This window comes from Pteropus medius, unplaced genomic scaffold (assembly GCF_902729225.1).
Source record: "Pteropus medius unplaced genomic scaffold, Ma_sr-lr_union100, whole genome shotgun sequence".
In the NCBI taxonomy this organism is placed as follows: domain Eukaryota; kingdom Metazoa; phylum Chordata; class Mammalia; order Chiroptera; family Pteropodidae; genus Pteropus; species Pteropus medius.
In genome coordinates, this window is record NW_024349801.1 from 18659689 (window position 1) to 18802052 (window position 142364).

General features: G+C 45.6%; 6 protein-coding genes and 3 pseudogenes across 7 annotated transcripts; 3 read left to right on the forward strand and 6 right to left on the reverse strand.

The window, feature by feature from the left end:
• The first annotated feature begins 9716 nt into the window (after positions 1-9716).
• HSD11B2 (hydroxysteroid 11-beta dehydrogenase 2) lies at positions 9717-15315 on the forward strand. The gene is made up of 5 exons (XM_039888987.1): positions 9717-10068; positions 13303-13515; positions 13631-13816; positions 13913-14050; positions 14249-15315. The coding sequence occupies exons 1-5, from the start codon at positions 9804-9806 to the stop codon at positions 14662-14664; spliced, it is 1218 nt and encodes a 405-aa protein (XP_039744921.1). The 5' UTR covers positions 9717-9803; the 3' UTR covers positions 14665-15315.
• A 356-nt stretch (positions 15316-15671) lies between these two features.
• ATP6V0D1 (ATPase H+ transporting V0 subunit d1) lies at positions 15672-57006 on the reverse strand. 2 transcript variants are annotated; one of them, XM_039888989.1, is made up of 8 exons: positions 56772-57006; positions 30448-30619; positions 21860-22038; positions 20239-20318; positions 16855-16932; positions 16550-16726; positions 16368-16445; positions 15672-16269 (listed from the first exon to the last, which is right to left on the reverse strand). In XM_039888989.1, the coding sequence occupies exons 1-8, from the start codon at positions 56899-56901 to the stop codon at positions 16108-16110; spliced, it is 1056 nt and encodes a 351-aa protein (XP_039744923.1). In that variant the 5' UTR covers positions 56902-57006; the 3' UTR covers positions 15672-16107. The 2 variants fall into 2 exon arrangements, with proteins under 2 accessions (XP_039744923.1, XP_039744924.1); XM_039888990.1 differs by having other exon boundaries at positions 16855-16949.
• Positions 49367-49475, forward strand: LOC120581071 (uncharacterized; annotated as a pseudogene).
• A 476-nt stretch (positions 57007-57482) lies between the features above and the next one.
• Positions 57483-91345, reverse strand: AGRP (agouti related neuropeptide). Its single transcript, XM_039888992.1, has 6 exons — positions 90678-91345; positions 61366-62641; positions 60115-60274; positions 58445-58577; positions 58202-58287; positions 57483-57998 (listed from the first exon to the last, which is right to left on the reverse strand). The coding sequence occupies exons 4-6, from the start codon at positions 58572-58574 to the stop codon at positions 57816-57818; spliced, it is 399 nt and encodes a 132-aa protein (XP_039744926.1). The 5' UTR covers positions 58575-58577; positions 60115-60274; positions 61366-62641; positions 90678-91345; the 3' UTR covers positions 57483-57815.
• On the reverse strand, positions 75130-75247 carry LOC120580965 (uncharacterized; annotated as a pseudogene).
• LOC120622813 (uncharacterized) lies at positions 82291-90500 on the reverse strand. Its single transcript, XM_039888527.1, has 3 exons — positions 90384-90500; positions 83820-84519; positions 82291-82798 (listed from the first exon to the last, which is right to left on the reverse strand). The coding sequence occupies exons 1-3, from the start codon at positions 90498-90500 to the stop codon at positions 82776-82778; spliced, it is 840 nt and encodes a 279-aa protein (XP_039744461.1). The 3' UTR covers positions 82291-82775.
• On the forward strand, positions 90514-94104 carry LOC120623073 (rho family-interacting cell polarization regulator 1-like). Its single transcript, XM_039888991.1, has 10 exons — positions 90514-90697; positions 91529-91655; positions 91773-91925; positions 92092-92170; positions 92900-92923; positions 93019-93072; positions 93225-93377; positions 93476-93539; positions 93635-93678; positions 93756-94104. Exons 1-10 carry the CDS (start codon positions 90679-90681, stop codon positions 93921-93923), a joined length of 885 nt encoding a protein of 294 aa, XP_039744925.1. The 5' UTR covers positions 90514-90678; the 3' UTR covers positions 93924-94104.
• A 7671-nt stretch (positions 94105-101775) lies between these two features.
• LOC120622814 (protein unc-13 homolog C-like) lies at positions 101776-133058 on the reverse strand. Its single transcript, XM_039888529.1, has 2 exons — positions 132267-133058; positions 101776-105026 (listed from the first exon to the last, which is right to left on the reverse strand). Exon 2 carries the CDS (start codon positions 104779-104781, stop codon positions 101776-101778), a length of 3006 nt encoding a protein of 1001 aa, XP_039744463.1. The 5' UTR covers positions 104782-105026; positions 132267-133058.
• Positions 105685-105803, reverse strand: LOC120581029 (uncharacterized; annotated as a pseudogene).
• Positions 133059-142364: the final 9306 nt, after the last annotated feature.

Here is a 142364-nt window from a genome sequence, read left to right on the forward strand (position 1 = left end):
GATTTAAAGTCTTGTTTTCAGGATTGATAAACTCAAACTAGATGTGGAATAAATATCAGTACGACTCTGGCCTCAGAAATACAAGATGGCTCCTTAACTCTTATCTGGAATTGGAGAATTTAGGGTCAAACAGAAATGATAACTCAGAAATCAAGGTGGATATTGAGCCCATGTATGCCCACCTGGAGAAGAGGGACCCAAGAGTCACAGCCATCTAGACCCTTGGTCCACCTTCTTCCCAGGTACCTCTCCTGAATATCCCATGGGTATCTAAATGCGTCACATCCCTACATGCCTTCTTTGTCCTTGCCACAAACCCGCTCCTCCTCTTGGGCCCTTCAAAGTCACTGCTATCTACCTAGTCCTTGCTTATCTCACCCCAGCCGTTCCCAGGACCAGGCGATCCTCTATCTGAAACACATTCTGTGTCCATTCTTCTCATTCCACTCCAGCCCAGATCACCAGCATATTCCTTGCTAATGTTGCAGCAGCCGCCTGTTTGATCTCCCTGGGAGGATCATCCTTCTCCTGGCTGCCAAATTTATCATTCTTTCTCTTAATTTGTTAATGTGAATGGTAGTCCCACTTTAACAAATTAAGCCCCCAAAATAATAACCCCCAAAGAAGTCCACATCCTAATTTCTGGAACTTATGAACATCTTACCTTACATGGCAAAAGGGACTTTGTAGATATGATTAAGTTAAGGATCTTGAGATGGAAGATTACCCACGTAGGCTCAGAGTAATTACAAGGGCCCTTAGAAGAGGGAGGCATGAGGGTCAGCATGGGAGAAGGAGATGTGATGATGAAAGCAAAGGTCAGAGAAATTTGAAGATACTACACTGCTGGCTTTGAAGGTGGAGGAAGAAGCCTTGAGCCAAGGAATGCAGGTGGCCTCAGAAGCTGTAATAGCAAGAATTCTCCTAGAGCCTTCAGAAGGAACCAGTCTGCTGGCACTTCAGCCGAGTGAGATCCACTTCAAACTTCTAACCTCCGGAACTGTAAAATAATAAATTAGTGCCATTTTAAGCCTCTAAATTTGTGGAAATTTGTTATAGCAGCTATAGAAAACTAATACAGTGGATTTCAAATAGGGTTAAGCACACATACATATAACCAAGTAAAGCTGTTTTGTTTGAAACAAAAATCTGAGTAACAGTTCAGATTCCCTTGATGTCTGAGTAACTCCAATCTAGGGTCTCTGAAAAAAGGACTCCCTCTGGACAAATTTGTTTTTTAAAGGTACAGGCAGTTTGATCATATCCTTCTGAGTCTTTAATCATCATGTGGTCTCCAATCCAGAACCTGACACTGCCCAGGGCATCACCTACTGAAGAAAGCCACACATTGCCTGCTCCCAGGCAGGCAGATAGCAGAGAAATATTCCTAATATGAAAACACCACCTCATCAGTCTTCTGTTGAAGATATTTCAGGGCTCTTTTTACCTGTGGGATCAATCGAAACCACAAAGCATACCTTCTAAAGCCTTGCTCAGTAAATTCCTGTCCACCTCTTCATCCACGCCCCCTGAGAGGTTTGTGCAACTCCTAAAACCCGCAGCATTCACTCCCACCCCCAGGCCTTTTCCCACAGGGTTCTCTTTACTTGGAGTGTTGTTCTCTCTCCTCCTACCCACTCTGGCCAATTTCTATGAAAACGTGACACATTTTTCTGGAACTGAAGTCAGCCCCCCTGGGAAGGACTTGTTCCTACCCAGAGCTGCTGCCCCTGACCTACAAGGCAGGTCTGTCTGCCCAAGGTGGAAGAACCCATGCCACAGGGAGAAAAAGCTCAGTTGTTGTGAGGGTTTGCACACACGCATGTGAGAAGATCCCAAGCTGGCTTATGGGGCTCCTAAAATTGCCAGAAGAGACCCCTGGGCAAGCAGGTGGGCAAAGGTGGCTCAAATCGCCCTAGGCCAGAACCAACAGCCCATCTGCAGATCTGGTGTGTACCCAGGCTTCCTGGGACATGTCACTTGTCCCAGAGCAGGTCAGTAGTTAGCTGTTTCAATCCCAGTTCTGCCAGTCACCAGCTGGGCAAATTTCTTAACCTCTCTAAATCTCATTGTTCCTATGTGAAATGGGATAACAATAGCTACTGCGAGGGTTATGATGAGGCCTGAAAAATGTAGTCATGCTTACAAAGCACACAGAGTATTCAGTTAGTAGTAGACATTGATACACATAATCTAGACTTTACTTGTCTTTCTGCCAGGAATGATGCTATCATTTTCATCAACTAACGGAACTAAATATTAATGATCAGATTAGCCTGGGTGGGACACGGTCAGCCACAGTTCTTGCTCTCTGAGTCCACTTCATCTGGGTCACGGTACCCTTTCCAACAGGCCCTGGATGAGTCAGCCCATTCACTTGGCTCTTCCCCATGGCCACCAGCAGCTCTTGCCCTCGCAAGCACAGCGGCCTCCTGACTGGTCTTTCTGCTTCCACTGTAGGCTCCCCGCACTGTCAGTTGATTTTTCTCACAGCTTGTGGCTGTCTTTAAAAAAAAAAAGAGCCACGTTGATTATTTTACTTCCTGCTTACAACCCTCACTGATTCCCTGCTCCCCCAGGGAGCAGTATTTCGATATACTATGAAATTATGATCAAAACCTCCTCCTCACCACAGCCTCCAAGACCTCCCTTGCCCCCTGGCTCTGGCTGACCTCTGCAGCCCCATGGCCCCCCTTTTCTTGAAGCACCAGGATCTCTCTAAACTAGAGCCTTTGCATGGGATGCTCTCGATACCTGGAGTATCCCTTCCTCTGAGAAAGCTTTCTCTGAACCTCAGAATAGAAGGAGCATGGCTCCCATAGCACTGTGGGAGTCTACTTTCTAGTTCCTTCTGTCAGTGACTCTTTGATTGTGTAGTGATCTGATTAGGGGCTGTCCCTCCAGCCAGACAGAGAGACCACAATGATGTTTTTCTGGTTCACCATGGCTTCCCTAGCACAGACCCTAGAGTATGCTGAGCACTCGATAGATGTTTAGTGGATGAAGGAAGGAAAGAACAAATGAAAAGATAGCGCTACTTATAGGAATTATTTTGTGAAGGCTTTGTAAAGTATATACTACTCATTGAATTATTTTTGGTGTAAAATTGACTTTCCTTTATTACCATCCCTCCAACATAGTAAATCTATTTTTTCCATGTCCCTCATAAAGTTTATTTTTATTTGCTACATTCAAGACATTTTCCTCCCATTAATTTTTCCTTGTTAAGTGGTTTTTATGACCACTTTGTGCTTTAAGAAAGAACTGCCATTCAGTATTTGGTATATTCTCTCAGCTTCTTTGGTGAGAAGGCTCTGGCAGCTTTCCCACTGTTGACTATAATAACCAGTGCAGCCTGGAACACAGTGTCACCCCTCCATAACTCTCTCAGACCTAGATAAACCAATTCTGTGTCTCTAGTTGGGAACAAGGTGCTTAGAACAGCACCTTATGCAACAGAACTGCCGCAGGGCCGTCCCTTGGAGGCAAATAAAATTAAAATCATAATGTGTGGAAAATGTGTCCACAGAGTCCTAGGAACCAAAGATTTTAAAGCTTCTCTGCCAGTAATTCAGTTTTATTTTATGTTTCTTGGAAAACTGAAGGCTTATATTTACCACATGTGTTATCTAAGATTCAGAAAGGGGAGAAAAAACAGTACCCTGAGCTGGTGAGGATTTCCATGGTGGCCTGGTCAAAGCAGCCCCTTTGCAACTGACCTTCACCCTGCCTGCATGTTCTCCCCAGGGAGGGGTATTTCCATTCACCACCAAAGCTATCTCTTTGCTTGTTGATGTCTATGGGGAATGGTACATGCATGCAGAGTTGTTGGCTGTTCCTACTTTATTTCAGAAATGTGCAGGGCTGAGACACCTGCATTTTTCCTCAAATACTTTAAAGCAAATTATGTGCCAGAACCTCTCAAGCCTGCTCCCAGTAGAATTTCCTGAGTGTTCATATCTCGAAACCTTATGTAACCTGACACAATTATCTGGAAAAGGCTCGGAATCCAATAGAACAATGTTCTGAGTTGGGAATGGAGGTCGGAGCTTGTAAAGAAGTGCTCTCCCCTGACTAGGGACTGGAATATACTTCTCTATGACAATGTCCAATTCAAAGTCCAAAGAAAAATGTGGCCAGTGGGTACACTTGCTTCATCTTTCTGAACAAGGAATAGCTTAATGAGGTGCTAGAGGACCATTACGAAGCCCTCAACCTGACTGGCGAATAAAAATATTTCGATAACTACCTTTGAACAACTGGTCTTCCCAGGGTGGAAATGAGAGTGGCTTAGGTCCCTCTTGAGGGCTAATTTCCTTCACTGACTCAAAAATCAACTCATCCTGGTTGAGGTCTCCTGCCAGCTATTAGCACTGCAAATGGGGTGTATGTGGGGGTTCTGGAATCTATATTTTCACTAAGTGGTTGCTCTAGGTGATTCTGACTCAAGCCCCAGCTGAGGATACAAACTGTAAGTGCAGACCTAAAATCAGGGCTCCACCTCCACTCCCATTCCCGAGAGCTCTTGGGCCTAGAAGCTTCTTTTTCTACTTTTGTTTTACTTTCAGAAATCCCGACCTTGCTCACTATTTGCATACCAGCAGCAGCGACCTCCGAGAAGAACAGGCATCACTCATAGGTGGTTGGCTTTTCAAGGAATTCGCTGGAGAAAATTTTAGGCCAGGCCGTGAGCAAAATCTCCTTCCATCTGGTTTCAGTTTATTTAAAAAAAACAACACACACAGGCCTCCCCACCAGCAATCAGAAAATAGCCGCAGCTTCCCCAGGCCGAGTATTAGCCGCTAGGGGTGGGGCTGAATTATGTATATGCAAATAAATTAAACCAGCCAGCCAACAGCAACTAATTTTTGTATCTTTTATGGTTGTTCTGCCAAGAAAAGGCCTAAATCAGGGGTGACAGAAGCTGTAGGGAAGCAAGTTTTTGGAATTAGTTTTAACAACTTGCCTTAACTTTACCACTGAGAGACACGTTTCTAATCCAGAAGCAATTTTTAAAAGGTTGATGGTCTTTTGCCTGAGTATTGTCCACTGCACAATGTCAACCTCCTAGGCCGCAGGCCAAGGAGCAGAGTGGCCTGATGTTTAGGAGCATGGTGGCTGGACTGCTCTGTGACCTAGGGCATGTCACTTAACCTCTCTGAGTCTGTCTTCTCATGTATAGGAAGGGGATAATGATAGTACCTGCTTCATATTAATTATGTGAGCATAGTAAATAAAATAAAATATAAGCAAGCTGCACACAAGGACTGGTATACAGCAAGCACAGGGTAAATACAACAAGGGGGTTATGAATAACTCAAAGCCACATGGCAGGATCCAAGGACAGTTTCACCTGGAGTCAGCCAAGCTCTCCCCACAAGTGTTCCCAGCTGGGGCTTGCCTTTCCCCTGGGGCTGGTCCAGAAAACGCTTCAGAGCACACTATCTTAGTATTTCTCAAACTCAAAGGCCCTAATCTCTAAACATCTGCCTTCAATCCTGGAGTCAAAATTGAAGTGAAGATGAGGGTGCCAGACGCTGTTTGAAAACTCAAGCGGTGCTTCAACGTCCCACTTCCCCCTCCTCAGGAACCGAAGGGCCTGATTTCAAGGTGCACGGCCTAGATGGGGTACACTGGAAAATGGGAAAGGGGGTCCAGTTTCTGCCCAGGCCATGAGGAGGTGAGCTGGCAATCTCCCGGGATCCCGGGCCACTTGAGAGATATGCTGGGGACAACAGACATCCAGCTGCCTCTGGGCTCAGCCCTTGCATGTCCACAAGCACCTTGGGCTTGGCTTATCCTAAACAGATCTCTGCTTCTGTCCCTCGTCTGGATGCAGCAACAGGACCCCCAGTCTCCACTCTTCCTCTATCCCCAAATCCATTTCCTGGCCAACCAGGACAGGGGTCTCATTTGCTCAAGACCATCTCCAGCTCTCCTTTCCCTCCGAATAAAGTTTAAGAGGCCACATATGGCAAACGTGACCCTGCATTAACACGGTTCTCGAGAGCTCAGACTTTGGACTCAGGGACACCTGAGTTTGAATCTTGGGACTGGTCTAAGATTTAAACTCAAGTCTACCTGAATTGGAGACCTTGAACAATTTTCTTAGCCTCTGGAAGCCCGTGTTTCCTTAAATGTAAAATAGTAATAATGCTACCTACTACAAAAGGCGAGTGTGAGGCTTCTGCACCCAACCTGGGGCTGAGACAAAGCAAGAAGTTTGGAGGCCAGTGCATGGAATGAAGAGTAAGGATGAGGTGGGGAGAAGGTGGCGGTGAGAACTAGGGAAGATGAGACCACCTTTAGTCATGCCAAGTGTAAAGGGCCTATGGGTGTCCAAAGGAGGCATCCAGGGCAATGGGACACATGCGCCTAGAGTCAAGAGCAAGGGCTTGTCTAGAAAGGAGCGTGGGAGTCACCAGCATGTGAGGAGGAAGATGAGCTCATGGTGGGGAAGGGTTTCCACAGCCAGAGGTTCACCCAAAAGAAGAGAAGCTTCAGAAAGGGAACCATGGGGACACCCACAATGGTAGTTTCACAAGTGTCCAAGGGAAAAAGGGGCTAGGGCATGAGTGGCCTCCCTGGGACTTCGCTGCCTCTGAGCTGGACCACAGCAGGAACAGGAGATGATAAGGGAGTGCTTGGCTCCAGGACCCCTGGTGTGGTCAGGGGACAGAAGGCAAACTCTTGGAGATTGCCATTTGGCATCCACCAACCCAGACTTCTGTTTCCCCCATTCTCAGATCCAGCAGTCTTCTTCTCTTTATCCCCTTCAGAGCCACACCCTCCCCCAAAGGCCAGCAGATGGTGCCAGTGAGCTGCTGGACTCAGCTAGAGCCAACCAGAGCCAGCTTGCCAGCCCCCAACTCATTCCGGAGACCTTCAGTTTGGGGCATGCTAAGGGTTTTGCTCACTAAGTTTCTGACCAAGGGGGGAAGGAGGCAGGACTAAGAAGTGAAGGAGATTATGGACTGAGGACTTAGGGGTGGGGTGGCTCAGGGGCTCTGCTCCTTCTGGTTACCCTTCATTCCTTTGCCCTTGCCAGTCCCTGCCTTAACTGCTGGGGCTCCTGCCTCCCTTCTCTTCTCTTCCCTGGAGGCCCCTGCCAGCCCAGACTCCTGAGTCTGGCAGAGGTTGGTTCTCTGCCCCTGGGCAGGCACCACCTGGCACCAAGCCTCAGACAGGGTTGGGCCAGCCACTCCCAGCCATGACTGCCTGAACCACCTTCTTCCTACTTCCAGAACACCACCTGATGAGGAATAAGAAGTAGCTGCTGAGGAGGCCACTGGGGGCTGGAGTGTAGATCCTGGGAAGAAGGCCTGGCCTCTTGGTCTCGGAAGTGGGATGAATTGTGTTGAGGGGGGTGGGGGATTTATATAAAATTGTGGCAGATCATCTAGTCCCACAAGACTCAACTACACAAGACTAATGGTTCTGTCCAAGGTGGCAGTGTCCCAGAAGCTGAGCTGGAAAAACCTCCTCCCCATCCTTTATTCTGCAGCAGAAGACAATTCCCTACACTCCCTCGTAGCAGGTCTTTCTCTCCATTGTGGGCTTCCCAATGAGTTAGGATCCTTCATGGTTCCTTCCCAGAACGGTGTAGGATCCTGTTTCTGTCTGTTCTCACCTTGCTTTCCTGCTTCCACCTTCCTATCCTTAAACTCCTGCTCTGGCAAGCACTAGTACTACTTCCGTGGCCTTGACCTTGAAGGCTGCCTGGGACCCCTATCTCACCCTCTCCTCTTTAGCCCCAAAGGGAAGCCTTTAATGGGCTGAAGCTGAGGAAACTACATCCAGACTCTCAGTAGGGTGACTAGAGCTGGGGGGGAGGGGGCTCCCACCAATCTAGGGTCTATAGTTCAGAGCAAGGAGGCAGGCCAAGGGTACTATGCCTACCTCTGGGTCTGGGCCATAGATTCAAGGTAACAGGAGCCAGTGGGTTTTGGAAAAGAAATGTTTCCCTGAGTTTCCAAAGGATGACCCAGACCAAGGAAGAAAGAGTCACTAGATATACACACAGCACACACAAATGTACCCACAGGCAAATACAGTCATGGCACAGGGAGAGCCACACCATATGTGCAAAGACAAGCCATGGAGCCCACAGATATGAGTGTATGCAAATACAGGCACACACAGGCACACAAGGTCATATACCCAAGGTCAGACACAAACACCCTCCCCAAACAAGCCCTGCCTCCCATGGCCAGGGCTGAGCTGTCATTTGTACCTACAGGAGGAATAGGTGGTGGCATAGGACTGACTCTGGGCAAGAAATGGATCCTCTCTCTACTCAGAGCCTGTCCCCTTAGGTGGGTCTGGCTCCCAGCGCCCTTACTGAGAATCCCCTGGCCCACTAGGGGCCCATACCTGGGTGACAGAGAAGACTTTGGAAGAAGCACTACCTTGAAGCCCTGGCACAGCCTGGGCACCTAAAATAGAGAATGGGCAACAGAGCTGGGAAGGGTCTATGACCTTCCAGGACTTACCTAATGCAGGAATGGATGAAGCACTGGGCAAGACCCAGAGGCCCACAGGAAGTAGGGAGCCCCTCTGCCATGGGCTGCACCTACTGCCCTCAGCATAGGGCCTGGCAGCCAGGTACTGGCACCAACTCCTAGTGCCAGGCAGAGCCCTGGCATGCGTGCCAAGCACAGGGTGCCAGACACAGGGGTGGCCAGGGTAGAGGGCCGCCGGGCCACACACAAACTCAAACCTTCATACACACAGGAAGGGAAATACACCCACACTCACTTATTTTATCCCCTGGGGAATCATGAGAACAGAGCAGGCATCACCCTGTCCTAGAGACTGCCCTCACTGACTTCCCAGGTGTTCCCATTGGCCTGGTTCTAGGAGTGTCTCGGGTTGGGCTGGAGATAATGGGAAGCCAAGACGCTTCCCGTGACACCCCTTCTTACCCTCCCACGCTTACACACACACACACACACACACACACACACACTTGTGCGGCAGGAGGAGGTGGCACTGCTGCATCCACAGGGCTAGGAAAGGGAAGGCAGGGCAGAGACTCCCAAGACACCGGCCCAAGAACCTGGGCGGTCGTCCTGCTGCCACTGGCCTCTGCCCCAAAGCTGGTTTTGTGCCCGCAGGCAACTTAGGTGTGAGCGCGCGTCAGGGTGTGTGTGCGAGGGCCCTGCGGCCTCGCACAGCGTGGGAGTGCGGCGCGTGTGCTCGCGGCGGCGGCCGAGGGAGGGCAGGCTGGTTTCCCGCGGTGTTCCGGCAGGCACGGCAGGCACGGCAGTCGTGGTGTGTCATCAATGTGGGGCGCTTGGAGGGAGATTGTGCCTGTCCTCAGGTGTCCCGAGTAAGTGTGAGCTGATCGTGCTCACCTGGGAGCGGCGGCTTAGCGACCGGGGCGCGTGTGGCGGGGTCGCAGGGGTGAGAGGATGCGAACCACGAGGGCCAGACCAAGCGGCCTTCTCCCGGTGGCGGCCCCGCAGGGGGGCGTCTTCTCCTTTAGCAGCAACTTTGGGACTTTGTTCTGGCTTCTTCGAAAGCGGATCTGGCCCTGGGGGGTGGGGCGGAGGCGGGGCACCTGCCCGGAGCAGGGTGCCCGGAGAGAAGTGGAGGGAAGCCCCGCCCCCTCTCCGCCTTCGCCCCGCCCTCTCCCGCCCCCTCCCTGGGGCTTTTATAAGCTCGGCCCGAGGGCGTACCAAGAAAGCGAGAATCCCTCCCGACCGTGACCGGTGTTTTACTGCACTCCGCGCACCTCGCCCCAGCCCCGAGTCTTGCCCTCCAGCCCGGCCACTGCCCCAGCCTGCCCCAACCCGACCACCATGGAGCGTTGGCTTTGCCCGTCGGGCGGCGCCTGGCTGCTCGTGGCGGCCCGTGCGCTGCTGCAGCTGCTGCGCGCAGACCTGCGTCTGGACCGCCCGCTGTTGGCGGCGCTGGTGCTGCTGGCTACCCTCGACTGGCTGTGCCAGCGCCTGCTGCCCCCGCTGGCCGCACTCGCCGTGGTGGCTGCCGCCGGCTGGATCGCGTTGTCCTGCTTGGCGCGCCAGCCGCGCCTGCCTGTGGCCACTCGCGCGGTGCTCATCACCGGTGAGTGCGCAGAGCACCGGGACTCCAGGCTCTAGGGCGGGACACCCAGCGCAGGAGTAGGAGATTCCCCCTCCCCTAGGTGCAGGGGGCGAACCAAGTAGGAAGCAAGGCACCTCCTCTAGTCCTGGTTAACAACCTGCTTGCGGGGAGTGTGCAGGTGCGCAGGGGAAACTGGTGGCTGAGAAAGATGGAGTCTCCTGTACTTTAGGGTTTATGCTATGCCCCTCTCCAAAAGAGCAATCTCTGAGAAACTTCAGAGACGGTCACCCCTTAAGCCCTGCTGAACATCTCTACATGGGATGTCCCATCTGTTCCCTGGAGCCAGAAGAAGGGGCTTAGACCAAAGCAACCTCTACCCCCCAATTGGCTGGGATCTTTAGAATCCAGAAAAGCTTGAGGTCACCATGAGGGCAGTTGGGCGTTCATCTGCCTCTCAGACCCTGCCTCTCACCCCCAAACTTCTTAGGTAGTGTGCAGAGTCTACATCCAGCACCCATTCCTCCTGGTCCTCTGTGCCTAGGAAGGAGGTCTTAGAGACTTGGGCTCAGGTGCCTCTGGCTGCCTGGCTGAGATCCTTTTGTCTGGAGTAGGGAATAAATCTGTCACCAGATGGAGGGAAGGGGAGGGGGTCTGAAGCCCAGCCAGAAGTGGGAAAGAGGAAGAAAGGCCAGGAGGCACTGACTCTGTTGCATGGGGGGAGGGCAGCCTAGACTCTCCCCCAATCTCCAGGGCTCTGGACAGGTGCTCTAGGCTCTGCCTTTGCACTGGGCTTGGGCAGCCACTAGACTGGCTTCTCAGAGACTTTGGTCCAGTAGGGGGTCTTGCATGATCAGATGGAGCTGGGAGAACTTCCCAAAGGATGCCATCCATGCTTGAACTAAGGCCTCGGAGGACAAGTGAAGATACACGGTGTGTGGAAGGTGCTTTGTGTCAGACAAAGGGCGTGAAACAAGGCTTGAGGCAGGAATGAGCATGGCCTGATAGGGGACAGTCAATAACCAGTCTGGCTGCTGGGATATGGTGGGATGTGACGTTGCTTCCTCAGTTGGGGCCTTGAATGCCAGGCAAGAAGCCAGATATGTTGAGGTGGAGAGGGTGGCACAGGGCTTTGGGCTTCAGGCAGAGAGAGTGAAGAGAGAACAGGGCTCAGGCTGGATGAGAGAGACCTGAGTTGAGAATACAGTGTGAAGCCTCAGGGGACTGCAGTTTCAGGGGTTTTAGGAAAAAAAGTGACAGACCCTCCAGGTATGAAGCAGGGACTAGATTGTGATCTACCCCCAGGGACTGGGCAGCTCCCCTCCTGCCTTCTAATTTGTGAACTGCCTCAACAGGACCCAGGCCATCTGCAGTAGTGTCTTTCATGAGATCTCACCTCAGGCCTTGGTGCTGCTGCTGTCTCTTCTCCTAGCCTTGAGTCTGAGAGGGAGGTGAGAGGAGGGATGTTTTCTGTGACTTAGGCTCCCCCGTTTCTGGTTGCACAGCCCCATGACGGGGGAGGCAAAGAGGATTGCCCAGCCCACTCCATCTAAGCATCAGGTGTAGGCCTCCAAGTTTCTCAGTGCCCCAAACTCTGGGAGTCCCTCTCTTACTACCTAACTGCCAGACAAGTAGGTGACATCAGGCCCTGCGCCACCTGCCAGAGCTGCCACCCACCCCTCCCTGAGAATGCCTTTGAGAACTACTGGCCAAAGCTACTCTTGGAGCTCAGCCCTGGGTTTGTGCTGAGTGACTGGGTGCCTTGTGTGCGTATTTGTGCACTGATGGGTGGCAGGGGTCTCATGGGAGTGAGGCTCTGTGTTGTTCACGATTCACTGCAGGTAGTTTGGAGGTATGTAGAGGTACTGAGTGTATGCAGGTGTGCAAGATGTGGGTAACTGCCGGGACAGCAGAGGTAAGGCTCTGGGTGGCCTCAGTTTCCCTGTGAAGGGCCTGTCTGCTCTGCGGGGTAGCTTACGCAAGTGGACACACACATAACTCCCCTCCTCCAGCCAGACTTGCATAGTTTGAAGGAGTCCCTCAGCCTGGCTGGTTGGCAGGCCCCTGGCCACACAAAGCCTAGCTCGCAGCCTCTTGCCCACCTTTGTTGTCACTGAAAGGGAGGAGGGTGCTGAGCTGGAGAGGGGGTGCAGAGCCATCCACGAGTTAGAGAGCAGAGCGGCTTTGCAGCTTTTGCTCAGGAAGAAGACCAGTGAGGGAGGAAGCTCCACCAGGATTGGAATGGGAACAGTCAAGGAAGCAGGGACTTACTGGACCCCGACTCTGGCTCTGTCTAGTGGTTCTTTTCTCTACATACCAAAGACAGGAAGTTAAGCCTTCAAGAGTGGTAACCGACCTCAGGTCACACTTGGTGGGTGTGGGAAGAGATTCAAATACAGGTCTGTTCTTATCTCCATCCATCATTGTCCCTGTCCTGCGGGCAAGTGGTCTGGGACTCAGGGAATGCCCCACTGTTGCCACTGATTGGAATTCTAAGGGTTGGGGTCAGGGGTAAGGTGGGAATGGGCCTCCAGCTTGCCTAGAGCCTGGTGTAGGTGTTGGGGCTGGGAAAAGAAGCCTGGCTCAGGTTGGGTAGGGTCTGGAATATCAGAGCAGAGGGCTTGAGCTTCATCCTGAGGGCTGTGGGAGACTTGGAAAGGTTTTCAGCAGCCGAGTGATATGGTCATTTTTGGAAAGATCCCTCTGGTTGCTTAGGTAGAGAATGGATTCAAGGGGTAAGATGCGACATGACTAAAGAAGGGACTGCTTCAGTGTCCAGGTAAGTGGAAGAAGCCTGGGCAAGGGCAGCGAGAAAAGAAGTGGGGCTGTGCAGTAATACTGAGCATTTGAGCTGAGGCTTGATATCAAGCAGGCAGAAGGACATCGGGCCTGGGACTGGGTCTCAGGCTAGCCTGGGATAGAGTCTTCACCTTACTCTTCGCTGAGTGACTTTGAGAGGCAACTTAGCATTACCAGGTCTGTTTCCTCAACTGTAAAGTGGGGTTCATAAGGCATGTTTTGATGGGGTCACTATGGGGAGTAAGGGAGATCATAGCTGTGAAAGAGTTGATGCTCAGGTACTCAGCCAAAGGGGCAAAGCCTGGCGGAGATGGGCCTTGGAAAGGAGGGAGGGCTGCTGACTGCTGGTAGGTTGGGTGTCCAGGGGTCTGGATCCCATCTGGAACCTGGTGATACTGGGGTTGTCTCAGGCTGGACTGAGCCACAGTGGGAGTTCACTGGCTGCCCTGCCTTGGCCAGGCTGTGATTCTGGTTTTGGCAAGGAGGCGGCCAAGAAGCTAGATGCCATGGGTTTCACGGTGCTGGCCACTGTGTTGGACTTGGATAGCCCTGGCGCCCTAGAGCTGCGTGCCTGCTGTTCCCCTCACCTAAAGCTGCTCCAGATGGACCTGACCAAGCCAGCTGACATTAGCCATGCACTGGAGTTCACCAAGGCCCATACCACCAGCACAGGTCAGTGGGTACAGCTCCCCCAAAAGAGGAGTGGCTGGGTGGGTGTGAAGGGGCAGGGATTGGAGGTTTGCTGCTAGGCCGACCCACAGCTTCCTTCCCTGGTCCATGCCCTCAGGCTTGTGGGGCCTGGTCAACAATGCAGGCGTCAATGATGTAGTGGCCGATGCTGAGCTGTCTCCAGTGGCCATGTTCCGCAGCTGCATGGAGGTGAATTTCTTTGGCACACTGCAGCTGACCAAGGGCCTCTTGCCACTTTTGCGCCATTCAAGTGGTCGCATCGTGACTGTGGGCAGCCCAGCAGGTGAGTACACTCCCACAATGCAGCAGAAAAAGAGCAGCTCAGGATGCTGGAGCCTCTGGCCCAGGCTAAGCTGCCCCATCCCCAATCCATCCCCAGGAGACATGCCATATCCATGCTTGGCTGCCTATGGGACCTCTAAAGCGGCCATATTGCTACTCATGGACGTATTCGACTGTGAACTTCTACCCTGGGGGGTCAAGGTCAGCGTCATCCAGCCTGGCTGCTTCAAGACAGGTGAAAGTCAGGGTTGGGTGTACACAAAGCCTGGGGTTGGGAAAAGGAGTGAGGTGGTGGTTTTATCTGGGGTGGGGACAAGTCTGAAGAGTGGGCGTGGCTCTGGCAGAAGGCCAGTTGTGGGTAGGTTAGATAAGCCTGGGTCTGGCTTTGGCTTCCCTAGCTGACCCCACGCTGACCTTTCTACTCTTTCCCCAGAGTCGGTGCAAAATGTGGGCCACTGGGAGCGACGCAAGCACCTGCTCCTTGCCAACCTGCCGCAAGAGCTGCTGCAGGCCTATGGCGAGGACTATGTCGAGCACTCGCACAGGCAGTTTCTGCATTCGCTGAGCCTGGCACTGCCCGATCTCAACCCAGTTGTAGATGCCATCATTGATGCACTGCTGGCAGCACAGCCACGCCGCCGCTATTACCCGGGCCGTGGCCTGGGGCTCATGTATTTCATCCACCATTACCTTCCCGAGGGCCTGCGGCGCCGCTTCCTGCAGACCTTCTTCATCAGTCCCTGTCTGCCAAGAGCACTGTGGCCTGGCCAACCCAGCCGTACCCCTACCCAGGATGCAGTCCAGGACCCAGACCCAAACCTGGGCCCTTCCCCCATGGAAGCCCAATGAGCAGTGTGCACATATGGTCTAGCTGCTCCAGAAGGAGGTCCCATGAGCCCTTGGACCTCCCCTGGGCACTGCAACCCCCAAGTCTGCCCTAGAGCCTGTCCTAAAGGACCCCAGCCCATCCACTGCCAGGTCTGGTGAGGCTGTGGCTTCTCAGTGAACCTCCAGTCTTCTCTACTGCTTCAAGAGCCTAAATAGACCCTCCGGGGCAGCTTGGAGAACCCAGGTAGATGAAGAGTTTAGTGTAAGCCGTAGCTGTAGCCTTTGACAGGATCCCGCAGATAGTACCTCTGCAAACTAAAGAGGGCCAGGTGGGTTGGGGATCCCCTCAGGATTACTTCTCAGCACTAGAGCCTCAGTGCTGTGAGTCATAAGGTGAATCCCAACTGTTTCTTGACTGGCTCAAGAATTAGGACCCCAACCACCCACCCTAAGCCCTCCAAGCCACAGGGAGCCTGCATACCCTACTTGCCTGATTGCCATTTTTAAAATAAAGACATTTTTATTTCTTCTAGAATGGAGATGCTGTGTTTGGAGGTGACAGGCTGTGGCTATTGTGATGTATCAGGAACTGCCTGGAGAATGTCTAGAGCTCAGCATGGGGGCCGAAGCTCTGGGCACAGGCTCTGTGGTTCACACCTACCCCCTTCATTGACTTTGGACAGACTATAGGTTTGGGTTTCCATCAGAGTGAAATGGGGGTGAAGATCCCTGGCCCAGGGAGTGGTGGGGCTCAATGAAGCAAATAGGGAAAATAGGGAGGCCTGGGGTCCCGCCAGGGCCAGGCCCCAAGCCTCCAGGTAAGCAAGGGGCTATCCTCCAGTGACCCCCTCTCCCCCAACCCTGAGGAATCTGGCTGCACAGGAGAGGGCCAACCTGGAACTGCCGACTGCGACTGATGAGGGAAGAAGAAGGTTTAGGCTAGGTGGGAGTGGGCTCAGTAAGGGTGCACCTAAAGGAAGTTGGGAGTCAGGAAGAGGACCTAGGACCCAAAGGAGACAGCAGACAGCCAGGTTTGGAGAGGGCAGTTTATTGTTGAAGGGCAGAGCTGAAGGAGGGGGATGCACCCCCATGCCTCAAAGACACACACTATCCTTCCCCTGGGCCATGTCTCTGGGGTTGACCCATAAAAGAGAGAGGAGGCTCATGTTGCCCCGAGTGATTCTCAGGTTAGGGAAGGACACAAAAGTGACCACATGCTTCTCAGACATGTCAGTGGCTGTAAACAGGACTGAGGGGCCTCCTTGATCTGGAGGTGGGGCCTTGGTCCATCCATCCTTGGTGGGGAGAACAGGTACTCAGCCTCTTTTCAGGCCCAAGAGCAGAGGGTCAGGGAAACTGGGCAGCCACTAAGACAATGTGCTACCCCCAGAACAGGCAGGTGAGCTGTAGCCTCGGTCACAGCACAGACACACACACACTTATGGGGAGCCTTGGGCCAGGGCACTAGAAGATGGGGATATAGTTGTCGATCTTGGCGCGGTGACGCTGGGCAATGCACTCGGCAATCCATACAATGTTGCGACACTCCTGCTCCTTGAGCTTCACAAAGGCGTAAAAGACACCAAAGTGAAACTGGTTCAGGAAGGCCAACTTGTTCAGTTTCACCTGTGGACAGAGGTAGGTACAGTGTGCATGTGGCCGTGACCGCAGAGTGAAGCCTGAGCCACCAACCCCTCCCTGTGACGGGCAGGCCTGGCACCTACCTCATGCTCAAAGAATCGGTCCTCCAGGGTCTTGTCTCCGGGGTTGCTCCCTGCTCCTTCAAAGAGCAGCTTATACTCCTGGCCCAGGGGAGTGGTGGGAAGCATGAGCATAAGGGCATTGTTGGGTGTGGGTATGTAGGTGCCAATACGCTCACCCGCTGTCCTGTAGCCAGGGCACTCACCGGGTAGTAGTCAGCCACGTTCTTGACTTGTTCGTAGTCATCAGCCCGAGCCAGCTGGGCCAGGCCCTCTGGGTAGAGCCGCCCACAGTGTGGAAAGAGCTTTGCACGATCCTCTTTAGACAGTTCTGTGCCAAAGGAGTTGATGGTGATGATGAAGGCGCGGCGGTCTGCTTCAAACTGTGGGGCCAGTACACGTGCAAGGAGAGAGGGAGGGGAGGAAGGCAGGGGCCAGTCAGTTGGCAGGACATCCCCCAGGCCTGTCTTCCCCCAGAGACCAGCCAGCAGGAGGGTGGGCAGGCACTCACCTCCAGGATGGGGCACATGGCATCAGCTGTGGTCCCGCCCAGTAGGGTGCAGAACTTGTAGAAGGATTCCAGGTAGGCCTGTGCAGAACATGGGGCTTGCTCAGCCCAAACAGGGAGACTCTGGGGGGCTTGCCCAGCCTCCTGCTCACAGTCACCTTCTCTCCTTCCAGCCTCTTTCATGGTGAGTCCAAACATCACATGCACAGATCGGCCAGGGAAGCCTCCAAGTCAGAGTTTCTGAAACTGTTAACTAGCCAAGCATCGGTAGCCTGCTGCCTTGTCTGCCCCCGCCACCAACTCCCGGAGAGACAGCAATTTCTGGCCGACTGTCTGCTGCATGGTGCCGTGCCCCCCATACCCTCATCCCACAGAAGGCCAGGGTCAGAGAGGGTCTCTGTCCTCCCCCTGCTGTTCTGCTTGCCTTTCCCCCAGATCTCCCCTTCTCAGGCTCAGAAAACCACTTGATGGGCTAATGAGAGAAGGTTACTCCTGAGAGTTCATGGAGATGGCCTAGACTTGATGCCCTGGCCCCTTTTGGCACTCACCTTATAGAACACTTCTTCTTCCTCCCATCCCCCAGGCATCATACAGCAAGAACTAAATTGTCAGCCCAGTCCCTGCTGAGGGATGGTTATTGCCTACAGAGACGTCAGCCTTGCAGAGCAATGGCCAGACACATGGGCTGACGGCAGGAACAAGCACTTCCTGCCCAGGCAAATTGGATCTGCTAGGTATGAGGAGAAGATAGGTCAGCCCAGGCACCAGGTCCCTTCCAGAACTCATTCATAAAATTAGTCATAAACAGGCTTCCTTCCCTGCACATCTCCAAGTCAAGGAAGGGGGGTGGTCTTGCTGGTCTTGCCACCTCCTTGGGGAGTTCCCTTCATTCTGATCCTCCTGGATCCCAGCTGGTGGCATAGTCACTGGGACTCTGGCTTCGTAGGCTAGAGACTACTCTTCTGAGTTGGGAGTAAAGGATGGGAGCTTTCCATGCCAAGGTCTATCCTCCAAAGTGTAGAGACCTTTGTACCCTCCACCAGCTGACTTGGGCCACCAGCTCTGCTGCCCTAAGGGAAGAGGTAAGATAAGACCTAGGAGTCAACAAGCTCAGGCCCAGCCTGGCCAGCAACACTTGGCAAGCTGGGCTCAGAGGAACATCTGAGGTGACCACTGGGGTCACAGGAAACCAACGGCTAGGACAGGTCAGAGAAAAAGAAGCCTGGAAAGGGTAAGTGGACATCAGCACAGCAGATAGATCCCTAGGAAGCAGCTGCCAACCCTACCATGGCTTGGGGGTACTGTTTAGTCCTTCCAGTACTATCTCCAGCCACCTCCTTCCCTACAGCCAGCCGAGCTGGCTATGCCCAAATCCCCAGGCCTGCCCTAGTGGGGTCTGCAATTCCTATCAGTGGGGTAAGCCACCAACCTTTGCTTAGAGGCTGACCCCAGCATGGAGGAGGCTGGTAGGACAGGCCCAGACTCTCTTCTGAAGGTTAGGACAGCTGAAGAAACTGGCAAGACTCCAAAGGCCCAGGTACCAAGGTCACCTCCCCACGCCCACCCTGTACCCTGGGGCTGTCTGCCAGCCTGTGGCTGTTGTGCCAGCTGCCTTGAGTTTCCAGCCGGCAGGCAGCCGAGGGTCCACCTAATCTCCCATCTGTGGCCACTGGGTTGGTACATCGCTTACTGGGCGGGCGGTCCTGGCACGGTGCCTGCAGCATTAAATTGGTGTTTACGAGATGGTGCCCGGGCAGCCCTCACCAGTGGCTCCAGCTAAAACCAGTCAGGCCCGGTGAGGGTGTGGGTGAGGCTAGGGGGACGACCGCACCCCTCATCCTGTCTCAGGGTAGGGAACCTGGCAACAGGCCAGCTGAGCAGGAGGGAACACATACACTCTCTCTCTCTCTCCTGATTGAATGGTCTGTCTCCCTACTAGCGGGGTGAATGAGAGCACTTGCTTTGCAAACAGGCTAAACCAGGTGTGATTCCCAGTGCTGCCAGTGTCTAACACGTGGCTTCAGGCAACCCGAGCTACTTCTCTGAGCCTTCAGTTTCCTCATCTTACAAATGGGAATACTGATGCCCACCTAGCTGCTAGGGCAGTCCTGAGGACTGCATAGTCTTTCTACCTCTGGTCTCATCCCCTCTAATCTGTCCTCCATATTGCAGCCAGAGAGGCTTTCTGATGATACTCTGACCTGTTGGAAACCTTCACTGGCTGGCCCTGAAGGATTAAGTTCAAACTCCTGGCCTGGCATTCAAGGCCCCAGGTGACTTGATTCTATGCCTACTCCTTTTTCCAGACTTGTCTCCTGCTGTCCTTCGGGAACCTGCACTTCCACAGCAAACCACATGCCACTTGGCCCATGCTCCATGCTTGCTTCTGCATGTGCTCCTCCCCAGCCTACACTACATCAGCCTCCTGGCAGCCCCTTCACTGCCACAAGACCCTCCCTGCACTCTGGCCCAGACCCCTGCAAGGAGACTGGAGGGCCTCGCTCTAGCTGCAGCCAAGTGTCGGCCACCTAACCACACAGGGCAGGAGAGGACTCTCACTGTAAAGATCCGATAGGCAGATGTTCTCAGGGCTAGGTCGGCTGGGCCCTTGGTCAGTGCTACCCTCACCTCCCTTTGGAGCCTGCCGACTGCTGACCCATGTTCCTGGCTGTAGCCCATGAAGGGTCCTGGCACCACAGCTCAGTACCTCACGACAGCCAAAGCTCAGTCTATCCCAAATGTCCCTCACTGGTCCCTGGCCAGCCCCCTTTCTTGGCTCTCAGCCCTGCTCCTAACGTCTTTATGCCAAGCCACAGTGACCTAGGAATCCCAAGCCCACTTTATCTCCAAAACCTGGTGTGAAGCACAAGGTAGGTGGGGGATGAGGATGGTGTGATGTGATGTGGCATTGGCTCTACACCCTGGAACTTGAGAGGGACACGGGGACCTGGCTATGCCTGGCTGGGTCCCTCCCCTCACTGTAACTGAGGACACTGTAGGCTCTGCTCAAGTGCCTGTCCTTGCTGGCAACACTCCAGGTGGGGTGAGCCTGAGAGCTATAGCCTGGGTGGTGGCTCATGACCCTCCTGGATGCAGGGAGAACAGCCATCCAGGAGCCAGCTCTGACAAGCCGAGCTGTGGAGCACCCGCCACTCCTGGTGATCTTATCTGGGTCTGCCGTGGGCGCCACGGGATGGAGAACCTGTTCTATGAAGCCTTGTGCCCATCGCGGGAGCCAGAAAGTGAGTGGATAAGCCCCCGGGGTTGAGCCTGGTGCAGTTGCATCCTGCCCCAGCACCCCACATAAATCACAGGCCGACCACACCCACAGTCCGCCAACCTGCAAGTCAAACCCCCACTGCTCACTGGGAGGCGGGGGAGTACTACCTTGTAGAGCGTATTGCGGATGATCTCAATGTTCATCTCATCGAGGTCCTGCTCTGAGATGCAGTCCTGGAAAAAAGCCGCTGAGGAGGAAAGACTGGGTGTGAGGGGTGGGAGAGTAGATGTAGCTTAGGTAAGAATCCTGCTAATGTTCAACTACCCGTGCAGGGCACAGAGGGCCCCTGCCACAATGCTCATCTGGCTGGGTACTGGGGGTTCCCTAACCTGGCCTAGGCTATTGCTTTGGAAGTGGTCCCCAAGCCCTGGGGCACGGACCAGTACCAGTCCATGGCCTGTTAGGAATTGGGCCGCACAGGAGGAGGTGAGCGGTGGGCAAGCCAGCGTATTTGCAGCCACTCCCTAGTGCTAGCATCACCGCCTCAGCTCTATCTCTGATTATCAGGCATTAAATCCTCACAGGAGCACCAGTCCCTGGTGCCAAAAAGGTTGGGGACCACTGCCCTAGGCTATACGCACTGACCTGAGCTTCTCCTGCCTTCTTGCTCCTAAAACTGATTTATAAAGGAGGCAGCTAGCCATAACATGATCTAATCACCGTTGGGGCAGACCCAAGCTCAGACCATGCCAAAGACAGGCTTGCATAAGAGGCCGTGACATCTTCCCTTCTTGAGGGGCTGCTGTGAATTTGGGGTTTGATGCTCACTTCTCTGCCTAAGGCCCACCTTTGGAAAACCAGCCTCCTTCCCCTTAGGACGATGAATGAGTTCAACAGCTGGGTGGGCATGGACCAGAGACCCAAGGGGCCACTGTTGAGCTAGAAGTAGAGACCAGAGCAGGATATAGCTCCCCCATCCTCAGGGGAGCCTGTGAACTCACTGGTCTCTTTTTTAAAGATGGATAAACTGAAGAAGCCACAAACAGCCCAGAACTAGCTCAGAGTTAATGGGAGACTCTATGACAGATAAGAAGGCATGGCTCAGGCCTCTTTGTGCAGGACTAAGTGCAACTTAGGGCCTAGTTGTTCAACCCTGGAGGCTTCCTGGAGGTGGTGCCCGGGGGACTAGGACCCTGGCTATGAGGGCACCCACTGATGATGGCCTTAATGCCTTCTCCCCAGCCTCCACGGCAGGCAAGAGCCAGTGCTGCCTAGGCGGGGCCCTGCAGGAAGCTCCCAGTTCCCCTTCCTTGGCCTCTAACATGAACCCTGCATCCTGCCGGACACTGCCTGACCTGGCCCCTGGGACTGTTCGGTAGAAGCAAGTGAAGCTATTTGCTTCCCTCTTGTGCCCATGGGAAGCCAGCCGCTCCCCCCCTGCTTGGGGCCACAGTTTATCAGCGCTTCCACTGATAGGGACCCGGGCCTCTCTCCACTCTCCCTGAGCTCAGCCCTCTTCTGCATTCTGAAAAATCATTCAGTTTCACAAAGACAGATAGTCTGAGTCAGGCCCTTGGGGTAGCTTGCCTGGGCCAACAAAGCAACAGTAAAGGAGAAGGCAGTGTGAGGAGGAGAGGATGGGAGGGGAAGTCGAGGGGAACATAAAGGTAGGCAGCAGAGGGCAGGCCTCACATTCTGGCTCAGGGTCACGCCAGGGATATGCAAACTTCACATTTGAGGCATTGACACTGATGCCCACCTCCTCCCTCCTCCATCTCAGCAGCTCACCCAGGGGTGTGTCCACCAGAATAGCATTGTAGAGCTCAGCAGGTGTCTGCGCAATGTTCACGGCCTCCATCTGCTCAAAGCTGCCTAGTGGGTGGCACTTGGGCACAAGCTCGGCGATAGAGCGCTGGTGCAGCGTGCCCGTGATGAGTAGGATCACGTTGTCAATCATGTAGCTGTAACTATGGGAGGCACACAACAGCAGGCAGCCCGTCACGGGGGGAGGGCAGCTGGAAGTCCGGACACCACACCCCTCTCCCCACACTGCACAGGACACCAGCTTCTTGACAATGAATGCTGTCTCAAGGGTGCTGCAGATAAGCGCCACTGGCCCATCTCCCTGCCCAAGTGTGCCTCCTATTCCAGTACCAAGAGCACAAGACAGACATGGCCCCTCCCTTGGTGGGGGAAGGGTAGAATTCATGCCCCATGAGCGACTGGGAAACAGGTAACTACCCCATAGTGTGAACAGTGTTCTAGCAGGACACGGGAACCATGGGCATATGGAGGTGAGGTGTACTGGTCAGCCTGGGAGATGAAAGAACTAGGAGATAAAAGTGGATTCTGGGAAGAGGGAATGGTGTATGCAAAGGCTTAGAGGCATTCACTGAATGGCAGCCACATTCAAGGAACTGAGCACAGTCAGGGCTGGCAGAGGGAAAGGGCAGTACTGGCAGCAGGCTGGGGCCTGGCAACTGGTCCAGCAGGCTGAGCTGAGGGTCCTGCCTTCATTTTTAGCAAGAGGAATCCATGAGCAGGATGTAAGCAGGGAGTATACAGTCCAGTTAGGGTCACACTGGCTGCTGGGTAGGAACAGAGAGGGAGGGGAAAATGTCAAGGATCGGAGAGGCTGAGGAATAGGGTGGAGAGAAACTTCTCTAGGGAAGGCCAGTGGGAGGGCCCCTTTGAAGTAAGGCCCCAGGACAGACAGAGATGGAGCAGGCAGACAGCAGCCCTGCATAGCCCACTCCAAAGACAAAGTGCTGCCTCCTCAAGGCCAGGGCCAGGTGTCTGCCCAGAAGAGCCTAGAGGAGACCCAGAGACCTGGACAGGAGGCTGGGCTCCGGTCAGTCCCAGGCCGAGGCTCCCTGCGCTCCAGCACTCACTCTCTGTTCTGGACAGTACATGGGCAGCAGAGGGGGCTGTGAAGCTGGGGAGGAATGGAGCTGCCCAGTTAAGACTTGGCAAGAGGCAGCTTTGCCTCTTGCCATTAAGACAATGCCACAAAGGGCCTAAGCAAAGAATTCTGTGTAGTCACCTATGTGGGGATAGGTTAAAGAGGGGGAGAGGGCCACAGTCAGGCTTCAGTAGCCACAACATTCCTCTAGCCTGTCACTCTTGATGAATTCAGGAGACAAAGGAGCTGGATGAGGCCTGGGGGAGGACATCCTCCAAGGCCAGAACGGGGTTCTCGCTGAAGGGTGAGAGGTGGGGTGAAGGCTGCTGCCCTGAATTGGGCACTGAACACAGTCCCATTGAGCTTTGAGTGAGCCACAACCAAGCCCCTGTCCTGTGACAATATCTTGAGCACCAGTGCTGAGGCTGTCTAAGGAAGACCCCCAGTAGGAATGGCCTCCCAATATCAAAGGAAGAAAGGGAAGGAGGCTGATGGCCCAGGCTTTAGCTCAGAGGGCTAGCCACTGGGGGAGCTCCCACGGGGCCCTCCACGAAGGCAGCAGGAGGAAGAAGTCACAGCTCCTGTCCTGGCCTGACCCCCACTCCTCCTGCTTGCCGCTCCCCCAGCTCCCACCCAGCCGAGCACCCTGCTACGACCTCTGTTCTCCTGGGCTTAGGGCCAGGCAGCTGCCCTCTCTCCTCCCCCAGTCTGGCTGGGTCAGCTACAGGATGTGTGCTGAGAAGACACAGGCCCCCCTCTTCTCACACTGAGGGCTTCAGGCAGGGCCCACTTGCAGTTGTATGCCAAGAGGCCCAAATGGCCAGCCTTCTGACCCTGACCTGACAGAGCTGGCAGAGTGGAGGAACCGCCAAGAGGTCCAGAGCTTTGTGCCTTGGTCTCTGGCCCCAGCCTGCATCTTCGCTACCCTGGACAACACATTCCTCTTGCCCTTGATGCCTCTGGAATCTCATGTACCCCAGGATCATGCTACACACCACATCCTACACCTCATCCAGCCCCACTCTAGCCATCATGTTCCCTGAGACAGCCATAAGGATTCTGCAAATGCTCTTTTATGCTCTCACAACCCTTTGGACAGGAAGGGAGAGAACAGCGTACCTCTTAGACCTGTACTATCCAACTGATTCCACAACCACCTGCAACACCAACCATCAGAGGAAATAAGGCACGGAGTGCAGGCACCAGCCTGTCACACCATAAGACAGAAGAGCTCTTTGTCCCCATGGTCAGTGTCCACACACCTCTACTCATGTCCAGGGTTCCCATGCCCTAGGGCTCCACACTCCCCATCTGGCCTTGTCTTCTCACAGGGATCCCCAAAAGCCAGTCTTCCTTTTCTAAACCTCCCCACTCCTTATGCCCACAAATTAGGGTATTTGTTTATGTTGGGAGTAGGGCTGGGGTCAGGGCCCAAGGGAGGTACCTCAGGATCCTGGCCCCACCTCAGAGGAGACCTTGTGGGAAGATTCTGCTGTTTGGCTTTGCTGCTGTCCCTCCAGTGATATGGAACAGACCAGCTATGACTCACTTTTCAGACCTGACAGCAGATGTGGGGGCTGATGGTTGCACCCCCTGGCTGACCCCAGCCTCTCCTGCTAGAAATCTTAGCTGGCACCAAGGAAAACGCCGAGCCAAGTAAGGGTCGCTTGTGATCACACACCCCCAGCCCCTTCCAAGGCACCCTTCTAACCCAGGTTAGGCCAGCCTTGGATGATCCTGTGCCAGGCCCAGCACTTCCCTCCCCATAGGTCAACTACGAAGTTGCTATAGCAGCAGCCCCTGTTTCTCTCCCCTGCCCAATGAGAGCCAGAATCCTCCTTCTTGAGCAAAAGGAGGCAGGGCAGGCCTGGCAGAGATGACACAGGCCTAGCTGTCTGCTTCTCTCCCAAGGCCAAGGCCTTCAGCAGACAGGGAAATCCTCCTCTTCCATGCCTGGCTTCAGCAGCTGCCTCCTGGCCCATAGAAAGCCACTCTACCAGTCCTCCCCTCATTTGGCCTCAATAAGAGAGAATGAGGTTCCAGCTGGTCAGCATCTCCCTTCAGAGGAAGACAGCTGAGGAGTGTACAAGCGGCTGCCCGCCAGGCCAAAGAGGCCCTCATGGAGTGAGAATGGGGCAGTCTATATTCCTCTGCCTGGAGGCCCTCCCTTGCCCTATGCCTTGAAGATTCAACTTGGGCCCACAGAAATCGTGGGTTGGAGTTTAAGAAGCCACTTCCTACAAGAAGTCTTCAGAGTCCCTAGCCAAGCCCTGTCTCTCTGGTGTGCCCCTTGGCGCCACCTGCTGGAACAGCATGGCTTACTTCCATGTTCTCACCATCCCAGTGGTGGGGCCAGTCTGGTGCTGATGAAGAGGCCAGCATCCCTGCCAGTCTGTCCATTCATAGCTCCCAGCAGGAGCTATTAGTAACAGTATCTATGCTCAGTCACATCTGAGTCTTCAGAGACTCACCCAGGGTGGAAAGTGAAGAGATATCAAGCTATGCTGTCAGCATACCAGCTGTCAAGCCTGTTTCCCTTCTGCAATCAGGATGACTGTAGCATGGCCCATAAAAGAACTACTGAAGCCTTGATCTTCCCCTCATTAAAATCCTCTCCCATTCCATAGGTGCAGTTGGATTCTCCCACTTTACCTAAGCCTTATTGGCCTTGAAGAGCTCCTACTTTTTCTCCCTCAGGCTTAGGAAAACTATGGGTTCTGGCTCTTCCTCAAGGCAGGAGCCAGGTCTAACTCAGGACCCAGAAACCATAGCAGGTCTATAGCCCTAGCCTGTAAAAACCCTGCCATCAACCCAGAAACACTAGTTGTGGACAATGAGGGCTGGAGGGCCAGGATAGGGAAGCCTAAGGAACCCTGATGCAACAGGGCCCAAGTAGGGCCCAAGGCTGAAGCAACATGTCCTGGAGAAAATGGCAAGTGTGCTAATAAGCCTACAGGGCGCTTGAGGCCATTGTCCGGGAATAAAGCCTCCTTCCAGCTGCCCACTACAGGCTGGTGGCACTGAGGCCCCTGGTACAGGAGAAAGATGGCACCTTACCTTCCCCAGATGATGTAAGTTACCATGCTCAGGCTCTGCCAATGGGCACCTGGTCTGCAGGCAGGTATTGCACACTGGGGATGGCCCCCTTCAGGGAGGCTCACTCATCTGAGGACAAAGGTCTCTGGGGCCCACCTGAGAATCCCTAGAGACCAAACTCATTTCTCCCACAAGCAACTCTCCTGGCTTCCCGAATGGGAAACCATCATGGAATGGCCTAGGTCAAGACCCCCTCCAAAGCCAAAAAACCCTAATAGAAACTCTATCCCAAGTCACACAGCAAGTTAATGGCTGGGCCTGGAAGAAGCCTTTAGTACAGTGACATATTACATGTTACTGCACGAGCTTGAACTGAATCCTTTCAAGATCATATGACTAATGACAGTCTATTTTAGGAAGACCTCTCTCACTCAGGGTCTGTCTGTTCATGCCAGGCAGCTGCCTCCATTCTGGCCACCCACTCTCCCAACTGGCTTCCCTAACCCCACCTGATCCTGGAGTCTTCTCAGTGCTGGGAAGCCTTCTTTGACCCCTGGCTCCATCTGTGGCAGCTACTCACAGGCCTATTCAGGAGCTGTCTACACCACCACCAGCCCCCATCCCGTTGCATCTATATATCTCCCTCCCTTTTGGCACTGGGCCTAGCCCAGAGCTGATACTGGTAATGTGTGTTGGCTGACGGCTGGCTGAGATCTACAAAACCACTGGACACTGTGTCTCACCACGGGAGGGCATAGGAGGTCTTGACCAGCTTCTGCTTGCACTTCTTCAGTGACATGGAAATCACTGCCTCCTGCAAAAGCCTGTTCTGGCCACCCTGGGGCAGCTCCAAAGGCAACTAAGAGATTCCTTTAAGGGATGGAGCTAAGGTGATTTCTGTGGTGGTCCCAACCTCCACCCTAACTGGACCAGCTTTGCTTGTGGGCAGCAATGGCATTGTTCCCTCAAGTCTTCACACCCAGGATGGAGCCTCTAGCTGACACTTCCACCACCTGGGGGACTGCACTCTCCTCTCTGGTTACCTTCTTCTGGACATCTCTAGGGTATGGGCTTCACGTTCCATCTGCTCAGGACAAGTATGGCTCCCTCAGTCTAGAATTCCCTTCCCCCAGCTCTTCCTTTAAATGCCTCTCCCCTCAGCTAAATAGCCACCTCTTTAGGGAAGCCAGTTCTAAATCCCCAGCTGGGGAGAGATCTCCTAGATGGGTCCCTATAGAAGGGTTCACTCCTTTCTACAATAGCAGTCCTTACTCCTGGGATAAGCCAGAGTAGAGGTAGAAGAGGTGGAGTGGAGGAAGAAGAGCAGCCAGGGAAGTAGGCATTAAATCAGAGAGACACCGTGAGAGGAAGAAGACTGCTGGGGGCAGTTGAGAGAGGTGTGGCTCTTGATTAGGCCTGGAGACCTTGGCTACATGAAGATCAGTGGTAACCTTAGCCAGCGCCTTGCAGTAGAGTGATGAGACTGCTGGAAGCTAACTGGAGACTCAAAGGATGGAGGGACGTGAGAGAACAGTCAGTGAATACAAAAGTTTAGGACTTATGGTTTTTAATGGTGTGAGAGATTTGAGTTTTTTAAGATGCTGACAGGAAGAATCTGGAAAGGAAGGTGGCTGAACTGACAGAAATGCAGATGAATGGCCACTTAGGGTCCAGGGCATGGGCTGAAGGACATTGGCAGAAGGACCCAAGGGAAGGGTGCCTCTGCCACTGGGTTGGAGTTGGGGGGTACAGATGCAGTGCTGGGAGGACTGGCCTCTATTGTCTCTGTGGAAGAGAGGTAGGCGATCAGCCCAGAGAGACGGCTGGTGGGTGGGAGAGGGATGATGTTTAATATGGGGAGGTAGTCTTCCCACCCTTCCGGGGGCGCTGCAGAATGCTGAGTAGAGAGCAAGTGGCCAGCTGGGCAGGGACAAGCCAAGGCCAGCTGAGCTGGTCTACATGCATGTCTGGCAGCAGGGATCATCCGCTCAACGCTGGCTGGTTCCCCCAGCTTAGCTCCCAGCAGCAGAGGCGGGGGAGGGTGCCTCAGGCTGGAGGCTGGCTGGGATTCCTCCAGGGCTGGGGGGCTGCCAGCCGGGCGGGACCAAGAGATGGGCAGCCAAGAGAGCTGCGATGTTGGCAGAAGAGTGCTTGAATGATGGACCAGGGAACTTCAGCTGGGGAGGGAGGAAAACGAAGACAGAAGGGGCAGCAGGGGAGGAAACAAGGCCCAGTGTCCTGCTGAATCCGGAACCCACGTCCCACAAGGGACTGAGAGTGGGCTGGAGGGCCTGAAGGCTGTGGGTAGAGAGGGAGTGCCTGACTCAGCGATTTTAGGAGTGGAGCAGTTCCAGGGTGATATGGCCTTGGGCAGCCATTGGTGGGGGTGGCTGAAATGGAGGGCAGAGAAGCGGGTCACTGGAGATGACGAGGTCATAGTCTGAGTAGCCACAGATTCAGACAGGCTGACACGTGGCTGCTGAGCTCTTCCTGAGTGAGGGCAGGAGTAAGGGGACGGGAAGATTGTAAGCCACAATCACCCATGAATGGAAGGGGTGGGAAGTGACAGCCTGCCATAGGATAGTGCTTGGCTGCTTTAAGCTTACTTGGTGCTTGCAGCCAACCTCCAGCAAAGAGCTGGCGGCTGTGCAGCCTCAGTTACGCTCAGAACTGTCTCTGGTTTCATGGCCTGGCAGGCTGGGACCAAGCCTCTCAGGGCATCAAGACAGGCCAGGGCCTGGCTACATAGGCAGATGGCCAAGCGGGCAGCGGGATGAAAGACATCTGCTCTCTGACCGCTGTCATGGGATCAGGTTAGGCCTCCTCTGGCCAGCCTAGCTGGCAAGAACAGAACATTCACCAGGAAACTGAAGGAACCTTGTGCAGACAAGGTGAAGTCTGGGCTTTGGCAATAAATGTACTGTTTCCTTGTATGGCTTCAGTTCTGGCCTTGGGGCAAGGGGCACGCAAAGTGCTGTGGTGTGATTCCCAATGCAGCAACACAAGACACACCCCATCTCTTGGCCTCCTGCCCCAGTAGGGCCATATCAGCTATACCTTGACTGGGCCTAGGGCAGGGACCATGGGCCCAGCCAGGACAGCAGGGAGGCCCAAGAGAAAGAAGCCTGTGGCCAGGAGAGAGCCTGATTCCCAGCCTGGGTGGGTTCCCTGAGCCCTTAGGTGACCCAGCCTGTGGCCCCTGAGGATGGAGCCCTTCTGGCTACAGCCCCCACTTGAGCAAGTGGATCTTGAGTAGTGGCTATTCCTGGCTGGGGCAGAGGAAGAATCAGGCCAGGCAGCAAGAATTTAGCCCTGTTCCTTCAGGCACAAGCAGGGCAGGTGTGCCAGGTCCTAAGGAGCAGAGAGAGGGCACCGTAATCAGGGAATGGTAAAAGCTAGATGGTACCCAGAGAATGCCTGGAAATACTTCCCTAAAACACACATTTCACACTCTTCCAACTCAGAACACACTCATTATAACCCAGCCACCAAACATGCTTCTGCTCACCACTGTGTGAGGCAGCCACCTGGACAGGGGCTATCTCTTTGTCCACCTGGCCTTGGCTCATGACTCCTGCAGAGGGGGCTCTCTACCTTCCTGTTTCCATAGGTAAACCTGGCAAGCAGAGGCTGCCTTGAACAAGTGCCCTCCACTAGCCCGCAGGTCCCAGGTCTATTCCTCTTTCAGCATCTCCAGGAACTTAGTGGAGGCAGGGCTATACCCGGGGGTTAGACGATGGGGAAACTGGGCAGCCAAGGATCATAAGCACAGCGGCCTGGCCAGAACTTGGAAAGGTAGCCAAATATTCAGCACCCTGACCATCCTTTCTCCCTGAAACCCAAGGCCAAGGTCAGAAAAGAGGAAGAATGGGCTTCAGCCCAAACAGGAGCAGAAAGCCTGAATTATACATCCCAAGAACCTGGCTCTTCAGAGCTCTGTCCATCCCCTGACCTCTGACCCTGGCATGGAGGGGTGGGGGGCCCTGTGAGTGTTCAGTGTGGGTGCTGTAGGGTGAGTGAGAAAAAGGTCTTCCCACCCCAATCTCTGTAATGCCAAAGGTGCAGGGAAAGGTGCTTCATCCAGCACGACAGTGTAGGACATTCGACTGCCCACCAGATTCCCAGCCATCAGTGAAGTGGCTGATGACCCCCCTCTATGGGTGGTGGTCTGGAGGTCCAGAGTTGTTGAATGACCAGCCCAGCCATACAGCCAGGAGCAGCTGGCCAAAGTGCATGCTGGGTCAGGTCCATCATGTACAGCTGTCTCACTTAGAGTGTGTGTGTGTATGTGTGAAAGCTGTCTCACCTAGTGTGCATGTGTGTGTATGTGTGAAAGCTGTCTCACCTAGTGTGCGTGCATGTATGTATGTGTGAAAGCTGTCTCACCTAGTGTGCGTACGTGTGTGTGTGTATGGGGGGTATTATAGGGCGCACTCACGTAATAAAGTCCAGGAAGCTGGCGAGTGGCTCGTAGGCATGGTTCCTCATGTGGCGGAACTCTACCACCATCTTCTCCTTGAGCCGGTCATCAATGACTGACACTGTCAGTGGTGATGCCTCATTGGCAAGGAAGTTGCCGTAGTCAGTGCTCTGCAGGTGCAGCTTCAGGTCTGAAACCCAAGGGTGGAGGTGAGGGCTGGCCATGCTGAGCTTCCCCAGGGCCCCAAGTTCCTATCCCCTGTGGAGTTGTATCCTGCTGCTACCTGACCTCCTGTCCCCCTCCCTGTTGGCTCAGGGCCTACTCCAAAGCAGTCAGCCAAGGTCCAAGAGATGCCCCGATCCTTGGGCCTCGAGCCAGTACACTGTCCAAGCAGAGTACAGAGTCTAAGCATAAGCAGAACCGTTGTTCCTCCGAATGACAAGGCCTGGGAAACCCCAACCCAAGGTGCCATTCGCAAGCCTTTGAAGCCCTTCTGCCTGGTGGGCTCTAGAATGGCCCTAACCTAGAGCAGAATAAGACAGAGGCCCTGCTTTCCAGGGCCTCAGGGCAAACAGAGCAAGCCAACATACCCCCAGGCAGAAACGACAGATAGGAAATAAAGGAAATGCCACAAGCCATGGAAGTAGAGTGGAGAGGGCAGCGAGAAATGGCTGAGAGGATGAGAGAGCATATTGGGCAGGCCATAGTAGAGGGCAGGGACAGGAAAACATACAAAGATAAACAGCCAGAAGGATGGCCGTAAGTGACAGGTGGCCGAGAGGGCAAATGAATAGTGTGAGGGGAAGAAGAGGCTGAGAGAAGAATGGCCTTGCTCTAGGAGTGGCTGGGGGCAGGCAGGCAATACTGTAGGCTCTCCTGAGCTCTTAGGGACAGAGGTGAGGAAAAAGGAAGGACAGGACAGAGCAGAAGGGCTCTGGGGAGGCAGGACAGGTTAAGACTCGGTGGGATCACAGCAACAACCTAACAGTCTCCTAATTTTGCCATTGCCTCCCATGCTCCAGTCTGTTCTCCATATGCAGCCAGATTTATCTTAAAACACAAAGCAGACCACATCACCTGTCCGTATATCCTTACCTCAAGGCCTTTCCCTGTCCCCTTGCCTGGAAAGTGATGATCTCTCCTTAAACACCCCTCTGCAGAGGCCTCTCCTACAGCCCCAAAACCCGTCCTTTCATTTGTGCTCTTTTTCTTTGTAAAACATACCCCTCCTGACACAGACATATAAGCTCCATGACAGCAGAGTTTAGGTCACTATGGTATCCTGGAGTATGTTCTTGTGTGTTTTCATGCTCAGTAAGTAACTGTGGACTAAGCGAAAGACTGGGGAGAGGGTTGGTAAAGACAGCAGGAAGGTTTACTCCTGGCTTTTGAAACGGGGAACAGTGTGGTAGTTATAGCATACCAAGGACAATGGCTGAGAAGGAACCATGTGTGCGTGCATGTGTGTATGAAGGCCCAACAGCCAGGGCTGGCTTCTGCTGCAAGAGACTGCATGCTTTCCATCCCCTGGGGAAGTTAGTTACCCAAGGACAACAGGAAAGGTGACACTTGTGAACATGTCCAGAAGTCCTCCTGACCAAGGCCTCACTGTGTCTGCGGGCATGAAAGGCCACGCTATCCTGCCTGGGCTGCTTAACAGATAGCGAATAAATTTAAAAATTAAAAAAAAAAAAAAAATTTTTTATTAAAAAATAAAAATAAAAGAGACTAAGACCCATAAACCCTCTACAGGCTTAGGGGACCGCTGTGATGCCCCTCCTCCTATACCCCATGAGAAGAATGCTCCCAACCTGCAGCCAGGTAGGCTAAAGGAGATGGAAGTATATGTGGGAGGGAGAGGGAAGAGGGAGGAGTGTCCATGCTGCTGGAGTAGACGCCTTCCACCTGCATCTCTGGGTGGCAACTGGGGGTAGGCAGCACTCACGTCCTCTGTGGCTCCTGGGCACTCAGAGAAAGGACTTGAACCTCATGAGGCCTACAGGAGGCCTTTGCCATCTGCTGCCTTCACCATCACTCTACTATTCACACCTACTTTTCTTCCATGGCCACTCAAAAGAGGGACAGAACTAAGGGGAAGATGGAACAGGGAGAAGCCACCAGCCCCCTGCTCTGCCACATGGACACTGCTGCCTTTTTGCCTCAAAGATGTACACACTCATATGTTTTCATCCCAGGCCATCTGCCATGAGCGCCTGTCCCAGGCTCTATTTCTCCCTATCCTCACCATAGCCTGGCCAAGGCCTACTTACACCTGAAATAAGGCATGTGTGAGAGAAGGTGCTTTGCTCAGTAATACTTGAGTTATTGTAATATTTAATTGCCCATTTGGTTGTTACAGAAAAAATCTTAACTGTAATAATGGCTGTTGATGTAATAGTATAACACCTGTATTTCTATCTCTTGTAATGGGCTTTATATGCTAGATGTTAATGCCCTTGACCTTGGGCAAGGGCACGACCCTTTTTAAAAGAAACATGGTTTACTTGCTCAAAACTGATCAGTTTTTAGAGATCCTTGAAATAGTTTTTGTGGGTGTGAAGCAAATGGCGAGAATATGATGAATTGGTCTCTCCTCTTTTCATAGTATTGAAATTAAGTCTACTTAATTTACCAAGTCATACTCATGCCCTGATTTTATGTACTTTTATCTATCAATAAACATTATGATACTTGAAAAAAAAGTGGGCCAAGGGTTCTAGCCGGGCACAGCAGGTGCTCAGAGCCCCACTAGGGAAGGCTATGAAGTGGACAGCAGCTAGAAGCCCAGCCAGAATGTGGTATTCTACTGTCTGGAGCAGTAGCTGCCAGCCCAAATCTGTCCATTTATCCACCCAGCCACCGCAGCCAGTTGAGAGTCCTTCTTAGGCAATGAGACTTCTTCTCCTCCAGCTCACCGCTGGGCCTGGAGGCCAGGCCAGATGTATAGGACCGAAACCTCTTGGCAGAGTCCCTCATGCCAACTCTACTCTCCAGGACAGTGAGTACCAGGCCTGGACCCCAGCCCAGCCTCTTGACTCTAACCCTCTAAAGTATCCAGAGGCTGGGCTTCCCCCAGGTGTCTTTGCACATGCCACCAGGAGGCTTCCCTGAGTGCCATCACTGTTACCCCCAACTCTAGCCTCTCTAGGTCTCCTGCAGTGTGCAACTTCCTCTGCCCCAGCCTCCACCTTTGCTCCACATGGCTTCTCTCCCCAGAAAGGTTTGTTCAATTTCTCCACCATCAAGTACCCTCTCCCCTCTCCAGCCCCAATGACTCCATCTAACACCTAGAACTGGTCAGTATTCATCTCTCCTTTAGCCTGCTGAGTACTCAGCACCCTGCCAGGAGCAACCTGTGTGCCTGAAATCAGAGAGAACATGAAACTCATCCAGGGTACCATAGTTAGGCATGGAGAGGCCAGGGGTCAATCAGACCTGGTGGATTCTATCCATCTGCAACTCTGGTCTCCTTCCCTCCCTGCTCTTTACATCCTTGACCACATTCTCCATAGCCCTTGGCCCAGAATGAGCCTTTCAAATATGGATCCAGCTACCCAGACACACTTTAGTCCCAAAAGAGCTGGCAGGTGGCAGAGAGGTAAGAGAGGCCAAGGAATGCTACCTCACTGACCTCTAAGGCAGCCTAGACAGTCAGGATAGAGACCTTGGACTGCCATGACACATGGACGAGCCCCTCTGGCATCGCTTGTGGCATCAGCCATTCCTTGAGAAGCTAAGAATGTGTGCATTTGAATAAGAGGGGCAAAGTTGAGGGTGGGCTCGCCTTTGCATGCCCCCCAGCCGCTGGGGCTTAGCAAAGGCCTTAAAGCAAACACCCCTGCCTTGGCTGCTGCTTTCTGCTGACGCTGCATCTGAGGAAGCCACAGCCCCTAGCACTGCTGGAACACAGACAGCTGGGTGGTTTCTGCTGGCGTTTGTCAGATCAGAACAAACCCGGGAGACTCTACCAAGAATCCTGCCCAAGGCCTGGGAGTCTTCCTTACCAGGAAACTCATTTTTAAAAGCCCCCAGGGACGATGTCAAAGGGCTGTTCCAGACCACTTTCCTGAGCCAAGCCCCGTGTCTCCCTGTGACCCAGGGAAAGGTGACAGCCTGCCAACCAGGAAGATGACTTGGATCACTCAGATCGGCCCACACAGGGCTTCTGAACCAGCTCTGACCCTGTTTGAGAAACCTGGCGCCCAGGCCCAATGGCTGGCAGCCCCAAGCCCTTTAGACAGTCCTCAGGGCTGGGACAAGGTCCATTAGAAACCTCCCCCCACACCCCCAGCTTCCTGCTCAATCTGAGGGATGCAAGGAGGAGGGGGTGGGACTGGGGTTGTGGGGGGCGGTGGGGATCCAAGCACAGGAGAGGCCTGGAACTTGTTGAGAGCTTCGTGGGAGACCTGGCCACCCAGCCCTGGCCCAGCCCCCAAGGGCAGCCGAGGACGCCAGGGGCTATGAGAAGGCATGGGCTAGTTCTGTTCTGTGCCCTGAGCTCAGCAGCCTGACAGCCTCTGTGATGGCCCCTGAGAGTCCCAGACGTGCCTGGGCTGAGGCATGAGCAGTGTCCTGGTTAGCACAGACTCGAGGGACGGCTCTGGTCTACCCACAAGCCCAGCTGTCTACCCCAAATCCTCCCATCCCTGGCCCAAAACCAGGAATGTCTGGTCAACTTGGGATCTCTCACAGCAAAAGACTTCCTCAGATGCTGATTTCTCACGTCCAAGAAGATGCTGTTGCTATCAAGAAGTTAGCTCTGCAGTCTGACCTACATCCCTCCGCAAAGGAAGCTGACCAACTCAGCTTTCCAGTGCCTCCAGACTTCCCTGAGGGCCTTGGGCCTGCTCCTCAGCACCCCTCACCGACCTAGGACCTTCTCAGACTTTCTCTGCTTCCCAGTGTTGCCTGTCCTGATGTTCTGGGGACTCTCTCCCCAACTCCATCTCCTGGCGCCTCCCAGGTCTCCTCACCACCACAGTGGCCTTTTGCTGGCTTCCTGCCCCAAATTGTGGCTCCCTGCTTCCAAGTCCACTCTCCACCAGAGTGAAGTCTTCAAACATGTCATTATCACTTTTAGCCAGAAGCCTCTGTGGCCCCAGAACTAGAGCCCTGCCTCCTCCCTACGGCTTGTGAGACCCCATGCCCTCAATCCTAGTACTGCCTCACCCTCAGCCCCTGACTTTGGGCCCTACCAGTGCTATTCTTCACCTAGGACGACCTGCCTGTGATCTCTGCCCCAAGCAAGTGCTCCAGGGAAGTCCACAGGATGCCCTAAAGAGAAGCCTTTGAAGTGCAGGAAACAGGGCTGCTTCCTCAGGCCTAGCCAGAGAGACTGCATTGGAAGGGAACACCCCCAGCATGGAAAGTGAGAGCCCTTGCCTCCTCTATAAGGCACCACTGTCCACCTTGAGGTTACCCGTGTCACAGACCATTGCCCCAGCTCTGGTAGGGTCCAGCGGAGCTCGCTGAAGGCACCTGAGCAGGCTACAGCCCAACACTGACCTGGCATGGCTGTGCCTCCCAGGGCTTGTATGGAGGGCTGCACCAGACTCAAGCTGGCCCCACAGCTTCCATATGTCCCTCTACCCGGTGCTCATCCCTCAACCCAGGTCTTCTGGGCCAGGACTAACTAGTAGCAGAACCCTGGCCCCAGCTGGCACCTCCAATTACCAACCCAGCCCCTGATTAGCAGGAGGGCACGGGGACCCCTAGCCTGACCTACACTCTCTACAGGACAAAGTGTGGGCTTGGCAGCCAGCCCCAGCCAGGCCTTGAGAGGTGGCAGCTGGGCAGTCCTGTCTCCCATCCACTTTCTGAAACCTTTCCCAGATCCTGCCAGCCCTGAAAGTGATCTTTCAGCCCCTACAGCGATCCCAAGGGCAAGAGGCATGGGGCCTCTCTAGCCTCCAAGCCTCTGCAGCCCCTCCCCAAGGGCACCAGGGAGGCAGGGAGGGAGGGTCTAGGTCTTGGCCCCTTGCAGCCCCAGGAGCCCAACAGGCATAGAGGCAGCCCTTGGCACAGTCCACTAGGCGGGGCAGCCCCCTGCTCTAGACTCGCACATGGCCCACAGAGGGGTCCTGCTGGCCAGCTGGCCACGGCAAAGTGTGAGAGGACAGTGTGTTCCCAGACTTAACTTCTGCTTTTCCAGAGGTCACTCAACGACACTCTCCTGGGGAGCTCAGGGGTTTTTAGGAATTGCAGCCAGCTGAGTGAAACCAGATGTGCAAATATGCTCCCTAGAGCCTAGTGTGCCCGTCCTGCCACTCTCTGCAAGGTTGGCAGGGCCTTAGAGCCTATTGTACCTCTCCTCTGGGCGCAAGTGAGAGGTCTGCTTTGAAGGGACTGGATCTGGGCTCCAGCTCCAGTACTCATTGTGCCCCAGAGGATCTCCAATGCTGCAACTTCCAGGGGCTCAAAGCAGGGAAACTCAAACAGATGGACAGATGTGGACAGATGGTCAGGCTGGTGGCCCAATGGAGCTAGAGCTCCCACTTGGCAAATGTGCTGTGCCTGAGTCACCTCCCCAAGCTCTGGAGGCGGGTGAGACCTCTTCTTCGTATCAGCTCCAAAGCAGATGTGTACACTGGCTGCCTGGCCAGAGTACCACTTCTGGGTCAGAGTGCCACATCTGGAACTCCCAGTGTGGGAGCCACAGCTTGGAAACCATTAACCCTGAGTTTACCTGGGGCCTGCAGCACAGACTAAGCATCCTCTTCACCTCAAGGCCTCTGCCAGGGCCCACCACAGGTTCCCTGCAAACCTTATGCAATACCAACTAACCCCGGGTTCCAACTCTTCCTATCAAATGTCAGTTCTTCCTCCCCTCTCTCAGGTGCTGAATGCCATTCCCCATCCAGAGTCTTGGCACTGCCCTGCCCCCAACTGAGATGCCCATGGCCTCTTGCCCTGGACAGTGCCAAGTCCACCCATCAACCATCAGCTGGTCCATGCCACAGCCCCATGCCCCCTCTGCAGCACAATTTTGCTGGATCACTGGTTTCAGGACATTGCTCCTTAGGTGGCTGAGTGGAGCAGGAGAAAGAGAGAACCTGGACTTTGGAGTCACAGTCACCTGAGTTCAAATCCTGCCCTATAACTTGGCCCCAAGCAGCTTGTGGAATCTCTCTGGATGCAGGCTCCTGGCCGGTCACTTAGTGAAAGTCCCTACATTGCCAGCCCAGGACGCCCGCCATAGACCCTGAACAGAAACAGTGTCACACAGAGAGAACTGAGCACAGCCCACCACAATCCAACTTTCCTGGCAGAGAGGATACCACCTAGAGCTTCCCAGCTTACACCCTCAGCCCCTCATGTGGTCTGTGTTCTCAACTCCAGGCTGCTGCTCAGGCTGTCGTACTCAGGGATCCACAGAACGCGTTTTTCCTTCCCATGGTCTGGCCTGACCCTTCCCCTGGGGATCAGGCATGTTCTCCTTGCCACCATAAAGGCTGCGGGGGAGCCTGTGCAGCCTGGGCATGCAAACACACAGACCCCACTCTGCTACCTCCTGGCTAAGGAGGAACAGAGCTGCCTCAAAATTTATGACTCCTGTCCCTAAGTCCATGTCTCACCTCACCTACCAGCAAGATCACATAGAGCTTTGGGCAGCCCCAGGGACCCAGACAGAGGCTAGGAACCAACGCTGCATCACCTGCCACACCCTGTGCTGCTGCCCTGGGGGCATCAGGAGCAGGCAGAAGGTGGTGCAGCCAAGGGCAGCTCTTGCTCCATGGGAAGCCCCCAGGCTAACGGGCCAGCAGTCTTGGGAAGAACCTGGAGTCTACTGCTGGCACGGCCACATGCAAGTTACTTGGTTTCAGCTCGCACGAGGCAAAGCGCCTACAGAGAAAGGACAGTGAGTTCTCCTTCCTCGGTCCCTGAACCAGCATTTGGTGTCATGCTAGAGATCTTTCAGTGAGGTAAGGCATTCACAAAAGGGGGATGGGACTGATCTGCAGAAGAGGCCTAGCTGACAATAGACCAGCGGCACCACCCACCAATATATCTGACACATGGATCAAATGGGAGTGTCATTTCCCAAGTCCAGGAGGCAGCAGGATGTCTGACCCAGGTTCACCACCCTTCTCCCTACTCCAAGACAGGTGGCAGGTGGTGGCAGAGCCACATTTAATTACTCTCATGCTCTCAAGAGTACTTCATCCCTGCAGCTGGAGAATGAAAGCATCTCTCATCCCATCAGGAAGTCAACCCATCCAACAGTCAGGAGGGTGCCAGGTAGGCAACAGCCCCATGTGACAAAGGGAGGGGCAGAACTGGTTACTGCTGCACCCAGGGCAAGTTCCATGAAGCACTCCTCTGACTGAGTGGAGATCTGCCTGGATAGCCCCTTACCAGAACATCCCACCCAGGCCCCAGGGCTCCACGGGACTGACATGACCCAGGAGGCACAGGGCTTGAAAGGCAGCTCCCCTATTTGTTCCCCCACCATAGCCCAGCCTGAGAATCAAGCGACCCAGCCTTGCCTTGGGAGGCAGGAGCCACCCCTCTGCTGCTGCCCTGCACTTTGACCTTGAGCAAACTCTTTCTTCTCCAGTCTTGCCTCTGCAGTTACAGAACCTGAAGGGGCTGCGAGGAAGAGCTTCTTTTCATTTTCACAAAGATCTAAGTTTGTCTGGGTGTGAGTGAGAGAGGTAAAGTGGTCCAGTGTGATCTGGCATGGCCAGGTGGCAGGCAGCCCAGGGAAGGCAAGCTTTGGCAGTGAGCTTACCCAAAAGCTAGCCCATGCCATGTCTGGCTCCCAGGTCTGCCAGCCCACACACTACCTGAGCAATCCAGTCAGCCCTTGAGGCTGGGCTTCTGTTCTACATGCATAGACCTCTGGAGGAAGGACACTAAAAAAAGGTGGAGCTCACCTGGATGGGGGAGAGTGTTTTGTGGCTCCTAGAGGCTGCTGTTCACAGTGAGATTGAGCCAGGTTAGGCTGGATCCTGGCTGGAGCATCCTGCCATCTCTACGGTGCCTAGAGCCAACACTATGGAAATACTCATTTTGCTTAGACTTAGGCCTTATGGATGGGCTCATGGGATCAAGCCTCATTTGGGGTTCATTCACTACAGCTCATAGAAACTGATCTGAGTAGCCCAGGCTAGGAGCAAAGTTGATCCATCCCATTCCCTTGTCCAGCAGAGCCAAGAGGCTTGAGCCAGACACGAAGTGACAGAAGCAGTAAGCATCCAAGCTGGTCTTGTATAGCACCCCAGACTTCCTCACTCATCCTGTTCAAGGGACTGGCAGGACATGTGCGGGGGAAGCAGTAACATGCCAGACTGAGCATAATCAGTACTGAGGACCTGGGCCAGCCCCTGAGAGAGAGGTGGTCACCTATTCTGGCACCTCATAGCAGAAGATGGGTCTAAACAGTGTAAGCAATGGAGGAATGGCAGTGACATGGAGCCTGAGCCAGACCTGAAAGATAACACTCCAGGACTCCATTTTCTCAAGGTGTAAAGGGTTGAGGGCAGGGGAAAATGGGTGAGCCACAGCCTTAGAATTCTGTGTACCAGGTCATAGGTGGTGGCTCACTCGTATTCCTCAATTCTCAATCCTTTAATCTCCAAGCTAGGTGCCATGTGGCAAGCAAGGCCTGGGGGAATAGTGAGGTCCCCAGGAGCAAGTCAGGCTGGATCCTGGTTGGAGCATCCTGCCAGCCCTATGGTGCCTAAAGCCAAGGCTAAGGAAATACTCATTTTGCTTGCTTCTGACCATCTCTTCCTGAGTTGAGGCACAGGCACACAGAGCCCTCGTCCAGGCATCCTTCAGTGAACAAATGATGGAATAAACCAGAGACTGTAATGTGACTGAAGCCAGGATGGGTGTCAAGAGACCATAAGCAAGTCCTTGGGCCTCACCTGGACCCAATTTCCCAGGTAAAATAAGAGAACGGGATAAGGTTACCTCCAGAGGCCTGGCTAGCTCTGATATTCTCTACCTGGTCAGGCCCAGATCACAATGACTCTCTGCAACCTCAGCCCCTAAGTGTCACTCAGAAGTTCAAGGTGAGCCCAGAGGCCTGGGTACCCATGGGGCAGCCCTGACAGAACTGCCAGCAGGTACAGGAGAGGCCTGGGGCTGGGGAGCCTCTGAGCAGCCATCAGAGGTTCGAGGGCAGGAAAGGCCAAGCTGCAGCAGCGAAGACACCACAGATGACTCCTCAGAGGGGAAAGCCCCATCCATCAGCCAAACACAAAGCCTCAGCTGAGGTCAAGGCCTGAAAACCATTGCCTGAGTGGCCAAGGACTGGGCAAGTGTCCAGGAACAGGTCAAAGTTGGTCAGGAAAACAGTATCCAGCACCCAGTCCAGGCTGTTCCTGCATACACCTCTTTCCCCTGCCACAATTCTGCCTACCACTCCTCAGGACCACCCATGTTCACGTGGGGGCAGTCCCAGCCCAGCCTCTCAAACTTTGGGGTGAGCTGCAGCGTGCTGGATGCAGACAGGCAAAGCAGGCATCAGGCTATGCAACGGCAGCCTAGTCTACTCAGTGGATTTTCAAACTTCTAAAAGAGGAGGAAGGCAATATTTGAGTGCAGAATAGATTTAGATTTTTTTCCCTTAAAAATCAGCTAAAGAGTAGGTGTTAGATGAGGTAGGAGCCAGGGAGGCCAATAGAAAGGCCTCCCAAATTGGGGTGCAGGAGGAGAGCTGTCAATCACCTGATAACACCCCATTCCTAGCAGGACTGTGTATACCTATAATGCCTATAAAGAGTTCAGGGTGCTGATATGGACCTCCTCCAGAGTCACCATATATGCACGTATCTTGCCATATATACTCCCATATGTCCCCCAAAAAACTAAAGGAGGTTGAGAGGAGTCTATCCTGAGAATGAATTTTCCCTCTCCTAGAAGAACCAGGGTGGCAGGACAAGAATAGAGGTCACCTGGGGAAGGGCAGTGCTTCTAGGAGCCTGAAAGTATGTGGCCCTGGGCAGCCTCAAGCTCCTACTTGGCACTCCCAAAATCCCTGGTTCATGGCTAGCACATTGTACTGTCACTCCTGCTCTGACTTTGAGAGCTGCCAGCATGACCCAGGTAGAAGTAAATGAGAATAGCTTGGTGGTCAAGGCTGGAGCAGCCTGCACTGGCCATCAAGGCAGAGAGCATCAAGAAATCATCCCCTGGCCTTCCCCTTCCCACCCAGGAAGCTGGGGCACAGGGAGGTGAGGGTGGGAAGAGATGAACAGAAAGGAAACACCAAGCCATGAGCCCTGCTTAATCTGAGAAGGTCAACTGGAACTTGGGTGAGGGAAGCAGGGCCTAGGAAAGAGACTGGGGGACAGCAGCCATAGGCAGGTGCTGTGCAGAAAAGCAAAGGAGACAGTTTGGCTGACTCACTGGTCCAGCCACACCCCCTTCCCAGCTCTCGGGCAGCCAAGTGGTCCTGGTGTGCCCCCTTGTGGCCAAAGGGAGGATGGCATCGTCAATGGCTCCAGCTCCCTCTCAACACACCCCTCCATTTTAATCACACTGCCTTAGACTCCTGGTCTCTGCATCTCCCCCAGCCATCGAACCCTGGGGGAGTAGGCTATAGGCACCCACAAAGCCACACAAGAATGTGTCATAAGGAACAGGGAATAGGCCCGAGGCGGACACGAGTCTGGGAATGCTAGAATGGAGACAAGGTGGGCTTGAGTCTTGTCATGAGGGACTTGCACTGGTGAAGACTGAGGCTTCTAAGAGACGAGACTAAAGAGACTGTCGAGGAAACTTGGGCATCCTCAGCCCTCTATACTTTTGTTCTCCAGCTCAGCTACACCCTCCCAAGTTTCCAAATCCCTTTGTCCAGCTTTTTACCCCATCTCTACTGCCCAATGCTGCATCTAAAAAAAGCAAGTGCTTAATAACCCAGAAAAAGGACAACTGAGGACATGGTGTATCTCTCTAGGATGGGAGCCTCAGCTTTTCCTCCTCCATACCCCAAAGTCTAGTATCCTGCCAGTACCAATAAAGAGTTGTCACTCATCCAATCATATATTTACTGAGTGTTCACTCTGGGTAGGCACAGTGCTGTTGAATCCTAACAACTTGTGAATGATTTATTTCATTTACAGGTGGGAAAATAAGCTTCAGGGTGTTAAATCACATGCTGAGCATCACACAACTGGCCCAAAAGTGAGCTATGGTCTGCCTGATGCTTGGTCTCACACAGAACTCAAGGTGACCCAGAGAGGCCCTTGGGTCTTGACCCTCAGCACGTAAAGATAATGCACAAGAGACCCAAATACATCATGTCTTCACACATGTTCATTCTTGATGTGGACACTCTTAACAAGCTGGAGTGTGTCTGGCATGTCAGCCCAAAGCATGAGAACAGCTACAAGTTAGAAAAAGGGGTTTGGGTGCTATAGCAGGCACTCTGACCACAGCGGGAAGGGGGAGTGGGTAGCCTGACAGAGGCCCCACTAAAACTACTGGCAAACCCGGGCACTCAGGGACAGTGGTCCTGTTCCACTTCATTTCAAGTTTAACAGCCTTAATATGGAGCCGCTCTGCTATGTTCAGCGTGTGCCACTAATAGGAAGGGAAAGTGAGACAAAAACATTCTAGAAGGGTTTTATGCAAAATGTTTAAAATAAGGTGTTAGAACCTTTCCCTTTCTGCCATCCAGAAACCCTGGTTATCTAGAAAGCTTTATCTTCAAAGGTCCCAGATGGCTAACATCTGCTTATGCTGAGGCCACCCTAGGTATGGGTTCAGACACTGGCTCTACCTCAGAAACCAGGCCTAAGAAATCACTGAGTAAACCCAATCAAAAGCAAGCTATAACCCACCAGAGCAAGTTCTGACAACCTCCTGGGGAAGAGCTTGTGAAATGAGTGTTATCAGTTCCTATGTGGACTGTTACTGTCTTAACCATAAAAAGCTTCCCAGATAACATCACGCTAAATTATACACCAGTGCAAGATGTAATTAGTAAAGAGAATACAAGAAGTGGGGTTAGGGAAGGGGAGACAAAGGAAAGAAAGGAAAATGGCTAGGTGAGGTGAGCAGGGGAGCTGTACCTGGATAGGGGCCCTGGGGCTCTGGCCTGGGTGACGTGAAATGTGCAGCCCTAGCCTGGGCCCTCAAGCACCACCCCCAGGGCTCTGAGTCTTAAAGTGTCAGGAGAAGGGGCTTCATGGGGGTTCCCTAAGACTCACACCAGCCCTGCAAAGCTGCAAATGAAAATCTGAAAGTTAAATACCCAGGGTCACCAGCAGGGGTCTCAGCTTGGATGGCTGTTTGGTGTATCTTCTCTTTGCTTACCTGTATGTTCTAATTTTCCTTACTTTAGATATCTTTATCAGATGTTTTAAATTATAAAGTATCTGTCCACTGCAATACATCTAAACAATGGAAGGGTACATAAAACATTGAAATGTTCCCCCTCCAACCTTCCCAGTCCCTTTCCTCAACTTAGTGTCTATCCATCAAATAATTCTGCATGTGTATTTACCTGGCATTCTACTAAAATGGGAATGTATTGTACATAATGCTTTGCAACTTCTCATCTAACAATATATTTCTAAATCAGTCCTTATGTAACCCCATATTTTTGAGTACTTGCATAATAGTCCATCATAAGCATAGACCATGGTTTATTTAACCACACCTGTGTCAATGGATATCCGGTTGGTTCTAACAGGTTGCTGGTACTAACAAGGCTGGCATGAACACCTCTATACATGCCAATCCCTAGTGTTAATCTAGGGGCTACAATTGTATAAGTGGAGCTAGGGTCATACGTATGTATAAATGCAATGTTTTAAAAGGTGGTGAAAATTTGTCCCCCAAAGGGTCCGCACTGAATCACCCTTCCACAAACTTAACTTTTGGAATTTAAAAAAAAATCGTCAGGTTAAAAAGAAAATAAAAAACAAAACCACCATGCCCAGTCATGCAGGAGGAGGCACGGCAGAGATCGGAACGGGGAATCCCTGGCTGTTGCTCTCCCTGCTCTGCTTGCCAAACTAGGCTCCTCACCAGGTGTCCTCATCAGGCGCGCTTGTGTCCAGTTAAGGATGCTCTCTAGCCTTCTGGCAGGACTCACAGGAAGAACTCGGCCTCTAAGGGAGGCTTGCCTTGGCTGCAAGCCAACAGATGGCCAGGTGTGGGTCAAACTGCCACCAGCCAGCATAATGATGACTTCCAGATTAGTATCTTGAGTGCTACTTCCCCTGAGCTCCAGAACCACACAGCCACCTCCCTCATTCACCCTAACTCAGCATATCTAAGACAGAATACCTCCTCTTCCGCCACACCATTCACATCTCAAAACTTTTCCTCCTCTGGAGGTCCCCATCTCAGAAATAGGTCCAATACCCATCCAGTCATTTATGAGTCAGAAGCCTGACTTCTAAGCCCTCACATCATCATATCTAATAAAAACTGGCCCAGCCCTGTGGGTTTCATCCCCTAAGCTGGTCTGTGATCCAGTCCATCTCCCCTCATGCCACTTCTGCCCTGGTTCAGCCCACATTCTCTCACCTGGAGGCCTAGAACAGCTGCCTGCCGCCAGTCTGGCTCCTTCTAAATCCATCCTCCAGCGCCCCAGAGCAAATGTCTAACTGCATCACACCATCAACCTCCACACTCACCACAAGTTCCCTTTCTTTATCTACTGAGGGATCAATTCCAAGCTGGCTCATGGCATCAAGACCTCCCTCCTGCCTATCCCTAGCCTCCACCTCCACTCTAGGGCCTCATCCTCTTGCAGCAACAGCAAGCTGGAGAGGAACAAACAAGGCTGCCACAGTCATCACCAACGATCCATGCCAGATCATCAATCATGGGGCATCAGAGGTCTCTTCAAGCAGTGATACCACTGTTCAGGGCAGTGGGGACAACATGGATCTTCAAACGGTGAGGGTAAAACTTCAGGTATATGTGGGGCCCAGGCTCTCAAAGCTCAGACTCAACGTGTTTGCTCCCTTCAGCACATCCTTCTGCCAATTGCTTGTGGTCACCGGATTGTCAGGACTGTGTTATCACTTCCTTTAGATTGTATCTGACTCTGAGGGATTCTAAATTGAGCTAAGCTCATGTTGCTGTCCAATCTAATTCAACAGTTTCCTCTGACAAAAAAACAAAACATGTTTCCAGGCAATATCATAAACAGAAACTCTTAGGCTAGACATTTCCCACGTTAACCTTGACTTAACTAAAGAATCTGTCTTTTTTTAAAAATCATAACCCTTACCCCTCCTGAGCTGCATGTTCTTCTGAGACACCCCAGTCCTTTCATGAACCAGCCTGATGCACCTAACAACACTCAGCCCCTGCACATCCCTGACACGTACTCTACTCTCTCTTCCTAGTCTCCAAAGCTCCTCTGACACCCTATGCAGTTTCATGTTTCTGAGACTACTAATGCCATTCCTTCTTCCCACCTCACTGGCCTGGCTAATTTTTTTGGTAACAGCTTTACTGAGATATAATTCATATACCAACAATTTGTGCATTTAAGTGTATAATTCAATGGTTTTTCATATATTTCAGGTGTGCAACCATCACTACAAGCAATTTTAGAACATTTCATCACCTCAAAAAGCATTGTACCCTTTAACTGTCACTCCTCACATGCTACCATTGCTCCAAATGTCCCCTATTCCTACTGTATATTCAATGCTGTTTTGATGTCCATCGATCTGCCCACTAGACAGGCACGCTTGCCCCCAAGCAAGGCATATGTGACATGTTTTCATTACCGACTCCAGGCCCAGCAAGGCATCTGCCTCCTAGGAATGACAGGAAAGAACAACCATGGTGGGAGCACCTGGCTTTTCTGATTCATCACTCAGCAGCAAGCCCCACACTTATACTTCACTAACATCTCAGAGAGATCCTATTAATATTTTCATTGTACAGCTAAGGATAAATTACTTGCCCAAGGTCACAAAACCAGTAAGTGGCTGAGCTGGTATTAGTTCATCAGTAAGCTCTGCTCTATGTACATTGTCTTTGCCCATCTACTCTATGCACCACTGTCAGCTTCTAGCCCCTCTCCCCTCTGTTCTCATTAAGGTCACCAATGACCTCTGAATGGAAAAACCAAATGAAAAGCTGTCTGACTTTATTTTAATCTCTTGGCCACATTTGGCATTCACCGCCCCCTTCTTTTTCATGTTCTCCCCTGGGGCTCCTCTCAGGGGGTGCCTTTGGCCTTTCTGGCAGGACTATCCTTTTCCCCATCCTTCCTTAACTGAAGTCCTTCCTGGGGGAGGGTCTCATCTTGGACCTCTGCTCTTCTGATTCTATGCTCTCTTGGTGTCAGTGGCCACACTTCTATCCCAATTCCCCAAGCTGCCTCCCAAGTTCAGACCTCACACCTGAGCACTAAAAACAGCCTCCATATTTCCACTCAAATGACTTGCATAGATCCCTCGATCCCATTCAATCTTTCTCCAACCTCTTCCTTCTGCATTCCACCATAATTTCACTCTGCCGCCTACATGGTTGCCTAAACCAGAGATGAGAACATCAGCCTTGACTCATTCTTCCTCAGTCTCCTTATCCAACCCTCAAGTCCTATCAATTCCTTTTCCTAAAATTCCCCAAAAGGCTTCCTGTTGGTACCTGAGGACAGACTGCCATCATCTCTGGACTGAATTACTATAAGACCCTGCAAACTGTTCGTCCCATGTCCAGTGTGGCCCCTACCTCCAATCCACTTTTCCTTTCTTTTTATCTTTCTTTTCTTTTTTTTAGTGGATGAGCTTCAAGATGTTTAATCCCAGGACCTTCTGCTCAGTGTGAAAAGAAAATCCAAATGTTCCTCTCCTGCATCCACCATCTTGACTAGAAGTCTCTCTCCAATCCACTTTTTAAACTGCACGTACATTCTAAAGCATAAGTCCAATCGTTTTTCCTGCACTCTGGACAAAGCACTTCCTATGGCTTTTTGAAATCCTTCAAGAGCTGATCTTGTCTAACTTTCCAGTCACACTCCTAGCCACACCACAATTAGTGAAAAATGACTTGCCACTCCCGGAAAACACCAACTACATTTTCATCTGTTGTTTCATGTGACTAGTGATTGGCCAAGCCCAGCCTGGAATCTCACTTTCCTCTTCCCATATGAAACTGTCTCTTGTGAAATAATGTTGAAATGCAGAAGGAGATGTTGTAATGAACAGCAGACAAGTGACTCAGGACAGAGAGGGATAAAGTGTTCTAAAAGACAGCCAGCACATCACACATGTGAGCTCTTCGACCATGGTCCCCGAGCATCAAGCCCGCTGGCTCTCCTCCTTTTGAATGTTGATTACAGTTCTTTAACAGGAAGAAAACATCCTGACTGGACCAAGTGTCAGGCAGAACCTCCATTCCAAATTAAGAAACTGGCATCTAGTACCATCAGCTGAGTTGTAGCTGTATAATCCAGCAAGCCATATGCTTTTGTGTATTTTCCAAGGTTCTGAGTAACAAGAAACCTAATCCATAGAAAAATCCTAGAAACAATGATCAACCCAGTAACAATGAGAACCCCTTAGACTCAGATTATGGTCTCTATCTATCTTTTTTTTATTTTTTGTCCCCTTTTTAATTCCCCCACCACCACCACCACTTCTACCCACGACCTATGGATGTTGCCATTTCCCCTTAAGAACTGGATCTCTGAAGGCAGGGCATCTCCCCCCACATGCTTGTGGCGTGCACCCGGGGCCTGGTGCCCCCAGGGGCACCCCTGGTGCACTCGGGGGGGTGGAGGCTGTTGCATCTGGAGTATGGTCTGTGGCTCCACCTGGGGCACAAACCCAGGACCTTCTGTGTAAAGCAGACATGCTAACCACTATACTATGGAGCCGCTCCCTCTAACTATCATTTTTCAATAAAAAGAACCAGGTCCCCTAAGAGAAATGATGACTCTAGGTCTGGGCCAAGAAAGGTACAAAATAAGAGTAAAACATACTGTGATCCCAGAAGTAAGGAAGCTCTCAAAGTCTACAGGGTTGTGTCGAAAAGACTTGGCAGCCAATTGAATAAGCTCCCACTGGCCAAGGGACAATTTGAACATCAATAAAGTTAAAAGACCAAAGCACAACAAATATATTAAAATCTACACACATTATGATACTAAACAACAAAAAAAGGGACAAACCTCATTAGTCATCCTTGGAGGATGTTGGAAAACCAACTCCTTATTCTGACATCTAGTAAATATGGGAATCAAGAATTTATCCTGCCTCTCCTATACAGACAGTACTTCAGAGTAACCAAGTAGTTGATTACTGGAAGTATCCGGGTATAGACATATTAAAGCCAGGATTAGCAGAATAAAACACAGAATTAGAATATCATCATTTTGCAACCCCTACTGAAAGAATGATTCTAGGCAATAAATGTCAATGATTCCTTATGTAACAAAAAGAGAAACAACTAGATATCATCTGACTCCAAACCGAAGTACAAATATTGCCTATTTAATATTATTTGTTTAAAAGCTAATCTAATCAAGCCTCTAGCTCTAACTACCAAAATTGACAGGAAAAACAAGGGACGGAGGAACATGTTCAACTATACAGCAGAGATGTAATCAACAAAACTGAGATAGAGAGAAATGTAAATCAAATGTCCCAGCTTCTTCAATAAATAAAAGGAAAAATAAGAGACAGAACACCTATATATTAAAAGACCTGAGATAACATCAACCAACTGAAATGTGTGGATCATATTCAGATCTTGATTGAATCATATTTGTAAAAATTTGGCAGTGAAATCTGAACACCAAATGGATATTTGATGACATTAACAAGTTATTGTAGATTCTTTTAATAGAGTAATAACAGTATTGTGGTTATTTTTAAAAATTAGTCATGACCCTTTTCAGAGATACTGAAATATTTACAGCTGAAGTGGTATGTTATCTGGGATTTACTTCAAAATAACTTAGAGGAGTTGGGGGATAAATGGAGCTATTATTGAAATAAGATTGATCTACGGCCATGTCACCCTGAACAAGCCTGATCTTGGAAGCTAAGCAGGGTCGGGCCTGGTTAGTATTTGGATGGGAGACCACCTAGGAAGACCAGGTGCTGTAGGCATAAATAATAATGAACAATAAAAATAATAAATAAATTTTAAAAAATAAAAAATAAGGGATTGTAAGATGACAAGGTCCTTGCAATCTGTGAAGTCAACCAAGGGTTGCCTTGCCTAAAAAAAAAAAAGAAACAATATTGATAACTGTTGTAACAAGAATTGATAATTGTTAGGTGATTATTACTTATGGGTTCATTATATTATTCATTCCAATTTATATATGTTTAATAATATCCATAATAAATAGTTTTAAAGAGAACAGAAGGAGGGGAAAATTCTGGAGGGCAGAGCTAGAGCCTCATTCACATCTGAATTCTCTGTATCCAGTCAGACAAATCAATAAAAATGTTTTTAGGCTAAAGCCAGGGTCAAAGCTGAGAGTTCAGGCTCAGAACTAAAGTAATGCCTGAAATACCTGCCTGGCTCTCTTAGGAGGCCAAGGGGATGACGCACAGTTGGCCTTCAGGAAATATTTCTTGAATGAGCAAACGAACACTTGAACATTGAAGTAGCACTATAAATGCTCATCAGGTCTGAAATATATTCACTTAGTCACATCCAATCACCTCAAATTCATCAAGTCTCTGTAGAAGGTGGTGCTCTATACCATCACTACCTCTGCCATCATACCCAGTGTTAAGGAGCCAGGGGATTCCTCTCCTGGTCTCAGTCTGATTTTTTTTTTAAACTGAGGATCTGGGATCCCAGATGATTTGTATGTACTCTCATCCTCCACACTCTGCCACCCAGGGCTCCTCTTGGTCACTGATTGGGCCAACTATTTCTGCTCTCACTACTGGTCTCTCTGCCTGAGCCTTGAATGCTTTTCCTCCCACCCCCATCCCAGCTCTCTGCATGGCTGGCTCATCACTGTTCACATCTCAGCTCAAATATCCTTTAACCAGCCACATTCTCTAAAAAAAGGTCCCTTGTGATTCTCTATTACTTCACCACTGTACCTTTCACTGGTATCACCCCCATGTAATTATATATAGTATTTAGTTTAAAATAACAATAACAGCAGCTAACACACTGACTCAGCACTTATCATGTGCCAAATTCATACTAAGTGCTTTACACGGATTATCTTGTTTAACCTTCATAACCACCCCACCAGATAGATGCCACTATTATTATCACTTTACAGATGATGAAACTCAAGACAGAGAGGTTACTTGGTCACAAAGCCATGAAGTAGTAAGCTCACATTTGTAACTGCTATGCTACACTGATCTCGTAATGTCTTCCTTCCCCACTGACCTCCACTCCTAGACTATGAAGGTCAAGAGAACATCATTCACCCAAAATAAATAAAACCAGAAATAAAAGTGGAGAAATGACAACTGACACCACAGAAGTACAAAGGATTATAAGAAAATACTATGAACAAACATACAATCTTTTAAGATTGAATCAAGAAGAAATTGATATTCTGAACAGACCAATAACTACCAACGAAATCAAATCAGTAATCAAAAAACTCCCAATAGATAAGTCTTGGACCAGATGACCTCACAGTTGAATTTTACCAAATGTTCAAAGAATTAACACTATCCTTCTCAAACTATTCCAAAAAAAAAAAAAAAAAACTGAAGAGGAAGGAAAGGTCTCAACCTCATTTTACAAAGCCAGTTTTACCCTGACTTCAAAACCAGACAAAGACATTATGAAAAAATATATAAGGGTCAATATCCTTGATAAACATAGATGCAAAAATCCTCAACAAAATATTAGCAAACTGAATTCATTAATACATTAAAAAAGATCACACACCATAATCAAGTGGGATTTCTTCCTGGGATTCAGGTTGGTACGATACCACAACTCAATTAATGTGATACACTACATAAACAAAAGGTAGGATAAATATCATATGATCATATCAACAAAGACAGAAAAAGCATCTGACAAAATCCAGCACCCATTTATGATAAAAACTCTCAACAAAGAAAGAACAGAGAGAAAATACTGCAACATAATAAGAGCCACATCTGACTAACCCACAGCTAAAATGCTTTTAATTTTTAATACTCAAGGATGAAAAGCTAAAAGCATTCTCCTTAAGATCAGAAATAAGACAAGAAAGTCCACTTATACCACTTCTATTCAACACAGTATTAGAAGTCCTAGCCACAGCAATCAGACAAGAAATAAAAGGCATCCTAATTGCAAAGAAAGAAGTAAAACTGTCATTATTTGGAGATGACAGGATACTATATAGAGAAAATCCTAAAAAATCCACCAAAAAGCTATTAGAACTGATACATGAATTCAGTAAAATAGCAGGACGCAAAATTAATATTCAGAAATCGGCTGCAGTTTTATACCAATAATGAACTACCAGAAAGAGAAATTTAAAAAACAACCCCATTTACAGTTGCATAAAAAACAAAAAACAAAAAACACCTAGGAATATATTTAACCAAGAAAGTAAAAGACCTGTACTCAGAAAATTATAAGGCACTGAAGAAATTGAAGTAGATACAAATAAATAAAAGCGTATACCATGCTCATGGATAGGAAGAATTAATATCATTAAAATGTACATACTATCCAAAGCAATCTACATATTCAATGCAATCCCTATCAAAATAGCAATGGCATTTTTCACAGAACTGGAACAAATAACCCTAAAATTTATATGAAGCCACAAAAGACTCCAAATAGCCAACGCAAACACCAGAAAGAACAAAACTGGAAGTATCATGCTACCTGATATCAAACTATACTACGAAGCTATAGTAATCAAAATAGCATAGTACTGGGATGGAAACAGACATGTAGATTAACGGAAGAGAATAGAGAGCCCAGAAATAAACTCACACCTATATGGTCAATTAACCTATGACAAAGGAGGTAAAAATATACGATGGGGTAAAGACAGTCTCTTCAATAAATGGTGTTGGGAAAACTGAACGGATAAATGCAAAAAAAAAAAGAAACTAGATCACTTTCTTATACCATACAAGAATAAACTCAAAATGGTTTAAAGATTTAAATGTAAGACCAGAAACCATAAAACTCCTATTGGAAAACATAGGCAGTAAACTCTCTTGACGTTGCTCCAAGTAATATTTTTTTGTTATGTCTCTTCCAGCAAGAGAAACGAGAAAAAATAAACAAGTTGGTCTACATCAAACTAAAAAGTTTTGCAAGCAAAGGAAACCATAAACAAAACGAAAAGACAACCTACTGAGTGGGAGAAGATATTTGCCAATGATACAACAGATAAAGGATTAATATCCAAAATATATAAGGAACTCATACAACTTAACACCAAAAAGACAAACAATCTGATTTAAAAATGGGCGGAGGACCTGAATAGACATTTCTCCAAAAAGGATACACAGCTGGACAATGGACATATGAAAAGATGCTCAACATCACTCATCATCAGAGAAATGCAAATTAAAACCACAATATCACCTCACACCTGTCAGAATGGCCATTATCAAAAAAAAAAAAAATCAACAAACAACAAGTGTTGGAGAGGACGTGGCAAAAAGGGAACCCTCATGTACTGCTGGTGAGATTGTAAATTGGTGCAGTCACTATAGAAAATAGCGTGGAGGTTCCTCAAAAAATTAAAAATAGAACTACTATATGACCCAGCAATCCTACTTCTGGGTAATTTATCTGAAGAAATCCGAAACACTAATTTGAAAAGATATGTTCACTGCGGCATTATTTACGATAGCCAAGACATGGCAGCAACGTAAGTATCTATTCACAGATGTTTGGATAAAGATGTAGTACATTTAACAATGGAATACTACTCGGCCGTAAAAAAATAATGAAATTTTACATTTTGCGACAATGTGGATGGACCTAGAGGGTATTACAGTATGTGAAATAATAAGACAACCAAATACTATATGATTCCACTTATATATGGAATCTAAAGAACAAAATATATGAACAAACAAAACAGAAACAGACTCATACATACAGAGAATAAATTGATGGCTGTCCGAAGGGAGGGAGATTGGCAGCTGGGTGAAAAAGGTGAAGGGATTAAGATGTACAAATTGGTAGTTACAAAATAGTCGTAGGGATGTAAAATACAATATAGGGAATATAGTCAAAATATTGTGATAACTTTGTATGGTGCCAGGTGAGCACTAGACATTAGAGTGGGGGAGGATCACTTTCTAAGTTATATAAATATCTAACCACTATGCTGTACACCTGAAACTAATAAAATATTGAATGTCAGTCGTAGTTGGAAAAAAACACATTATACATTTCTTATCTGCATTTTGTTTCCTTACATACCACAGTATTTTACATGCTAATAAAAAACTAAAATGCTATTTTAATTATTGTATTAATTATATGGCTAATTATATGGCTACTTAATTGATCTATTATTTATTTAGATGGTTTCTAATATTTAGTTGTATAAACAGCTTTTTACCTTGAAAAAAAAGGAGAACCTCATTCAACAAAGTATCTCAGTTCTTATCGCATAAAATAGGTGTAAGTATATGTTGAATGAATGAAAACATTCAAAGTAATACTGTATGTTTTTTGTACATCTCTGACCCACTCCCTCATCCCCACAAGTCTCTAACACAGGACCCAGCTCCCAGAAGGTACTCAACACATCCAGAAACACTCAGAGCTACAAAGAGCTTTTGTGACCATCCAGCTTTTCTGCCCCCTCAGCTCACCAAAGGAGGTAGGACCTCTTCAGGTTCTTTCTCCTACCTCGGAGAAGAGACAATCAAGCAAGATGGACAATGGAGGACATATGGGCTTCAGAGGTGCTAAGAGACCAAATTCTAGCAGAAAAGGTCAGCAGCAGATGCCCTTCTGGAATGGAATCCAGGGAGGAAGGCTAGAGTGTGGTGGAGGGTCTATACTTATCTTACCTTACAGAACAAATAAACACCCTCTGCACAATGCAATGCATCTTCTGAGAAATGTCAAAACACCTGAAACGTGTTCTTTGGAAACCTCATCACCTTAATACATACCTACAGATACCCACTAAGCACCACAGGTTTCCTTGGTGTCCCCTTCTTCTTGGGATGGGGAGGCAAAAACATCCAACAACAAAGGCCTGGAGGCCAGGCCTCTGGTGTCACCTTCAGAAGGCTTTCTTGTAGAGGACAAATGGGGTTTCTGATCACTTCTTCCTGCTCTGGTTACCACAAGCCCCTGAACATTCTGAGCATCTCCATGTTCCCAGCATCCTAAACTCTGTATCAAGAAACTTTTAGGAAAGCAGCACAAACAAACAAGAGCTATGACTGGGTAGAGAGGACAGTGTTCTAGCCTAGCATGGCCACAAAGAGGTTCTAAGGCAGGGTGCTACTGGGGCTGGGCCTTGAAAGATGGAAATCACTGGGTTTCATGGGGACAGAAGGAAACAGAGAGAATGGCAGGTGCAAATTATACTGACAACAAGAGCTAACATTTACCCAGTGCTTATTCTGCCATTGGTGCTGGGCTGTTTTACATGTAAAATTTTGCTGACATCTCACAACCTTCTGAAAGTAGTACTATTAATATACTAGATGAAGAACCCAAGGTCCAGAGGTGTTAAATAATTTGTCTTAGGTAATCCAGTAATTGGCAGGGATGGGATTCAAACTCGGATTTGTCTAATTTCAAAGAACGGCCACACTATGTGCACCAAAAGCCGGGGGCATGGCTTGTGTGAGGGAAAGGAGTATGTGTGAAAGAGCAAGAGAATCTCTTAATGTCATGTTAAAGGTCTGTATAGTGATCCACAGGGTTCCATGTCCCGAGCAGTGTTGTAGGAAGAATAGCCTAACATGTTTATGAAGGATGATGTAGAGTCTGCTGAGAAGATGGGAACCCTGTGGCCACAGAAGCTTGGCTTAGGGGCGGCGGGTAGGGGTGGTGGTGGCAAGTAAGGAGGAGGCAGCAGCAGGAATGAGGAAAGTCTAGAAAAGAAACAAGTTTACCAAATGCCAGTTTACAATCAATGGAGTTCACCTTCGGATTTAAGCAAAGAACTTTCTTCCATCCTAGTCAGTCCACAAAACTCACACTAAGTGCCAACTGTTTGCCAGGCTCTGCTCCAGACAGCCTCTCTCTTGTTTCTTCTCCTTTCCTCACAGTGAGGACAATGGGTTGCTGGTAGGCTCCTACAACCCAACACCCTAATTGTTCTCCTCTCCTTCTCCACCTCCACTCCCATAAGCAAGGTGAACAACCTTTTTTGCACATTTATGTTAAAACCATAAAGTCCACAGTTGTATTTTAATTTCAATAAGTATTAAAATTTAAAGATATGTATTTCCACATTACTGGTTTCGTTTGCAAAGAAAACAATAACTGATTTTTAAAATTGAGCTCACTTTTAATCTCAAGTTTTTGATTTGAAAATTTTCTCCAGAGTGAATCATCTAGTTATCTTCCCCCACGGTTATCTACCATGAGACTAGTTCAAGAGTATCACTGGGGGGTCAGGGATGGGGACTCACAACCCAGTCACTGTGCCCTTCATTATCACCTGGGGGAGGAGTCGAAGACTAGAATCAGGGACATCGCTAATGAAGTAAATTTGATGCAGCTGTGTCTCGGGGGGGTCCACCCCACTTTAAAGCTGTGTGTGCTCGAGGAAAAAAGGGAACTCAGCTTCTCACAATTCTTGTGCTAAGACACCCTGTCCCAACAGGCATCCTTCTGAGAGGGTGGGACTTATTGGCCAAATACTTGTGTATGAACTTGCAGACTTGTAGGGCCACATCTCAACCACTGCCTTCAAGAAGACTCTGCTCGGCCAGTGGTTTCTCAATGGGAGAAAACTCTTAACTAAGCAGGCTCAGCAATTCCCCAGGAAGGCTCACCCCGCGGCCAACGTGAAGACACAATGGTCCCTAACGCCTTGGTGTATGTGTTATAAGGGAAATGGGACTTTTCCGCTTAGTTCCCCCAAGCGTTGCCACGGGACAGCTCACTCTGGCTACGTCAGAGTAAAGAGACTTTATGGGCACATCTCACACCAACCACTCCTGAAAGACCCTCTTTTCTAAACTACGCGGTGGGTATAGGGGGGTATAGGGGGGAAGAGGTGGCCCCAGCAGAAGCGAACCACTGAGGTTCTTAAAGCCTTGTTTTCGTTTGGGCCTGAGCCGAGTAGCAGCTAGAGGTAGTTCCCCTTCCCGCGCACCCGCCATCGGCCCCTAAGTTCTCAGCGAGGCCTCTCCGGCGCTTCGAGAACGCCCGCCTTCGGCTTCCTAGGCCAGACCTCGGAACCCGCAGGCCCGGGCCAGCCTCCTTGCCCGCCTTTCAAGGCCCGGCATCCCGGCCCCGCGGCTCACCCTCGAGCGTCTCGCACTGCACCAAATTGAGGTAGTCGGCTTGGCTGAGCACACCAGCCTTTAGGCCGCGCACCAGTCCCTCCAAGTAGCCATTGTCCACGTTGAAGTAAAGCTCCGGGAAGAACGACATGGCTGCGGCGGGGCCGGCGGGACCAGAGAACCCCAACCCGCAGGCACGCAGCGCAATTCCAAAACCAGCTGACTCGGCGCCGGCTACGGACTGTCAAGCACGTCAGGTGACGCGCAAGCGCCTCACGTGACCATAATGGGGCGGAGCTCTGAGCCGTACCCGGCTTCCGCTTGGTTTCCGGCGCTAGCGTTGCGCAGGTGTCGGCTAGGACGGCCCTCTGGCGCCTGCGCGCTGAGGGGATGAGAGCCTCCCGCTCCTGGCTGGAGCGGCTTGGAGCGGCTTAGAGCGTTTGAGGTTGGCCGCGTGGTGGCGCCCGTGGCCGCGGGAATTGGATTGGGCCCTCTAACTTTCCCAAGTCTAGTGCATCTGGCACTGTGGGGCATGCGGAGTATAGACTAGCTTTCCCAGGTCTAGTGCATCTGGCACTGTGGAGGCGTGCGGAGTATTTATGTTTGGAGATATTCCAGACTGTTGCATCAGCTTTCTCTTGAGTAGAACTGAGGTACGGTAAGGGGAGGGCTTCCCTGGGGGTCACATGTCGAATTAGCTGCAAGCAGCCCCTGGAGCTTAATGCTTGGTCGCCAGCCAGGAGTTACAGCCCCTGTCTCGTGCTGCGCCCACCCTTCTGCGCATTTACTGTGCAACATAATGCGAAGGCTGGAGCCCGGCTCTCCTTTGCTTACCCCAACGGCACCTGGCGCCCTAAGAGCGTACTTGTAAGTAACTCAGATGATGACGTAACACAGGCCCTGGGGTAGGGGTGTGTGTGTGGTTTCTAGGCTCTGCGGCATCCCCATCCCTGCCCTGACCTTCCTCCTCCGACAGCCACGTTCGAAATAATGCCACAGCCTCAGGGTTGGTCCCAAACTTTATTCACGCCTCCCTATTCCAGCCTCGACTCTGACGTCGGCCACCTAGGTTCGGCTGCAGGGGTTCATGGCAGTACCCAGCTTGCGGCAGTAGCAGAAGGCGTTGAAGAAGCGGCAGTAGCACGTGGCGCATGGGTCACAGCACGGTACCTGGTGTCCCAGACAGGACTCGTGCAGCCGTACACAGCGACGCGGGGAGCGTGGTTCGCGTCCTTCTGGATCTAGCACCTGCAGGGATGCAGGAGCATGGGTCTCCAAAGGCAGATCTAGGGACCTCACCTGCCCCGATCCAAGTGGGATGGCAGTGGAACATGAGGAAGGATGGTGTGCAGTGACCCCCCAGGTAAGGGGGTCACTAAGTGGAGAGTGGGGATGATGCCTAATATCCCCTCCCAAGGCCTGTGGCCTCACCCCTTTCCCTGAGCAGTTACCTCTGCCAAGTCCTTGGCCTCCTGCAGCAGAGCTTCTTCCGCCTGTTCTGCAGTTGTCCTTTTCAGCCCAGGCCTCAGACCCAGGCCTGGGACAGATGATGTGAGAGCAGAACCCCCCCATGCACAAAACACCCACCTCCCAGGCCTAGGATTGGGAAGGGGGAAGGAGGGTGCATACCAGGCAAAATAATTTGTGACCAGAGGGTGTCTAGACCACTCAGACCCACCCTTGCCCACACTGACCTGGCAACTCTGGGATCGGGGCCTGGTCAGGCCTTCTGATGCCCTCTAGGGGGGCCAAGCCCATCTGGGCCCCCTGCATGGCAGGCAGTGCCAGCAGCAGAGCACAGCACAGCAACACTGCAGTCAGCATGGCCTGGCTCAGCAGGAAGACCAACCACTTAGTCCTTCTTCATCCTTGGAGGACCTTTAAGTTACCCTACCCCAGAGAGAGGCCCCCAGACAGCAGGAGTCTCTGCCCAACTTGAGGACTTACCTCTGCTTGCTGGATCCTTGCCCCAAGAGTTCCTGACCACCCTGTGCCCTCAGCTTATATGGCAGGGTCTAATGAAAGGCCCACACGTGACTGCGCCCTGCAGCCAGGGCATGAGGGGCCCTCCCCAGAGGGGCGAGTTACAGCTCAAGCCTCTCTCCCTGGAACCTGAGCTTTTAAGTGCTGTACAAGAGGGTGCCCATCTCCAATTGTGGGTGAGGTCTCTAGGAGTCAATCAAAGTTTGGGAACAAGATGGGGTGCTGAGGGCCTCCAAATTTCTACAGGACAGGGACCTGGGGGTAGGCAGGCTGGAGCCATTAGCAGTAACAAGGCAGGCAGCGCTGACAGCTTAATTTAATTTGTGACCCCGGAGATGCTCACTCAGACACTACATGGCATGTTGTTTGCTTTGCTTCCAGGAACTTGGGTCAAGGGCATTGAAGGGGGTGATGTGCCAGTGGCCAGAGGGGTGAGGGTGGGGTATAGACCTAGACATTGGATGTTTTGGTGGGGAAAGGGAAGGGGAGAAGCCTACCTAGCCAAAACCAGACCCTCCTGCTTTCATCCCTGGCCCTGCCTCCCCTCTGCTTTCTCCCGCCAGACTCTCTAAGACCCCCACCTCTTCTGCCCCCAAACCCCTTTCTGCCTAGGGTTCCTGGAAGCCAAGGAAGCAGAACGGACTGTTCTCTGGGTAGGCAAATAGCTTCAAAGTAAAAAGCTTTCAGGCCGCCTGTCTCATTAGTGCTAATGGCTGCTCCCTTCCTCCCTGTGTTATCAGAGTTCTGCCCACGCCTGGTCTCATCAGCACAATGCTGGGGTGAATCAGACTGCCCTTTCGCGGAGATGCTAAGACACACAGGACCCCTGCCTTCCCTCACCACTCTGGAGGGCAATTTATCACACATTTGCCCATCAGGAAAAAGGATGCAGGCTGAATCAGCTTCAAGGCCTCAATGTACAAACTGGGCTGGCCCAAGGCAGCAGGAGGAGGATGAAGGGGCTGTTTGTAGCCCAGGTTTACACAAGCTATTGTGAAGAAGTCCTCCCAGCAGCAAGCAGAAACCATAGGTTGTCATTTGGCAGCCTTTGGCCTGGTGTCAGCACCAGCAATTGGTGTTGGGGTGCAGGTTGCATGGGAAGAAGGCGTTCTGCAGAGGATGGGCCTGTGACAACTTCTTCTGCAGATGGGCACTGATGTCTGTTCTGGGATCAGGCTGGCATTGGATTTTATTTGTGGTTGGCTCAGGGTAACAGTCCTAGGAGCTCAGAGGGTCACATACTATTGCGGGGGGAGGAGGCAGGGTAATCTGGGAAAGCCTCTCTGAGGATGTGGTCCCTGAATGATCGGCAAAGGGCTAGTCCCCATTTCTCCCCTAAGAATGTTACTGGCTGTCTTTGTGACTCTGTCAGAAAGCTAACCTGTTGTCAAGGCCTCCCCGACAGCTGACATTGACTTTTCTCTTCCAGAGGCTGTAGCTGGGCCTAGTGGCCCATCCCAGGACTTCCTCTTCTCAGAGTGGTGCAGGGTGAAGGTATTAGGCACCCAGGTGTGCTCCCGTCCTGGTGGGGCCACTTGGAGCTAGAAAGGGCAGTACAGCAAATATACCTGAGACATGTTTTCCAAATCCTTGTGCCCTGGCCCCATCCTTAGAGATTCTGGCTGAAGAAATGGTGGTGGCAAGCAGGGACTGCATGTGGATTTTGGAAAGGGCAAATTGAGGTGGGGGCTCTGGGCACTGGCTGGGCCTGGTTAGCACCCATGCTGAGGGCAGCTCTTCATACTCTGGGCCAAGGCTCCCTCCCACCCAGGCACTCAGTGGCTTTGCTCACCTACAGAGCAGTGGCTGTCTTTACCTAGGTATGCGCACACAAGTGTATCAGCCCATGAACAGTGATGGACAAAGGCTGAGGCACTCATGGGCAGCCCAGGTCCCTGCTCAGATCCAATAGGGGAGACAATCAAGAAAACCAACCATCAGAACACAGTGAGATAATCAGAGAAATATAAACATTGAATATTTGATAATACTAAGGAATAATTGTTAATATTTTAGTGGTGATAATGGTATAATGGTTATGCTTTTCTTCTAAATAAAGGACTCGTCTTTTAGAGAAATATAAGTAAATACTGATAAAATGATAGCATTCTGGAATTCACTACAAAATAATCCAGGTCGGGGGGGATAGTGGTAGGTAATACAGATGAAACAAAATTGTGCATGAGTTGGTAATTGTTACAACTGGATGATGGGTACATGGACTTCATTATCTTAGTACTGCTACTTTTGTTTATGTTAGAAATTTTCCATAATGAAAATTAAAAACAAAATAAATTTTTTAAAAATGCAGTGAGAAAGTTTTTTGATAAAAGAATGTCGCAGGGGCATGTGACACCAGGATAGACACCTACCCCAGGTGAGGGAAAGGGCAGGAAGTTTGCTAGGGAAGGCTTCCTGGGGGAGGAAACTTTTACTCAGTCATGAAGCTTGAGTAGGAGTTGGGAGGATGCCAGGCAAGGGACAGTGTACATTTCCTGGACCCATAACTGGCACACGGTCTATCAAGCTGCCTAATTACACAACTTAACACCAACACAGGCTCTGCCCCAAGCCTGGCTCCTGCTCAAAGGGCCCCAGCCTGATAAACAGTCTGTAGACTCTTTTCTCTCACCTGGGATCAGGGAGTCAGATACTCCCAAAGTTAATTCAGTCCATGAGTCGGTCAGCAAACATCTCTAGCCACCTTCATGTTGTCCAGCTGCTCTGAATGTGCACAGGCTCAGATCATAGCAGCACTCATGCAACCCATAAACCGAAGTAGAGGCCAAAGAAGGAAATCAACATTTGTTTATGCCTTTTCCCACCCCACCCTTTTTATGCCCTCCAGCAGGTGTCACCCACCTCCTGCCACCACTGAATTGGCCCAAAACATGGACTATGGGTTTCTCATCATAGCTCTATCTATATATCTATATCTATATCTGTAAGTGAATTTTCCATTGGCTTATCAAATTAGTTTTTACAAATAACTAATCTTTGGCTTGATTTATCAGTTTTGTTACAGTTAAGTTTCTTTCACTTTCTAATTTCCTTGAGTTTGTCAATCCTTAACATTTATCTTTCAATGAACATAGTTGCCTACCTCCAGTATTCTATAAAAGTCCCCTCCTTGGGACCCCATTTCATCTGCTAATGAGTACAAACATTGTATGGTGATTTTACTGGTCAAGAACTGACCTGATGTTCCCAGGACAATGCTTGTTAGCAAAAGGACCTTCAGAAATGTGTGGCATGATCTGGGTGGAGGATTTGGGAGACCTGGGGGGATGCAGAGCCTAATTCATGAGGCTGGGGACCCCGAACATTAGGGACCCTGGCTTCAGGGGAGAAAGGGGAGAGCGTGAATGCTCTGTGCCAGAGACCAAGTATGAAGACCAGGAAGAGTGCTTGAAACTCTCCTTCTGCTGCTCTTTTTCCTCCTACAAAGTAGTACTTACCCCAAGGGCACTGTTCCTGATTTATCAAACAGGTGGTGGGTGTGGCATCAGAGCCATAAGCACCCACTGGCTCTCCCAGTCCAGCTTCATTCTGAAACCCAGGACTCCACCCAGTACACTGCCCCTGCTGCTCGTCTGTGGGAATTCTAAAAGGCAGAGTACCCTAAGTAATCAGGGAAGGGAAGCAGGATAGATGGGGGTTATTTCTGGCTGGTGTTGTGAGCCCTCAGCCATAGAGGAAATGATTCTCAACCTAGAAATTGTCCTTTCTGCTAGAGTCCCAGGAGCTCTCCAACATGCTCACCTCTGTCACTCAAGTTTTGTGCAGGTAAGAACAGAGGCACTCTGCAGGAACTCTGGACATAGGCAAAGAGATGCTGCCTAGGGCCCTGGGCACAGGGGTGAGTCTGTGTCTGTCTTTTGACAAGTTCAAGGTGAGCTCAGAATTAGCTGGAGAGAGTAGAGAGAGCTGCTGTGGCTCCCAGGGTTCTCTGGACTCTCTTCCTTCTGCTTTTACCACTTCTCATTCTGTATGCCTCCGGCTGCAGGCCTAGGAGGTAGAGGTATGGGAGCTGGGAGGGGGTTGAGTCCCATCGGGGAGCAATCATCTGGGGACATTTGATGGGAAGGATAACCTTCCAACTTAAACCAGCCCCCTGGGACATGGCTATCACCCAGGCACCAAGCCCCAGCCCAGTGTGGAAGGAGGAGCTCACAGCATGCACCCTCCACCACCACCACCAGCAGCCCCACTGGCCATTTCCCAGCTTTGCCCCTGTAGGCCCTGCATGAACTGTCCACCAAGCCCTGGGTAGGGGTCCTCCTCCCAACTCTGGCCAAAGCCAGACTTTGTGTCAGGGTCTGGCATACAGGCAAGTTTTCCTACTTGGCTCATCCCTTTACCTGCTACATGTTTATCCAGTGCTCCACAGCAAGACCCCCATCCCACTTAACTCTCAGCAGAACATTGAACTAAACTTTATCATCCCCATTTTAAAGATCAGGAAATTGAGGCTTAGAGATTAGAGGTTAAGTGATTTAACTCTGATCACTCAGCTAGGAAGGGGCTAGCTTGCTTTCCTTTCTTCCTCCTATGACCCGGGGCATGTTTTAGAGCTGGAGAAGGTTGTGGGGTGGGGGGGCGGTGCATACACAAGCTTGTATAAGCTGACGCCAATGGCGCCAATGGTGGACAGGGTCATCACCTACCTATAGAGCTCCCAAGGGGCTGCATATAAATAAGCAAGCGGCTGCTCCATCCACCCTCAGCTCAGCCCCATGAGGCTGTGGGCTGAGTTGGCTGCCAGAACTGTGCTAAGTGTCCTTATGCTCTCAGACACATTTCTAAATAATCCATGAATCAAGAAATCACAAGGGAAACCAGAAAATGTTTCAAAGTGAATGAAAATTAAATACAATATATCAAAAGTTATGGAATGCAGCTAAAGGAATACAAATATTTAAGTGTATATATTATAAAAGAAGAATGGTTGAAAAATAAATTATGTAAGCTTCTTTAAGTGGGAGAAAGATATTTTCAATAGTGTTGGAGCAAGTGACTGTTTTACCTGTACCTTGCAGCCTTCACAAAAATTAATTAGAGATAGATCAGGAACATAATTCGAAGGTAAAACAATAAAGCTTCTAGAAAAAACAAAATATCTTCATAACACTGGAGTAGGCAAATATTTCTTAAACAAGACACAGGAAGTATTAACCATAAAAGTTTAAACTATTTAAGAACTTCTAGTCGTTAATTAAAGATAAGAAAGTGAAAAGCTGCAAACTGGGAAAAGAATAATGCAATATGTATACTCAAAAAAGGACTCATGCAGAATAAAGAATATCAAAATCATTAAGGAAAAAGGACTTGAACAGGCCCTTCATGAAAGAGGATTTCCAAATGGCCAATAAGTATGTGGAAAGATGTTCAATATCACTAGAGAAATTTAATCCATAGAGATATGTGAATTAAAACCATAATGAGATACTATAAACTGACTAGATTGGTTAAAATTAAAAAGATTGACAATCCCAAGTGTGGATGAGGAAGTAACTAAAACTGGCAAGAGGTAAATTGGAAAACTGTATTATTTACTGTAACTACTACACCTGATTTTTCATGGGTACAAACCCAAGAAAACTCAGTGCAGTATCTACTAAAAGGTATGTATAGAATGTTCTCATCAACTTTATTCATAATAACTAAAAACTAGATACAATTCAAATACCTACCAAATGGATAAATAATGATTTATTCATACAACTAGAAACTAAAAAAAAAAATTTAATGTATGAACTGCTGTACACAACGACATGAGTAAATCTCACAGACATCATATTGAATGAAAGATATCAACCACAGAATAGTAAATATGGTATGGTTCCATTTATATGATGTTCCAAATCAGGCAAAACTATAATAAATGGTAATAGAATGCTACATAGTGGTTAGCTCTGAGGGCATTATTGACTGAGGGAGGGAAATAAGGAAGACTTCTGCAGTGCTGGAAATGTCTTATACAGTAGTCTCCCCTTATCCAAAGTTTCACTTTCTGGGGGTTTAGTTACCCATGGTCAACCATGGTCCAAAATTATTAAATGGAAAATTCCAGAAATAAACAATTCATAAGTTGAAACTGCACACCATGCTGAGTAACATGATGAAATCTCATGCTATCCTGCTTTATTCTGCCCAGGATGTGAATCATCCCTTCGTCCAGGGTAGCCATGCTGAAGAGCTCCCTGCCCATTAGTCACTTAGTAGCTGACTCAGTATGGCAGTGCTCTTATCCAGGTTAACTCTTATTTTACTTAATGATGGCCCCAAAGCACAAGAGTAGTGATGCTGGCAAATCAGAGAAGCCATAAATTGCTTCTTTTAAAGTGAAAGGTGAGAACAGTACAATATTTTGAGAAAGAGAGACCACATTCACATAACTTTTATTACAGTATATCATTATAATTATTAATTATTATTGTTAATCTTACTGTGCCTAATTTATAAATTAAACTTTATCATAAATATGTATGTATAGGAAAAAAACTATCTATAGCAGTGGTCCCCAACCTTTTTGGCACCAGGGACAGGTGGTCCTATGGGAATCTAATGCCTGATGATCTGAGGTAGAGCTGAGGCGATGATGCTAGCATTGGGGAGTGGCTGCAAATACAGATACAGCTTCGCTTGCTCACCCACTACTCACCTCTTGCTGTGTAGTACTGATCTGCAGCCCAGGGGTTATGGACTCCTGATATATAGGGTTTGGTACTATCCATGGTTTCAGACATCGACTGGGGTCTTAGAACATACCCACCATGAATAAGAGGTAACTACTGTATCTTGATCTTGGTGGTAGTTACATGGGTTTCCTTTTCATTGTCAGGATCTTCCCTGACTTTGAACTTTGGCATGACTCTTACTCATACTCAAACCTTTCTCATTGCACCTCTCCTCAAAGCAACCCCTGTGTCCTTTGACAAGAGTTCTTCAGACAATAGACCCAAAATCACCTTTGCGGTGGTAGCAATGGGTGCCAAGAGAAAAACGGTACCTACTGTCTGAGTCAGTGGCATTGAAAATGGTCATTTCTTTAGCTTGCTGTCCTTATATGTGTTTGTCTGTCTCTTGTGACACTCATTGTTCTCCCTGTCCCTGGAATTTGTCTTCAAGCTGTTGACTTCTGGAATTCGCAGACTTCACAATGCGGTACTTTTTTGTCTGTGGGTTATTTCTCCAAAGGAAAAGGCAATAATTTCCTAAAAACCATATGAATGCGAAGAAAAGCAGTATGTTTTTGTTTTTTTATAGCGCATAATAAAAATAGCATTATGCGCTATAAAAACAAACACGGTATCTGTGAGATGATGTCAGTTGTAATGAACGGAAAGCTTGATTTAAACTGCCTTAAATTATGAAAATAATTTATTGGCTCATATAATTGGAAAATCCAGAAGTAGGACGGGTTTCAGATGAGGTTTCATACAGTACTTCTTGACTTTATAAGCTTAGTGTATGAAACTTGGTGTACGAAACCAGCTGGTTGCCTGTATCCTCATTTGCATCTTTATTGACCAATCAGAGCAGCTCTAAAATGACCAATCAGGATGCACAATTCTGACCAATCAGGCCAGTGCTATTTGGGCCAATCAGACAATGCCGATTTGGATTTCTTATTTGCATAAAAATAGACCAGTCAGGTATGGGGTGGGAACTTTATAAAAGCAAGATTTGTGGCAGTGACCTTTTTTTGACATCAGTAAAGTTGTCTCCTTTTTGTGCATCATTTCCCTTTGCGTTCCTGCCCTGGATGTGAATGTAATGCCTAGAGCTGTAGCAGCCCACTTGTGGCCATGAGGGAAAAGACTTGTGGATGGTCTAACATGCTAAGGATGGTGGACAAGAAAAGTATAATGTCTTTATGATATTGTAAAGCAGTTGTCTCAACCCTGGTCTGCCCACCTCCTGATACCATATTGCATGAGACAGACATGAAACAAATATTTGTTTAAGCTACTGTTAGGTTTCTCTTACTTGCAGCTAAACACATTCTTAACCAATCTCTTCAGTTCTTTACATTTCTGGTCCACTTTTTTTTGTGGTAAATGCTCCCTTCTCAGCCTTGTTCCCCTTCTGAACACAAACTGCCTTCCAGAAGTTTCTGAGGCCTCCTGCTTTTGCACTCACATCTTTAAGTGAGAGTTACCTTTGTCCCAGAATTCCCTGGTCCTGGTTCTGGAAATCCTGCTTGCATGTGCTGAAGGCTGTGGCCAGTTACTCTGATCTGGCTGCTGCCTGATGGTCCTCCCTTGACCTTAGTTGAGCTGTATAGGCCCTGAGCATCCCCAAGGTCAGACTGAGACTTCCACAAAAGTCCTGACCTCCAGAGGCCTTGACCCTGCTGTGGCCTTAGGAGTAGAGTGGGTCACCATTTGCCAAAGTCAGGGCCACAACTTTGCTCTTGGGAGCAAGGTTTAGCTTTTGAGTTAGGCAGGTGTTGACTTTGGGCAAATTTCCAGACAGAAAAAAATGATTTTGGGTGTGGGATCTCATGCTTCCTCAGCACAGTCTTGAAAATCACATACTCAATTGTTTTGTTGCTAGGATAGCAGTCAGGCTGTATTTAAGCAGTCAAGAGAGGGTTTAAGCTTCAGAGGCATCTGGTATCATCACAGTCTTGTTTGAGGTCACATAGCCTGTAAGTGGTAAAGCTGAGAGAGTCAAACCGAGGAGCCTGACACTCCAGAGACCACCCCCAAGTACAACCGCAATGCTGAGACATAATGACACTGGAGAATTATCGTGTTGATGTGTGTGTGTGTGTGTGTGTGTGTGTGTGTGTGTGTGTGTGTGTGCTTTGATTGTATTATAAGCATGCAGGAATATTCTTCAGTTCCACAAAGGAATATACCTTCTCCCATTTTCCCTGAAGCACATGACCCTTTGACCTCTCTTTTATTGTCACATTTGTTTCAGAGACACAGGTACAGAAAATTGGTTCTCTACTTCAACATTGGCAATGGTACAGAAGTAACACTAAAAGCCACACTCAGACTCAGTGTTGGGGAGGTGTGAAGAGTGTGTGCTTGGTCTGAAAGAGGAAGCCATTGACACCAGGTGGAGATGCAGTGTTGCCAGAACTTCAGATTTTTTCAAGAAAAGCCAGAAAACTGAATTTTTATACACTTTAAATTTTGGCTCAGTTGCAGTGTTATGCAGATTGTCAGGTTCCCACTTCCAATGTAATGGGATAGAATTTCTGTCCTCAAAGTGGTTCCAGCCTGAAGTACTCTGAGAACAGGAGTGATTTATTTCTTGCAGTCCTGGTAGGTTTCCTGGAGGAGATGGTATTTAAGAGGGGGGTTCCCAAAAGGAGAACAGTAGGGGATGACTTCCACTACAGCTTTTGCACAATTTGCCACAGGAATGCTAACGGGCCCTGCAGTTTCCAGCCTCACAACCTCCCTGACCCTCTGTGGCCCACACACTCAGCTTCCTGGTTCTAGGCTTGAGGGGCTCAGCCCATTTCTGCCCTCCAGGATTCTTCTTCCTGGGCACCAAGAAACAATGGGAAAAATCCCAGGAGTCTTCCCAAGGCCTCCCAGCCAACTTGGGATAGCAAAGGGAACCACTAGCTCTTGGGGCCTTCCCCTTGACCCTTAAAGGTGGAACACCAAAGAGGAAGGAGGAGGGCCCAAGGATTCCCCCTAGGTGAGAGGGCATCCTTCCCAGGCTATCCCTACTTTTCAGTAAAGCCACCACCTGGATGCCACACTTGGGTGGATGGGGTGTGGGAGGCTGCACCTTGCTTCTTTCTGTCTTCTGAACAACATTATCACCCAATTTCAACCTCATATTATGGGCTTCCTATTGTGATGCAATAACCACCAATGTAGTATTCTTGCCAAAAATGTTTAACATGAATCTAATCTTGAGGAAGCAATCAGATAAATTCAGAATATGATGCTATAAAACTGGCCTGAACTCAAAAAACAATGACAAAAGGCTGCATGTGGGGCAGATAATACTCTTTTATGTTGAAAGAGCCTAAAGAGACATAACCAAATGCAAGATGTGAACCTTGCCTCTTGAACTAAAATTTAAATGCTAAAGAGACATTCTTGAACAAGTGGGAATGGTACTACTGAATTATTGTTGATATCCTTAGATGTGATATTGGTGCTATAATTGTTTGAAGCAGATTTTCTCAACCTTGACACTGTTGATATTTGGGCCAGATAATTCTGGGATTTTGCAGCATTTCTAGCCTCTGCCTACTAGATTTCAGGAGCACCGCACTCCTTCAATTGCAACAAGCAAGAATGTCTGAAAAAATGTTTTAGAATTAGATAGTAATAATGGTCGTGTCATGTCGTGAATATGTGAAAAAAAACCACTGGACTGTATACTTTAAAATGGTTAAAATGGTGAATTTTATGTTATACGAATTTTTTCCTCAATTAAAAAAACATATAATTTCAAAATATCTCCATTTGACATTCTCAAATGTCCCTGGGGAGACAAAATCCTCCCAAATGAGAACCACTGGTACAGAGAGTATACTGCTTCTGGGGTGTTGGGGTTGGCGTGCAGGCTGAAGGATTTAGGAGGGAAATGTCTTGTTTGTAACTTACTTTCAAAGAAGAAATATTGCAAAATATTAACCATTGGAGAAACTAGGAGACAAGTGTGTGGGTTGTTTATTTTACTATTCTGTCAACATCCAAGAGATTTAAATTTTTTCAAAACCAGAAGAAAAAGACTTCAATTTCAAAATTTCTGTCTACAGTATTCCAAGGGACCTACGACAGGTGCCAATTGTGCAGCCTCCTTTCAGTTGCGATTATCTTAAGTGCCTACATTGGCTGAGTTGCTCAGGTCTTTCAGCCTTCAAAGGAAGACTCTCCTTATCACTCGTCCCCCCCACCTTCTGTCTCCCCCTACCAGCCGCCCCGTACCCTGTCCCGTCTCACTCCAAGACTGCCCTCAACGTATCTGTCCCATGCTACCCAATGACCTATGGAGAAAGGCATCCTATGCATCATCATCCATCCAGTCTGGGTACAGATGATAAACTATCTCAATTCCTTTGTGGTGAGTATTGTCCCCTGTAGTGGCTTTAAAACATGGTCACAGAATTGTTTAGCACTATCCCATTAGGAGATGGGGTCTATGTCCCCTCTTCTTGAATATGAACTCTGCAGTTGCTTAACCAATAGAATGTAATGGAAGTGACACTACCAGTTTCTGGATCCAAAAACTAGCATCTGTCATTTTCTATCTCTTTTAATGTACTTGCTCTTGGGACCCAGCTGCCATGCTGTGAGGAAGACCAAGCCACCCTATGGAGAGGCACAAATGGAGAGAAGCAACATACAGCACCAACCCGAAAGCCATGTGAGTGAGTCATCTTGGGAGTGGATCCTCCAGCCCTAGCTGATGCTGCATGGAGTAGACAAGCTGTTCCTGCTGAGCTGTGCCTGGTTTGCAGATTCATGAGCAAACCACGATTACTGTTGTTTTAAGTCTAACTTTTGGAATGATTTGTTTGCAGTGATCAATAATTGATACATCCTCCCCCCCGAAAAAACTAGGGGCCCCAGACTTGGAAGGCAGGGAGTGGGCCCTGGATCTAGGACCCAGGTCAGCACTTATTCCTTCAACCAGTATTTATTGCATGGCCACCAAGTGCTAGACACTATACCAGGGGCTGAGGAGTTAGCAGTGAAAGAGATAGACCCACCCTGCCGGTGGGCACAACTCAGGCACAGTAATAAGACTGTAGCCTCAGCCTGAGAGAGGGGAAGGAGAAGTGTCTTCTTGCGGGAGGCTATTTCTAAGCTGAGACCTGACTCAGGAAAAGGAGTCAGCCATGCAAAGAAGCAGGGAATAGACAGATGGAACACCATGTGCTCATTCTAGGTAAGGTTGCCAGATTTGGCAAATAAAAAATAAAAATTTAACACCCAGTGAAATTTGAACTTCAGATAAACAATGGATACTTTTTTAATATATACATCTGTCCCATACAATATTGGAGACATACTAAAAACTTATTATTTATCTGAAATTTAAGTTTAAATAGGAGTCCTGCATCTTATCTGGCAACCCTAGTTCTAGGGCAAAAAAGAAAGGGAGAGAGAGAAATTTGTGATTTCAAGGGACAGTTCAGGAAGCTGGATGTGGTACAGTGGCAAACAGGGCATGGCCTGAGAAGTAAAGGTGAACAGGAGCAAGGTCATAAAAGGCCAGCCTGCCAAGGTCCATTTTGAATCTCACCCTGAAGCATTGGGGAGCCAAGGGAGGGTTTAGAGTGACACAATTGGATTTGTGTTTCAGAATGACATTCTGGGCTACCATAGGGGGTGGGGTGGAGAGCTTGTAGGCTTGGAACCAGGGGACTTGATCTGCAATATTCACACTCTGCACTGTAAGCACACAGCCATGAGAATGTTGGTGGACTAATCTCTACTGACATTTTTCTTTTCTGCAATATAAGTGTTTTAAGCTATAAATTTACCTGTAACCACTGCTTCAGTACATCGCACGAGTTTTGATATGCTTAGTTTCTATTTTCATTTCATTCAGAATAGTTTCTCATTTCTCTTGAAATGTCTCCTTTGACCTGCAAATTCTTTAGTTATGTGTTGTATAACTTCCAAATATTTGAGATTTTTCTGAATATCTCATCGTTTTTTTATTTTAATTTTCTTCCATTGTGGTCAGAGAACATATTCTGTTCTTTATCTTTTATTAATATTGTTTGACAGGTGAACATATGGTCTATCATGGGACCATGTTTGCTGGAAAAGAATGTGAGTGCTACAGCTGTTGAGTGTAGTATTCTATAAATATCAGTTACATCAAGGTAGTTAACAATGTTTTTCTGATCTACATATTTCCTCATTATTTAGTCCAGCTGTTCTATCCACTGATGGGAGTAGGGTATAAAAATCTTCAGCGATTATTATAGATTAGTCTAGTTCTTCCCTTTTTTGTCAGTTCTTTTCTTCAACTATTTTGAAGCTCCATTACTAGATACATACACAGATAGGATTATGACTTCTCAATGGATGGATCCTTTGCCCATGTGGCTTTCCCTCTTTAGCTTGGGTACCACCAATTCTCTTAAAACCTACCTTCTCTGCTATTAATAGGGCCACTGCAGCTTTCTTATGCTCACTGTTAGCTTGGTGTATCTTTATCCATCTATTTACTTTCATCTTATTTATGTATTTATATTCAAACTGAAGGTAATTATAAACAGTATATAGTTGGGTCTTGCTTTTTTATTCATTTGAGAAATTGCTCTTTATCTGGCATTTTAGTACATTTACACCTAATTGCACGAATTATTGGTGGTTGGTTTAGTTCTATGATTTTACCGTTTGCTTTCTGTTTTCCTCCTGTTTTTGTGCCTCTGTTCTTGTTTGGGTTTTGGAGGAAGAATATAACATTTTGTCTTACTGTTCTGATCCATTTATCAGGTATGTGGAAGGTTGCTGATTTTGAGTGATTTCTAGTACAAGAACCAAACTCTTCTGCAGGTCCAGGCTGCAGTACGAGCAGTCCTGCCACTTGAGACACATGATTAGGCAGATCCATCATAGAGAAAGATGCTGTGAGGAGTCTTGGGCAAGGCCCAACAGGAGAGTCACAGGAAAGACCTCTAGGTTTGGAGAAGGCCAAGCTATCTGGATTAAAGAACTCTACAGCATTAGAAGAGTAATTCCTGACCTTGGTATTGACTGAGTTCATGATCATGGGTTATCATGTGACCATGTGGCTTGAACTGCCTGTCATGAAGTGGTACTGGCAGATCCACAAAGTCATTAGCTAGGCCAAGCCAAACAGCAAATCCATTATAATTTATATGTTGTATATTCCAGATTAAGCTTGGGCAGGTCCAAATATACAAGTAGTCTATATAAACAGGTAGCTCAAATACCTATGTCACCTAACACTGTTGCACTGATGCCTCTCATTCAGCTCACACCTATGCATTGTGTGGGGTGCCCAGCAAGCTAATGGAAAGGGAGAAAGCCCAGGCTTGGTTTCAGGATGCTTTGTGTTGGTTTGAAGGAGACAAAATGAACAGCTCTTTGCTACACCCCTCGCCCCCCAGCTGTGAGGGAAATTTTCCCAATGGACAAAAGTTTGAGCAATGAACCTAGTTATTCTAAGGTGAAAGCAGGGCCTGCTTCACAGACCTAGAGCTGCATAGTTATACATGGTTCCCTGTTCAAAAGTGCCCCATGATTGTTTAATGCTCTGTTGTTGCCATCTTGAAATTTATAATAATTTTGAACAAGGAGCTTTGCATTTTTATTTTGCACTGAATCCCACAAATCATCTCCTGGGTAAAATGTTCTAAGATCAGGACAGAATAGAGGACCTACAAGAGATAAGACTTCCTTGACCTGCATTTGGCCTGATAGCCGTGTGAGTCTGTGTGTGCTTGTGTAGACAGCTGTGTCTGCTATATACTAAGTCCTCAAAAATGATGGCTGTTGTCACTGTATGTTGATGATAATGATGATGATAATGATGATGATGATGAGTTATTGCACTCTTCTAGCATTGTTTTCAACCTTCATTTAAAAGCCTGGTTAATTCACTATCCACAAGCCATCCTTCTGCTTTGTTTCACTGACCCGCTTGCAAAGCATTTTTAATTCAAGCAGTATTTGCGAAACCCCTGAGAAATTTAAAACAAATACACACCTAGCCTTTCAAAGACCCACTGAGATGTTGCACACCTTGATTCAGATGCTACCCCCATTCACTCAGTTGCATCAACAGTCTCTAAAATTCCACACTCCCCCAACCCAGCTGCCATAGATTCCCTCAAAGTTCACATGGACACACACACGCAGGTCACCTGGCTCAGAGTGGGTGAGGTCTGCACGATTCCCCTCCTGTTCGATGGGAAAACCTCCTGCCAGGGACAGCTGATATGAAGGCTGTGTATGTGCAGGCTACACACTCTATCATTTGCATTTGAAATTTTAAAAAATCATTACCAATTACAAAGTATAATTTCTGGTAGCAAGAAAGAATGAGAAAGCTTGATATCTTAAGAGTGCATTATGTATATTCCAATAGTTTTTTAGATTTCCAGGTAGAGCCAGAGATTGTTATTATGTGGAAGCTTAGCAAGGAAACAAAGGTGATTTTGTGTCCTTGTGGAGTCTAGAGGTTGGGGACCTTGGAATCTCTGTAAATGCTGTGGGGTAAGCCCCTGGGGGTTCAAGGGCCCTGGTTTAATGAGGGCTGCCTAAGTCAAGGGGAAAACCAGCAATGCCACAGCCTGTCATGATACAACAAATCCTGGGTTTTAGATAAGAAAAGCTGGGACGGAGAGGGGGTAGAGTGAAAAATGATGTCACCTGCTCCTCTCACATTTCCTGCAAGCAATCACTGCAGAAAAGAGACTCCTGGCTCAATAAATGAGTCACTGGCTTTCTAAGCCTGGAGAGATGGAAAGCAGATTCCAGGAAATAAGCAAGAAGGAATCTTGGGGAAAGTTCTCAGCTTTAGTGTGAAACTGTCAGGCCTCTGTGCTCTTGGGGGAACTTGAGGAGAAAAACAACAGTGAGAAAGACTAGAGAAATAGCAAGGAACCAGATGGAGCTCAAGTGAGGACCTGTGCCTTTGGGCAATGTGGAATAACTGACTAAGATGGCACCAACTCAGAAAATTATCCAGGCTGCTTCAGAAAGGCAGAAGATACCCCAGTGTTCTAAGTGATGCAGCACAGGGCAAATTCCCCCAAGTACGGGAAGACCAAGCCCTGCACTGAGACAGAAGAAGGTTCTTGGCAGAGAGTGTAAGAAAGAATTCAAACACACGCCAAAGTCAGAGTTAAAAGGAAAGTTTATTAAAGAAAAGGAAAAGCAAAGACTAGAGAAAGCAAAGACAAGAAGCCAAGATGAGAAAAAAGCCCCTTTATATACCATTCTTTAATTCCTGTGAGTTACAGTTTAAAGACTTTGTTTACCCATTTTCCTTTGATATGGACATACAGTGAAGAAGGATAAGCGTACATAATGTAAAAAGGTAGGAATATGTAGCATAAGCAGCCTGCTGGCAGTTCCCAGCTTTTAATCCATAGGTTCCCTATGGTTTTAGCCATAGGGAATGAATGATTTTATTTTGTGTAGGGTGCCACTTAAAGACTCTTTTTCCTGTTTTCTCTTCAGGGTGTGGAGAAATGGGTTGTTAACAATCCTAGCAGAAATCTTCCTTTGTTCTGCAGGTTTCCTTATGGTCTGGTTGCAGGGCTGATCAGCATATTGCAGTCTCTGAATATAGCTTGATTTATTTTTTATTTTATTTTACTTAATTTTTTTATTTCTTAGGCAAGGCAACTCTTGGTTGACCTCACAGATTGCAAAGACCTTGTCAGCTTACAATCCCTTATTTTTTAATTTTTTTATACCTACAGCACCTGGTCTTCCTAGGTGGTCTCCCTCCAAGCACTAACCAGGCCCGACCCTACTTAGCTTCCAGGATCAGATGGGATTGGGCTTGTTCAGGGTAGCATGGCCGTAGACTGAATATTGCTCGATTTAACATCTTAGTTCTCTTGTCTCCTCCCTACATTACAAGGTCTGCCCTCATGCATAACCCAGTAGCTATCTGGATATTTATTTAGCTTCCATTGAGTTCCTGTGGTGGGCTCTGACCATGCAATAGTGAATGAGGCACCATGGTCCCTGGACCTACAGAGCTCACAGCCATTGAGCAAGTTGCCCCACTTTGCTAAGTGAAAAGAAGTTGCGGGGTAGAAGGTGAGGCCACTGTGGAGATCCTAGAGGGCTTCTTGACACCTAGGGTGGGATTGTCCAGACACAAAGAAGGACGGGCCAAATTTCAGGCACGGAGAGAGCAAGGTTGTTTAGAAGACGTGAAAGGAGAGTTTAGGGAACAGAAGCACAAGAAAAACTTGATGGGTCCTTTCTTTTCTCCCATTTTGGGTTATTTGTTTGCTTAGCAAATTTGGAGTGCCGCATCTCCTCAGCTCAGTCCTGGTCTATTCTGTTCCGCACTTTCTGTTTATTTACAGAGCAATACAATTCACCAGTGTTTACTGAGCTCCCTGAGCAAATGAGGTGGGCCCAGCCATGGAGCAGGCAAAGGGCACAACAAGAGCAAAGGCCCAGAGGTGGGACCCCGCAAATCGGTCTCAGGGAAGAGCCAGAGGTCCCTTGGGGCTGGTGCAGGATGAGGGAGTGGAGGCCTGAGGGAATGCCGAGCCGATCTTTAGACTTCAGTCTGGTGGGGAGCAGAATGAGTCCTGGCAAGACCTGGGCCCTGGGAAGCCAAGCCCAGGTGGGGGAGGTCCCATCTCAGCACATTCTCTTCTGTGTGACTTTGGAAATAATTAACCCGGGGACCCTAACAGCTGCCACCATTACCCTTCAGGAATTCGGGCCCTCCCTGTATGACATCTAGGTCACACTCCCACTGCACAACCCTGTGGGAGAAGGGAATCTCATTAAATCTTTTCATCAGATGTGCTGGCCTGGGTCACCTGCACACCAGCCCCCTTCCTGAGACAGCCTCTACCAGCACCCTGGGCTCTCAAGAGCCTGGGCTAATGGCTGCTTTCCCCCTGGGCCGAGAGCCTGTCAACTCTCTGTCAGTCAAGGTCCTTTGGGCTGTCCAGGATCCTGACTCAGCTTACAATGGCATCTAGGGGAGCAGATGAATCCTGGAGGGGAAGGTAAGAATCCTGGGTCGTATCCCAGCTGGGCCACTGGTTCATTGTGGTGACCCGCAGGCATGGCTTTGCTCTCTCTACACTCAATAACTTTTGAGATCCAGGACCTCTGAGGCTGGGAATCAGGCACAGAGTGACTCAACCTGGATCTGGCTTTGGCGTGTGGAGCCCTGGACAGGAGCAGGTGGCCCTTTCAGAAAGGGATGCAAACAAGGACTGTGATGGGAGAAGCATAGGGCATCGTGAGTGAGGAAGAGGTTCCTGACTTAGCCTCGGATCCAGGGAAGGTACCTCAGAGGAAGTGGTGCCTGAGCTGAGACCTAGAGGGTGGGCAGGAGTTAGCCAGGTGAAGGAAAGAGGAAAAAGATACACAGAACAGCCTGTGCAAAAATGCAGAGGCTTGGGAAAGCAAGCTGTAGTCAGGGAACAAAGAAGTTAAGTCTGGCTGGAGCTAAGACTTAACTTTCTCCTGGGGAGAAATTTGCCAGAGATAAGGGCCAGGAGGACCTGAGAAGGGACAGGATCTGATATGCAGGGGCCATCCCGCTGCCTGTGGAGAATGGACCAGGCTGTGTGAGACCAAGGACAGACACTAAGAGGCCAGACAGAAGGTGCAGGTGGTACCCTGGCCAAGGGTGGGGTGGTGGGGCTGGGGAGGACGGGGTAGATCTGGTGGCTGATGGGGTTTCAGGGGAAAGGCCACTCAGACTAACATGAGGACCTGGGAGGGGGAACAGTTCTTAGAAGAGATAGGGCCAATTTTACACAATGAGTTTGGGGTGCTCAAGGGTCATCTTAAGGCGGGGTGGAGTGAGAGATAGGGGGCTGAGACTCAGTCATCACTGTGAGGATGGAAACAAGGCTCTGGAAGTTGTCAGGATGGACTGGACAAAAGTATCAAGGATGAGGGAAGGGGGCCCAGCACCCCGAGGAGCCCATCGAGAGGCATGAAGAGAGAGAGCCAGCTAGAAATTCAAGAGGAGTGGTCGGAGAAGCAAGAGGGAGCTTCAGAAGTGGGTATTATCTGTGTCCAACACTCCCAGACAGGTTAAAGGAGGGTAGGACTGAGAAGTGGAGGGTCAGGGAGCATTTATGAAGAGGCTTCAGAATGTGGAGGAGGTTTTAATGGTGGTGGGATTCCCAGGGACCATGAACTGCAACAAGGTCTGAGTGTGAGCGGGGCCACCACACAGGGCTGAACAAGTTGTGCACTGCACATTTCAGTGACCATCCATTAACCGAAACTCGACTTGGGTCCAGAGGTCATCCCCTGGAGTTGGGGGTATTTTGTGAAACCTGCAACCGTAGTGTGAACATTTTCCACACGGTGGCGCCAAAGACCAATGCTATACTTCTTGGGCTTGCCTAGGACAGCGCTGGGGTCAGTTTGGGGATCCTCTGCCCCAGGGTCATAGTCGGATGGGTGAAGGGTATTGCCAGATGCCCGTGGCTAGGATCCTCCCCACCACGACGCTCTCCAAATCTCTTTCAGAACAGTTTTTCTAGCAATAGGAACTCAGAAATAAACGTCACAGTGCACACTGCAACTTTGGTCAGGCGCTACAAAGGGTCCCAGGGGAGCAGCTAATCCCATGATCTGGGAGAGGCACGGACGTCCCTCCCACTTATCCCATAGGAGAAGGGAGACAGGAAGGAAGGAAGGACGCCTGGCCCTGCCCGGCCCTCAGCCCTCGGGACACAATCATCCTACCCCAGCACCGCCCTGCTCGCAAGTCCTCCAGGAGGCCAAAGCTGGATCAGTGGGGCCAATGACAGACACAACCCTGCCTGTAGCAGAGTCCCCAGGGAAGTCACCTGTGGACCCTGGACTGCAAACTTACACCTACAGGGTATAGGAGCTTGCCTGGAAATGCCTGAATAAGTAATGGCCATGCTGTCTTTGAAAACAATGACATGTTCATTGCAAACTATTATTTGTGTAAGTAAATACAAAGAAAATAAAACCAGGTCAAATTACAATACCCAGAGATGGTAGCAACTTCTGGCACAGGGATGTCTCCTGACAGCTGTCAAGGCCAATGGATACAGATGTGACCTGAGGAGACTCCTGCTACAGAACAGGCGACTGTTCTGGTGCTTTCCCCACTCCTCCATGTCTACTGTGATGAGCACCTTTTCCTACTCAGAGATCTAAAACCCTCACTCCCTACCTTACCTGAGCTGACTGCTGCCTCTCAGACCGCCTTTCTCTCTGCTCCAGCCTGCATGACTCAGATACAGCAAGCTCACCTCCAAGCTGTTGCCCCTGCTCTTCCCTCTTTCTGCAAATCATTAAATGTCTGTTTCCTTCTTGTCATTCAGGTCTTGGCTCCAATGTCACTGTCTCAAAGAGGCCTTCCCTGACCACACTGAATTAAGTAGCCCTTCAGCTCCATTACTTTACATCACATCACCCTGTTTGGTTTCTCCATAGCTCTTCCTCTCTCTGAAGTCATCTTACTAACATGTTAAATTTATTATTATCTGTCTCCTTTGACTGGAGTGTAAACTCCTGAAGAACAGAGATATTGCCCATCTGATCTGCTTCTGTGTCCCTAGCATGCAGAATTATGCCAGAGCATGATAGGTGCTCAGCCCATGCCTGACATCCATTTTCAGTGGCCACAGAGCATCTTGGGGCACAAACCTCCTTCGGCCCTCGCTGTCCCACTGATTGTCACAAGGACTGTGTCATCCCTTTATCCCTGACTAAACAAGCCAGTAATCAACATCCTCAGGCACAGATCTTTTCTTGTCTGTACAACTGTTTCTTCAGGAAAAATTTCTTAAAGTGGAACTGCAGAGTGAAAGGGAAGTTTGTGCTTGACATCCTGAAAAAACTACTCTCAAATGCTCAACTCAACTCTCACTCTCATCAGAGTGTCCACTCACACATCATGTCTATCACTGCCAATCTCAGGGGCAAAAAAAAGTGTGTCTCCCGTTGTTGTTTACATTTGCATTATGTTGATTATTAATGGGACAGAGTGCCTCTTAAAATTGCAATTTCAAAGAGTGAGCGGATGGGTGCACTTAAAACATCAGAAAAGAGAAGTGGCTCCAGGAACCACAGGTGAGAGTGATAAAGCCAAGACTTGAACGTGGGGCAGCAACCCTGGACTTTGCCCTTTGACACACACAATGGGGAGCAGGGTCCAGGCTGGGGTGGTAGAGGTTGGTGACAGGTACAGACATATCCACAAATCCTATACTTACCACCTCTCAAGCCTGCATCTGCCCCCACCGCTCACTAAAGTGCTCTAGCAGGGCATGGCACCTTTAGCCCTCTTTCAGTTGACCTGTTGGTAAGCCTGTTGACCATTGTCTCTTCCAAAAGCTGTCTACAGCATCTTTCCTCTACTCACACGTCCAGCTGCCTTCTGAACACCTCCTCCTGGATAGATGGCCCCCAGACCTCTCAGATACCACCTGCCAAACTGACCACATCATCTCGCCCTTAGCTGATCCTCCAGGCCTCCCCACGTCATTGAAAAACACCCGTATCCACCCATTACTCAGGCCCTAAACCCTGGCATCATCTGGGCTGCTTCTCTCTCCAGACTCCACATCCCATCAGTCACCCAGCCCTCTAGTCTGCCTCCTGAACACCTCTTGAATGTCTCCTTCTCTCTATCCCCACTGCCTCAACCTTGGCCCAGTCCACCATGACCTTGGCTGGAAACTGATAGCAGCCTCCTTGCTGCCTCTACCTGCTCCCTTTGTGCATTGCCTGAGTGACCTTTGCAAAACACAGATGTGACCACAAACTTCCCCCACTTAAAGCCCAGGCTCCCCATCACCAAGGGTAAAATCTATGCTCCTCAGCCAGTTACCAAAGTCCCTCGTGACTGACCCCCATCCCCAATACATAACTCACACAATTCTCTGGCCACATTAGGCTTGCTCCCCGCCAGCAAAGGAAGCTGCTCCTCCCTCCCATGCCTTGAACTTTGCTGTGCTCTCTGCCTCGGACACTCTCTAAGAACCTACCCTCTGCCCAACAATTGCCATGCTAAGGCCCACTTGCCTGCAAAGCCCTTCCTAACCAGCACACACTCACACTCTCACACACACATAAGTGTGCACACAGACACTTTCACAATCACACACTCGCCTTAGTGACACAGGAGGTGGAAAGACTCAGAGATATACCTGCCCTAATTGGCAGTGAGCCCCCATGGGTAGGGATTAGGTGGCCTCGCACTTCCGGTGCCCCCAGGCCAAGTACACAGCAGGTTCCACAAACGCTTGCTAAATATCTGGTGAATGAATGCTGCACAATCTGTCTGAGGTATGTGGCCACAGGCACAGTAAGGAGCAGGCTTTATTCTGTCCCTTCACAGAAAGCTGGGGGAGGGAGGGTGGGGTGGGATGGGGGGTGTTGTATATCAGAGAGTTATAGCTACAGGGCCTGTGAAGTGGGGTGAGGGAAGCCCCCATTTTTCTGGGGTTTTGGACTTGAACTGCATTACTTCCCAAAATAGAACTAGCTGTGCCATATGCCAGGGTTCACTATGGTTCTCACCACCCTCTGTTATCTAATAGAGGAAATTTTCTCAGGCCAGAGCCCATCCCATCAGGAACATGAAGTGCTCGGGGTTAGAAATAGCGATGATTGGAACTCTGCCCCAGCTGCCAGTCCAGCGCCAGGCAGAGCATGTGCTCGCAGAATGATGCCTGATTCAGACAAAGCCCAGCTGACCAGGGCTCAGTGAGCTGAGTTGAAGTTCAGACTCCATCCTTTCCTACGACAAGACCATGGAAAGGCCCTGCCTTTCTTGAACCTCAGGTGGCTCTTCTGTGAAATGGGTTTCAGCTGTGTCCTTCCTCTCCTGGCTCACTGGTTGTTGGGGAGAGGCCTGGAAGGCCTCCAGCACCCTGCAGCCCTTGGATGCTGTCCTTCCCTCAAGGCTCCTGGGCAATAGGAGAGGGCCAGGGGAAGCCTCAGGTGTCCCATCTACTCACTGCAGCCCCCTCTATGCCTGGCCCTGGTGGTCATAGGATGGGGGGGGGCAGTCCTGGTCACAGACAGGGATTCCAATAGGCATCATGGATGCTCAGAAGGGGTGAATGGGAAGCCAGAGGACACAGGTTTCTTGGAGAGGGTGAGGTTTGAGCTGTCTTCCAAGTGGATAAGGGGGAGGATTCCTGATCCCAGGCAAAAGGGAGGCTGGGAGAAGAGGCAGAGGCCAGAGAGTAGGGACCATGTCCAGGGAGCCACAGGTAGGTTGGTGTAGTGGAACCAGAGCAGCAAAGGCTGGCAGTATGGGTGGGAAATGAGGAGCAGAGGTCATAAGCCACATCTCCTGGGTCTTGCAGGCCCCACTCCAGAGTCTGGACTTATCCTGAGGACATTAGGGAGTCGATATGAACTGATTTATGATTTAAAAGCTCGCTTCAACTGTCAGGTGGAGAACAACTGTAGGGGACAAAGGAGGAGGCAGAGAGGCCAGAAAAGATGGTGGCCTAGGCCCGGTACCAGATGTGATAATGCAGATGCATGGCCAGACACAGGGCAGAGTGACTAATTGACTATGACGGGCAAGGAAATCATCCATTAAAAATGGGAATTTTCTGGAAGTGGAATTCCAGAATCCCAGACTGAGAAATAATTCCTCGGACAGTGCCTTGGTACACCACCACAATCAGCCTGCCTCATCAGAGCCCTGAGCAATGGCACAGGGACAGCTCTATGCTACTGCCAGCCCAAGGACCAGCCCCGAGTGCTCGGTGGGCGTTTGGCAAATGAATTAATAAACAACAGAGTACTAGTAGTGGGAGGTGAGGGGTGGGGAGGGAATGAATTTGAAACATATTAAGGAGGTAGAATCAACAGGACTAGGAGGCTGAAGGAAGGTGGGGGTGAAGAGGGGATGTCAAGAGTTCATGTATTTGCTCATTCAAACTCACTCATTCAACAAATATTTCATGAACTCCCACTATGAGCCAGGGACAGTGATGACAAGGACTTCCATGGCCCTTGCCCCCACAGAGCTTAGAGACTCACAGTGTGGTAGGTTTAGACACATGAGCATACACGGGCATACATGCTGCCTGTTGGTGATGAGTGACATGAAGGCTTGAGTCCACAGAACGTGATGACAATAACAAGGACAGGCTGTCTTCAGAGGTGGTCAGAGGATGCCTTGCTGAGAAGGTGACTTTAGAGGTGGGCAGGGACCAACGGGTGCCAGTTTCGAGAGCTCTGGTGAGGCCCAGGCTCTGGCTTAGGTAGGAGCCTAGGGGGACTGCGATGCTTTGCAGAGGTAAGGACCAAGGAAGATGAGTCCCTCTGGAGAAGGTCATAAGATCTAGTGGGTCATCCGGGGGCTCTGGGCACACAGGAAGGCTTGGGATGGTCAGCAGTGGATGGATGGAAGCCCTGAAACTGGATGATATATTACAATGGGGAAAAGAAAGAGAAGAACCCAGTCCCTGGAAGCAATCCCCAGGCTCAAGGACTACAGAGTGCTGCCAAGGGAGGCTAAGAAAGGGGGCTAAAGAGGTGGGAGATCTGGGAGGGAGTGAGGTGTATGTCTGCTAAGAACTGGTGAGGGAGAAGATATCAGTGCCCTGAGGGCCTCTGTGCCTCCTGCCGCCCTGACAGATTGGTTGTCAAGACCAACCCTCAGGAGTATATTCAGGAACCTCTTAAAGTCCTTCAAACCATGTATGTCTGTGGTATGTGTTACCTCTAAAGGCAGAGGACTACAGAAGTGAAGCCTGAAGGGTCGGGGTGGGAGGGCAGAGCATTCAGGGTTGGGGAGGGCCAGTGGTGTCTTATAGATGGGAGGGGTGGGGGAGTGGAGCTGGCCGTTTGACGCCATCGTGGGGTCAGCTCTCAGCTCCACCTCAACCCACCCTAGGGGAGACTCAGTGCTCCAGGCCCTCACTGGAAAGGACTGGGCTCTGGCCCCCTTGGCCAACATGTGCCCCAAGCCCAGGTAACTCACCCAGGCTCAGAGAGTAAGACCTGACCCTCCAGAAGTCGTACCCAATTAGTGGTAACTGCATAGCCTGGCTAAAAGCCCAGACGGTGGCAGGAAGGGCAGCCTGCCCCCGCAGCAGAGAAACTGAGGCTGGGCTGAGAGGCAGTGCCTGGACCCAGAAGGGGTTCAAAGGCTAGGATTCTGGCCTCCCTGTTCCCCTCCCGGAAGCTGGCGCTGATCCCTTCCTCCAGCCCACCCAACCCAGCAGTGGACACTCCAGGACCGATTTTAGGCAGTCACAGGTCTCTAGGGGCTATGGAATCTGAGGAGGGTACGGGCAAGCCGGGCTCTCCCGCGGACCCGGTTTTGGGGTCTGCATGGGAAGGAATAGGACTGCCTTGGCGAGAGGTTCCCTAAAAGCCGCCCTGTTTCTGGCCTTCCCGCCGCCCTTGCGTCCTCCAGGGTCCCGCCTACCCACAAGCTGGTGGACTCCGCGGGTCACACGCTGCCCCGTTACTCGAGAGGGCGGAGCAAGCCGTGGGCCCTTCCACGGGTGCCAGAGCTGCGGGAGTGCGGGGGGTGGGGCCCAGCGGGCGGAGGGAGGAGCGGGTCGGCGGGGTGCAGGGAGGGGCGGCCGCCGGCGGTGGCGACAGCGGCAGCTGCGGCGCGACTGACCAGGCCGGGCACCGACGAGCGCACAGAGAGCGCGAGGTCCGCGTAGCCCAGCGCAGCCATGTAAGTGTCCGGGGTCCGCAGGCCGGGCGAGGGGCTGGAGCGGCGATTCTGGTGCCTCCTTCGCCAGCACCGCCCCGTAAATCCCAAATTTGCTGCCCCAGCTGCGGCCCTGTCCCACATAACCCCATCCCCGGGACCTGGGCCGCACGATGTCATTCCCCACCTTCCCCCGGGCGCGGAGGACGCATCTTGGCCCCACAAAAGCCGCCGCCTCCAGCCCTGCCGCGCCCGGCACTGCCTCCTTCCCTCCCACAGCAAGGCCCAGGCGGCCGGTGCCCCGGGGCTCTGGAGTGGGCCAGGCCTGAGGGCGGGCCCTTGGCAGTAGCCTGGGCCCTGGCACGATTGCTCTCCCGGAGCCCCCTCTGCCTTCCTCGCAGGGAAAGCTGAACTGGGAATGGGAAGGGGGTGACGAGTGGTTCAAGCTGTCCTCCGGGATGAGCTAATCCTCCCGGCCCCACCGACCGGCCTAAGCCGCTTTGGGGCTTTGGGGCCCGGCTCAGCCGGAGCCTGGCCTGGGGTCCGGCTTTTCGCCCAAACCTGGCTTAGCTGAAGTCGGAGACGATCGCCCCAGCGTGGTGGGGAACACACCTTGTCCTGGAAGTGGGAGTCTGGTGTAGGGTCTTTGCAAACAGCTAAGCTTGGGCACCCTACAGAACTGATTTGAGGAAGGGGCTACTGGGCAGGGCTAAATCCCACCTCAGCACTCTCTGTCCTCCTCTCCCCAGTGAGGCCTGAGTCCACCTCTGGGACTGACCCTTTTCAGCCAGTTCTACTTGGTTGCTCCTAATGCATGTCCAGGCTGGCTGACTGAGCACCTACTGTGTGCAGTCTAATATAATAATAACCGTGCCCTGGGCCTCCCCTAGGCCTGCAGTGATCAGCAGGGGCATAGCTTTCTTAGGAATGTTATATCAATCTGGCAGATGCAGAAACAGGCACGGGGAGGTTAATAGTCTCAAGGTCACACAGCTGGTTTGGGGAGAGGTGGGAATTAGACCCAGCTCTGAACTCTTGCTACTGCACTATCCACCTCTGTGGCATGGAGGGGAGCCGGTGGGGGAGATGAGAATCCAAGTGAGGTACAAAATACTCCAGCAAGACTGTGAGCCCTAGCTTAGCTCACACTTCAACCCTTGCTCAAGAGTCCTGGGTCCTCTGGTCCAACAGCCAGAGAGAGGGCCTGGACTTGAGTAGGGGTGGAGGGAACACGCAGGGCTCCAGGCTGGGTCCTCCCTGGGTGGAAAAGCAGACGGGAAGGGTGCGGCTGAGTCAGGGCAGCCCCTTGCTGCGGCTGGGACTCACACTCCTACCAGGCCTGGCCTAGGGGAGGCCACCAGGCCTCCAGCACAGGGCTGGTCTGGGAATGTGACCAGCTGACTAGGGAGGGGGCCGGCAGGAAGTGAGGCCACCCTGCTGCCTCCGCCTGGTTCCGGGGTGGGGGGTCCCAGACAGGGCCCGCCTCCCTCCCTGCTCCAGCAGCTGCAGCATGAAGTCAGCAGCCAGGTTTGGGGCAGTTGCCATGGAGACAGGGAAAGGCTCAGGAGGGACCCCATTTTCTCTTGCAACCCTTCCTTACCCCAGTTATTTTTAGCATCTGTTAACTGAAGTGGGGCTGCCCCACAGGATGGGGCCGGGCCAGGGACGCCCAGCAAGGGGACCACTGAGCTGGGCAGTGTAAGTGGCAGGACCTCCTGCCTCACATATGTGAGGCATATAGAGGGTTTTGGGGGCTGCAGGATCTGCAGCCATGCAGGTGGCCAGAGTTCTACTGCTGCTGCCCCAACCTGGGAGTTCTACAGGCCCTATCACCTTTGTGACCTTTCCCACATTCAGAACAGTCTTCAGTCTGGAGAGTCCTCTGGCTCTAATCAGCCAGTCCCTGGTTCAGGTGGATCCTCTTCCTCAGTTCATGGGGTTCAATTATTTCCCTCCTCCACAGCAGGGTAGATCCTACCTGTCCACCTCCTGAAATGGTCACTCAGATGGGTATTCTGATGGTCATTTGGGAAAAGTGGACCAACAGTTATACATCCTGGTCCCTGTGGGACTAGGGGGTTGGTGGCCCTAGTCAGAGAAAGAAAATTGATGGGACAGTCAGCCTAATCTGAATCCAGCCCACCCACTCAGTTCCAGAATCCCAGGGGACCCCCATCATGCCCCATACCAAGGGAGCAGAACCTCACTCACTGATATAATCAGACAGTAAGGAAGGGACCGGGAAACTTATAGGTGGGGTAAGGGAGATAGATCAACCAGACTTGAAATCTACCCCTCCAACAGCTCAAGATCTGCTGTTTCTCTGTCTAGGCAGCCAGTTCATGCAGCCCTGTCCCTGACTCATACTCAGCTACCCCCTTTTTCATCACCCTGGTGCAGGCCCAGAGGGTACAGCAGTGAGCCAAACAGACAACCCCAACCCCCAGAGTTTACAGTCTGGTTGGAAGGCAGACATTAAAGGAGAACTAACAACCTAGTTATGTGGTCTCAAGGATCAGAGGGAGGAAGCTATGAGATGCCTAAAAGGGGGAACCAACCCCAGGCAGGCTTCCTGGAGGAAGAAGTCACAGGGTAAGACTTGAAAAAGGAGAGGGAGCTGGTCAGGGTGAGGGTAGTATGAAGAGGTTATAGGAGAAATGGAGGCTGCTGCTCAGATGCTGAAGAACCTTGCAGGTATTGAGCGAGGGTCTCAAGTAGCTGGAACAGAAAGACCATGGGGGGAGCAGGGGACTATGAAAGAAGGATGGTTGAAGGTATATGAGGGAAGAGACAGAGTCTTGTGGGTCACATTAGAGAGTCTGGACTTTATCTTTGGGGCAAGGTATATACCCATGGGTGTTTTGCAAGAGTCAGTGTAAAGGGACGTTAAAGATTTAGTGTCCTAGGGTCAGACCACCTGGCTTTGAATCCTGGCCCTGTCATTTGCCAGCTGTGTAATTTTGGGCAGATTAATAATTGTTAATAACAGCAGTTAATATTAGTCATGCACTTACAGTGAGATAGTGTGTCCACCCCAGCTTTCCTACCCCACAATTTTCCCTTCCCCAAACACTTTCTTTAGAGGGGAATATCTCATTTCATGCCCCCAACAACTCTGTGAGATAGTTGTTGTTATTTTTAGTATTATTCTCATTTAACAAATAGGTATCTGTTAAAGCCTAAAAAGGTGAATGTTTTGCCCAAGGTCACACAGTCAGTTAGCATCAGGTTTCTCATCTGTGAAATGGGGCTAATAGGACTTACCCGATAGGGCTGTTGCCAGAATTAAATGTTTGTTAATTAAGCACAGAGTGTGGCCTATAGAAAGCACTTGATAAAGCAGAGTTTTTGGCATGGTCAGGTGACTGGAATTTTAAGAGCAATGTTGCTATTGAATAAAGAATGGATTAATGTGGGTTAGTGTAGAGACAGAGTCCATTAGGAAGCTGCAGTAGGGTTTTAGGTGATAGTTGGTGACAGTTTGGACCTGAATTCTAGCCATGGGGCTAGAGGAGAGGGGGGCAGGATCCAGAGGTGGCAAGAGTGGGTGGGTGAGTGGATGTGGAGGGTAACAGAGACTGAGGCATCCAAGAAGACTCCTAGTTTATCTCGAAGAACTGGGTAAGTAGATGGTGGGGCTGTCATGGAGAGGTTTAGACTGGGGAGGGTCAAGTTTGAGGAGGAAATTGGTGAATACAGTTTGAGGACTTCAAACTCAGTACATCCCTAATAGACCACTCTGTATTGTCATTCAGCTTCTGGGGAGGCAACAGGCAGGCAGTTGGACATACAGGCCTGATGCTCAGAAAAGGAATTTGGGCACAGAAGAGATAAGAAAGTTGGGGACAACTTTAGATGACACTGAACTGTGGGAGATGTACATAGCCCAAGGGTGGGAAGAATGAGGCCCACTCGGGAATAGGGAGAAAGACAGATTCTCTGAGGGAAAATAAGATGTGTAGCCAGACAGATTGGAAAACTAGGGGCGTGTTGCCTCTTGAAATTCAAGGGAAGGAAGGGCTCAAGGAAGAGGAAGAGAGCCACAAAGTGAAAAGCTTTACTGAGATCAAGCAGGATAAGAACTAAACATTGGACACTGGATTCTGCAACAGGGAGGCACTGGTGACCTCGTCCAGCCCAGTCAGGGGAGTGGTGGGTGTGGAAGGCGGTCCATAATGGAAAGAGAAGTGGGTGGGTGTGGAGAGGAAAAGGAGGTAGGCATCTCTTCCAGAAACTTGGTTCTGGAAGAGCCAAATGGGGTGAGGGGTGGGGTCGCTAGAAGGAGACACAGGGTCCACAGAGGGGGCATTTCTTTTTGTAGTTATTTATTTAAAGTCAACTTTATATTGAAATATAATATACATACAGAAAGGGTACATGTCCTCAGTGGTATAGCTTGATACATTTATACAAGGGAACACACTCATATAGGATCAGGAAATAGAACCCCGATTAGGAATTAGAATATTACCAGCACCCTGGAAGACCCCTTGTGCCTGCTTCCAGTCGCTATTCCCCAGGGTAACTACTATTCTGACTTCTATCACCATAGATGTGTTTTGCCTGTTTTTGAACTTTGTATCAACGGACTCATACATATGTCCTCTTTTGCAGTCCTGCTTCTTTCACTCAACATCATGTCTTTAAGATTCATCCATATTGCTGCGTGTAGTAGTTTTATGTTGTAAAGCATTCCATTATCAACTGACGGGCATCTGGGCAGTTTCCATTTTTTTATGAGGGAGTGACTCAAGTTTGTTTGAGGCTTGTGGAGAAAGTCTAAAATACTCATTTTCTGTGAGAAGGGAGAGAGATGACTAGGGCCTCACATGAGGATTTCCCCAGTGGGAAAAAAGACACTGGCTGAGATTGAGAATTGCTGTGTTGCTCCACCTCAGCTACTGGGCCAAGACCTCTGGCAGCTCCTGCCAGCCTGTGTGCAGGTGCAGAAAAGGCAGAGAGTTGAGTTGCCCAGGGCTGGTTTCTGCCAGGGAGGAGAGAAAGGCAGAGTGCTGGGAATATTAGCAGCAGGCGAGTGACAAGAGTCGTGGCTAGATCCAGGGTGGCGAGAGTGATGTGCAGGGAAGGTAGGGAAGAGAAGGTAGGAGGGAGCTGGCAGAGAAAAAGGAAGCAGAGGCAGATTGTGAGTTCTGTGCAGGGTGGTGTCTGTGCAATTCTGGGCTGTATCTCCAGTGACTGGCACATGCTTGGCACAGGGTTGTCACTCAGTGAATAGTTGAATAAATAATCTGAATGCCCAAGAGGTCTCAGGTAGAAGGCAGGTGAGATGGGAGTGATAGAGAAAGCCTGAAGATTGTGATCAATGTGGTTGTGATTTAGGAAGGGGGCATGCCAGAGCAGGTGATAAGGCTGGGGTGTTCCGATGGGGGAATAGCTGAAGGATGCAGATAGGCCAGTACAAGGCAGGCAATTCACCTAATGCATAGTTGCCTGTGTGGAGTGCATAGCACCCAATTTTCAAGGAGAGGATAGTATTTCTCAAACTGGGGTCCTTGGACATCTGGCATCTAAACTATAGGGGTTTGTTGGAAATGCAGAACTCTGGGCCCACCCCAGCCTCCTGGGTTGAAAGTAAGCCCCGTTCACTGAAACTGAACATCAAGGAACAGGAGTGATTATGGGGTGGGAGCACTCAGCCCCTCTGAGGGCATGGTGGCCTCTATCCTGGCTGGAGGTGGACAAGGGATTTTCAAGGAAGAGATACGTGTGCAGGAAGGGGCTGACTGACACCAAGGGGATTCAGCCCACGTGAGCAGGGGACCAAAAGGATGGGCCTCCGCCCTAGGACGCAGCTTCTGCTGGAGAGGAGGCCCTGGCTGGGCAGTAGGTCCTCTTTCCTGGGGCTTGGGGGGAAGGTGGAGTACGGAGACTGAGCACCCCCTCAGTAGGTGTGGGAGTGAGTATGGTGCATGGAGTTTGTTGGACTCTGCATCCAGTTCCTTCTCTGGGCAGCAACACATAATATGGGGTTGATCCGAACTCACACTTATAGGCCCTTTCTCTTCTCAGCCTCCCACATCCCTCATGCTTAGCACCTGACTCTATGTCCTCCATTGGCATAGTCCCTCCACTCAGCACCGAAGCCCTTCCTTCCACTCTCTCAGCCCCTACTCTCTAGCCTTCACACTCAGAACCCCAACTCTCAGCCCTCTGTGTTCAGCCCTCTCTCAGCACCCCTCAACAGCCACTCTGTGAGCCCCCTATGCTAACTGCATCCAATCCAGCACCCACTCATTCAGTATCCTCATTCTATTTATCCTTCCATATTCGCCGCTGTGCTCAACTCCCTTTAGCCGCACTCCCGACCCCAGCCAAGAAGATACCCGTCAGTTCCATTCCGGAGGGGAATCCCCAGTCGCCCGTCCCAGAGGCCGAGCAAGCCGAGGCCCCGTTGCCCCCCTGATCCAGCCAGTCCCGCCCCATCCCGGCGGTCTGAGTCAGGCGGCAGGAACTGGGCGGGGGGCGGCGCCAGGAGGAGCTGAAGCCCGAACCAGAGTCGCCAGGAGCGAGCGCAGAGCCCAGCCAGCCCGGCACCGAGTGGCCCTGGGCAGGCGGGGACACGGGGGGCAAGCGCGGGGTGGGGGGCTGTCCCGGACCTACCATGAACTCCAAGAAGAAAGGTAGGACCCGGTCTGGAGCTGCGAAGGCTCCGTGGCTGGCTCCAGGGGGTGCGGGCCGGATTCTGGGGGCCAAGGGAGCGTGTTTCGCCGGAGCAGGGTGGGAGTCTGCAGAGAAGCCCTTCCCGCCAAGGGCCCGGGCGAAGGCGTCTGTCTGTGACTCAGTTTCCAGGTCCGAGTCGCAGGAAAGTGGAGGGGGCGGGGCACTTCTCGGCACTGCCCCCCACTCTGGGAATCCCCCAGCTCTGGGCGCCAGGAGGGCTCTGGCGTCCGGGCTCTTGGGAGCCAGTGGAGGGTGAAGGGGAGCAGCTTACCCAGGGCGGGTAGGTCGCCGGAGCCAAACCCGCGCTGACCGGGCCTGTCGGGCAGCTCCGCTGGGCTCAAAGCCCGCACCCCGCCCCTCCAGGTGACCTCCAGCGGCCTCGCAGGGAGCCGGCGCCGAGCTCCAGGTCCACTTTGGGGGGAGGTTAGGGGTAGGGCTGGGCAGCCCGCCCCGCCCCCGGTAAACAGGCGCTTCCGCACATTCTTCGCGCGCCCCGCCCCTTTCCTGCCCCTTCCCAGCCGGGGGAGGGTCCCCGCGCGATCCCCCCTTCCTGCCCCGTGCCGCAGGCGGGGCCTGCACCTCTGCAGGAAGTGGGGGCCGAGCCGAGGCCACGCAGAGTCCGAGGCCGAGTCGCCCGCGGCCGCCCTGTCATTAGCGCCGGGGCCGGCCGGCGGGGTTGTCGGACTCAGAATCAGGCCGTGTCCGGCAAGACTAAGATACTGAAGCCGGGCCGCGGGGAGGGGTCTTCAAAGGCCGGACTGGCGCTGGACACCCACCCTCGCCACCCCCAGGGAGCCCCGCGCGGACTCATTCCATGATGTCCCTCTCGGTGCGGCCACAGCGCCGCCTGCTCAGCGCCCGGGTCAATAGGAGCCAGTCCTTCGCAGGCGTCCTCGGCAGCCACGAGCGGGGGCCCAGGTACGCAGAAGAGGGGGCCTAATGGGGTCAGGAGAGTCTGACCAGGTTGGAGCTGGGGTGCAGTGAGGGTTTGGGGGACTCTTTCTTGCCCCTTTCTGAGTGTAGCCTCTTCTTCAGGAGTTTCCCGGCCTTCAGTCCCACGGGACCCCCACGGAAGCCCCCAGCACTCTCTCGAGTGTCCAGGATGTTTTCCGTGGCGCACCCGGCCCCCAAGGTCCCGCAGCCTGAGCGGCTGGACCTGGTGTACGCTGCGCTGAAGCGGGGCCTGACGTAAGCAATTCCCTCCCAATGCCTCGTCCCAGGATCCCTCCCGGCGGCCCCATCCCCTTTCTGCTAGTGGGAACTTTCCCAGCTTCACACACTCTTCCCCACTGCCTGAACCATGGGCAGATGGAGGTTGTAGAGGTAAGCTAATTCTTGTCACCTCTTTCCCCAGGGCCTATTTGGAAGTGCACCAGCAGGAGCAGGAGAAACTCCAGGGGCAGATAAGGGAATCCAAGAGGAATTCCCGCCTGGTGAGTGAAGGGTTGGCAAGGATGCCCTGGACTAATGCTCTTTGCTCTTGTGGTATGGAGGACTCCGCAGGGCCACCCCTGGATGACATCGGGGCTGTTTTCTTGAGTGACTTAGTCCAGGTGTGACTAGAAAATAGGAGTAACTAGAAAGAAGATATCAGGAAAGGCAGGGGAGTTTTCTATCCCCATATTCCACAGGCTGTACACACTCTCTACCTGGAACCCAATGGCTGCCCATGGGAGCTTCCAGTAGGGTAGGTAGGACCACCCCCAGACGTGAACAAGGAGAGATTATGTTGTAGTGGTATTGAGGGAGAGCTGTGGTTCTTCCTGGGGAACAGCTCAGGGTTTCCGAGAGGAGAAAACACTTCAGCTGGGTCTTAAGGACAAATAAGAGTTCCCTGGTAAAGGGAACCATGCATGAGGAGGCACAGAACTCTCTTCTTAAGGGTTGCAGGAGAGGAAGTGGGCCAGGGAAGGGACCTTGGGGAAGAGGTAGGGGAAGGGTACTGGAGGGGTCTTGGGGACCAGATCCATGTCACAGCACCCACCAAAGATCAGGCATGTGGAAAAGTGGGTCAGTCCCTGCTTTGGCTGGAGTGGCTGTGGACTGTGGTATGAGGGGAAGGAGGCCATAAAGGAGAGGAGCTAGATGGGTTTGGGTGGGCAAATGCTCTGCTGGAATACTTTCCATACCTCCTAAGCCCTCCCTCTCATCTCCCCCTGCAGGGCTTCCTGTATGACTTGGACAAGGTGAGTGTATACAGAATGGTGTTGGAAGAGGTTGGCTCATAGGGAGGGTAAAGGGCCCTAACCCTCAGGCCTCTCCTGATGCACCTCTCCCCCAGCAAGTCAAGTCCATTGAACGTTTCCTGCGACGGCTGGAGTTCCATGCTAGCAAGGTACATATGCAGCATGCATGTGTGCATGTGGTGTGGGGTGGGGAATTGGATATCTTAGGGAGATGCAGTGATGCTAGGCCCTGGGTGAGCGACCCCAATAGTGAGTCACAACCTCCCCCCGCTCCCGACTGTCACCCTACTCACTTGCCCAGATTGACGAGCTGTATGAGGCATACTGTGTCCAGCGGCGACTTCGGGATGGTGCCTACAACATGGTCCGTGCCTACAGCACTGGGTCTCCAGGGAGCCGCGAGGCTAGGGACAGCCTGGCTGAGGCCACTCGGGGGCATCGAGAGTACACGGAGGTGAGGGATGGGTGCCCATGAGGCAGAGGCAAAGGGTATGGCGGAGCTGCTGAGAGGGGACTAGTTGACCCTCTCCTATCTCTGCTCATCCCTCCCAGAGCATGTGTCTGCTGGAGAGTGAGCTGGAGGCACAGCTGGGCGAATTCCATCTCCGGATGAAAGGTACTGAGTAGTGGGGGCAGACTGATGTTGAGAGGGAAGTGTGTGCCTGAGACCCCTCCCTTAACATGGCTCATCTCCTTCTCCCCTTCTCCTAGGGCTGGCTGGCTTCGCCCGGCTGTGTGTGGGAGATCAGTATGAGGTATGAGGCTGTACAGGGAAGGGATGGGATGGCAGGGTCGCAACACCAAGAGCTGCCTCATCCTGCCTGTTCCCTAGATCTGCATGAAATATGGGCGTCAGCGCTGGAAACTGCGGGGCCGCATTGAGGGTAGTGGAAAGCAGGTGTGGGACAGTGAGGAAACCATCTTTCTTCCTCTGCTCACGGAATTCCTGTCCATCAAGGTGATGTCTCTGCCCGGGACCACGGGACACGTGATCCTGTGACTCCATGACCCTGTGAACCCCTTATGACCCTGAGACCTTACCACTATGACCCTGCCTGGTTCCATGGCCCTGTGAATGTATGACCCCATGACCTTATGACCTTATGACTATTTGACCCCTTGAACTTCCAAGTCTGTGACCCTCATGACCTCAATGACTCTACAAACTCAAACCTCTGTGATCCCCATGTTTCCAGAGTGCTTCAAGCCTCCATGGCCCCATTAGCCCAAGAACTCCAATCCCTGCAACCTCCTCATCTTAACCTATTAGAAACCATTCTTGACACCAGTTCAGGTAACTAGGTCATCCTCCTGATGACCTGTCTAGTATATCAATTCCTCTGAGATTTGCTTTCTTCCTAAGAATTCCCATTCTGAGACGTTTAGAACCTTCCCTAGCCCCTAGCCAGGTAACCAAGGCCCAATTCGCAAAAAGGCTTCCTGGAAGCAACTTTCAGCTCACCTCAAGCTCCAGTGCTCTTTGCCCCTGGTTGCTCAACTAATACCCATAGTTAGTATCCCAGACACTCTACCAGTCACCTGTAGTCTGAGAGTACTACAGGTGTTGTATTCTCCAGGTGGTGGGCTTTTCTCTTGGACTTCCTCTCTTCACCTGCTCCTGAGCTTTATACCACGGCATTAATCACCCCAATGGGTATATCTATTCCAGGTCCTAGCATCTCCCATTCTAACCTAATTAATAATAATTGATTAGGTATCTATACTTTGTTGTATCTTGTATCAGAGTTTAGAGTTTATTTTATTCCACATAGAAATGTCTCAAATGATTCATAATATTTATAGAATATATCTCTGTTTGAACTTGCAGGAAGAATATTAGCAATGACATCAACAGAAATAAACAAATAAAAATCTGTTCATCTTAGATTTTTACATAATACCCTTTTCTGAATCTCTGAAATTTGGGCACTTGCACCGCAGTCTTCGAAATAATGCTCCTTGTAAAATCAGGAAATCACCGTCTTTCATTGTCAGTTAATATTTCCCTTCAGAAATGTGTAATATTTTTAGCCTTCCTACAAAGACAAATGTTCCAGGTATATAGTTTGGGAGAAAGTAATAATTATAAATAAATAAAACCTGTGAACCCTATATTTTCATTGTTCCTGTTACTGGCTGGCCTTTGTGTATTCTTGTGAATTTCTTCCCTACCTTATATAAAATGCTTTGTTTCCTCAAAAACTACTGTTATTGGTACTTCTTCACACTTAATAAAGCCTTTTAATATACCCAACTACTATCACTCACTTTGTGTTAATAGACATCGATATTTACCATAGCCACTAACACAAAACTGGTCGACCCCAAAAGCACAGCTTAAACGCATGAGCCACGCCCTATCATGACAACACTTGCCCACACTTCAATGGGATGTCAAGGAGAGAGCATCAGACTTTGGATTCTGTCAGATATATATCAGATTCCATTAATACTCTTATGAGCCATGTGAATTTTAACCTGCTTTTGCCTCTCTGAGACTCAGCTGTCTCATTGGTAAAGTAGAGCTAATACTACCTTCTTCTCAAAATTGTAGTGAAGTTTGAATATGTACTTAAAATTTCTAGACCTGAATATGATAGGAAAGCATTAAATATGTGTTGATTACTTTCCATTGCTTAGTTACATTTCACATCAGAGTATACTTGAAGACTTTGGGCTCTACTTGGAACTCATTCTCTATACACAGAACCATTACTTATCTCCCCTCTCAATCTTCTTTGAGTCCCAGTCCTGTCTCCTAGAAAAATTAGCTTGTTGGGCCTTTGGGGCTCTATATCTAGTAAAAAGTAAACATGCCAGCTGTTTCTGCTATCTCCAAGGGCCCCAGGCTACTTCATTGCTCACAGATTTCCTTTTCAGATCATAGTCTCTTTCAGAAACCAAGTTATATTATGAGCAATTCTAGAGTATATATATAAGAAAACAATACTAAGCCAAAAGTTTATTGCTATGCACTGCATTTTAATGGAACATTTTAAAAACAAATTGCCTTCCACTATTACCAGTACTTCTATGCTTGCTTTGAAAAAAAAATGTAGTAGTAGTAGTAGTAGTAGTAGTAGTAGTAGTAGTAGCAGCAGCAGTAGTAATACCTCGAACTTGCAAAAACAGATAAAAATGTGGGATATGTGGGATCATGGGGATTTATTTGTAGGCGAAATTATGCATTGAGTGGTTCCTATAGTAATATCTCCTCGGACTTTTGAAATAGGTGATTTCTAAAATTTTAAATTTACACATACCTTTCAAGAAATACATGTATGCAGACCTCATCACTCCTGACCTGGACTCTGTAGGTGAGACCCAGATACAATTTAAAGTTTGAGGAACACTTCTTGATAGATTTGGGCCAACAAGATCCAAACACTTACTTAAAATATTTATTCTTCTTAAAAATTAAGCCTTGAATTTAGGTAATTTTGACTAGGTTTTTTGGATATGTGTCGGTTATATCATCATGGAAAGAATAGCTAGTACTCTCATAGATGTGATTAACTGAGCCAAAGGAGGTAAAAGTCATGTTTTCACTTTCGATTACGTTTTCTCTATTGTACTATATTAAAATATGTATAATCAAAACATGTCCTTTTAATTGAAAGAAATAAAACTAAAGTTAATTAGGATAATTCCAAGGATGAGTTCCAAGTAGAGACATTCTCCACCTTATATGGAACTAGATAGCCCAGCAACTTGGAGAGGAAGCTAGCATTTATTTATCTATTCAACAACTATTTAATGAGGATTTACTCTATACCAGATACTGAGGCAGGTTCTGGCATTACAATACCAACAGCATAAAAAATTCACTCATTGACCTTGCCATCTAGTCTAGTAGTAGAGATCTAAAATAATCAAATAATTATATGCCTAATGTAAATGTACAGCTGTGATAGATGCTATAAGAATAAAGTACTTGGAATTCACTTAGAATTCATGGGTTCTTCACTCCCCTAAACTGGAGTAAATCTATTGACCCAATAATTCCACATCTAGGAATTTATCCTACATACATGCTATCTCATTTGCTCAAAGATAGATGATGGGGGTGGTATTGTTTGTGAGTTTGTAAGGAACTTAACCGTTCAATGATAGGAGACTAAGCCAATAATTTATGTTATAACTATATAGTGGAAATCTCTGTGTTATTAAAAAGAATGTAGTAAGTAATAAAATGAGAAGATCTTTTAAATATATATTACATAAAAAACCAGGGTGTGCAACAACATGAATACACGAGAGGTTTATACCACTTATGTTAAAAGAAAAAAAAGAAGTGTATATGTATTCATGCATATAGAGAGTCTGGAACAAATTATCTTTCTCTGAAGAATGGAAGGAGCTATCTATTTCACTTCAGAATTTTTAGAATTTTGTTGTATTATGTTTTTATTTGTGTGTGGTTTTATTTACAAGAGCACATATAATTCATCAATAACACATACAATTTTGAATACATACCTCTGAGCTCCATTACATGACCATTACAAAATCAAAATGCTTGGTGATGGGATCCTCATAACTTCTACTTTTCACTACCACTTTGGGAATAGCAACTACTGTGCTACCTAGAGCTTCTTAGGTGATTCTAATAACCACCCAGGTATCAACCTCAGGGAAATTTTTTACATTCAAGTTCATACCTTATCTGCAACCAAAATATTTCCACAAAGTTCTACAACTATTCAGAAAACAAAATGCACACCATAATAAAAAATATTAGTAGTTATGCTAATTGCAGATGTCACAGTCTTTTTCAGAATCTACAGAAGCAGAGAAATGGCATTTGAAAACAAAACAAGACTTTTGTTCTTCTGCTAAAATATTTACTTCAAACTGACTTCAGACTCTAATTCAGGTAAAGTGTACTCAGACTTTGAATACCTCATCCTTTGATCAGCTATTGTACAGCAGTTATTGGGCTCTACAAGTCTTAATTTATAAGATGAACCAAGGATTTAACATACAAAAAACTAGAATTAACTATAATATCTGCAATGACATGAATGGATCTAGAAGTTATTATGCTGAGTGAAATAAGTCAGAGAAAGATAAATACCATATGATTTCATTTATATGTGGAAACTAAGGAACAAAAAGAATAAATTAATAAAAAAACAGACTCACAAATATAGAGGACATTCTGGGGATGACCAGAGGGGAGGTGGGGTGAAGAGTTAAAGAAGTACAAATTAGTAGTTGATAGATGGTCACATGGATGGGAGCATGGCATAAGGAATGCAGTTAGCATTAATGTAAAGGCTAGGTGAAGAGCCAGAGGAGAGAAAGAGCAACTAGGGAGATCATTATAAAAACAATATAAATGTCTAACCAATGTACTGTATAATTAAAACTAATAAAATAAAATTTTTAAAAAACCTCAGTGCCTTTTATACTATTACTAATTTCTCATGAAAATCTTTTAGTTGGAATAAACCCGGTGGCTAATGCTGCCCTCCATCTATAATCATGTTTTTCCACCTTAGAACATGAACAAAACAACCTTTGAAATGAATAAGCATATGGCTGTTCTAAATAACCAAAATAACCATACATTTAATTCTATATCCACCTGTTACTACTGTATAACACTGAGTAAGTTACAAAAGTTTTCAGCATTTCAGTTTTCTCATCTGTAAGATGAGAATCAAATTCACAGTGGTATTGTAAGAAGTAAAAGAATAAAACAGATAAACTCCTTGGAAAGTGCCTGGTATATAGTAATGTTCAATAATAAGCTTTTATCTCTAAACATACATCTGAACTCTCAGGGTATAAAATCATAGTCTTAGCAATAAAGGCCACAGTTTGGATTTGCCTTTGACTTCAAAGCTCATGCCTTTTATTTAGTATCCTGCTTCCCCTGCTTCAGGCATACATCCACACATATTAACTCTGTGCCAACTCTGGATAAAGCGTTGGTCTAGGCACAGTGCAAATGAAAGGATGAAAAAGACAAGGCCTCTGACCTCTAGATTAGAGTTGAGTAGAGAAAATGAGAAATGTGCATAAATTGTCATTACATAAGGTAGAAGCCCGTGCCATAAAAGGCAGGTATATGGGAATTCCGAGGAGACAAGAGTTAATTCCAGTTGATAAGTGGTGCAGGACTAGAAATGGGTGATCAAATAGTCATCATAGAGTGGGGTTCAGGCCAGCTACACAAAAGGTGCCACTCAGCAGGGTTCAGCAACAAGGGAACAATATGACCTCATAGAGTTTCTGGCTACACACACTCTAAGGTCTCTCTCCACGGGCATGCTGTTCTAAGGTGAAGGTTCTCAGAAACACCAGTACTAAATATTCATGTACATAAACAGTGAGGCCTTTAAAATTCTTCTTTCCAGGACCCTGAAGACAAAAGTTGACATAAATAATTCAAATTTATGAGCTTATAATTCCATAAAGCTATGTCAGGGGAACAACACCCCACATTGTTTACAGTAAGAGCTTCACAGTCCAATCTTGCCAGGTTAGTAATGGAGAAAAGATAGCACTGCTACCTAATGGTGACTGGACAGTCACAGAGAGAAAAATATGTTGGCATTTGCCCAAAGCTCAGCAAGCAGATGGCCATGGGCACAAAATCTATCATGACAATTGGCACCTCATTGGGATGCTATGAGCAAGGAAGGGGACTGAAAAAAATGCCCTTTTTTGGCTGCCCTTCCTCCTGAGGCATATTGGTGACACAGGAGGGGGACAACTGTCTGACTGCTGCCAAGGGAAGAAGAGATGGCCTTTAAAATCTAGGCTACTGCAGCCTCCTGGGTAGTCAATCTGGTGCCTTTCAAGCAACCAGAGAGGCATCTTAAAGATGTGTGTCTGATTTTCTCTAGGATAGATGATATCCAAGAGATTCCATTTAAAGCTGACTCATGGGATAACAAGCCAAGCTCCAAGACGGTGGACGGGTCTGAGTCCTCTGTAGCCAGGCCTGGTATGTCAGGGAAATGGCATGAGATTTTTTTTTTACCTATTTTCGAATTCTTAAGTTGGTGGTATATGGATACACAGTGCATTTGTGTTTTCTAAGGATAAGTGCCAGGGGTTACCTGGGTTGTTAGCTAGTTGAAGTGTGATTACCAGTAACACTCTACTTTAAAGAGGTTTGCTAATTTGAATTTTTTTAAAAAGCTGGTGAAGATATTTTTTTCTGAAACTTATAGTCTTATCAAGTTTATAATACTGTCCAACACTTCAGATACCTTAACCAATCAGAATTAAAACATGCTTCTATTACATCACAGCAGACAAACACACATACACACACATATGCTTAATCTAAATATGCCTTTGAATAGACTTCTATGAATCCACAGTAAATAAAATACAATGTCAAACTGCTGGCCTGTATCCCAAGAAACTATCAACCAGTTTCAGGAATAAGGATATCTACTATTAGAAGTTATTCTGAAATAAAATCGATATTATTCTAATATAAATTATATTTACATAAAATTTTGACTACTTTGCATTTTCAGATCAGTTTTAAATATACAGTTGAGAACTGTACCCTAAAAAAAAAAATCACAGCCAATGAACCCAAGATCTCCTTGATTTATACTGTTCTTTAAATAAATTACATAGAATGTGGTATTTTATGTAGACAGATTTTTAGAGCAGAGGACCCTAATTGTTACTTCAATTGACTTAGGGCCTAAAATAGTTTAACAATTAAGGTATCTGATTATTCAATAATCCACCCATATCAGTCAGAAGATGGCCAGTTTGCAGTAGTGTCTGATCACAAGTTTGGTCAAGACAAAGAAGCTATAATCAGTTACTGTCTGCAGAAATTATTATTTCATAAGAAAAAGTAACAATCACATAAATACATTCCTTTATGAAATATTATAGAGAGAAAATATTTTAATTAAAGATGACTATGTTCTAATCAAGGAAAATATCAACAATATATAACTCATTAAAATTGAGATTATATCAAACTATCTCAAAGATAAAAAATGATAAACATGCGAATAAAGTAAATGGTAAGGGATTGAGGTAAATGCAAATGAAGTCTGGCCAAGGAATTAAAAGTCAACGTATTTTTTTATTTATATGCAGCTACTTTTCAAAAGAGTATGGTCTAAAATTGTTCCCCCAGGAAATAAAGTAAAATTGTTAGGTAGGGTACTCTTTTCATTTCCTTAATGAGCAAGAGACTTCTATTGCACTCTTTAGGAGAAAACATCATGACTATACTGGCTTACTGACTCCTCCTCAAAGAATGAATGGTGACCCCTCAGGTCTGGCCTAGGGTTTTGGTTCCATCGCCCTCCCTCAGCTGCATCAGTAGGTAGTAAGGGAAGCTGTGGTCCTCTCTAGGACAGGTTAAGGTCAGCTGTGCAGACCTAGTCCTTCCTACTGGCAGACCCCAAAGTATAGATTTGATGAGAAAAGGAGTAAGAGATCTGGAAGCCTGTCTTTCTTAACTCTTTAAGATTAATTATACCTTTCTCCCCATTCCTCTAAACCTAACAGCACCAAGGAGTAGAACCCAGGCTGCTCTTTGATTTCACTCATTTTTTCTTTGATAACTCACGACACAAAGTTGGTTAATATGAAATGGAGTTTATGCCTAATCTTAATAGAGAAATCTTGATCCACAGAATGTACGGCTCATTTCAGTATGAACTATTTGAAAACACTTTGATTTGAAGTCATCAAGCCCAATTTGTTGGGGAAGTTGTCTGAGTATAATAAACTCTTTCTCAGAATAAACATGCAATTTCCTTGCAAATACATTCTTTCTCCCATGAATAAACAGAGAACATGCTCTAAAGAAGCACTACTTAATGCTAAAACACAATTAGCTCATAATGTATCATTTAAATATGAGTACCTCCAGCCAGGATCTTCTCTTCCAGTTCTGCCATTTGCTGCTTATAGGCTTTTAAAGCTGCTTCTTTGAAAGAGGGACGGATTCTCTTTGGCTTTGTGATTTCCATTGGCTGTTCAGGAATATTTTGGTTTTCATCTCCTTTTATTTCCATTTCAGTTAAAGTTTCATTTAAGGGTTCCAACCCCCCTTCACTAATCATATCATCTGCTTGCCCTTCATAATCCTCATCTTGTGGAGTTTCATAAGGTGTTTCATAAGAAGGGTGATCATATTCGTGCATTGGCTCATCTGTTTCAGTAATACTAGTCCTGTTTTCTAACTTAGCAAGAACTTGTTCCATCACTTCAACATAATCTGTTTCATTATCCACCACTGGTTCACTATAGTCCTCCTCATCTTCCGCTTTGTAGTAATAAGGCTCTGTGTAAACATCAGAATCCAGAGTGGTACTTGATTCATTTGCAGTTGATTGGGATAATGTTCGAAATCTCCCCATTAAGGAAGAGCCACTGTCCTCATACCCACTGAGACTCTGTGTGCTTTTGTTCCATACCACTTCCAAGGCTGATTTAGCCCTTTGTAGTGTGGATCCAAATTTGGGGAAGCTGAAAGCCTTATCAGAAAGGTCAATGCTTAATCGACTATGCCAAGATTTGGGTGGGGCATCCTCTGAATCATCACTTTGCAATTCGGTTTGACTTCGATACATTATGGACAACTGTTTTTGATTTTGGTACAACTCATTAGAATTAGCTTCCTGATAAGAATCATATTGGCCAACCCATTGACCTTGTGGTTCATTATCCAACCCAGGACATGGAGATGAGTTGTCATCTTGGGTTAAATCATAGCTCTCGGAGTCATCCTGAAGGTCACTGTGGCACTTTCCCAAGTCTTCTAGGTCTTTATTGTAAACATCTAGCTGTTGATCAGATAGACTATTTGTGTCATAGTCAAAAGCTTCCTGGGTCGATGAATCTAAACCTAAATCAGCTCCTTGCTCTACTTGATTCCATTCCTTCCATGGAGAAAGATCCTCTTGTAATGAGAGCTGAGAATCACTGTAATGACTTCGGTCTCCAGATGCACATACCATGTCATTACTCATTCCACTATCCACGGTTTCTGTGTTCCCAATTTCACTCTGCCCTAGGACACCCTGAGCAGCCTCATTCAAAAGTAAATCCTGAGGACTGTCATAGAAGGTAGGCATGCCCTCCTGTTTCCTCTGCCAGAGTTCCCGGTCTGAAGATGACAGGAGGGAGCTTCCATTAGTTCTAGTAAAAAACTGATTTTCTGAAAAATCCTCTGAGTAAGATTGACACAATTTGGAAAAATCTGATTCAGAACGACTAAGTTTAGCAGTAAAAAAATCACTCTGTGAATGCCAGAGGGGCGCTGCATCTACATACTGAGTTGCGGTTTGTTTTCCCAAGTTATCTGATTCTGGCAGTTGAGAGGAAATTTTATCATAATCTGATTTATTTGAAATTCTACTGCTACTAGCAGTTTTATTCTTGGCTCTTGCATTGCGTGATTTTGAACCTGACTTGGAAATACTTCCCTTTGTTGGAAACTCTGACTTGGAAAGCACAGCATAACTGTTTCTATTAAGGTCAGATTCCAGCTCTCCATCACTATTATTGGGTAATTGCCAATTGTTCTTCTTGACTTTGGACTCTGGAGTAGATAGCTTTATATCCATGCTCTCGTATGTCTGGGAGGATGGTATCCCTCTCTCTTTTCTTTCTCTGATGTCATGAGTAAGAATATCTGTTGAGATTCCAATACCTGCTCCCTTGAGTTTATACGATTTTTTTAAGACGGAATCCCTTTGCTGAGAGTTTTCAAAGTACACAAGAATGGGTCGAGGCTTTGCATTTGGGCAGTCCCTCTGGTGTCCTATCCTCTGAGCAAATTCAATTTTAATAGCATTTGGAGCATCTGAAAAACCCATTTTATCTATTAGAATTTGGTACACCACACTTTCAACGTACTCAAATCTCTCTTCAGGCACATTTAAAAATCTCAGGCTTGCCTTGCTACCCATGTGACCTAAGTGTTTAATATAATCATGGATGTCTCTGGTTTCCCTCCGAGATTGGACAAACCCTGTGCGTAGCTGTTCAATTTCACTTTGTACAACCTCCACACTGCTGGAGATCTCATCGATGGAGTGTTTGAGAGCATTGACATGCCCTCGTAGTTCAGAAAGTTCTGTTTCGATCTGACTTATTCCCTGAAGTTCCTTAAAGATCATTTCCATAACATCATGTGTTTGGCTAATACAGCCAGAGGAACTGAATCCTGGCTCCAGGGCATTTGTCTTCGGATTTCGGGCAGTTCTATCCAAAGATTTGCTTCTTATTCCCCAGGTTTTCTTCATTGTGCTCAACTCCGAATCTGAAGAGACACAATCTTGGCTCTTTTTCCATTTCCTCAGTTTGCGTAAAGCCCCTAGTTTTAAGCTATGTAGAGTGCGTTCCCCATCAGAACTGCCCTCAGAGGGCGCCAGGCTGCTTGAACTCTTTCTGTTACGTCTAACTGGCATTGTGTGTGTTGGTTGTGCCTGGTTTTCAGCACTACTTCTTAGTTCATTGAGTGATTCTGAGTAGGAACTCTCAATTGAAGATAACTCTTGAAGCAGATCCTCATTATCACTGTTGGTTACATTAACATTTTTTTGTAGGCCATTGGCAATAGCTACGCGGTAACTGAATGTTGGTGAGAGGGAAAATTCTTTGTTAGCTTCGTCTTCTTCAGTGGATAAGTTGCGAGTGGATGAACATTTTGCAATCTTCTTTACAGTGCTTTTCAAGGTATTAGAAAGTTTGGGGGTTTTGGTCTGGCCAGCAGTAGAAAAGTCTTGATCCTTTTTCTGCTGACGATTCTCTTTTTTTTTAGTTGTATTTCCCAATTTCTTTGTAAACATTCCTTTGCAAAGCTTATGTATATAAGGTAAAATCAGGCTCTTGAAAAGATTAGCCACCATGGAAAGCAATTTGGGCAAGCTTTTCTACCCCAAAGACATAAACACGGTATCAGGATAAAAATCTGTAAATCCAAGGCAAGCATCACTGTTCAGATGTTCTTTGAATCATTGAAAATAGCAGGAAGGGCAGCCGTGTCTCTGCCACAATGTCGATGCCCGTGAAAGCAAAGCTCCATTTAGGAAAGACGTTCTCTCTTGGAGGAAGGGTTTCCTGGGTCTCATTTCCGCATGACTTCATGTAGTGCCTAAAAGAAAAGAATGTTGAAATGAATATCACAATTTAATTCTAGATTTATCCCATTTCTAACATTTTCCAAAAGTATTCAATATACACAATGTGTGAGAAATTGCAGAGGGGGCAAGCGGATATCTGAATTTCATCATGAAGTTACTTTTAAAACAACCATAAAGTAAATCAGTACCAATAACTATGTTTAAATTATAATTTTTAAAAAATTACTTATGGATGGACACAATTGAAATGGTAATAAAAGGTACTAATGATTATTTAGAAAAGGTTGTATAAGACAGGCAAATTTAAAAAGCTATAGTAACTGCACGATATTATCATTCCTACATTATTTCCCTTTCTAAATTTCATTTACAAAGACAAACATAAACTTTTAAATTTAAATGTAGTCTCTCACTCCAGACATTTAGAATTCATCAAAATAATATTCATGTATGTAAAACTTTTACTTATTTAAATAAACATTTACTTTTCTCGGTATTCAACGAATCGGAATTTTTTTTTTTTTAAAAGGCAACTTGTGGTTGACCTCACAGTTTGCAAGGACCTTGTCAGCTTACAATCTCTTATTTTTTTTATTTTTTACTCTTACAGCTCCTGGTCTTTCTAGGTGGTCTCCCTTCCAAGTACTAACCTTATTTTTTAATTTTTTACTTCTACAGCACCTGGTCTTCCTAGGTGGTCTCCTACCCAAGTATTAACCAGGCCCGACCCTGCTTAGCTTCCATGATCAGACGGGATCAGGCTTGTTCAGGGTAGCATAGCCGTAGACAAGGGAATTTCTTAAATAATGATTCAAGTAATCCGAGTAAGAAATATTTCATATGATGAAGTAAACACCAAGAGAAAATACATCTCTTCCAGCCATCAAATTTGTCAATGAAATATCATGGATTGCAAAATAAATAGTAAGTTATATTAAGTTAGGCATTGTAACAACAATAGAAATACATTTGAAAATGCATATAATACATCCATGTTTTAAGAGGATGTGACTCAAGAGAGCAGAGCCAGCCTAGCCGGCCTTGCAGCAGATGGTAGGAAACCCATCCCCAGGGTCAGGACTGTGATTAGACATAAGGAACCAGGTGACAAAAAGAAATTATGCCACAGATAAAACGTGCCTACACAGAATCAAGAATTGGGCAGATATAATTCATCTTATGATTTGGTGTTTTACAGTGCAAATGGCCATACAAGTAAACAATCTTTATGATGGTTAGTTTCTTGAATTAGAAGAAGAGTGGGGCAGGCAGGGGGTGGAGTTTACATTAATTTTGCTGGTTCACTAGCGCTGTGCCTTTTATGTGATAGGTATTCAAATAAACTCTTGTTGAATTTAACTTACTATTATTGTTGAAAGATATCGCAGAATAAGGGTAACAGCCAAAAGCATTAACTGACATTGGACTACGTATTTGGATAGATTAATAATCTAATTCTTTAAAAGAAAACATCATAATCTGCATAGTGTTTTAGGAGCCAGCTGACTCCTTATTAGCTCCCCCACTTGGAAATCTGCCATTTGCATGTCACTCAGACTCTGCAGGGCCTTGGGGAACACATGTTCTGGCCAGGAGCCAAGCTTCAGGAAAGATAAGGCAATGCAAATGAGAAAGGGAAGCAACAAGATGGAGGAGAGAAAGAGACTGACTCTAAAGAAGTGCATGTCTTCTGGGCTTTATAAGCTGTCAGAGTCCAGTTCTTCTTGTCTGAAATAATTTAGCGTTCATTCACAATTACAAACCTGGACCTGTTTTCTACTAATAAAAACGTCAAGCAATTGACTGCTGAATTAAATTAAAAAAATATTTATTGTACCCCTATGTGACTTTTCCTTATGGGAAGTTAAGTAGCAGTAGGGTAGATTAATTATTTTAAAACCAATTTTGGTTGAATAAACTTCTACTTACTAATTACGCAATCCAAGATCCTGTGTCTCCCAAATCTAGAAACAAATACCTACTTTTTGTTTAAATGAAAGCAGCAATTTTGTCAGTGCTTCTGATATTTTTATGAAATTATGTCTAGACTTCTTGACTTTCATTACTAGTTCAGAACTATCGTTCTAGGCAATAATAGTTAAAATTTTTTGAGCAGGATATTCAACCTGAATTTAAGTCCTGCCTCAAAAAAAAAGCAAACCCATGAGCATGCATCCACTGCCACTCGTACTAATTCACCTGCTCTGTATTCCAACCACATAGAATGACTTGTTTATTCACTAGGGGCTCCATGCTCTTTTACACCTCAGTAACTTTTCTGTTCTCTCTACTTGTAGCATCATTCATGTCTAGTCCTCCCTGTCTGTAAAAATTGTGTTTAAACTCTAAAATCATTTGTTTTGTGAAAACTTTACCAACCACCCAAACTGAGCTTTTCTCTCCCTTTGCCACACTCTCCCACAACACATTTCATAGGCAACTAGAATTCTGTGTTTTAATTTCATTTCTGTTTCTATCTGCTGGACTATGTTCTCTTTAAAGGTAAAAACCATGTCTTGTCCAATTTTAAACATCCTGAAACCAGCATACATAATAAACACTTAAGAAATGTTTATTGAAAAACTGGGCCAAAGGGTTCAAAGTTTCAGTTATGCAAGATGAATATATCCTAAGGATCTACCGTACAGCATAGGGCCTGTATTTAATAATACTGTGTTGTATACTTAAAGTTTTTACTAAGAGGGTAGAGCTCTTGTTAAGCATTCATATCATAAAATAATAATAAAGAAAGAAGGAAAGACAGGAGAAAACTTTTGAAGATAACAGATCTGTTCATGGCATAGATTGCATTGATGGTTTCACAGATGTATACTTACCTGCAAACTCTTTAAAAAAATTAAAAGAATCGGCCTGCATTTCAGCAACTTACTAAATATCTTCACCTGGTTGCCCTAAATTAAACTACATTCAAAACTTAGTCATTTTCATGATTTATTAATCTCAATTAATGTCATCACAATTATCTACTTACCCAAGACATATACCCAGGAATTATTCTAGTTGGAATGACTCCCGAGTATATTCTAGATTGATGTCATTCTAGATTCATACAATCCATCCCATATTCATACCTGATGCATGTCATCTGTTCCCACTAGTAATGTCTTAGTTCCAAATTCTGTAATTTCTCATCAGAACTATTACAATAATATCCTACATGGTCTTCCTAACTCTAATTTGGTCCTTTCTTCAAATCCTCCTTTCTAAAATTAATATATTCTTAAAAGATATAAATCTTCTTACTTAAAATACTGTCTGTCCTAGCAGACTCATTTCCTATCACTTCCACAAGCACATCTGCCCCAGCTACAATGAGGTAGTAACAATTCCCCAATTGTCATATTGTTGTCTCACAAATGTGCCTTTTTCATGCTGTTCCTCTGACTCCATGCTTTCACCCTCCCCTCTATCTCTACATGTCTTTCTCATGAATATATCTAAGAAAGAGAGAGAGAGAGGAATGATAGATTGGATAGATCGATCGACTGATCTTAAGTGAGATTTAAGGTTTTGGGAAGATCTTTGAGAGAGATTACCATACTAGACTATGTTGTTATGGAAAACCTTAGTAATAATATTTATTTATTATTTTTTATTTGCTAAGCACCATGTATGTAATTTTCAAAAATTTACCTCATTTCATTTCACTCCCATAATAATTATGTGAGATATGTACTATTATTTTCCAGATAAGGAAGCTGAAGTTTAGAATTTTTAGGAAACTTAACTTAGATCATGCAGTTAACCAGCAACACAGCCTTGCTTCCAAGCCCCAGATTTGGACTGCAAGTGTATAAACCCTGGAACTAATGTTAGAGTTAAATGGAGAATAAAATATTTTTTGCTGGTCTATCAACATATCATTTTGTAAGAGAGCTACTTAATATGACTGTAAACATAGGTACACTTGTGGGCTAAAAGAGCTAATTGAACCTTTAAACAATCAGCAATTTATTATTAAATCATTACCAGAATCAAGTTAAAGTATTTTCAAATCAATACACAATTTTATGTTTCTTAGCGAATGCAGGAAAATAGGTAAACTGGGTATTTAGGTGTTAATTTGCAAGAGAGAGACAGAAGACATGGAGACATGATCTGATACAGTCCTCCTCGGTCACCTCTCCTGGTCCTGCCCTCCCTACTTAAGCAGTGATGCTTGTCTTACAGTCTGTGACACTGGCTTCCTAGATTCCCATCTTTGGCCTAGGAACCCCATGTGTATCATCTGAGTTTCTGACCATTTTTACTATTATGTAGCTGCTTAATCCCTGCTTCTAGCCCCATAAGATAACCTCACTCTTAAATGCTCCTTCATCTGCACTGAGTTAGTGTTCAGTATCCTGGATTGTGTTAGGATGATACTTAATCTCCCACCAGAACACAGCAAGAAGCCTCGCCTCCTACTACAATACCACCTCAGCAGTAAATGCCTTATACTATATGATTGCTGTTTTAATTTTTTTTTTCAAAACTAAATAAAAGAAATACATAAACATGGTTCCCCAAATATCTGTTCGACATAAATTCCTGGTAATCTGGAAAGTAGCTGACAGAAATATCTTATCAGGTAGGAAGGACAAGCTATTGCAGCAGAGAGGGAGCAAACTTAACAAAGTGCAAGGGCACTTTCCCGGAGCAAGAAGGAAAACATTGGCTAGCTCGTTGACCATATAACTTTATAAGCAGGATCCTCAGGAGAAAACCAGGATAGCTGGAGATGGAAGGGAAAGCTAGCCACACCAACAGCTAATGAGGAGCCAAAAGGACTGAAGAAAGAAGCAGCAGAGGAGTTGAAAAAAGGCAGGTGATGAGAAGATAAATTAACATTAAAGATCATGTTTTTAAAAGCATCTTCTAGATTTTTTTGTATTGGGTAAATAAAGATTTATACCTGTTTTATATCTATTTTTTTTTCCTATGAAGGAGTAAAAGGACTGTATATATAATATAACTAATGATTACAGGGTTGACTGACAATGGAAATTGCTGGAACATAGTAACATGTGAAATGATGTTTTTTGTGAACTATTCATTTTTTGTCTTATGTTAAGGCAAAAACAATAAACCAATACATAATTTTTTTCTGACAAAAATTATCAAACCAGAAAGTGATTAAGAGGTTTATCCTAAGCTAGTAAATTATTTTTAAAAAAATAAGTAGAAAAAACAAATAAAATAAATACATAGAAAGAAAACAAACAAACAAACAAATAAATAAACAGACTCATTTCCCCAAGATCAAAGGTCAAATGATGTATGTCCTTTTTATTGTAGCTAATCGGAAATTTTGTGAATTTCTTCATTCAACTATAGCCCATCCATATTTTTTACTCACTTCCATTGTTGCACTTTGGTTTTAGAGTAAACAATGACATGTGACACTAATACTTTCACAAGCACTTTCAAATCTATAAAGTATTTTGTGTATATCAAGTCATGTGATCTTCATGGTAACCTTGTAATGGCATTATCTCCAGTTATCGTTAGGGATGGTGAGTCTCATAGATACTAAAGTAGTTGCCTGGGTCTCCTGTTCCAAAGCTTGGTTCCTTTACTATAATAATTCACATTCTCTTTACTTTAGATCTTTAATAATGCAATAGCTTATTGGTCTCCTAAAGTAATATCCTCTAACGTTCCAAAGCATCCCATGAACTGACTTCTTTCTAATCTTCCTTAAATGTCATTATTGTTCTTAATCTCCTACTAAAGACTACTGCATACCCTCTACTCTGGACCACTTCATAATTCCATGGATCTACTATGCTTATTCTTTCCCGGCTTTTTTTTTTATATATATTTGTTCTTCACTGTGCCTAGACTGTCCCCAGCTAATCTGGTCTCAATCTTCAAAGGAAAGATCAAGACTAATCTTTTCCACAAAAGTTTCTTTAACCACTTAGTTGCCTTTTTTCCCCATAGTCCTTATAGTCAGAACCATAATATTCAGCCCTTAATTATTCTTCTATTTACCAAATAGCTTTTGTAAATATTTTTCCATTTTAAATGTCTATTATATGCCAGACACTGTCTTGACTAAGGACAGACCAAAGTTATCCAGAGGGTCCCTGTCATCTAATTGGAACAATTACAGTAAGTATTCAAAAGATATTTATTTCTGTGCTGTACATTTTTAAGATAAAAGAATCTTCTTCCTAAGGTTATATCTTATCCTGTGCTCTTTTTTTATGGTTTTCTCTTTTTTTTATTTTCAATTATAGTTGACCTTCAATATTATTTTGTACTAGTTTCAGGTGTACAGAATAGGGGTTAGACATTTATACAATTTACGAAGGTATCCTCCCCAGTTAGTCCAGTACCCACCTGGCACTATACATAGTTATTACAATATTATTGACTATATTCCCTATGCTGTACTTCACATCCCCTTTACTATTTCATAACTACCAATCTGTACTTCTTAATCCCTTCACCTTTTTCACCCATCCTCCAACCCCCCTCCCAGCTGGCAACCATCAGTTTGTATCTATGAGTCTGTTTCTGTTTTGTTCATTTGTTTTGTTCTTTAAATTCCAAATATGGCATTTGTCTTTCTCTGTGTGACTTATTTCACTTAGCATAATACCTTTAGGTCCATCCACATTGTAATAAATGGTAAAATTTTATTCTTTTTTATAGCCAAGTAATATCCCATTGTATATATGTACCATTTCTTTTTCCAATCATCTATTGATGATAGCTTAGGATGCTTGCATATTTTGGCTATTGTAAATAATGCTTCAATAAACATAGAGATGCACATATCTTTTTGAATTAGTGTTTTGGATTTCTTTGGATAAATACCCGGGAGTGAAATTGCTGGGACATAAGGTAGTTCTATTTTTACTTTTTACTCTGACTCTCCTCCTCTGTTCTTGATTGAATCACTACCTCTAAGATAATGCTCCAGTAACTATCTCTTCTCTTGCTCACATCTTATGTCTTTTCCACTCTACTGGGTCCATTCAATCTAAGCAATAAGCATGTTCACATCTTAACCTATTAAACAAACAAACAAACAAACAAACAAACAACAGCCTTTAGCCTTCCTTCAATGTTGTCATCTTCTTAGGCTACTGAACCTTCCACCTAACTCTACCAAAGCAGAGACCTGCTGTCTGTACTTTTTCATGAGTCCATCTTCAACTTCTTGCTGTCAAGTTCCAACCTCAGAACTCTACTAAACTTTCTCTTTTAAATAATATTTTTAATAATATTTTATAATTTTTATAATATTTTATAATTTTTTATAATATTTGTATAAAACCATAATCTTCCCCCAAGCTTAAAGGGTCTCTATGCACAAAGCTATTTTTACTGGAGTGGTCTCATGATGAAAATTGGGCCAATCAAGTTTTCTCACTTGGGAATTGAAAGTTGGAACATGGAGGCTGTCAGATCATTCTAGGCATTTCAATAAGAAAGCAACATAAAATTCTGACCTAAACAGTCAAAATTTAAACTTTGTAAAAATTCAGGAGTGAAAACATATTTTAAGAAAGAAAAAAGAGTGCAGATGGGGGTCAAAAGTAGAAATGAGAGGACCTATGGGCACAGAGAGAGTGAATGCCTTTGTTTCTAATTGCTTTGCAAGCCTAGGTCTGGGGCCATTATTAGTTTTGTCTAAGGTATGGCAAGATATGTTTAAGTGTTCTTCTTTAGAAACAAGCCCTAACAAGATCTTTCACTGGCCTCTCTACCTCTTTTCAGTCTTCTTTTATTCTCTTTTCTGCTATCAAATTAATGTATCTGCATCTAGCTTCTCTTCTTTGTATTAATTCCTATTTGTGTGTTGACCAGTTTGGTCTGAATGATCATTATCATCTCAAATTCAAAATTTCAAATTAATCTTCTTTCTTAAACTACGATGTTCTCTAAGTTTCTCATAGAGTACTTATTAACAAAACCAACATTCTCTTATTTATATGGACCGGAACTCCAGGATCACCACTGATTCCTCTGTTTCTTTGTCCCAAACTTCTCACCGATTCTAAATCTTAGGTCCTTAATTTTACAATTTCTCTCATTCCCTATACCTCCTGTCCATTCCCAGAGCTGCTATTTTGGTTCAGGTCCTCATTCATGTTCACTTGAGATCATTATCTTTAAAAAAAGAATATTCACAAAAGAACTAAACATTTTTATGTCAGTCTTAAAATATTCTAATCATTGTACTATGCACGTTAAAAAATATCATTGTACTTAATCCTCACCTCAGTCTTTTATACTTGATTATTGATGTGACTTCCTAGCTGTTCTTCTCACCTCACTGATTGTGCATAACTCTAGGAGTGTCTTTGTTCCATAGTAAAAGCAAGAATTTAAAATTTTAATGAATGTTGTGCAGCATGGCAATAGACCAAAACTTAAATGCTCACATAATTAGTATCTTTCTTCCTTTACCTTTCCTTTTAGAGTATCTGATCCAGTGTAATTCTCCTCACACAATGGAACTTCATTTCATTCTAACTCTTAGGTAAAAGTAAATTATTTATGCTTCGAGGCATACAAGCAAAATGGGTGTGATACTCATAACTAAAATTAAACTTAGTGTTTCACTAAACAGAGCTGCAATTTCGTCCCTTTCTTATATCACAGGGTGCTTTTAAAGAAATTATTACAAAATGCCTAATAGCAAGACATATTTTAACTTTTTCAGCAAAGATAGAGCACATTCCATATAATGAAAGGTCATACATGCCCCCAGTGGGGAAAAAAAAAAATCAAATATCAAGTTTAGTTCTTTAAAATTTTCTTATATTTTTATTATGGAATACTAAATTATACATGTAAAGTCTCTTCACCTTAAAACTAAACATGCTTAGCATCAGCCAGTAAACTTTTTACCTCAGAGAACATTTGGGAATAAATAATCACAACAGATACAGTTGGTAACTTGATCTATGGCAAGTCCAGGTGCTAGTGTAATTGAAATAAGGAAATTGGAAGAAATTAAGAATGCAATACAAATTTTTTTACTTCTCTATTAACCACAGAAGTAAAAATATATAATGTCTATGTATCTAAATTCAAGTTTTCCAAAGCCCCTTCTCACAAAGGAAGGTAAGCTCTTCCTCCTTCCCATAAAACACATTAAGATTCAGGCTGTAGTTGTATCTGTGTTTGTCCTCCCTCCAACCCCAACTCAGCCTGGCCTCTTTACTTAAGTCTTGATGACAGCTAAAAAACAAAGACCCAGAAGAATGCTGTGGGAAATTAGACTATTTTTGACACCCATGACACTGAAATCTGTTAATTTTTAAAAATATTTCAAAATTATAATTTAAAACAATTTTTAAAAAGTAATCAGTAAGAAAGCCTTTTTGTGCCTTAGGAGGAAGTAGGACATAGAAGGAGTATCTCAGAGAGCACACACATTCTGTGTACCCTTAATATTAAAATCAAGGTAACCTCAAACATATTTGCACTTCAGTCTCCCATTCAAGTCTACTCTCAGAATCAATGGAAAGATATGTTGTGCCATAGCTGTAGTGTGCCACACAAATGCCCCCTTCAGGACTAAATCATTCATTCTTCTAACTGCTGAGAGTATTTTGTTAATTGCCAAAGACACACAGCTGAGACACTCTCTGAGAATGGGCCATGGCCAAAGGGTTATTCTCTTTCTCTGGGGCAGCCCAAATCCAATGACCAGTTGATGTTGTTCAAATTTAACCAAGCATCTGAGTTTCCTATAGGATTGGCTGAGGCTTCTGTTGCAAGTGCATTGCATTTCAGCTTCTCCTTCCACCCAATTGAAAAGAAGCCCTGTAATACATATTTCTGTTTCATAGTCTGTTTCCCAGGGAACCTGACTTTAAAAAGTTGGTACAAAGGGAGCACTGAAGAAGTGACTCTAAATGGAGATATTTTATATGGATTCTCTCTGTTGGACTGGCAATGAATACCTAATCACTGGTTCTATGTGGAAAAGCAATAGCTTGTGGTGTATTGTAGCAATGCACCTATTAAAATATTCATTGGTGGTGGATTGAGGTGGGATACTAGTGGAAGGGAATTAATTCATGCACATAATGTCTCATGTTATTTGATAGGTTGAGGAGAGGAAATGATTAACACTATGAAATAGATTATCTGTTGCTGGGGCCTCCTGATGCAGTGAACAAAGGCAATGAAAGGCTACGTGTAAAAACAACGGAGGACCATGTCATCAGATAAATAAATTCTCGCATCTTTCAGCAGATGCAGAAAAAGCTGAACACCAGACCCAGGAATTAATTATGAGACTGGCAGAGCTCCAGAGAAAGTTTAGTTCTCAATTTAGGTAGGCTGGATATGCTAAGGTCAGAGCCTATTTAATAGGGAAAAATATGGGGCTGTGAGTCATAGGATGGGAACATCTGGATTAATTCACTTATAATTCTTTAATCCTCAGATTCGCCCAAACCTCCAAACTGTAAAAGTGACCTTCTCCTCCCTGTTAGTGGCTTGTACTTTACCCACACTTGAAGATAATATAGAAGACTCTGACTTTCAAGAAAATCTGTGCACCTTCCATCAAGATCCATCGCGAACATCCCCACAGACCTCCAGAACAATAACTAGGATAAAGTCACAACATAATCCAGCTGAGTAAATGTAGTGTATGTTAAGGGAAGAAAAAGATTATATGTTGAAGAAACTATAGGACCTCACCAACATATATGCACCAATAAAACTGAAAGAGTACTTATGAACTGGATTCTGTGGGTGCTAGATCAATGAGGAGGTATATAAAGTTAAACAGAGAAAAATATATTGCTATGGAAACCCTCTCTCAAGATATTAAATTTAACCCCTCGCAAGGACCATGGGAGACAATATTAACACAAAGCTGTGGTGGTTCTTTGAAACTTGGAAAAAATTATCATCCATACTAAGTAGAAATAGTATGGAAAACAGAAAAAGAAATCGTAAGTCTCAGAGAAGTGGATGTGCTAGAGTGGATATATTACATAAAGCAAGAAAACTCACCAGCCAAAAATGTTCATGGAAGGATACTCCATTTAACAATGTGACAAGTAATGGTAAGATTCTCAGTGACATCACTGAGCATCTCAGTGGTGGTTATCCTCTACAGAGATGTTATAGAACTAGACTCTTTTAACAATGGCAATGACAGGGGCCCAAAACAATTGAGGTTATGTTGTAGCACTTAACTATCAGAAATAAGGTGGGCACAATTATCATAACAGGCTATAAAGTTGGAGTGGCAGCCAAGAGGTGACAGAGCTATGGAGATGGTTAATAAAATGCAGTTCCTGGAGGTTAGATAAATACACAATCCGCAAATAATGCTTAATTTATGCAAGCAAAAAAGAATCATGGATAGATAGGAGATTGAGGATAGTCTTCCTAATAAGAAGATAAATCTCTTGCCCAGTTTCTGGATCTGAGTCAATACTCAACTCCAGAGCCCACTGACTGAAAGACCAGGTCACTATGAGGCTTAGACTTTCACCAAAGATACCACTTGGGACCATGGACTGACCTAGTGCTATTTTTTCCAGTCTTCCAATGTGTAATTGGGATGGATATATGTGGTAGTTAATAGAACCTTCACATTGATTTGGTATTTGTCTTTTTCCATGTGATTATTTCACTTAGCATAAAACCTTTCAGATCCATCCACATTGTCACAAATGGTAAAATTTTATTCATTTTTATGGCCATGTAATATCCCATTGTATATATATGTACCACTTCTTTATCTAATCATCTATTGATGGTAGCTTAGGATGCTTGCATATTTTGATAAGAGATATTATTGATGAAGGCCAAGAAAGTAAATAAAAAACACTATCACATCCTGGGAATGCAGGGACCAGTACTACTTTTAAAATTTTAAATGCAGTAGTCCATATTTAATTCCTCTCATTTAGTTCACCAGATTTGCTCCTACAAATGCCAGATAGATCCTAGTGGATGATGGTAGATGACAATAAACTAAACAAAGTAATCATTTCAATTGTAGCTGGTGCACAGATTGGTGTCTTTGCTAGAGCATATTAATATAGCCTCAGATATGTAGTATATGGCCACTGAGCTAGCAAATTTATTCTTTTCTATCCTTACTGGGAAGATGGTTGAGAAGTAGTTCACGTTTAGGGGGGGCAGACAAGAATACACAGTATTGTCTCAGGGATGTGTTAATCCTCCCACCATGCACTGGGACCTAGACTATCTGAGTATTCTGAAAAACATCACATCAGTCCACTACATTGATGGAATAAAATCCATACTTGGGAATACTACTCTGACCCAGAAAAAAAAAATGACAAGTTTGATGTAGTCCCATTCATTTATTTTTGCTTTTACTCTCCTTGCTGGAAAGGATGCAGAGAAAAAGGAACCCTCATACACTGATGGTGGGACTGCAAATTGGTACAGCCACTATGGAAAACAGTATGGAGGTTCCTCAAAAATCTAAGAATTGATCTACCATATGATCTGGCAATCCCTCTGCTGAGTATTTACCCCAAAGACTTAAAAATTCATATCCAAAAAAGATATTTGCACACCAATGTTCATAGCAGCATTATTTGTGGTGGCCAGAACATGGAAGCAACCGAAGTGTCCTACGATAGATGATTGGCTAAAGAAGCTGTGGTACATATATACAATGGAATATTATTCAGCCATAAGAAAAGATGAAATACTGCCATTTGCAACAGCATGGATGGACCTCGAGATAATCATGCTAAGTGAAATAAGCCAGATGGAAAAAGTTTAAAACCACATGATATCACTTATATGTGGGATATAAACCTAAAAGCAACAAACGAACAGAGACTCATGGACATGGACAACAGGCTAGTGGTTATCACAGAGTAGGGGGAAGGGAGAAGGAGGGATGTAGATGGGGTAAAAGGGGTCAAATACGTGGTGACATTAAGAATTAAAAATAAATAAATTTTTTAAAAAAGAAAAAGAGAAGAAAAAATGGCAAGAAAGTGCACAAAAAGGCCTTGATAAGACACGTGAGCTCCAGAAGATTAACTTTATGATGATTCAGAGGCCTGCATCAGTGAAGTTTTTAGGGGTAAGTAGTCTAAATGATACCCTGATATCTCCTCCAAAGTAAAAACATAAATTATTGCCTCTCATATCCATAGTCTCTTCACGTTTGGAAGTAATAAAATCCATACTTGGGAATATTACTCTGACCCATATGCTGGTGTTATGAAGGCTGATATCGTTCTGAAGACAGAGATATCTGTGGTGAAAAAGTCACCTTGTAGAATTTATGGTGAGCCCCAATAGGAGAATCAAATGTTGACTCCACAATTCTGGAGAAAGTTTATGCCATCTGCAGTAGAGAATTATATACTATTAAAAAATATTTCCCAATCTCAAATATATACAGAACACTTGAATATGTGGCATTAAATGATCATGTTACCAGAACTACCTATCATGATCTGAGTTTTGTCCAATTCGCCAAATCATAAGACTGAGTAAATCTAACAGCAAACGGAAATGGTATACCTGTAATTATTGGGCATAAACAGGGTCACAGGGCATAGGTAAGCTGCATGAGTATGTGGCCTAGACCTTTGCCATCCATTATTATTCCACCAATGTCTCTGCCTCAGTGTGTGTGTGTGTGTGTGTGTTGTGTGTGTGTGTGTGTGTGTGAGTGTGTGTGTGTGTGAGTGAAACACATACTATTGACCCTTGAACAACACAGGTTTGAACTGCACAGGTCCACTTATATGTGGCTATTTTTCAATAAATACCTGTACTGTTTTTGATCCATGGTTGGGAGGCTATGGATGCGGAGGGCCAACTGTATGCATTGTTCTATGCTATTTTATATAGAGGACATTAGCATCTGCAGACTTTGGCATCTGAGGGGGTTCCTGGAACCAATCCACCACAGACACCAAAGGACAACTAGGTTTTGGGGAAGTCAAAAATTATATGCAGGAGTTTGACTGCATAAAGGGTCAGTGCCCCTACCTCTGCATTGTTCAAAGGTCAACTACATGCGCGTGTGTGTGTGTACTTATATATATAGGAGAGAAAGATACACACACATATTACATACACACACACATACACACACACACACACACACACACACACACACACACATATCTCCTTCTTGGAAGAGATCCCTTATAGACAGCTAAGAGAAGAAGGAAAAATAATCTGAATTTAGTGTATGAATGGGTTATCTCAGAATGTGGGGTTCTCAATATGTATGAGTCCATGAGAAAGGACTACTGCCACAGTCCTGCTCAACATGGCACTGAAACACAGCAGTGAAGGAAAATCCTCCAAATGGGCAGAATTTGAGACAGGTTACCTGATCATCCACTTTGTATGGAAAGAGAAGTAGCTCGTGGTAAGAATACATGTGGACTCATGAGCAGTGGTGAACTGCCTGGCAGATCAGGGTCAAAGAAAGCTAGGGAAGTGGCATGTAGATAACTTAAAGGCAAAAGGCTCAAAGTTTGAAATTTTTGTGTTGCATGTTGAGGCTCACCAGAGAGCATCCACATGGAAGCAGCAATATATAACCAAGTAAACAGAATGATGTGACCAACTGTGGTTGAGATGGAGATTATGTATGGACTCAACAGCCTGAGCTCCTATTCACCAAGGCTGATCGAGGTACTGCTGCTGCTGAATGTCCAACCTGCCAACGACAGAGACCCTTGATACAACGTCTTTCAAGCAGATCAACTAACCACTTGGTAGCAATTGATTATATTGAACATCTACTTTGTAAAGGGAAGGACTTCATTTTAGCTGGAATCAACACAATTCCAAATACAAATTTGACTTCCCCATTTACATAATTTCATCTTAGAGCAAGAGGATTACTACTTCACAGTAGTGGATGGGCAGCAGTGGGCTCAGGACCTCTGGTTCCCAGAGGGAGAATGCTTCTATGAAGACACAGAGTGAAAATATCATGAAATCTTCAGATATAGTTGCCATCTGGTCACTTTAGAATTATGTCAGGAGGAACTGACTCTGATTATTAGGAGAATGTAAGGATGAAATGATACTATAGGGATGAGGAGGAAAATGTTTGGCACCCGGATAGGCCACCGAGGAAACTCTTCATAATCTCTTTCCCTAATTTGATGGTAAATGGATAAGATTTTCAAAATGACCAAGGGCTGAGACCTCTTAAGAATGGTAATCTAGGTCACCCCATGAGGCAAGCCACCTAGAGCAGCAGAGGTGCTAGCCATGGGTAGAGGGTATTTAAAATGGGAGGAATAGGAGAAAGATGATGCGTTATGGTCTTGAAAGCAGACTAGTCTTGATGGCGCTAGTTCATGCCAGAAACCTTCGTCATATAAATTTCCCCAGGAAAAGAGACCAGTGCCTATTCCAGATGGTGTTAACTTGCCATATAAAGCAAATAGATTTGAATGGCATGCAGTGCAGACTATAATCAATGCCAGGGTGTGATACCTTCAGGACCAACATACACATTCCCCTGAGTCAATCTCTAGGAATGGCACTTAACTAAGGTAGTCTTCATTCCTGGATTGGCACAGACACCAGTTCACCAGCTTTTCCATATTATCTCTGAATATTCTGAAACTCCAGTTCTACAAAATATATTTTCTTTATTTTCACAGTGTACCACAAGTAGCAGAGACAGCTGAGTAACACAGAGTAATAAGGTAACCAATGAATTGATACTTGCTTTACAAAGGTATTTAGCACAATTTCCTACAAAACAAAAAAGTCACCTCCTTAGAAAATTTAACATTAATATTACTTTGCAGATATTTTGGAAACCCAGATTGTGTATAAATTTATAAACACCTGAACACATAATCAGAAATAATTCTCCTTCTGGTTTGTGTTTGGCTGTGTTTGTATTCATCAGTGAAAAAATGTTTTATATGGCATAATAAGCAAAACACAAAATCTCGTGTTTGCCAAAGAAGAAATCTATGTATTTAATGGCAAAATAGATGAAGCACAAGAAATTATGGTATTAATTTAAGGCCATTGTCCTGCCTTGATATCTCTAGGAATTGTTTTGACTAATATCTTTTCTATTTTTATCCCTGAATTTCTTACCAGGCTATTATTTTGGGCAGAAACTATGAAAGAGTGCCTCAAAAAAAAAAAGCAATTACTTATTAATCAGAATTTGTTGGCAGTTTTCCAAGATTATAATTGAAGTTGTATAACCTTGCATCCATTGATAAATAAATGCAGATTGAGCCATAGTGGTCAGGTGAGAAATATCTGATCACAATTTGAAGGGGAGCCATTTTAACAAATTCCAAAATATTAAACAATACGCTGACATTAGGGAAATAACTCAGTTTACTCTGTAATGTTCTGTTAACAACAACCATGGCTTCTGTCTGGCTTCTCTCCCTAATAAGGCTCTGAGTCTCTCCTTTGAAAGACAATCCTTTGTAACCCCAGCATCCTCATGGTGCTCTACACAGAATAGATTACTAGTGAAGATGAAGATGTGAAAGATATATTCAAGAAGAATCAAACTAGTTAGAAATTTGGATTTGCATTCAAAAGTTTTTTCTACATACTTACAGTATGAGATATCAACGTTTTACTCATTTACCCAATAAATACTTATTGAGTGCCAGCTATGTATTATGACCTACACTAGGTTTAGGAGATACAGTGGTAAGCAAAACAATAGTCCCTTCTGTTAGATGGGAATGAACAGGGGGTTGTTTAAACAAGCAATTTCAATAAATGATAGTATTTTCTTTCTAACCGTTTCCACCAAAAAGTGGCCTCTTGATGCCTACTGCATGAAATTCAGGCTTACCCATAGCTTTTTCCTCACCATATATTCTCTGCTCTAACCCAATACATCCTTTTACCTCTCACTTTTATTGCCGCCTCACCTTGCTATATGGATTTGTAGTTCCTATTTAGTCAGTAACCCCCATTCCCCTGGTATAATAATTTGTGAGATGTAAGAGCATGGCAAGTCACACGTTCCTCCTGTACAGCCTAGAGTTGTCTTAAACATCAGTTTGTTGCTATTCACAATGACTGTGCCTCTGGCAGGAATATTCTCTCTGACAAATCATCATAATCTATATCATGCCAGTACTAGAGATCTCAGAAAAATTCTTTTAAGCACCATCTTTTTTTATTAATAATATCCCATCAGAACCATTTTAATTCTCCAGGCTCTTTTTCTTTTTTCTTTTTCTTTTGCTCTGCAACTAATATATGTAAGCATTCTACCAGTTTTGTGGCACAGAGAACAATGGCGTAATCCTTGTCCTCAAGGAGCTCACAGTCAAGTGAAGAATATAAGAGAAAGCAGGTACAATCACATATAATTCAGACTAAACTAGATGGCAATGGAGAGAGGCACTGGGAAAGCCCAGTCCTTTGGCCTCTCCACACATTAAAACCACACAGACACATCTTGTATGAAATTGAACCTGGTTTACTTCTCCTGCAAAGCTGCTCACAGTCCTGTAATTAACCCAGAAGGAATCCCCTAGACACCAAGTGTTTTATAGCTAGTCTAATTAGGATAAAGGCAGCAGCTCAAGAGGCAGGATATACATCTCTCAATCAGAAAGGTACAGGAGATGTCCCTCAGGCAGCCTAAGGCATATAGCAAAACAGAAAATGTAAACACAGTCACCTTGGTGTGCTGGGATTTCTGAAATGTGAATTTGTGGACACTTCAAATCTAAGCTTAGCTCTCTTCTGTTATCTGTGACACTCCTGCCTCACCTTCCATAGCCACCTGCTGAGTCCTTAGAACCCTCAGACAAATGTCAGTGGTAATCTAAGCAAAACGTAATTAAGATAAGCCTGCTTGTACTCAGAAATATGAAAAATGTGCTGTCTTTCATGCATAGAGTTGATTATCTAGTTTCCCTTCAGTAGGATGCTGGCTTTGAATTACTTTTCTGGGGAAAAAAAGATGGATTTCACAAAACAACAATTGCTTTTCTATTCCTTTTTATGATGAATTTTTTTCCTCTTGCAAAATGATGTGTTGGGATCCAGGTCTCTGATCTTGGGTCAGAATATTTCCTTCAGTACCAATAATCATTCCACGTAAGAATTAACTTACTTTCAAAAGGGCATTTCTGCTCTCTCTCACACCAAATCAATAGAATTCTAATAACCCAGACAGCCATCTCCCATGCTAACATTGTGTTATTTAACAAAATGGGAAATGCCCATTTCCTCAAAATACCTACTTACCAATTTCAACAATTAGAAAGTATTAAATAATGACCAGGTATGCTAAACACGATTTAATACTTCATAATGTAGAAACTACTAAAGACTTGAGAATCTCCCATGCCATCATAATGAGATGATATGAGATGTGAGATGACATTTTAACTTAACCTGTAAGTAGAATCATCACCTCTAAGTATCTATTGTATAACCCTTGTTCTATAGTTACTGCCACAAATTAGTTAATTTATTACTGATGTTCGAATTCCTGATAAATAGTTTAGAGTATCTGTCAGTCAGATTTCACATTGCTTGGTTTTGTCACTCATTAACATTTACAGACATATAGTAACACATTTTTTTGCATTAAAATATGAACAGGCTTTACTTGGGTATATTTTCATCTGGTGTTAAGCAGTACAGTAAATCATCTGTCCTCTAGAAGCTTTAGATAACTTTAATCTTGTTTAACACAAGAGATTGTGTTCACAATAAAAAGTGAGACAATATGGGGATTCACTGAGACGTAACTGAAAAACAGGCAACCAGAAACTGTAACTATTTGACAAGTACTTTCTCAGTGCTCCCACAATTTTTTGTAATTCTAATTAAATTTAACATTTTAAATGTGTCAGATCTTGCAGACTTTTTAAGTTTTCTGCATTCTAAGAAATATATTCTCCATTCTCATGGAAGAAAGCTTTGAATTCCAAACACAGCTATCAGCAAATAATATCTTGTGGGTAGGGCCCGAAGGGCAGACAACTGGAACGAATTATGAGAGAAATTAATCAAGCCTTATCATGTAAAGTGTCTTAAAAGGAAGGTAATATAAAATCTAGAAACTCACAAGGAAGATTTACAATGTCAAGTTCAAGTTTTCTCTCAATAGATTCTAGAATTGACTATATATTGCCCCCAACTAATTGACATTCCCTCCTCTTAACATCATTATTCAGGAATTTGGGGATTTCAAGTTTAACCAAAGAATTTAAGGAAGATTTTCCTTAGACTCCTCATTCACCCTTTTTTGGGAAATTGTCTTCCAAAATGAACTATCGCTGGTAAAAGCACCTGTCTACAATCAGCCACACTATCTCAAAATAAACAGATGCTGCAAGAATTCCTTCTATAAAACTACGAAAGACCCTGGGAGTTACCTGGATTTCTTTCCACGATCGTGGTTATTGCTGAATCCACTGGGAGCTAGATGCCATAAAGCATGAGCCAGGGTGGTAAAAACCAATAATGTGGACACAAGTTGTATATGCTACAGGACTAAATAGAGGAGAGATAAGCCACATTCTAGATTAGCAGCTAAAGTTAAAAGGGGAAGATTTAGAGCAAAGGAAGTGAGAGAGTATGTAGGATATAGAGCTAGTGAGGAAGTATCGTTTCTAGAAACACCAAACTAAAGAAAAAGTCATACTTGGTTTCAAAATCCCCGACCAAGAAGAGGAAGATAAACATCATAGCAAATTGACATAGACCTATAATGTGACATGATTCTGACCTAGATAAAGTCAGTCAGGCAGCCAACCTGTTATTAGCTATCTCTTACCCCTCTTGAAGCTACGCTTCTACCTTTCACTGGTTGTATTCACCAGATGCATGGGCACTAGATCCTGACATTGCCATAGGGATACTGAAGGCCTCTTGAAGCCAGAGCTCTGAACAATGAGAATATTTCAGAGTCACTGGTCATGCTTTAATCTCTCTTTTTCACAGGAGCATTTTATAGCGGTAGACTTTTCATGAAACCCTTATCTGCTGTAATATAGAAAGTCATTAAAATGTGCTGTCTCACAATATATACTCAGTGTGGATATTCATTTGAATTATATTCTCGAAAATAGGATGGCTATTCCAGTTTGTTCTAAATGTAGTTGCTGAGGTAATTACTAACTTAAGTAATTTGCTATTTCCTACACCAGTAACTAGAATTCAAATTAAATGTATGTACTGAGCACCTACCTTCTATACACAGATAATGTGTATCTGAACGTAGCCAGCATTCTTTGGGGATCTATAATTTAACCCTCATTAAAGCTCTTTATGGTGCCACTATTTTCTAGTTTTAAGATGCAGAGTAACTTTCCAAAGCAGATATTTAATGGGTTTACAGTTTTGCTAGAAATTTTTTTAAGTTACTTGCAACACAAAAGGTTTCTATAGGTCAATATCAAAGGAGAAATCTCATGAGAAAGTATGGAATGTGTTAGTAAGTGGATTGTGCAAATAATTTGGTATTACAGAATTGTATAAAATTGAAGTATTTGAAAACTGTGAGTAATCTGTTTAATTGGGGGCAGAGATTAGGTAAGGAACTAGAATAAGATAAAGCTAGAAAATCAGTGTGGGATCTGGTTATAAAGGTGTTTTTTTGCCACTCTAAATAGTTTTGGATTTATTTCATATACAATGTGGTGTCCTTGAAAGTTTTTGAGCAGAGAGTGACATTTGCCACAATCAAATTTTTAGGACAATGAATCTGGCAGTAGTATGCAGAACAGATGCTCAGAGAAGAGGCTCATAACAGATAAAACAATTTAAAGATTAGAGAGGTATGCTAGTCATAGTGATAAAAACTTGTACTAAGGTGATGTCAAATAGGAGGAGGAAAGAAGGCATGGCTGGAAAAGATATATAAAAGCTTTGATGAGTAATTGACTAGCGATCATGAGAAAGAATAAGGCAGTGAGGATACTTTGAGAGACTGGGGAAATCAGTAAAAGTTGCTGTTTAAGGGAAACTAGAGAAGTTGAACTTCTTGACTTTGGTGAGACATGTAATGTCAATGCCATCAGTGACAGTAGAGAGAGAGCATCAAGACGCTTCCTCTCAAGGCTAAATGGAGGCAGACAGCAATTGATGTATGTATCTATTATAATTTGGTATATTTACTTATCAAGCTTTATAAGTCTTATCATTTATTATTAGCTATCTCAGACCCTCAATTGATGTATGCTTCTACCTTTTCAATTTGGTATATTTACAGTATCAAGCACTAGATATAAGACTATCATTTATTAGGGATAAAAAATGCCTCTGACCTACAGTTACTTCTACCTTTCACTGGTTGTATTCACCAGATGCATGGGCACTAGATCCTGACATTTGCCATAGGGATACTGAGGGCCTCTTGAAGCCAGAGCTCTGAACAATGAGAATATTTCAGAGTCACTGGTCATGCTTTAATCTCTCTTTTTCACAGGAGCATTTTATAGCGGTAGACTTTTCATGAAACCCTTATCTGCTGTAATATAGAAAGTCATTAAAATGTGCTGTCTCACAATACTATAAAAACACACTCAAGGATATTAGTGTGTTATATTCATCAAATATTATATTCATCGAAAATAGGATGTCCAAAGCTATTCCAGTTTGTTCTAAATGTAGTTGCTGAGGTAATTACTAACTTAAGTCACAGCAGAGGTTTGAGTTTTTCCTTTTCTTTCTTTTTGCTATTTCCTACTTGTATACCAGTCTTTCTCCTTCCTCTAATAACTGATAGTATTATAGAATTCAAATTAAATGTAAAAGCAAACAAATGTACTGAGCACCTACCTTCTATACACAAGATAATGTGTAATCTGAACGTAACTACAATTACTAATAGCCAGCATTCTTTGGGCACTTGATCTATATTTTTTCATTTAACCCTCATTAAAGCTCTTTATGGTGCCACTATTTTCTAGTTGAGAAGTTAAGATGCAGAAATTTTAAGTAACTTTCCAAAGTTTACCCAGATATTTAATGGGTTTACAGTTTTGCTAGAAATTTTTTTAAGTTACTTGCAACACAAAAGGTTTAAACTATAGGTCAATATCAAAGGAGAAATCTCACGAGAAAGTATGGAATGTGTTAGTAAGTGGATTGTGCAAATAATTTGGTATTACAGAATTGTATAAAATTGAAGTATTTGAAAACTGTGAGTAATCTGTTTAATTGGGGGCAGAGATTAGGTAAGGAACTAGAATAAGATAAAGCTAGAAAATCAGTGTGGGATCTGGTTATAAAGGTGTTTTTTTGCCACTCTAAATAGTTTTGGATTTATTTCATATACAATGTGGTGTCCTTGAAAGTTTTTGAGCAGAGAGTGACATTTGCCACAATCAAATTTTTAGGACAATGAATCTGGCAGTAGTATGCAGAACAGATGCTCAGAGAAGAGGCTCATAACAGATAAAACAATTTAAAGATTAGAGAGGTATGCTAGTCATAGTGATAAAAACTTGTACTAAGGTGATGTCAAATAGGAGGAGGAAAGAAGGCATGGCTGGAAAAGATATATAAAAGCTTTGATGAGTAATTGACTAGCGATCATGAGAAAGAATAAAGCAGTGAGGATACTTTGAGAGACTGGGGAAATCAGTAAAAGTTGCTGTTTAAGGGAAACTAGAGAAGTTGAACTTCTTGACTTTGGTGAGACATGTAATGTCAATGCCATCAGTGACAGTAGAGAGAGAGCATCAAGACGCTTCTCTCAAGGCTAAATGGAGGCAGACAGCAATTGATGTATGTATCTATTATAATTTGGTATATTTACTTATCAAGCTTTATAAGTCTTATCATTTATATTTAAAAAAATGTTCTTCACCTACTATCCATTTATATTATGACATTTTATTTGGTATTTAGTGCAATCTTCTCATCTTATGGACTACATTCTAAGAAGTAACTAGAATTAAATTTTAATTTATATACATATGAAATTAATCTACATATTTTGCCTCCTGCCAATCATCCTTCTTTGAAAGTAAAAAGAAAATATAAATTTTCCTTAGGTTCGAGAAGCTTCCCTATTTAAGTCTGCCCCTTTAGCAATAAGAGAGTCCTGCAATCCTTTTCTTTTTAGCATGTTCTTATGAGTATGTCCACCCAGAAGGAAAGACAGCTGGAAGGAGAGATAATAAATCTATTCAAATTACTAACTAGAGTATGTACATACACTTTAAAAGCTCTCAATAAAACTATTCTATGGAATTACTCTAATAAAGTGAGCGGCTAAGTACCCGAACACCATTTGTTTCTTGTAACGAAATGGCAGCATTTCAACATCTATCAAAGCTGCAGCAAATATTTTATGACTCACAAATGCAGGATCTTATATAAAATATTCACTTAACATGGAATATAATTAAGCCAATACTTAACATTGCCTAGCTGTGCAAAGGAAAACAAGTTGACAAATTTCTCTAAAAAGTTCTAAAAGGATAATACTGCTTCTTCAGCTTATCAAGCAGGTAAATGATATTTATACATCACTAGCTGCAGAGTTAAATTAGAGTCAAGTAATTCTGTAGTGACATTTCAAATGAGGTGGATCCTATAGTGTCTGCCTTATGTAGATTTTGTAGAATTTCTGAGTCTGAGAACTAGAAGGGGTTTCATGAGCATCGAAGAGTCTCTTTTACAGAAGAGAAAAGCAATGCTTAGAAAATGAGAACCCAAGTTTACACAGCCAGTTGGAGACTGAGCCAGGATTTGACTAATTTCAGTATTTTTTACTAGATAGCAAAAGGCACTGGACTCTTGTTGGATTACATGAATTAATTCTCTACTTTTTAATCTCGTTGCAAATTTTTACTAAATAATTCTCATTGATAAAGCAATTGTTCAGGTTTTCTTAGTCATGTGCCACTTAACAATAACATTATTCAAAACACATCCGTTCTTCCTCCAGATTTTCTACAATTAGGTCAACAGTATCCCCTCTCTCAGAAACATGCCTCCGTGATAATGCCTAAGTCAGAAGTTCTTCCAACTTATAAAATAGAAATAGTCATCCCTGTCTGATAGCTACTTTTTTTCTTTTTTTCACCCTTAGGTTTAATATGCTTGGAAAAGCTACTTCTAGAGTATGTTATTTCAACTTATAAGATGAAGCAAAACATTTTCATGCAAAACACGTTTTGTCTATCAATAAAACATACTGCACCCAGATTCTGAAGATCCAAGATGCTCAGAAACAAAGTATGTTTTTACCCTGAACACAGGATTTGGGCCAATGGAGATTGATTGGGAATAGAGACAGCTGAAGGTGGAGTTGTAAAAGTCTAAGGAAGACAAGAAAATTTTTGAGAAGGAAACCCATCTTCTCTGATGACTTTTTCTTAATAGTGGAAAAACTCTGAGTACAATTTATATTGTTGAATTTCTATCTTGCTAACCAGCATTTATTTCAACATAATATTTTCTTAACTTCCTTAGTAGGGAAAACAATATAAAACTCCCATATCGAGATTATAACAATTTTTATATGCTCAGGCTAAATTGTACAACATAACTAGGATATGCAAGAGATAGGAAACATTTATGCCTCCTGGATCACAATCATTTTCAGAAGAAAAGGAGAAATAATTCAGGGTGTCTTCATTTCTACTTCTCCTCCAGAGGACTTCTGAGGTTAGAATACCACCTGTCCACCTAACTGTGCCTTAAGAGACTACAAGTAGAGCAAACACTGTTGTAGCATCCATTATTGCTATAGAGGTTACAGAACTAGATGCTCAGTCTTTTACATGCTTAAAAGCTACAGATTGAGAGGGTTATTAATAACCCCCTCCTTTTTTTTTAAGCTGGAAGGGAATAGAAGCCTAGCCATTCACGCATAGACAATTTGAGATCTGAAAGAATCTGTAACAACAGCAACAATGAAAGATGCAAATTTAATTCTTTAAATTTGCAATTATTGCTTGAATGATATTAATTCATGTATGTTATCAAATAAGTTAACATTATGTATAAACTATAATATAGTTTGAAGTGGCATTCTATTTTCAAAAGCACATTTAGAAACAAATTTGGCATGTATTTAAAATTTCTAAAATTTTCAGCTGAAAGCAGAAATATCTTTCTCAAGCGAGAAAGTAATTCCTATGTTTCAAAAATTCTGGAGAAAGTCTTGCTGTAGTAAAGACTACAGGATGGAAAGAACGAATAACAGGAGCTGATAGCATTAAAACTGGAAGACAACATACAGGTGGCATAATGTCTCAGAGAACTCACAGAAGAGTATGTCTATTGAATTAGCTGAAATGGTCAGTAGAAATGAAAGTACCTGGAACACTGGGAAAAAATATCATCATGCCAAAAGTGTATTGATATTCAAAATCAGAGATTTGCCCCAAATCAGCAAAGACATGAAGAACGTCCTTTTTTCAGCTCACACACACACACTTAGTACAATTTGTCTGTGAAAGGGGAATCATTTAAAGTTACTTTAAATGATTCATGGATTCTTAAGCAAGTAGTTCTTACACTGCATAATTCATTCCTTCATGTTCAAAGACTAGCAACCACAGAAAGGTGCTAGGTAGCCTAAGAAGAGAAATAGTTTACTTTGTTAATAATAAGCATATGGAAAAGTGAATTCTCTGGCTTATCTAACATGTTTACCTCATATTTCACCTGGCATGGCTTTATCCAAGCACATGGTGGTGGCAATTTCTGGAAGAAGATTCCAAATCTCTATGATGAAAGTCTAACGACAAAAAATCAAATGCTGTGAAATAAACCCAAACCTGTTTAATCATCTTCAAATCCAAGTCCATAATTCTATTGAAATTACTTTCTCAACAGAATTCTACTATGGTTTGAAAAGGCAACTCTGTATATGAGAGTTTCAAATATTATTTAAAATAACTTTTATTCATTAGTTTGAAAAATAATCATTTAATAAATTCAATAAAATTACTCATATCATTACTATAGTATTTTCTCTATAGATATAATCCTCCTCATATGAGATGTCCACACAGAAGACATACACAATATTTTCCACACCCTACTAATGAATGTAAGCTCAATTCTGCCCATCTTCCAAATCAATCTTCTGGCCCAGGAATTGCTTATCATTACTTATAACATTGTGATATTGTTGTTATTATAGTAATGTGTGTAATTTTGAAACACTGATGTCCTGATTTTGTTGTATGGCCCAATTCAGTGCTCTGGATCGCTACCATTTGGCAAAAATGAGGTTTTGATTTTAAAAGAGCAGGGTGGTGATTAACTTTATAGTATTCGCAAATTATAATTTAAATTCTATTTGCTAGTATTCCATTTCCACTTTTAAATCACAAGAAAGTAGGACCAACAATAATTAAAAGGTTGGGTCCTAAAGCTTTGGCATTAACTCTTTGTTTTAGTGTACTTTTTTAAAAAATCTATGAAATGTTTTGATATATATAAAAATGTATAGCAAACTTTCTCATTCTCTTGTTTCTCCCCTCCCATAATCTCATTTAATTTCAATACATGTGTGTTTAATTTATTGCCAGTTTTATCCACTTTTATGAAAATAATGTATTAAAGCATAAAAGATTATTCTTAAAGTATTACATTTATTAATTCAAAAATGAGACAAACTTATCTTCTTAGCTTTTTAAAGAAAGGCAGAGTAATTCTAAAAATTCATTTTATGTGTTACCCACCCACATCTTTCCTTTTTCTATTTAGAAGCCTAAAAAGAAAAACTGACTTTAAGCTTTGTCATCTCAGCCTAGGTCCAAAAGGCAGCCAACATTACTGTTGTTGCCGTATCTGTCTTTCTCTTTATTATACAAGTATATCGATGATGTAATTGCAGAAGTTAGGGTTCACTCAAGCTGTTGGAGCAAAGGGATTCTTTTTTAGACTGCCTCCTTCAGCACCACAGAACAATTGTAAAACAGAACCAAGTACACACTTTAAGCAATTTGCCTCCTGAAAACAAATCTGCAGGATCTTCATCTTAAAGCACTGATCAAGAGGGTGAAATGCAGAAAGCTCAATTTGCTCCAGACTCAAAGCTGAGCTGGAAAATCACTTGGGTGACACAATGCCCGTCAATGACATCTCAGCTTTTAACCCCTTCCGAGAAGCACTTAACTTTTCTTTTTTTCTATTTGGTTCTATTTCCTCCCTCCCCAAATCTCAAGGGATTAGGAATCATCCCAGCCTTTTATCCCAGCTCTGTTTGTCCATAAACAGATATTTCCCTGAAAGTTGAGCAGAAATGAAGCAATTATTTATCATTCTTCTTTAAAAAAAAAAAATAAAGCAATTACCGAGAGGTCCGTGATCCTTAATAGAACCATCCATATTATAAACACAGGAGAACCGAGTATTTACAAATGCATCAAATACACTAGGAGAACTCCATGGTTGTGATTCAAAGTGCAAACAAAAAGAATCGGCAAAAAAAGGCAGACACAAAAATCACATGCAGATGAGGCAGAGCATACCGGGGAAAAGAGAACATACCTGAGGGATTCTCCTTTTAAAAAAAAAAATGTACACACCAGCTGGGTTGTTCCTCACCTCCTTTTGGAGTGTTATGTGTTTTCCTTTGAGGAATACCACTTGCGATCTTGTTTCTAGTCTCGTTGCCTTCATTCAACCACAAAGAGTTAGAGCAGGAGCGGACGGAAGCTGCGAACCAGGGATCGGACAGACTCAAGTGCAATCAGGCATGCCTTTGGTCTACAACGGTGTCTGTTCTTGTCAATTCTATCGTGCTCCCCGGGCAGCCTCCAAAGCAATTTTACAACTTAGCTGCTGGCACGAAACTGCCTTTTGCTCTCCTCACTGCCAAATATCTTCAGCAGCTCATTTCTCATCCCTGTCTCTAAGAAAGCAAAATGGGCTGTCCTCCGTGCGTTGACGAGCGCCAAGGCTCACCAACAATTGAGGATGAGGAGCAGCGCGGCAAGAGTGCGTGCGGGGAACTTCCCACCGCGCGGCCGCGGCCACTGCTTTGAGGATTGCAGCACTGATGCTGGATCGCCGCCCTCCTCTACCCGGAGCGCCTCGGCTCCCTCTGCTGCCACCGCTGCTGCTACACAGAGCAGCTCCTCCAGGCTGAGCCACAGCCCTTATTCACAGAAAATGCACTGTGGCCGCCGCCAGGTGTGGCCGTCAACACCGCACTGACAAGTAACTGTGTGGAGCGCAGCCTCACCGCTGAGGAAAACGCCTGGATGCCAAGAGCTTCCTCAGCCTAATTTCCCTTTATCACTCAGTGCTGACCTACGAGACTATCATAAGGCCATTTCTACCAGCCGCGTTTGCAGCCCCTTTGATAACATGGATAATTTAATAATTAGTCGGCTGTGCTTGGAATCATGAAAAGCACACCGCACACAGTATAATTTCGAATTAGCCACCGAGAGGCAGCTAGCTATTGAGATAGAAGAGATGCTAATGTCTCATGTCAGGTAGTTTTCTTCTTTTTAATGCGTGGAAAGCCATCTGAAGGTGATTCCTCAAAATTTTGAATTAAGGACACATGCAATCAAAATGAGAAATGGTGGAAAACAAAGTGATACAAAGCTTAGGCTTCTCACTTAGAAATAACATCTTTCCATTTAATGTTAATGTTTTAAAGAGCCAGCTAGGAATTGAATGGGCTACTTTCTTCTTTAGTTTCACGGAGTAGAGGAAGTGAGGAGAGTAACAGCTCCCACTTTTCACCAATAAAGCATTTTCTATCCTTTAGCCCTCCTGTTGAAATGAACAAACAAAAAGTACTGGATCTTAAAATAGAGCCTCAGAGAAGCTCAAGTCCCAGACTAATTTGTAGGTTTTAGGCTGCATCTGGTCTGCTGGCTTACTTCTGTTCATTTTTCTTTGCTTCTTAGAAAATAGGAAGATGTTTCCAGAGCTGAAGAACAGTCAGCCATCAGCTGAGATCAAACAGTGTAGGGAGCACACACATAGATTTGTATGGCATCTTCCGGTACACTTAAGGATAAATATGCCTTGACTAACTTTAGAGTTGACTCTACCTAAATATTTAATACATAAGAGTTGCCAGCAAAATGAACAGTTAACTTTTTGGCAAAACTTGAGGCAAAATACATTCCACCTACTATGTGTGACAACCAATAAATAATATCTCTAGGATATTTTTTAAAGTCCACAAATTCAACACAATATATGTGCTGGGTGCTAGTAGCTGAGGGCTTCTGTTCCCAGCTCTCAGCTCCACCTTTAGGTCAGAAGAACACAGCTTCCTCAACCTGCTGCTTAAGTGACTATTAATGGACTTGAGCAGCTGCTCAAGGTCTAATGAGCTTCGTCAGTGGGCAAACACTGGAGAAGTGTGATCTCCATCTTCAGCAGCCACCACAGTGGTGGGTAGGACAAAGCTCTGCTGCCTTCAGCAGTAAGCACTCGACAATGGCAAAAGAAAACTGGCTGGACCTAAAAGAAGATGATAGGGCAAAACTTGACTCTTTTCTACAGAAAACTTCAGGCTAGCCAACACACTGATTTGAAGAATGCTCTTCAATGCACAGAGGAAGGAACACCTAATCACAGAGTTTTTTTCTTCTTTTTACGCCAAGCAGTAGCCAGAACAAAGTGCTAAAGCTATGCTCAGCTAAGAGCTCCCAGCACTCAGAGTAGTGTGATATATATAAGTTCTCAGTAAACTGGAATATAGTATCAGTGATCTAAATGTTCAAACCTAAGGAAGGTAAAACAAGTAAGATGATCCTAACCCTGAGTGGTCTCCATAATGTGTGAGTAGTATAATGACAAGAGGTGTGAAAATATCGCTCTAATTGAAATACTCTCACAGGGAAAGTAACAACAGAGGTGGTGATCACCAGCCTTTGCTTTTATGGAGAAATAACGTTGTATGAATACTCTAAAGCCAGTGTGTGTGTTCTGACAAATGCACTGCTCAGCTCTAATCATCAGGATTCAGGTTATATATTTCAAACTGGAAATTGTTTGCATCTCTGAAAGTGGCAGGAATCATGTATCTGAGGAACACTGGCTGCTAATAAAATATGTCACTACTGGAGAGAGTGACAGAGCTTTACGACTTTATTGACGTGCAGCATACCAAAATCCCTAACAGAACTTCCTTGGCTCTTGCTGGGTAGTTTTCACCTGCTGACTACCTGATTTGAATAATGTATAATCACAATGATATGAATACAGCAATCAGAGTCCTACACATTCTTATCAATAAAACACATTCTATTTCTGCAAAGAGCTTTTCAAATTCTTGGATGAGTAACATTAAACAACACAGGATAGGAGATAAATACGCTTAAATACTCACAACACACAGGTACATGCCCCCAAACGTACAGATTGATTAAGACAATAAGACTATTTCTCCTCTAAATCTCTTAGCAGCAATTTTAGGAGAAATAAAACCTCTAGGGTACTATTCAGCACCCATATCTCACAACATAAATTGGGCAAAATCATTCGCTTCATTTATGATTCAGATGAGAGAATAGCAAAGTGTCTGGGTCATTGGTCATTTTTTATTGGTAATAAACCTTGACTAAACCAAAAGTATCAAGCAAATGCTTCTTTCTTGCATAATTCTGTTACTGCCTGTGCACTTGGTTTTAAGCAATAGAGGAATTCTTGGAAAGGCATGAATCAACCTTGTGTACATTGAATTGTATTTTCAGCTTTCTAGAAGACCTCTCTCTTTATTTTAGGGGATTGATAACCAATCACTGGACCTCACTATTTTTAAAAAATTGTGACCAGCATTGGCTCTATGTATTCATTCAAATGAATTGGTCAAATGGGTTAATTGTCAAGATAATTGAGGACAAAAACATTATATATCTAAAATTGCAAGTTGGTGTTTCTTTCTCTGTATAACTGAATAATGAATAGAAGAAAAATATTGGGGAATAAACCATCCAGTACAATATGGAAAAGTTTGCAAAATATTGATTTTATGATAGTAAAGAACATGCTAAATTCAGTTCATAAATTAAAACTTTCCAATAAATTATGGCTTACTTAAAAATTGTACCTTCAAGTGGATGCGATAGTGTGTAACTTTGGAGACTAAGTTATAAAAGGTACTGCAGTTTTCTCTTTGCCTACTCCCTCTTGGTTTGTTTACTCTGGGGAAAGTTAGCTGTCATGTCATAAGGACGCTCAAGCAGCCTAAAAGGAAGCCAACAGGGCAAGGGGATAAGGTCTCCTGCCAACAGCCAGTTAGGAACTGAGACTCTGTGTCAACAGCCAAGCGCATGAGCCATTTTGAAAGCTGACCTTCCAGCCATATTCAGTCTTTGAGATGACTACAGTGCCTGCTGACATGCTGAATAAAACCATCTGAGCTATTCCTGAATTCCCGACCCACAGAAACGGTGAGATAATAAATGTTCATCATTTAAGTAAAAAAAGAAAGAAAGAAAAGAAAAGAAAAGAAGAAAAAAAGAGAAAAGAGAGAGAAATGTATCTTTGGAAATCCCAAATGAAGAACTAGATTGACTATTATTTAATAAATGAATTTAAGTACACCTTAAGTTGTTTTAAGATGTAAAAGTTTTAGGTTCAACAAATTCAGTAACAAGATGAGAATGCTCCCCTAGTCAGTGCTTGCAGTTCTCTTCTCTATGGCTCTTAGCACTTTTACAAATCTCTATTGTAGCATTAGTTTATTATAAAGTACATTAACTATTAATTTACTCATCTGCCTGCCTTTCCCTGCTAGACTGTGATCTCCTTGAGGACGGAGACTGTGGTTCATTCACATTTATATCACCACTGTCCAGGCAAAGGCCAGACACTTGAAAGGTAAGTTGAGTAAGTTAGTGAGTGAATAACAGTGTACTAAGGAGAATACAGAGTTAATGGGGCTAAGGACATGGGTTGAGTCCCTGTGTAGCCTACTAGCTTTATTCTATTTCTTGGTCCAAATGGCACCCTTAGTTCTTACCAGCTGTCTCATAAATGTAACCCAGGACAAATATTCTAACTACATATTCCAGCAGTGGTGAGTCAATAACACAACAATAATGTCTAAAGTTCGTTTAACACCCTTTCAAAATCTTTTTACATATATCTTCTCATTTAATACTTATCTTTAAAAAAATGCAAGACATTATAGTAGTCTTGTTATTGTCCCCATATTAAAATACTGAAACGGAGACTCAGAAAGTCTACATGACTTACCTGATTATATATAACTAGTAAGTGATGGAGACTAGATTAGAAATCAAGCATTCAAACCTGGTTCCACTGCAAATATGGCAAGTAAAAATTAATATATCAAAGTTCTTACCAGATATCATTGTCATTACTCTCTACCATTACTAACTTGCCCTCCGTTCACTGTGGTGAAGTTTTCAGGAGTAATTATTTTTTTTAATAATAATTTTTAATCAAAGTTTTAGAATTCCAAAGGGCCTATCTTTGACTCATAGTTCTGCTGTTTTCTTCCTAGATGGTCTTACACCAGTTTTGTAACCTCCTTGAGCCTCTATTTCCTTTGTTTGTACTGACTATGTGCTCAATATGTGTATTCCTTTTTCTTTTTCCAGTCTTTATGAATTTCCAAATGCAGATTTCAACATGATTTGACAGAAGTAAAACTATTCTTTTAATGGTTTATATTTGCTTGCTAAATGTTTTATGTTCACTAGACATTTTTCTTGCTTGACAATAGTTAAAGTTCACATATAAATTGAGATATCTTGTTCAGTATGAGAAGGAAAGAATGCCTCAGATAAAATATTTATTACACAGTGATAATAAATAAATGACTCAGGTTTTTCTTTCTTCCAAAAAAACAGCAATGATCTCTTTTCCTCTTTTGAGAAGATTAAGGGAATGATTTTGAATTATATTACTTGCCAGTATTTCAGGAGTTATTCAGTGTGTGTCAATTACTCCAAGAGCAGTGAAAATGGCCTTAACAGAAACTGCATGCTGACTGGGTGAGAATCATTATTCACTAGAAACTGCATGAATTCAAACTTTGCAAAGACATATACTTTGTCTAACAGTTTTTTTTTAAATTATATTTAGTAACGAAGAGATTTAATTGCCCAGTTTCTGGTTATAAGCAATGGTTCGTGCCTCATATTAAAAGTTCTTTCTACCTAACTTAATAAGTTTCTGGGACATACATGAACCATGATACAAGTCAAGTATGTATTTCTTTGAATAGGTCTAAAATACTTGCATCAAAAATATACCCATTTAGAACATTTTATTTAATATAATTGGACATCATATCCTTCCTCTTCATAGCATTTCATATTCTGCTCAGTTTCCTGGCTTTGGCTCCAAAGAGCATATCCACACACTCTGCAGAGCATGAAAAGGTAAAAGCAGAGACAAAACTCTGCTTCCTGGTTTGCAGCCAGGGAGAAACTCCTTCATACAACTATCAGGTTGACTTTAGGTCAACTGTGTACTAAATGAAGTTGGTCTTCAGAGCCCTTCGCTTTCCAGAATTTTGCCCTTTTTTATTTCTCCTTTATCAACTCTTTGATTACTTTAGCTATGCTATTCAGAAAAGGCTTTATAAGAAACCAACTCTATGTTGCAAATTAATAAAGTACATCACATGGGAGGAAGAAGAAATTAAGGCAATGAACCCATGGTCTTTTTAGAATAATTCTAACAGCACTTAAATTCAGTTGGTAATTTTCGTTTATGGGACATTTATAAAATGAGGGGCATTAAGAAGCAGCTACACATTCATGTGTTCGCTGTGAGGATTAAAAGCATGAAAAGCATAAAGAACTGGACAGAATGTCAGCTGTTATTATTATCATCATCATTATCATTTTTTAATGGATGCTGAAGGAGGAGATGCTATACCTCTAGGAGTGGTGAAAGGAAGTACTTAGTATCTGATAGCATCATATAAGAATTCAAAAGGAGATAATAAAAGTCTTCCTTATGTAGATGAATTTTTAACCAGTTTCCAAATATATACCTTGAAAAAAGGTACATACTTTTAAAAGAATTCCAGAACGGTGTTCCAGAAGTTTCAACAGCTAGTGGAGACTATTTTTTTAGATTAGTAAGTCATCCTATATTAAATTACAAATACTGCTACCTGCAATTATTTTCTCCCATTTCATATGTTGCCTTTTCGCTTCATTGTTCCCTTTGACGCTCAGAAGTTTTTAAGTTTGATGTAGTCTCACTGGCCTATTTTTTGCTTTTGTTGCCTCTGCTGTTAGTATTAAATCTAAGAAATCACTGCCAAATCCAATATCTTGAAGCTTTTCCTCTATGTTTTCTTTTAGGAGTTTTATAGTTATAGGTCTCACATTTAGTCCACTTTGAGTCAATTTAATCCATTTTGGTGTAAGGCAAAGGTCCAGCTTCATTCTTTTTCATGTAGATATCTAATTTCTCCAATATCATTTGCTGAAAAGACCATTGTTTCTCATTATGTGATCTTGGCACTCTTGTCAAAGATCATTTGACTGTATATGTGAGAGTTTATTTCTGGGCCCTCTATTCTATTGCATTGGTTTACGCGTCTTTATCTATTAAGGGGTTAATGTCCAGAATATATAAAGAACTCTTATGACTCAGCAACAAAAAAAATCAAATAACCCAATTTACAAATGGGTCAAAGGACTTGGAACAGACATTTCACCAAAGAAGTCAAACGGCCAACAGATGAAATTATCAAAAATATAAAACATATACAAATGATTAACATATAAAAATATGCTCAATATCACTAATCATTAGAGAAATGCAAAACAAAACTACAATGAGCTATATAACCTTGCATCCAATAGGATGGCCACTATCAAAACAAAACTACGCAGAAAACAAGTGTTGACAAGGATAAGGAGAAATTGTAACTCTTATCTACCATTGGTGGAAATGTAAAATGGTGCAGCCACTATGGAAAACAGTGTGAAGCTTCCTTTAAAAAATTTTTGCTCAAGGTAGAAGGTAGAATACTGAAACTACCTCCATCCTGAGATCCTTAAGAAGAGGGGCCATCCCGAGGTGCATCATATTCCTCATAATTTGCAAACACAAATACTTCCAATGATCAGGAAGGTCATGTGAATGGTTTAAGTAAATTGAATGTGAGAAAATTCACAGAGATAGGACTGTAGGACACTGCAGAGTACAGCTCTATGTAAAAGGAATAGCTGCTTAATGAGATGAGTGTCAGATGAAGAAATTTGCTTATTTTTCAAAATAGGCTAGGAATCTGGAACTTTGTGTAAAAACTTGCAATTTTAGGACAATCTTCATGCAAAAAAAATAAATTAAAACTTCTGTAGGTTCTTTTCAGTTTACTGGCTACCAGCTTTTGATTCTTGCTACAAAGCTCAGAGATAAGGAATGTGGATCTTCTTCTAATTCCAAATTATATACAAAAAGAGGACTGAGTCCTCTTTTCTCATGGAGAGACCCAAATAAGGACCTTCAGACCTTTGGGGTTCCTGAGACTTAGGATGTTTTCCTAGCCCAGCATCCTTTCTGCTGCTGCTTCTCCTTGGTATCAGTGGCTCCATGGGCTGTTGTTAGTCAATAGGCTTCTATTATAAAAGCTCCTCTCTTAGAATATCAGTTATTATACAGAGAACATCTTTCCTTTGTCTCCCAATGTCCTGGTTGTATCTGCTTCCCTCACTTGTTCCCTGGGTTCTTCTTCATTCTGATAAGTGCTCAAAATACTTTGTTTCCATTGCTCTTATCATTGTCTTTGATCAAGAGATGCCTTCCAATAACAAGAGCCCCTGACTAATTCACTAAAGGCAACTGTCAGCTGAATTTTAAAATTCATTTAAGAACCAGTTCTCACAAAAACTACCTGAATCTATTGGGATTACTTAGAGAAATTAGCTTCTATAATATGGCATAATGCAGTCTCTTTTCTCCTCTCTGAATTACCCTCTGATATGTGATGAGTTGGGGCACATTCTCCTCCTGCTCAGAGTACAAATAAAAATTATTTGGGGTTTAACGTAATCAGAGAGAAAACATGTAAGATGATTATTAACATTACTTTCCTGTACAATTGTATTTTCTTGCTTAAAAAAGGTGCATCTGGGGGCAGAATGTAGCCAAAACTATCTCAGCCTTAAGAAGATCCAAAAACATTTCTAAACACTGAGACATGACTTTGGAGGGTCCTGATGCAATATTTAACAAGTTTCACATAGAAAAATCTTTATGCCAACTATATTATGACAACAGTACTGTAAATGATAAATGCACCTCCACCAGTTGGGGAAAAAAGTCTCTTCTAAGGTGCTGCCTCTCAGAAAGAATGGAGATTCAGAAATCATTTTAGCATGCAATACAAGTACATGATTGTGGCTGACAACATGCTTTTACGCTGTGCTACCATTTCCCTCCAATGACACAGGCTGCTGTCAGAGCCTCTGAGGTGCCAAAGGGTTATAAGTTTGCTGTTTGCTTACCAAGTCTTCTTCACCTGGTGCTGACTCTAGATGAGATGCTATTTCTAAAACACTACTTGGAGTTTTAAAAAAGCATGGCGTTTCAGATAGCATCTTTAATAATAAAAGTGAAGTCTTGGTTTAATGTGGTAGATTTCTGGCTCACATAAGTATGCAGGCTTCTTTTATTTAGATGTGTATTTAAATGCCTCAGAAGAATACCTGAGCATCACTTCGGAATTTATTTTGCCTGATTGAGATGCATTACATGTCCTCAGAGTGCATAGAAATACAGAATACTCAGTTATTATTTGAAGAAAGACCATTTTTATCTACTTTTCATAGATATCCATAGGGATAGCTTTGTATAAATAGCTGGAAAAATATAGTGTTTTTGCTAAATGTAATCCTTAGACTTAAAATACTACTTCCACAGAGTGTTCAAGATTTAGAGAGACAGATCAACCATAATGACTCTTTTCAGCAAGTAGATGAACGTCTCCACAAAATTGTTAATTTGCTTCCAAACCCTTCAGTCAAGCTGTGGGATTTAATGGTCCCTTAAATACACAGTTCAGGATGAAGAGGTAGATACAGTCTTTCCTGTGAGGTATCTCAGTTCTCATTCTACTCCGCAAACATGTTGGTCCTTTCTGATTTTATTTCCTGACATTGTAACCCATTTTTGCTCCCCAAAGCTCACATCTTTCATCTGTCAAGCCTCCAATCTGTAAAAGAGCAATGGCAAAAGACTATTTCCTTCCAGAACAGATGGGCCTGTTTGTGATTTGCCAAACTCCAAAAGATATGTTCTTCTCCAAATCCTGCCAGAAAGAACTTGAGTGCTAAAATAGATTCAGAAAAACCCTCTATCTTGACACAACTGTTTGACTGTAAATTATGTTTCTGGATATAAAACCATCCAACCTGTTTTATTTCCATTTTCATGTGCAGCAGTCAATTCCCCTGACAATATTTTAGTCATTTTAGGTTTGT

Bases quoted from the DNA above. Each gene is read 5' to 3' on its own strand.
- HSD11B2 (XM_039888987.1), top strand. From the start codon at position 9,804: ATGGAGCGTTGGCTTTGCCCGTCGGGCGGCGCCTGGCTGCTCGTGGCG. The intron at 10,069-13,302 runs GTGAGTGCGCAG...TGCCTTGGCCAG, and splicing joins TCGCGCGGTGCTCATCACCG to GCTGTGATTCTGGTTTTGGC. The intron at 13,516-13,630 runs GTCAGTGGGTAC...CCATGCCCTCAG, and splicing joins GGCCCATACCACCAGCACAG to GCTTGTGGGGCCTGGTCAAC.
- ATP6V0D1 (XM_039888989.1), bottom strand. From the start codon at position 56,901: ATGTCGTTCTTCCCGGAGCTTTACTTCAACGTGGACAATGGCTACTTG. The intron at 30,620-56,771 runs GTGAGCCGCGGG...CTTGGGTTTCAG, and splicing joins GCAGTGCGAGACGCTCGAGG to ACCTGAAGCTGCACCTGCAG. The intron at 20,319-21,859 runs GTGAGCTGCTGA...TTTCCTCCTCAG, and splicing joins TCTGGTGGACACACCCCTGG to CGGCTTTTTTCCAGGACTGC.
- AGRP (XM_039888992.1), bottom strand. From the start codon at position 58,574: ATGCTGACTGCAGTGTTGCTGTGCTGTGCTCTGCTGCTGGCACTGCCT. The intron at 58,288-58,444 runs GTCAGTGTGGGC...CATCTGTCCCAG, and splicing joins CCCGATCCCAGAGTTGCCAG to GCCTGGGTCTGAGGCCTGGG. The intron at 57,999-58,201 runs GTAACTGCTCAG...GCATCCCTGCAG, and splicing joins AGGCCAAGGACTTGGCAGAG to GTGCTAGATCCAGAAGGACG.
- LOC120622813 (XM_039888527.1), bottom strand. From the start codon at position 90,500: ATGGGGCGGGACTGGCTGGATCAGGGGGGCAACGGGGCCTCGGCTTGC. The intron at 84,520-90,383 runs GTCGGGAGTGCG...CGGGAGGATTAG, and splicing joins CGGGTATCTTCTTGGCTGGG to CTCATCCCGGAGGACAGCTT. The intron at 82,799-83,819 runs GTAGGCGGGACC...ATCCAGTTTCAG, and splicing joins CGGAGTCCACCAGCTTGTGG to GGCTTCCATCCATCCACTGC.
- LOC120623073 (XM_039888991.1), top strand. The intron at 92,924-93,018 runs GTGAGTGTATAC...CCTCTCCCCCAG, and splicing joins TCCTGTATGACTTGGACAAG to CAAGTCAAGTCCATTGAACG. The intron at 93,540-93,634 runs GTACTGAGTAGT...CCCTTCTCCTAG, and splicing joins ATTCCATCTCCGGATGAAAG to GGCTGGCTGGCTTCGCCCGG.
- LOC120622814 (XM_039888529.1), bottom strand. From the start codon at position 104,781: ATGGTGGCTAATCTTTTCAAGAGCCTGATTTTACCTTATATACATAAG.